Raw genomic sequence first — 121,794 nt, 5'->3', positions numbered from 1 at the left:
GCAACAAAAAGTTTTGAGAAAACTTTTTTAAATAGACTCATCTCATTTATACAATAATTTGTACAAACTTATTTAATACTTTTTCTTTCTATCTCTCTTTATCACATCATGAATTATATCTATTTTTTTTCTCTTCTCTTTTCTCCTTCTTTATTATAAATTTTGTTGTAAAAATAACATTTCTCTTTCAAAGTATTATACTCTACAAATCTGAACATCATATTATTTAAGAGTTATCATAAACGACACTTCACAAGAAACTCTTCACTACTAAAGTGATCTCTTACACTTATAGATTTCTCGCTCTTCCCTTCCCTTACCTTCACATAATACTCCCTTTATAAAATGATGTGTTGTGCTTTCCTCCAAAAAAACGAATAAGTACATATTAATGACTTTTCTTCTTTCTAAAATGGCTAAAACATGTTATTTTCCTTTTCAAATATGATTATGAGCTCTTCTATAGGTCAAAAAATAATTCCAATAACAAACTTGTGCATAAATTAAAGACATCAACTTTAAATAATCTAGCAATTCTCCTTTCATTTTATTTTATTTGAAAATTTTAATTGTTATTCTAATAATGTATAAGTATTTTTTACTGCATAATGTATTTGTTTACTTTATATACTCAATTCCAAGTTTAATTTATTAAGGGAAGACACGATTAAATTCTAATTACCTTGTTTTATATTATAAAGTCTCTTTGAAATTTTTAACTTGTCTGAAAATATTTATCAGTTTTAAAAAATAAAAATTATTATTTGTTGTTTAAATAATACCATCTCACCTAAATATTTAAATTAATTCACAACATTCTAACTCTTTTAGTAAGGACATCTTTATAATAAAAAAAAAATAGTCACTTTACATTTGCATTCTCTTAATTTGAACGGCAATTGGAGACTGACGGTAGTCTGTGTGAGTTCAAGGGACAATTGATCTTTTCTTTGGTAATAGAAGTGATAATAGAAGACGGGGCCAAGCGTATCGGACTTAATTGGTGAACTTGTTGAATTCAATTTAATTGGATTTGATTGAATCATTATATTTGAATTAATTTTAGTTTAATGAATTTAATTAAAATTAAATTAGACTATTGGATTAAAAATCAATTAAATCCATATATAATTAAATTATTAATATATAAACTTTAAATTAAACACACCTTATTCTCAAGATAATATATTATGATGTTAAGATAATATATTATTTTAAATATTTTTAAGATAATATATTATCTAATAAGTAGTATTATGAGTATATATTTATGATTTATTTTTTGTGTTTATCATATGAATATTATAGTATTATATAAATATTTATTTTTAAAAATATTCTTTTATATATATATATATATATATATACCCTTATTATTTTTGAGTTTGAGAATTTTTTTTAATTTTTTTTAAGACTTAAAGAGATAATAATATTTTTAATGACCAAATTCAATAATTAATCAAATTCAATCCAATTAAAATTGGATTGATAAAATAAAAAAAATAAACTCAATCTAAATAAATTTAATTAAATTAAATTAAAAAATAAACAAAATTCAACCAAGGCAAGTGACTTACACCTTTAATAGAAGCCCAAACAAAACTAGATCATATTAACTCGTTAACTTAAATTTCCTTCAGTTAGTTCCTAATTATGACGGGTTATAAAGCTACGGGATAGCTTCCTGTTACGGTTATTAGCAAGTAAAAACTTACTACAGTACCTTATTATCGGTCCCATCTATTATTGGTTCTAAGTTTAATTTGGTTTTAAGTTATAATTTTAACATCTTTTGGTTTTTCGTTGAGCATTAAATTATTAAAAGACTGTAGAAGTGCATGTGCCTTGTACATGATTGAAGACTTCATCTCCACAAATTAGTGTTGTTGCATATATTGTCCCGTTTAATATAATACACTCGTCATTATCCATTAACCATGCAATACCCCGAATAGACTAAAAAATAAAATAATCTATATATTTATTTAGTATATAATATATATAAAAGAAAGTTTTACCTGATCAAGTATCATCCTCTTCTATTTTTTCATCACACTATATCATGTGTTCACAATTTTATTACTGGTAATTTAATGGTTGTTAAAACATTTAATCAAGAGCAAATTACATGTCTTTCATCGGTTTAAGGAAAATGTACATGTATTTCATTTTGTAAAAAGGTACACACATGTCTCATTTAAAGTTGAAGGAAACTATAATATATGTCTTTCTTCTATTTTTAAAATTATACAAAGTCATAAATTCTTTAAATATTGTCTAAATATTTAATAACAAGTTATATGTATGGACAATTTTGATTATAAAAAGATTAAAATATGTTTTCCATTCTCACAAATATGAAAATGTTTGAAATTTATCATTGCAAATATTATTTATATTTCATCCTCATAAAATTTAAATATGTTACTTTTGGATTTAGGGCTATGTTCGAATGTTTTCTACATCAATTATACATAAATAATATAAAAAATTGAAAAGATGACATTTTTTACAACAACATACACATGATTTGATGTAGGTTTGGATAACCCAAACCTAGTTCCAAACCAACAAATAACAAATTTAAATTTTGTAAGGACGAAAAATAAATAAAAATATTTTGCGATGACAAAATTTCAAACATTTCTATATTTACAAGGACAAAAAATAAAGTTAAACATTTTTAAATCAAAATTGTAACACATATGACTTGTTATTATCAAATGTTTAGACGACATTTAAGAGGTTTATGTAGATTTTAAAAACATAAGAGATACATGTATAATTTCCTTAAATTTCAAAAAGACATGGATAGGTTTTAGAAAAGAAGGAAGAACATGTGTAATTTCATTAAATTTCAAAAGAGACATATGTAATTTATTCTTTAATCAATCTTACTATTATATATAGATTAAGAGATATAAGATTCACTCGGTAGGAAAAAAAGAAGAAAAAAATAATAAAAAAATCATGGATTCAAATCTTTCTCTAATAAAAAAATAAATTAATAATTAACCTTTGTCTATTAAAAAATATTAAATATAAATTTTCTTCTTTAGTTCAAAGTTCAAAGTTCAAACACATTCTCCCACCTCCCTTCTCCATTTTGAAATATTGCTTCGATCTTTGACATTTTTTTTGTAAATGTTGAATTTTTAATTAATTAATATATTGGTTAAATGGTATTTTAATATCATATAATGTCTAATATTTATGAAAGTTGAAACATTGAATGGCATTGATATTATATATTTAGTTCTATATTTGATTGTGTTTTGATTATTTAGTTCTATATTTCGTGCTTTAGGTTGAATCCTTACTTAAACATCATAGTACATTTTATCGATATCCCTTTGGGATCACATCACTTGAACAAAATGAAGAAGGAAAAAAAAAACACGAAGAACTCTTAAAAGCAAGGAGTAATATTCGGTCATATTGTAACACAAATATTAATCATCCATTAAATTTTGAGCTAATAATAGTCATTGATTTAATTATATTTTCATTTTAAATAAATAGTTGTTTAATTATTGAAATGACTTTAATTAATAATTTAACAAAGATACAAATAATAGGAACAAGACGATATGTAGAATTTCAAACACGTTGATATGCTAACACATGACAAATAAAAATTATAGAAATTAAAAAGGAATTAATTTGTATATAATATATATAAATAGATAGATTTAATATAATTTATGATCAATTGATTTTTTTATAAAAAAAATAGAAATCAAACACGTATGCGATTTCTGTTTACAAAAGATGGCTTGGTTATTCAATACTTGAATGTCCAATTTTTCATATGAAAGTCAAAGTTAAAATGTTGAAATTTGAAATAGCAGAAGAGTATAGAGCAACTCAGGGGTGATGCTAGGTGCACCAACTTTATTGTTTGTGCATCTAACATTTTTTGTTAATTCTAAAATTATCTTATAATTGATGGTTTGTATGAATGAATTTAATTTGTAAGTATAATTTAAACATACGAATCAACTTGATCATACGGATCATGTTGATCCGTACAAATCATACAGATCAAGTTGATTCATATGACTCATACGAAACAACTTAATCTGTATGAGTCATATGAATCAACTATTCATCCGTATGAGTCATAGTTAATCCGTATGAGTCGTACGGATTATGTTGATCCGTATGAGTCGTACGAATTAACTTGATCCGTACGACTCATATGAATCAATTTGATAAAAGGATATTTTTATTCTTTTACTTAAAATACTGAATATATCAGCAATAATACTGGATGCACTTATCTTCACCTGCAACTCGGATGTCAGACGCTCAACTTTACAATTGGCTAGAGGCCCAAAACCATCGCCTCCCTCCCTTTACCAAAAAAACTCACTGAACATGTCTGTTTCTTTGAGTGCGATTGCCTGCATTACAACACGTGTTGACTTGGACACGTGTTGCAATCTAATCAACGTAGCAGGTGCATTCCTACAGATCCAATGGTGCTAACCCACCCCCTTTAAACCATGCTATTATCATTAAGATTTTAAAAACAATATGCGATAGATATTAATTTTGACAGTAATATCAAGATTTTTTATTTATCCGTTATTTGCCGTAATATCAATAAATACAACAAAATGTGAACACAACAAATATTTAAAACCTCGATTTTCATATTAGTGCTTCCTTTCTATTTTCTTCAATGTTTGGTTTAAATATTTGGTTATTGGGATCAATGCGTCAGCGATCAATGCCCATGGTTTTGGCCTGTTTTTGCTCCAAACTCTAAACCACCAGCTTCTACTGTTCCATTTCGGAAAAAGGATAAAGTCACTTTTCTTTCATCTTACTAAAATGAAGCAAGTAAAGAAAGAGAGATACATGATCAGTGTGTAAAAGGACAGAATATTATTTTTTTACTGATTTTTATGTCAAACGAGTGGATAATGTAAGTGCACTGTTTCCTTTCTGCATTATAATAGGATAAGGCACGTTGGCATTCCCAAGTACCATTCACATGCACGAATTTGGATAAAACTATTTTCATTTACATCACATTATGAAATAATACTATAAAGTAGAGTATATCAACCCACGAAAACATAAATGAGAAACCAAAGTGAAAACAACTGTCGGAGACGGTGCATTTCAGTTGAAACCATCAAACTCCCCCCCTACAACCGGGCCACCCTTCTCTTTTTTTGGGAAAATAATTATAAATTAATGATTTGTTTTCTTCACCAAATCTCATTATAAATATACCAGCAACTTCAGCAACTCTTCATACAAAGCTACTTCAGTTATTCATCTGTTTACTAACATTTCATCCATTCTTAGCTTAATTTTGTTCAATCAAATTTTTTAAGATGACCAAGAGAAACGTTGCTGCTAATTCTTCTTTTGAGACTACTAGCTTGGCTTCTCTGCACCAAAAGTTGGCCATGGCCAAGCGATGCTCTCGTGATAATGCATACCTTTCTCAAGTGTAAAAGCATTCTGTTTTCCTTTACCCCCTCTAATTTCATGTCTGGATTGATAAGTTTTGCACCGTACATGCATGTGGTTTCAGAATTATGGTCATGGAAGAGATTTGCAAATTTCCCTATATCTGAATATTATATTGTTTTAATTAACATTTTTGAATTGTGTGTAAACAGAGGGTGTGATGGCAGGAGCTAAGACAGCAGTTGCTGCTAGTATTGCCACTGCCATTCCAACTGCAAGTAATCCTTTCACCTATTCAATTATTTTTTACATAATTTTCTCATGAATCATTATCAGTTTACAATCAAAATAGCTATCCAATTCTTAATATTCAAGTAGAGATTTTTATTTTTATAAATAACTAACTTGAATTGTGTTTGATATGCAGCTGGCTAGTGTAAGGATGCTACCTTGGGCAAGAGCCAATCTCAATCACACTGCTCAGGCTCTCATAATTTCCACAGGTAAATATTACTCATCCAATCCATAGTGCTGCCATGATCTCCTCATAGCCATATCATTGTTGGAATTCGTCATCTAACTATCATATTTATGTTAACAGTGACGGGAGCAGCATATTTCATAGAAGCTGACAAGACTGTCTTGGCAACTGCAAGAAAGAACTCCTTCAACCAACCCTCCAATGCATGAATTCCAAATGGATAATTTAGATTTTGGATTCGGCTTCACTACGTTGGGCTATCTTAGCATTAACCAATCATTGAACTTATCATATATGTAAATGTAATTATGTATCGATAATAAATTAAGAAGAGTTTGCATTTCAATAGTCAGATAGAACATATATATGTACCAACTATCAGTTAATTATATGAATGCAAATCATTCATCTTAATTTCTTCTGCACAAGTGCAATTATATGAATGCAATTCATTCACCTTAATTTCTTCATCACAAGTGCAATTATCTCCCTATTGAGGATCTTAGATATTAGCTAGGTAGCCGAATGGCAATTTCCACAAACACAGATTCTTCAAGATCCTATTTATATTCCCCGGCTATGTGCTTATCAAACCGAAAGCAATAGCCAACTTCTCACTGTGTTGACTCAAAGCCCCTTCTTTCCACTTCTCATCCAGATCATAGAGAACCTCAAAACCATCAGTCTCCTCCAAGAGATTAATTAATTAGCTAGTATATATCTACCTCATCCAGCATTCTATAAATATTTTTCATCTGTAGATGGAACTAATCATCAACAAGGAACTCACGCACGACATCATCATGTTGAATTTTTTGGACTTCCTTTCTATGTGAAGTAATGGCTTAAATAAAAAGGCTCATATGTCTTACTTATTTAAGTGGAGAGGGATTAGATTAGAGAGAGATAGAGTTACAAATCATTAAGAGAGAAAGAATGAGAGAAAAAATTATTGTGATTTTGACATACCCACTAGAAAGCTTCAGATTACAACTACGGATTCATTCACCGTTGGATTTGACTGATATTTGGACAGCAGATTCTACACGTGTGATACTTCAAGAGAAAGATATATGAAGAAAGATAAGTGTTTCGCATTATCTGTTTTATATTTTGGGTTTTATCTTTCTCTCTCTATTATACTGTACCAATTTGGATTTTCTGTTTTGATTTGATTGTTTGTAGCATGTTTTAGTGTATTTGTTAGAGGTTTTCTTATGTTTTTATTGATTATAGTAGAGTTATTTTTTTGGTGTGGATGATCCATAATTTTTACCCTTGCATTTAAGAATTTTCTCACTTTAAACATTATCTGTTTTCTTTTTTAATTTCTATTTTGCGCTCTATACTTTATTGGTGTTCCCAAATTTTTGCAAAGTTTGTGAGGATTTATTTTCCCTATAAAATTTATAATTGTGTTGGCCTATTTCTCATTACATGAATGTCTATAGAGGTACAACCGGGACTTTCTTCATTCCTTTGTCATTTAACTTAGTTCTTATCGTCCTATCTGCCAGATCCTGCATATATGTTTGACAAAAGCTCGTATATATGCCCCAGAATTTTCTGGCTCCAATTCAAAGAGTTGTTCTGCTTCTGCAACATATTCGGACACAACATGTCCATGAATAGGTCAAATAGCTCCATTTCCATGTTTCTCAACACTTAAGATCTATCATGCAACCGCAGTGTTGTAATTTTTGTAAGATTCCGTAATCTTGGATCATTGAACTGTCGTCAAAGATCTACCAAACCAGCTTGGGTAAAAGCAAATAATACTCCAAGTCTCCAACAAATGTGATATCATCGGGCGTGAACCCCTCTCTGCATGTCCATTCATTGCTAACCCTTATATTAGCCATAAGAAAAAGGTTGAGAAGACAAAAAAACATTAGAAAAGAAATTATTAAAAGGATCTCCTAGTAAAAAAAATTAATGAGAAATTAGTTATTTTTTCAATTGGTTATATTAAGTCCAATAACTACATAACCAATCTCATCTGATGGGTGGAAAGTGGAGAAGAAGGGTAATAAATAATAATAATGCACGCATACACGTTTTGTTTATCTATTTTGTCCATCTTTACGTGATTCCTATGCATTATTAAGAGGAATTACCTATCACGGGAAGCAAGTCTATGAACGGAAGTTGTTATTATGTACGTGTGGTAGATATTTGTTCAATATTTTTATCCTCATTCATTTTCATTCTATATATATTCTGCTGGTGTTCTATCTGTTTCCTTAATTTTCTTGTGAATTTATTTTATGTATTTGTGCCAAATTAATAAAATTTTAAAAAATGAAGATCGTAGTACAAGACAATAAACCAGGTCATGATCATTGCCTCTCCCGTGGTCAAATATGGCTTACTTTATATGCTAAGAGCAGTGTAGGGTCATGCAGGGATAACATGACCAACCGATAAAATTAATTAATGGGAATCAAACAAAAACATATCCAGCAAAACTACAATCAGAAAGAAGAGACAAGCTCAAAAGGGTAACACTAAAAAGCTAGACCCAAGCTGTTGAAAGAAACAGGCTAGGCATAGAAAAGAGATGAAACCGGCAGGGAGAAGGGTGGAAAAATTACAGGAGAGGGGTGCTGGTTTATATTTGCTATGCATGAAGGTATAACACGTAGAGGGAGAGTAGGGTTTCGTTTGTGTTGGTCACATGCTAGTATTCAAATAACTTTGCCGTCACGTTCATCTTTGAATGTCAGTATCAACCATAGTCTCTCTCTCTCTCTATTGTTGGACATCCCATAGGTGTAATTAAACACCTTGAGTGAGATAGGATGAGAGAAAAAATAACTTACTAATTTAATTTATGATATAATGTGATACGAAGAAATAAATAAAAAATATTAATAAAATATTAAAAATTTGTGGGTGTGCAAATATAGTCATCCATTTACGAATGCACTACACTCGCCACTCTAGTTATACAGAATATTTTTACCATTTTAATTATTTCACTTTCAACTGCAAGAGAACATGCCTATCTTTCGTTAGAGACAAGGTAATAATGAACACCCATCGAAAGAAAAATAAAAGTAAAAAGATCGAGCAACAGAATTTGTAAAAGCTAGGGAGAAATGAATTACAACTATTTTGACACTAATTCTCCTTCGGAATGATCACGAGTTTCTAATTTTTGGTTTTTAAATATAATTTTTGAAATAAATTTTGTTTAATAAAAATAAAATTGAATTAGTTTTTAACTCAATTTCAAAACAGTTTTACATTCATTATCAAGATAAAAAAAATATTATGTGAATTTAGTTTTTAATTTTTAAAAACACATTCTAACCTCCACCGTTACCATTCCCCACAATTATCACCGTTGTTTCACCACCCCCAAACCCCACTATTACCGTCTCTACCACCACCACCACACTTTCGCTACTGCCACCTTTACAACTATTGTCTTCACCATTTCACTACCATTACATTGTCGCTGCCATTATCATCATCATTATCGTTACCACCATTTCATCATCTCTATCGTCGTTGTCATTATCACCATCATCATTCCACCACTGCTATCATCATTATCACTGTCATCATCGTCACCATCGTTGCATTGTTGTTGTCACCACCATCATTTCACCTCTACTATCATCACCATTTTGTCGCAGTGATCGCCGTTGTCACTATTTCACCCCATTATCACTCATAATTTTAAAATAGAACCAATGATAGACTTGGTCAAAGCATTGGATCACTCGATTAATGGTCGAACTAGTGAGTCACTAATTGACTTAATCTTTATTATAAAAACTAAAATTTTATATCCAACCTTAATTGATCTGCATGACCCAATATGTTTCCTTCCTTGGGCATGACTCGATCCAGGTCAGTGGACACTGGTTTAACCACAAACCCAATCAAATCATATTGGGTTATACTAGGTTCAATGCATGGTCAATCCATAGGCAACTAGACCCGCCCATACCTTCGGGTCACTATTAGACTGGCTGGGTCTGTTCGGATTTTAAAACATTATCATTACCATTCCAACGCTACTATTGTCACCATTACCAATTCGCCACCACCGCCACCATCGTCGTCATCGTTATTCCACCCTCATTGTCGTCATCACTGCTACCACCACCATTCCATTGACATCACTATTATTACTAGTATTGTCACTGTCATCACTTTCACCCCGCTACTTCTATCTTCGCCATTATTTCATAGTAGAAAAAGATAAGAAAAAATAATTGACTCATTTTATTTATTTTTAATTTGTAACATCTTTTTAAAAACTAAAAACAAAGAATAAATTGAAACTTAGAACTAAAACTGATTTTGATTTTTAAAAATTTCAATACTAAAAATAATAAATCACCCCAAACAAGGCCTAATATAATATGATAATAACAGAATATGCCACGTGGACAGAGCTGATACTCCAATTGCAACCCCGTTGAGCTCAGTAGCTCAAGGTGACTATGGATAGGCATGCAACTTGAGTTTACATCCAGGACAAAATTGTGCAAAAGACAAAGACCAAGGCTTGTAATTAAGTACATTAGTTCAAATATATTAACCGAGGACCCAAAGTGATAAATGTTCGATATTTTAATTATTACTTAAATAATTTTTTATTTAATAACTTTATTTATATGAAAAAGGGTACTAGTTTATCAACAAATTAGTGGCATCCGAATGTCGATTTGTATTTATATGCATTTTCTGGCCACTATGTATATTAAAATATTGGAAGCTGAAAAATGTAGAGAGAATCATGATGTTTCTGCTTGATAGAATCAAACTGTGGAAAAAACAGTTTAGAGAGCATCTCAGGATAGATGTGTTTAGATTGGGAGTGAGTTGAACTTATCATAATTTTTGAAAGTAATAAATAGACAAAAATTATGGTGAATTTATAACAAAAGTGATTATTTATTGCTTTAAAAAGTTATAATGACTTTAATTTACTATTAATTCAAACACAAATTAGGTATATTTGGATTTTTTGTAGAAGGATTCAAAAGCACGTATGAGGGTAAAATTAATTTAAAATCATGTTTGGTTATATTTTGAGAATAAAATTTACCTATAAATTTAATTTTAAAAAAGTAACACTTTGATGTTTTTACAAACTATAATCCAAAAATATACTACGATATTCATGCTTAACATAATTTACGATTGGCAAGAGATGTTACCCACTTCAGCCGAAAATCATGGCATCCCTTTACCAATAAAATATACCAAACATGTCGGTACATCCACTGTGAGTGCAATTGCCAGCACTCTATAGCACGTGTTGAGTTGGACACGTGTTGCAATCTAACAAACGAGGTAGATCGATGCTATTGTGAAGTTGTGAATTACTCGTATATGAAGCATTCACTTTAACATGGAAACCGGACATGAAACGAACTTGAGGAACATATACTAAAATGTTCAAATTAATAGTATATTTATTTTTTAAAACCAATTTTTTTTTATATATTTGTAAGTGTATGAATTACGTAAAGGTAACTACTTAAATATTCAACTCAGTAAAAATAATTTTTAAATTAAACACTTAATAAAAAGTGTCAAATAAACGTCGAACAAATATAAATATAAAAGACGTGTTTGATACCACAACACAACAAACGAAAGAGATGTATATGCTTCACAGGATATACCGATCTAGCAATAATTTCTCGAGAAGATCAACAAGGAAATAGAACGGATCATTAAAATTCATGTTGTTTGATATTAAATATATTTTTAATCTCCTTTTTTTTATAAATTAATACTGATATTCAAATTTTAATTTTGATTAATTTAATTATAGAATTAAAAGAAACAGTAATTTTTATCTCTCATCATAGACAGATTGCACTGTAAAAAGAGACAAAATTCGCCATTTTTATAAAGAAAAAATTAAGATATTTTTTATGAAGTTTAGGGACATCAAAATAATTCAGAGACTAAAACTAAATTTTATATAAAAAAATATAGGGACTAAAAATAATAATTTAACCTAAAAAAATATAAAGCAAAGAAATAAAAATTGATACTCATGAAATATTATGCAGTATATTTTCATATATTCTTTATTTCTCTCGTATCAAACTCTTGTGCTTTATTTCTCACATGCTTTTATTCACTGATCTATTTCTCTTTCTTTCTCTGTCTTTGTCCATCATTTTTTCAAATATTTTTCTCTACTAAATACACCCTTAGGGATCCAATGAGGCATAGTCACTAATTCAATGAGAAGACACTATATATCAATCATTCCGGTCAATTTCTATATAACTTTTACACTTGCTCTTATATCTGTGGTTTGCATATATCCTAATTCTTATAAAAAAAAGCCATCAAATTTATATAGTATGTGATTAAATTTGCTAATTATAAATCACCTAAAGATTAACTAACTTTTTTTAACTACCATCTTAATTTGACTCTTTGGTAAAATTTTGAAGTATCAATAAACTTCGATTCTTTTGACCAACTATAAGATTAATCGTTCGGAATTAGTCACACACTTAAAGAGTTATTACTCTTTAAAAGTATATTCTATAGGAATCAAATCAAATTTTCTTCAGTAGTTTAACATTTATTATCAATTGAGCTACACCAATTGAGTCACCTAAAGATTAATTGAAACATAATAATCTCGAAGCATGTAATAATTTATCGCCCTACCCCCGGTTCATGGTATTATCATATTGACTCCCGTGCTAGGTGCTTCCCTTTCTATTCTCTTTTATGTTTGGTTTAAATATTTGAATTGGGATCAATGCGTGAGAGATCAATGCCCATGGTTTTTGGCCATCTTACGACTAAACCACCACCTTCTACAGTTGCCATTGCGACAAAAAGCTAAAGGATCCCTTTTCTTTATCTCACTAAAATGTGTCAAAGTAAACAAAGAATTTTATTTTTATGGATTTTGATGTGACACGAGTGGATAACGTAAGTGCAATATTGTTTCCTTCCTGCGTTATAATAGCTAGGATAAGGCACATTGGCATACCCAGGTACCAAAATCCGTCGCATGCACGAATTTGAATAAAACTAAATTCATTTACGTCACCATATGAAAAATAAAGTAGGAGTATTTAGGGAACAGCAAAGACATCAACCGACCGAAACAGAAACCAAAGTGAAAACAACTGGCGGAGACGGTGGATTTCGGTTGAAACCATCAAACTTCCCCCTGCCACAGTGTACCACCCTTCTCTTTTTTTGGGAATGTAATTTTAAATTAATGATTTATGTTCTTCACCAAATCTCATCAGTATAAAAATGCCAGCAACTTCAGCAACTCTTCATCCAAAGCTTCTTCTGTTATTCATCTGCTTACTAAAATTTCCTCCATTCTTAGCTTTGTTCAATCAAAGTTTTTTAAGATGGCCCAGAGAAATGTTACTGCTAATTCTTCTTTTGAAAGGACTAGCTTGCCTTCCCTAGATCAAAAGTTGGCCATGGCCAAGCGCTGCTCTCATGGTAATTAATGTATACTTTGAGAGTGTAAAAACATTCTGTTTTCTTTCCCTTATTTTATGCCTGGACTGATAAGTTTTGGACCGTATATATGGTTCAGATTATGGTCAATTGGGCATTGACGAGTTTGCAAATCTCAGCATATCTGAATTTTACATGGTTTTAATTAACATTTTTCATTTGTGTGTAAACAGAGGGTGTGATGGCAGGAGCAAAAGCAGCTGTTGTTGCTACTATTGCCACTGCCATACCAACTGTAAGTACTGCTTCCATCTACTCAATTTTCTTTGGACATAAAGTTCTCATCAATCATGACCAGTTTGCATTTAAAATAACCACTTCTTAATATTCAAACAGAGACAATCGAAAATAACTAACTTGAGTTGTGTTTGATATGCAGCTGGCTAGTGTAAGGATGCTTCCTTGGGCAAGAGCCAATCTCAATCACTCTGCTCAAGCTCTCATAATTTCCACAGGTAAGCATTACTCATCCAATCCATAGTGCTGCCATGATCTCCTCATAGCCATATCATTGTTGGAATTCGTCATCTAACTATCATATTTATGTTAACAGTGGCGGGAGCAGCATATTTCATAGTAGCTGACAAGACTGTCTTGGCAACTGCTAGAAAGAACTCCTTCAACCGACCCTCTAATGCATGAATTCCAAATGGATAATTTGGATTTTGGATTCGGCTTCACTACGTTGGGCTATCTTAGCATTGACCCAATCATCGGACTTATCATATATGTAAATGTAATTATGTATCGATAATAAAGAAGAGTTTGCATTTCAATCGTGAGTCAGATCATATATATGTGCCAATTATCAGTTAATTATATGAATGCAAATCATTCATGCACCTTAATTTCTTCTAAATAAGTACGTATGTTATATACCATTAAATTGAACATATAGATAATGTTTCACCCTGCAGTCATTGCATGAAGAAAACCCATCTTTGATAAATGGTGAAAACGATTTCTATCTCTTGCAATTATCTCTCTATTGAAGATCTTGGATATTAGCTCATCCAGCATTCTATAATATTTTCGCTCTGGGTGGAAATTATCACCAACAAGGAACGCCTGCACGACACCATCATATCCCATCAGCAAACTCCTGCATATATGTTTGACAAAATCACGTATCACGTATGCCCCCAGAATTTTCTGGCTCCAATTCAAAGAGTTGTTCTGCTTCTGCAACATTTTCGCCCAACTCCTACAAGCATTAAGCAGAGAACACCCCAAATAGCTCCTTTTCATATTTCTCATCAAACATATTATATTTATATATTAAATATATATTTTCAGTTTAATTTATTTTAGACATAAAATAATTTATAAACAATTGAAATTTTGACAAAAGAAATGAAAATCAAACACGTAGTAATTTCTATGTAAAAAAAGATGGCATGATTGTTGTAACCAACAATTTCATCTTTGAACTGTTACTCTCACTCTTAATCAGTTCCTATAGTTAAAATAGAAATAAAAATACAGTACTAAGTAGACTTGAAAGTAGTAGGAATGACCTTATTAAATAATACTTACAAATACTATTTCAATAAAATTTTCACATTTATTAAATGAAATTATTTCAACATAATATTTCTTTTCTTGTATAATTTTAAGAGTTTAATGATTTTGTACTGTTAATTACATTATTATCTAATCACATATCAATACATATTATAAATTTATTGATTTTTATAATAATTATTTTAAAAGTTATATCAATAATAATTTTATACTTAACATAAAAATAATGATTTCATACTTATTAAATAGTAATATAAAATTATTATTTTTAAATATTCATGATGTTGGTTGGTGTGAAATATCTATTAATGACTAATTTTTATCAAAAAAATTTGACTAATCATCTTTAATATAAAAATACATCTTATCATATGTATTTAAAATACTTGATATACATTGCACTAGGACATATAAAAATCTAGTCGAAGTGTCAAACTTAAATGCGGAAATAGCAAAAGAGACAGCAACTCAACACTCAAAGTTAGCCAAGATGTGTAGAGAGGTCACCCACTCCGACCGAAAACCATGCCCCCCCTTTTACCAATATATAGCACGTCTTTAGTTGGACATTGTTGGGATCAATGCAATGCCCATGGTTTTTGGTCATCTTCGGTCTACAGTCGCCGTTGCCTAAAAAAATAAAGAAAGAAACTTTTTCTTTATCGTACTAAAATGCGGCAAAAGTAAACAGAGATACATGATCAGGGGAAAAAGACAAAGACAATATCAATTTATTTTATGGATTTTTACGTCACTCGACTTGAATCAGTGGATAACGTAAGTAGTTGACGAGAGCAATGTTTACTTCCTGCATCATAATTGGTTAGCCCACATTGGCATTCCCAGGTACCAGAATCCTTCACGTGCACGAATTTGGATCAAACTAGCAAGTTGTCTGAGACGGTGGATTTCAGTTCAAACCATCAAACTCCTCCACTGAAACAGTGCCACCGGAATTAATGATTTATTTTCTTCATCAAATCTCATTATAAATATGCCAGCAACTTACAGCTACTCTTCATCCAAAGCCACTTCAGTTATTCATCTGTTTACTAAGACTTCTTCCATTCTTAGCTTTTGCTCAATCAATTTTTTTTTTTTTTTTTTTAAAAGATGGCCAAGAGAAATGTTGCTGCTAATTCTTCTTGAGAGGAGTACCTTGGCTTCTCTGGATCAAAAGTTGGCCATGGCCAAACACTGTTCTCATGGTAATGTATAATTTTCTGAGTGTAAAAGCATTCTGTTTTCCTTTCCTTCTTATTTCATTTCTGGACTGATAAGTTTTGCACCGTATATGTGGTTCGGAATTATGTTCATTATGAGATTTGTAGATTTCAGGATATCAGAATTTTGTTTGGTTTTAATTTACAATTTTCGTTTGTGTGTAGATAGAGGGTGTGATGGCAGGAGCCAAGGCAGCTGTTGTTGCTACTATTGCCACTGCCATTCCAACTGTAAGTACTCCTTCCACCTATTCAATTTTCATTGATTCATTCAATTATTTTGCACATAAAATTCTCATGAATCAGGATCCGTTTACATTAAAAATAACCACTTCTTAATATTCAAAGAGTTTTTCTGTAAATAACTAACTGGAATAATGCTTGATCATATGCTGCTCGCTAGTGTAAGGACAATACCTTGGGCAAGAGCCAATCTCAATCCCACTGCTCAAGCTCTCATAATTTCCACAGGTAATTACTTATCCACAGTGCTGTCATTATCTCCTCATAATCATTACAATCATTGTTCCAATTAGTCATCTAACCACTATATTATGCCAACAGTGGCAGGAGCTGCATATTTCATAGTAGCTGACAAGACCGTTTTGGCAACTGCAAGAAAGAACTCCTTCAACCCACCCTCCAATGCATGAATTCCAAATGGATAATTTGGATGTTGGGTTCGGATGCACTACACTGGGCTATCTTAGGCATTAACCCAATCATGGAAGTTATCATATATGTAAATGTATTTATAATAATATTATTGAAGGGATTGCGTTTCAAAGTGAGAGAGCACATATGTACCAATTATCAGTTAATTACATGAATGCAAATCATTCACCTTTCTACACAAGTTCATATGTTATATACCATTGAACATATACATAAAGTTTCACCAGCAGTCATTGCATGAGCAAAACCCATCTTTGAAATGGTGAAAACGGTTTCTATCCCTTGCAATTATTTCCCTATTGAAGATCTTGGATATTAACTTAGTAGCCGAATGGCAATTTCGACAAACACGAAGATTCTTCACGATCCTAATTGTACTTCCCGGCTTTGTGCTTATCAAACCGAAAGCAATAGCCAACTTCTCACTGTGTTGAGTCAAAGCCCCTTCCTTCCACTCCTCATCCATATCATAGAGTACCTCAGAAGTATCAGGCACAAACCCAGTCTCCTCCAAGAGCCTATCTACCTCATCCAGCATTCTAAAAATATTTTCACTCTGTGGGTGGAACTTATCACCAACAAGGAACTCATGCACAACACCATCAATCTCTATAGAGGTGCAACCGGGAACTTTCTTCATTCCTTTGTCATTTAACTTAGTTCTTATCTTTGCTACATCATCCCATCTGCCAGCTCCAGCATATATGTTTGACAAAAGCACATATGCCCCGGAATTTTCTGGCTCCAATTCAAAGAGGCGTTCTGCAACATACTCACCGAACTCAACCTGTCCATGAATCCTACAAGCATTAAGCAGAGAACCCCAAATAGCTCCATCCGGCTCCATTTCCATATTTCCCATCAGAACCTTAGCTTCATCGAACTTTCCACTTCTAGCTAGTAGATCTATCATGCAACCATAGTGTTGCAATTTTGGTGATATCCCGTAATCCTTGTTCATTGAACTGAAATATCGGTGTCCAAGCTCTACAAAACCAGCTTGAGTACAAGCAGACAATACTCCAACAAACGTGATATCATCGGGCTGGAACCCCTCATTGATCATTTCTTCGAAAAGGCCAAGAGCCCTCTCTGCATGTCCATTCATGGCTAACCCTGATATCATGGCATTCCAAGAAGCCAAACTTCTAGAACCCATGCTTCTAAACACTTGTTCCGCCACCTCAACACAGCCACACTTTGCATACATGACGATGATACTAGTCCAAAGAGAAACATTATTCACATTACCTGTGCCTTTCAAGTTTTTATCTATATAAGCATGAACCCACTTGCCAAGGTCAAGAGCACCAAGGGAAGCACAAGCCGGAAGAACGGCCAAGAACGTTACATCATTAGGCGTCACGTTTTCTCTAAGCATGACCTCAAACAACACCAAGGCTTCCTCGTACAAACTCAAGTGGCAATAACCACCAATCATAGTATTCCACAAAATCACATCTTTTTCCTCCATCCCATCAAACAACTTACGCGCAGTACCAATTTCACCACACTTGGAATACATATCAACGAGTGCATTAACAAGCTGAAGATTCTTACCAAACCCACGATCTCTAACCCAAGAACCGATCCATTTCCCCAACTCAAGCGACCGCAAATGGCCACAAGCAGAAAGAACACTCACCATAGTGCTCTGATTCGGCGACACGTCAGCCTCCTGCATGCGTGTAAAGCACGCCAGGGCTTCCTCAAAGCGACCACTTTGAACATACCCAGCAATCATGGCATTCCATGAAACCACATCCTTGGCGGGAATTTCATCAAAAAGGCGTCGAGCGTCATCCACGTGGCCCTCGGACACATACCCAGTAATAAGAGCAGTGAAGGACACCGCGTCTCTCAGAGTACTTTTATCAAACACCAAGCGCGCATGGCGTAATTCACCAACTTGAGAATACATGTGAATGAGCGAAGTGTGGACGTGTGGATGAAGGTGAAGGGCGAGCTTGAGGGCATGTGCGTGAAGCTGTTTGGCTTCATGGGTGGCTTTTGATTTGGCACAGGACTTGAAGAGGGAAGGGAAGGTGTGGGAATTGGGGTAGAGGCCGGAGTGCAACATTTGGGAGAAGAGGTGTAAGGAGGAGGTGGGAGTGGGGGTGAGGGAGTGGGCGCGAATGAGGGTGTTCCAGATGAAGATGTTGGGTGGTTGGTGGTGGATGGAGTGGAAGAGAGAGAGGGCGTAGGAGAGGTCTCGGGAAGGGGAAAGGGCGCAGAACTCGATGAGCTTGCTCTGGGCGAAGAGGGTGTTGTGGAGACCGCTTTTGATGATGAGGGAGTGGATTTGTTTGAGGCTGGGGATGTCGGGGCATTTGGCAAGCAGATTCAGATGAGGGTGGTTTTCAAGAAGCTTGTATGGAGGATCCGAGGAAGGAAGAAAGTGAACAAAGGGAGGGGAAAGACACGACACCATCATCGTTTTCTTTTGCCGATAGCCACCGATAAGATTTTTTTTCTTCTTGTTATTTTTCGAATACTTTTTTCTTAAATGTTTATCACTTTAGATTTTTAGAACATGAATATCACAGAAATATTGTCTTTTTTTTTTTTTTTTACAACATTTCAAGAAATAGATACACTAAGATAGAGAGAATTATACTTTTCGAATAAATTTTAAGGAATTAATTAACTTTTAGTCGCTCAGTTTTGTCACATTCTAATATTTAATTCTTCAAAATTATTTTAACAACTTTTATTCTTTTTTTTTTCTTAGTATTTTTAGTCTCTTATTCATTTTTATTGTTTAAAATAAACGGCAGAGTAAAAATAAACAAAAAAATTTTTAGAGGGACCAAATGATGAAAAATTAATAAAAGATTAAAAGTTGTAAAAAAAAGTTGAGGGACTAAAAATTAAATTCCAAAAACTTAATTGATCTGTTTTTAGAAATGATAAAAATATACTCTTTTAGATACACTTCTATTAATGTATTTACTTAAATATTTGTTCTTGTTTTTTTTTATCAATCGTTGGTATGAGTGGAGTGAATTTGGACTTGAATCTCTTAGGACATATTGGGGATCATTGTAGAGAATGGAGTGAAGTTGATCAAAACACGATGAAGCAAAATGGGTCAGAATGGAATAGATTAAAAACTTCATTTTATTATTTATTTGGTAGTGAATGAAATCAATAGAATGAAAATTACATTCTGTTGTTTAGAAAAATGATTGAATGAAATAATTTATAACTTTATTGTCCTTACATTATTGCCACTTTAGAATTACTCTCAAAGAGTTGTTTTTTTAAGTCGGTCAAAATAAGATTCTTTTTATTTTTAAAATTTTCTTTCATACCCTGCATCCATATTAAGGGAATAAAAATTGATTAAATAATAAAATGAGATGGATCATGGATTATGTCTCTCATCCCTTTCCTTTTAGATCTATTATTGTTTTTATGAAATAATGAATATATCAACTTTCTTATTCATTTCATTTTTTTTCCACTTTATCATCTATCATCAATCTAAACATAATCTTAAATAAAATACTGGTTCAAATTTTATAAATGAAAAAATGATTAAAAAAACATCTTATTAAAGACAATCAATAAATTAACTTTCTTATTCATTCCATTCTTCTCCACTTTATCATCTACCATCAGTCTAAACATAGCCTTAAGCAAGGTATGGTTCAAATTTTGTAAATAAAAAAAAAGTGATAAGAAAAAAAATCTTATTAAAGATAATCAATAAGGTAATTAATAAAATTAATAGATATTTCATACTAATATCTTCGCCAACAAAATATAAGTCATTTAAAAATTACAGTTTTATGATGAAGTTACAAATAAGTTTTTTTTACAATATTTTTATATAGAACATTTTTTTAATAGAGATATAGAACTATTATAATATAGGGATAATATAACATTTCCATCTCTGCAATACATTAAAATATTCTATTTTGATCCTATGTGTGAAAAAAAAATCATAAAATCTTAATTATATTATATTCACAATAATAAAAGGCATACTTGTCGGTTGTTACTGTGCATTAAAGAATAATAAAAAGTATAATAATAAAGATACTTTTATAAAAGAAAAAAAATGTTAATAGTTTTGAGGCCATAAAACAATAATGACAAAGAAGTGACAAGAGATTATTTGAGTGACATATCAACAAAAGCTATGATGAGTGAATTTTGAGTCACTGAGGCTTTATAACTAAATAAAAAACATGATGTCTCGTGTGTTAAGTGGGTTCTAAAGCTTAATTATCTCAGTAATGAATATGGAAAGCAAGATATACGGGTTTCATAAGCTTCTTGTCACTACATCTAGCGATTATAAGCAATAATTTCCTTATTCCTTCCAAATGAAAAAGCAATGCTATGACTATATTGTAGCGATTAGAAGCAATAATATCCTTCTTGACACTTTCTAAGAGCTTGACGTAGAGAAAGCAAGATAGAATGTTGTTTGGAGAAGAAAGATGTTGGGGGAAAATGATTCATATTCCAGGTCTTCTGAAATTTCTTCTCATTCTGCACCACCAGAAACAGAAAAAATAAATGTATCATTGGAATTGAGGTTAAATAGTATTTTTTTTTTAAAAAGAATAAACATCTATACAATATTTTCAACAAAGAACAGTTGAAACGTCAGAAGTTAAACTTTCTCACCAAAATTCCTTGGCACTTTGCATTTGAAGCACTCTGTCCTGCTAGCATAATTATGTACTCCACAGCCGATTCTGTTACATAAGAAAAAGGGAAAATAAGGTGAAATACTTTGAATTAGGAAGAAACTAATTAATTAGGATACAAGCATTTGTATCATATTTCATTTTTTTTTCTTGTGTGCAACAAAAATAACTGAACTCTTTCATGTTGGCCAACATCGGTACTGTGTATTTACTGGCATGGTCCTAATTCTCCATCTCAAATATGCACCTTTTGTCCAAATTCTCTCATGTTATTAAATTACATTGCTCACATTTTATGATAGTTTGGAATGTATGTTGGTGACATGTAGTCAGTATTTCTAGTCTCAAATTAAATGCAGGCTCTCTATATTGAAGTGTGAGGCAGCTGATAATGTGATGATAAATAATGTAGGGTAAGAATGAATGATACTATTTGGAGTAGTGAAAAAGTGATGGTAATATGAACTGACCTTGGGCAAAGCCAGTCTCCATTCTTCCATCCTAGGGGAAAAGTGTAAGATCCATATTCTCCAGATTTTGTGCCATATCCTGAACAGTAATAATCTTTGATTGCACCACATCTATAGCAGCTTGATCTACTGGCATAGTTATGAGCTCCACAGTTGCAGAACCAATCCCCTGCTAATGCTTCAGTCTTGTTGTATCTGTAGGTTGAAGGGTCAGTTCCCCCATACTTGGGGTATCTACAACTCTGGCATGTTTCCCTCTTCTTGAAATTTATGTGCTCGCAAACACCACACATCCAATCTCCTCCATGCCAGCTCATTTTCCTGATCAATATCCAAACTTGAAGCTGTAAATTTATAACAATTTTTTGTTCCATCAATTCTAATTGCAACCAAATAAGTGCTATATGTGCATGTAGCCTAGTCACACAGCAATAAGAAATATTACTAGTCCTTGTTTTATACATTATGAGTTATGACCCTACTAAAGGCATGCAAATTTTTATCCATGGATAGGTTATTTGCATAGGGAACTACTGCCTTAGGTGATAGAATACTCTGTCATGATAGCATAGCTATCTTGTCAATTTTTTCTACTCTACTACCATGAGGTTCCAACACAGTGCATTAACAAAGAAAGATTACACATAATAAGATATTATTTAAGATGCCAATGACAAGCATGGAAACAAGAAATTCACCTTTTAAGAATAATGAAACAGTAGAAGTATCACGCTAGTAATGATTTTTTGTTGATATAGTAGTAGTACTTAGTTTTGGAATAGCTAGCTTGCGAGTCAAGATGGTGAGTCTGTTGCTTGTGTTGTGAGACTTAATATACTATTTGTAAGACCCATTGTGGTGGCACAAATGTCTCTTCATTCCCCGGTAAAATGTAGAAATTACTGGAAGGCGTATATAAAAGTTTGCACCTATTCTATTGTAATTCTTACAAATGGCTGGAAAGATAAGTAATCTTTTTCAATGGCATACCATTGCCATATTATGAATATATGTGTTAAGAAGTGGGAAGTATAAGAATAAAAAAGAGTGTATTTTAAGGTCCTGCATGATTGCAATAATGCTGAAAATAGAGTAAGTTATCAAAAGGCTAGAAATGAAATAGGAAAAGTTGTAAATGAGGGACAATCGATCCAAACCTTTAAAGGACCGGACTTTTAGCAAAATTTTGGGATATAATGGAGAACATAAAATATATAAACTTGACAAAAGTAGAGAAAAGAAATCAAGAGTTTTGGTTATAAATAAAAATTAATAAAAAAATGAGGCTAACTATTTTTATAATTTTCTCAATGCTTCACAAGGATCAGACTATAATATGAAAGGATTGGAAATATAAGAGAATGAACAAAATTTAATTTACTATTGTAGAATTTGAGATGAAAAGGTAAAAGAAGCTAAAGAGGATAGAATGATAGATAATAATTAAATTGTTGGCTGTTGAAGTATGGAAATGTGTAGAAAAACATTACTGTATATTAATTATTTGACTCACATAACTGTTATCTTAGATTGTTTTATACATTTTAAAGAAAAATTAATAAATAGATGAAAAAAATATTAATTTTATAAAATTAACCTTATCATCATTAATTTATTTTTAATTTTTGTTACCTATATCATTAATATTATAAGGAATATAAAGAAAAAAATAATTAATATTATACTAAAATTTAAAATAAAAATTATTTTAATATAATTTTTTTATACTATGATTATTATGGGAAAAAAAGTAATACATTATGATTATATATAGGAAGCTAAGATATTTATTATGATATCTATCAAGAAAAATATGATAGAAAATCAATTCAAGTGAATTCGATACGTATAGTGAGGAGAACTAGAGGCATTGATGAGGAGAAAAAATGCATGATTTTAACCTTGTAAAAAGGGTAAGGTAGAAAACACTAAAAAATATTTTAAAAAAATCTCATGATGATAAATAAAATTTATGAAATATTGGTTGCTAAACCTTAAGACCATTGTTATTAATATTGAAAGTGGAGAAAAAGGGTATTAATAGTGCATGCATACACGTTTTGTTGCTTATCTTTACGTGATTCCTATGCATTATTGAGAGGAACATATCCAAGCGAGGCAATGCTGCGAGGAGTAGTTGTTATGTGGTAGATATTTGTTCAACATTTTTTTTATCCACATTCATTTTTATTCTATTCTAGTGTTCTTCTTTTTACATCCTTTTTCTCGTTTATTCATTTTATTTATTTTCGCCAAATTAAAAAAATGAAAGAAGTGACAAGAAGACAATAAATCAGGTCATGAATTGCTGCTCCCTATTGGCTTCTTATATGCAAAGTGCAGGGGGCTGCATGTTGGGGAAGCATGAATTAATCATAAAGAAGCATTAATCACGTGCAAACAAGGCCAACCAAGAAAATGAATGGTAATCCAGCAAAAGAAGCAGGAGGAAGAAGGGACAAAAAAATAAATTAAGCTCAAAAGATTAGCACCAAAAAGGTAGACCCTAGCTGTTGAATGAAAAAAGATGAAACATTGAAACCGGCATGGAGAAGGGTGGAAAAAATGTAGAAGAGGGGTGCCGGTTCCTTTTTGGTAAACAAGATAAGAGTATATAAAAATGAGGGAACAATGGATAGTTCGTTGAGTTTCGTTTGTGTTGGTTACAAATGCTGAAAAGCCTGGGATTAAGGTAACATTGCCTTCATGTTATTTTTTGAATATCTGTTATATTGTATATATCACCCCATTTTACGTATATATGCACTACTCTCATCACTCAGGTACACAGAACATTTTTAGCATTTTAATTATTTCAAAGAGAACCGAGGGACGATGCCCTGAAAGAAAAGAAAAAGCCAGAGATGTAAATGGAGGTTTTCAGACATCCATATTTTTTTAGGAAAAAGATTTTTTCATACTACAAAATCCTATTCCTTGTATGATGTATGAATATATACATGTACAGCGTATACACCTAATTAACAGTATTTTTCTTTACTTTTCTCTTTTTATAACATCATATTACCTATTAGGCAAATACAATGGTTAAAGAATACAAAATAGTAAAAGAAAATTACTAAAAAGTGTTAATAATGCATTTCTGTTGTGATTTGCAACGTATTCCAAATGTAAATTCTAATAAACTTTTGGCTTAAATTCCAGTAAAAAAAAAAAAAACTGGCTTAAATATGCATTTAATTCTTTAAATTTGGGATAAGTTTGATTGTTGTCCTCTAAATTAAAATTTGATTATTTTAGTCCATCTAATTTTAAAATAAAAAAATATTCTTTTGGTCCTTATTTCCAAACATCATTCCAAACGTCATCAGAACAAGTGTTTTTTTTTTTTTTAAAGAAAAATGATAGATGCGGTAGGATGTCTGGTAATAAGAATGCATAATCAAAGTGAGTCATCATGCAAGTGACTTGTAATTTGGTAATCACATAAATAGAATCTCTAACAACATTTGGGCAAAGGGACTAGAATCACTATGTCAGTGGTACAAATTAGACTTTCATTAGGCAAACGCGCTTGTGAAATCGAAGAAATTGTTGTGGTTTAGAATCACTATGGGTTCCTACTAATTTGTAGATGATACATACTTAAGTATTATCGATTCTTTTTGGTAAATTTATTAAAAACATAAGTATATGTTGTACAAAAATTGGTCAAGACCATGATCATATGATGATTCCAAACTACCTTATGTTGTCTCATCAAGATGGTCTTAATCTTTATTGTATTAGATTAATTCACTCATGAAATAAAAGAAATTATTAAGTGGCTTATGATATCTACTCATTTTTATATACATATACATAAACAAGTATTATTAATTTTTTTAGGTAAATTGAAAAATATAAATATATTATCTAAAAATTTATTAGAACTATAGTTACTTAATGGTCACATACTACCTAATATGTTATCATCAAAAATCCCTTTATAGTCCATGATAACGACTCATCTCATAATTAACTAATAGCTTTCAAGAAATTAAAAAAAAAAAGAATTTCACAGTTTATAAAAATACTCTTGAAACTTTCTTTAATGACTTGGGCCACCTTTTGACTAACTTTAAGTTAATGTATCAATTTAAAAAATTAATGCATCTGGCATTCCGTCTAAAGATAACGTCATTGATTCAATTCGGAATGGGTCTCATGTCTAAGAAAGAGATATAAAATATTTAAACACATGACTTTATCATATTTGAATTTTGTATAAGATGATCCATTTTGATATTACATGTAGGAACGGATGTAATCAATTGGGTGGTCGCTTTTTGAATTTAACTTCTATTTTAATTCCTTGATCTCTTTGAAAACTATGGGATTAATTACTTTGGAATAGCTCAAACAAATCAAGGGATTAAATAAATAACTCTTGATTACTTTTTGAAGATTCGATCAATCTTAAATTTCATGAAAATGGTTTTAATTGAGTAGAGAGATTCAGAGTTTATTTTTAAATGGAATGAAATTATCAATTTACAGCATCATTTTCTTGATTTTAAACTTGTGAAGTTTTAGCTGTTCATGTACTAGCATTTATGATTTTTGTATCTTCGTATTTAAAGAAAAATTATGAATATTCACCCACTTTCTCTTCTATCTTATTTTCAATCCATTCATCTTTTTATATTTTTCTTTCATTTTTATCATGTCTATTATTTATTTTATTTTCTTCTTCTTTATTCTGTGGATCCCAATCTATCTCATTTTGGGTGGACGTTAATCAACCCCCATCCCAGTAGTTTAACTTCCTCGTTTAAAAACAATATTCATATTGGTACTTTATTATTTGTATGATTTGGTAGATTTATTTACCTCTGACCACAATATTTTGTAGGTTTTCAGAAAACGATATATTCATCACGGTGTGACGCATAACATTTATATAATTTTTAATAGTCTTAGATGTGGCTTGTTAAAATTTCTTAAATTTGTGGCGATGCTGATATTGTTCATCAAAGTCTAAAAAGCAACCTTTTGAGTTGAGAGTGGTGGTTTTATTTGATGTGCGGAATATTCATCTTGTCGTAGAGAAAATAAGCGATTAGGATTCCTCCTTATCGGTGGATTCCACCATTTAAGCCATGTCAGCCAAGCCACGTAGTCCACTCCACAACTAAAATCTTCTCATTTCTTTCTACATATTTACCATAATTACATATTTAAAATTTACATTTTAAATCATTTGTTAAACTTAAATAACTCATACTATTTAATTTACTTGTCAAGAAAATCACACTCAATTACATTATTATTAATTTCTTAATATCATCTTTCATTTCTATAAACAAAAAATAAGTTGATTTACTTACTCGATAGTAAATAACCATATATAATAACTAGTTGAGGGAAAAATAAAGATAACTAATTATTTAAGTTTCTTTATTTGGTTTGAATTTAATGGAAGGAAGACAAAAGAAAATTATATTTTTTGTTTGGTTAAAATTTAAGGAGAATAGAAAAATTTTAATCGCTTTTCTTTGATTAAAAAATTTACAAAAAGAAAAAGAAAATAAGAGAATCCAAATATCTCCTTCCTTAATTAATTTTGCCTTAATATTTTTTTTTATTTAAATCTCTCCCTTTTTCTACTACCTTTAACCTAAACAATCCATAAATTTAAGCCGAATGAATTGGTAAATTAATTATCCCCATTTGTATGATATATGCAAGGTAATAGTTTAAATTACTATTTTTAAATGCACAAATAAAAGTATTTATATCTACTAATAATTTATTGGTTCAAATGATACTGATTTCCTTATGGAAAATATCAAATTGAAGTAATGTGGAGTAAAAAAAAATGTGAGGAAAAAAAGAAAATTATTAGAAATGATCAATTAGATTTATTGATGAAGATTAATTATCGGTAGAACTGATGAATATTTTGCTTTGATATCATGGTAATCCAAACAAAAAATGTTTATATCTTCCATTTCATTAAAAATGCATTATAACATTTTATTTGTACACTTTAAAATAAATTCACTTCATGAAAAGTTAAATGGTATGCAAATGTGATTTCTCCCCGCGGGAAAAACATGAGTCGTTGAACAAAGGGCTGAGTGAAAGTGAAAAATAAGGAAATGAAATTAAAAAAACAATAGAATCTCTGTGATATACAAATCTTACATATGACTTTAATAAGTATTCATTTATGCTTTTTGAAATAGTTTGTTTTTTAGATATTTTGGAGGAATAAAGATAGAGACATAGCGACAGAGAGTGAAGTAACCAAAGAGATGTGTCTAAGAAAATGCAGAAATTATGCATGCAACATCAAATATTATTTTTTTATGTCAAATTATTCAGAGATAAGCGAAAGTCAGTTAAAAAAAAAAGAAGAGAGATAAGCAAAAGTATACCAACTACTTTACATGATTAACGTCATGAAAATGAAGGAACATGTAATATTTGGTCTTCTAAGCTTTTTTTTTTTTTATTAACGTTTATGCTATTTGAAAAAATATGATGCTCAATCTCATTTTGGGACGAAGAGAAGAGAGAAAATAGAAAGAAAGAAAAAAAAGTAATAGATTTGTTTTTTCTTTAAAGATGATTATTTTTCTTGAGAAAATAATAAATATGATAAGAGATATGATTTAAAATTAAGAAATAAATAAAAATAAAATGTGATGAAAATTAGGTAGAAAAAAAAATGAATAAATATAATCACTCTAGATCCATTCCTGCCACTCGAATGTAAATTTTTAGTTTAGAGGTCCAAAAGAGTGATTCCGCTGTAGCACTTTTTTGAAACCTAGATAAGTAGGTTCACCTTACCTGTCGATTTTTTCCAGCGTCGAGCCGCCGCATACTTTTCTTAGCACTTTCTTATACAATAAAAAATTTATAGGAATATAGAAAAAGAAAAATAGGACGAAAGACAATTTTAGATGTTATTGCTTATTCTTAACTAATGGTGCAAGCGCACACCATCAAGCAAAGGTATTAATTGCTGTGGGATTGTTCCACCTTAGTCAGAAGTCATGCAGCTGTGTTAACCCATAGTAGTCTTATTCTGCTCCAACATGATTATCTCCCATGAATTATACCTATGGTTTAGAAGAAGAAAAAATGGTATGAGCCCACCTGTGAAAAACATCTGTTTAAGTGTATAAAAATTCAGTTCATGTCACCGTGAAATCAATACATGTGTTTGGTACAGTGAGTCATATGTAAAGAAGGAAAACAAAGTATTAATTGGCATTGGATATGAATCTTCGAATGGCATTTCAATTATTGTCCTAAAGGAATTGAAACAAAGGAAAGAACATGGAAATGGATGTGCATGAGCTTGGAATCAATTCCCCATAATATTTTCACTCTCACTAGTCACTACTCCCCCTTTTAACTGCGCAGACACTGTCCAGCACAGCACTGCATAAGCCTACCCTGTGAAGGTTTATTCACAAATTACAAGTTGGATGTGTGTACAGAGTCTTATTATGCATGGATCAGATAAATGTGACTTGGGTTGGATGAGCTCATATTGTAGGTGGGGTTAAGGGGATATAGGATTCTATAGTAGATTTGCAGCCAACCACATAACAACCTTCCCCTCATATAGCCTTTGCTTACCCTGGATATGTTCCTCTCAATAATGCATAGGAATCACGTAAAGATGGGCCAAAAGAAAAAAAAAAAAAACGTGTATGCATAATGCATACACTATTATTGTCCACCATTTCTAAGAATAACAAGAGAAGGCAGTACAAATTTTTATTCACGTCTTCTAGTAAATTCTTCTTTTATTTAGATTCCCGTGTGATGAGGAAAACCATTTCCAGATTACCAGGGAAGAAAACTGGCATTCATGTCATGTCCCCCACAATAGGACTTACAACCAGTATATATAGCCTCATAACACAAGCAACAACACACTCACCATCTTCACTCACAAGCTATTTTAAAACTACAATACATACTTTTATAGCAAATCATTACTCGCGTGACACTTCTAGTATTCGTAATTCTTCTTGAAAGGTATGTTTCCTTGTTTCTGTACTCGTCATTGGCATCTTAAAAATAATTTCTTATAGGCGGATGTTGTGTGTAATCTTTCTTTGTTAATGCAGTGTGTTGGAAACTCATGGTTCAACTCCTATGAAATAGATTAATATTAAGTACAGTAGAAAACTTGACAAGATTGCTATGCTATCTTGACAGAGTCTTCTATCACCCAAGACAGTAGTTCCTTATGCAAATAGCCTATATATGGATAAAAAATTGCATGCCTTTAATAGAAATTAGGGCCATAAGTCATAATTCATAATGCATAAAACAAGGACTAATAATATTTCTCATTGCTGTGTAACTAGGCTACTTGCACATATAGTCCTTATCTGGTTGCACTGAGAATTGATGGATCATGGAACCAAAAATTCTTATAATTTACAAACTCAAGTGTGTATATTGATCAGGAAAATGAGCTGGTCTGGGGGAGATTGGATGTGTGGTGTTTGCGAACACATAAATTTCAAGAAGAGGGAAGCATGCCAGAGTTGTGGATACCCCAAGTATGGGGGACCTGACCCTTCAACCTACAGATACAACAGGACTGAAGCTTTGCCAGGGGACTGGTTTTGCAACTGTGGAGCTCACAACTATGCGAATCGATCAAGCTGCTACAGATGTGGCTCAATGAAAGATGATTACTCTTCAGGATATGGCAACAACTCTGGAGGATATGGATCTGACACTTTCCCCCCAGGATGGAAGACTGGAGACTGGCTTTGCCCAAGGTCCTTTTCACATTATCATCATATTTTCAGTACTCAAAATAGTATCTCTATTTTATCCTACATTATCATCACATTTTGAGCTGCTTCAGTTCAATGAAGAGCCTGCATTTAATTATGTCTACAAACACCAACTACATATCACCTATATGTCCAACTAGTCCAAGTAAAAACGGGGTTAACCTCACACTAGATGATTGGTGCAATTGTCTTTATGTATTTTATGATGGTTGGTACAATTGCTTAATTTCACCGATCATCTAGGATGAGATTGTTTAACCCCATTTTTACCTGTCCAACAATGCGTTAAGTTAGACAACCCGCCCAACTATCATAAAATCTAAACAATGTAATTTAATAGCATGTAATTGTTGTACACAACAAAGCTGCATTTTCATATATAGATGGTGCAATCTCTTTTTCTTCCTCCAGAGAAACAGAATTATACTCAGTCTTGCACATAGGCACGTATAGTGACACGATAAGAACAAAAGTTGCAGAATTTTTTTAGGCCAAAGCCAGTAGAAAAGGTTGAGATGGAGAATTAGGACCATGTAAATAATTACAGTACGGATGGTGGCCAATATAAAAGAGTTCAGTTTACTTTATTTTATGACACTCAACCCAAAAAATGAACTAAGATACAAATACTTGTAATCCAAATTAATTTCTTCCTAATTCAAAGTATTTCACCTTTATTTTCCTTTTTCTAATGTAACAGACATGGATGTGGAGTGCATAATTATGCTAGCAGGACAGAATGCTATAAATGCAAAATGCCAAGGGATTATGGTGAGAAAAGTTTAGTGTTGTTTCATCTGTTCTTTTTGAAATATATGTTCAAGATGTTTCTAAAACATGCTAATTAATCTAAGTTCCAATGACACATTTATTTCTTCTGTTTCAGGTGGTGCTGACTGAAACAAGAAATTTCACAAGACCTGCAATATCACTGATTTCTCCTTTGGCGTCTTTCTTTTCCTTACAACATTCTCTCTTGCTTTTCCTATGTCAAGTTCTAGATAAATCATGGATGAAGGCCTCTGTTAGAATCATAGCATTGTTTTTTCATTAGGAAGTAATATGGATATCCGGCTGTAATTGTTTCTTGCTAGATGTACTGACAAGAAGGTTATGAAATCCATATATTTTATTTTCCATATTCGTTACTGAGATAATTAAGCTTGAAGGCCCTATGTGAACCCTTGCCCCCCAAACTTTCCCTTGTTACTTCACCAATGCAAGTGTTCATGACAACTTGCTTCTATATTTTGTCACACACGGTGTGTGAAAGAGAGTGAAAAGGCGAGAGAGGGAGACATTGTGTGCTGGTGGGGAACATCTATTTTATTGAGTTGCAACTGTTGGTGTGGTCCAAAGAATGTTTTTCATAATTCATAGATCAGGCAGAGAATTCAGACCCAAGTCAAGGATCACCATGAACATTAGACTCGTCAACACTAATGTAGGAAGTTTAATTCAAAATCCAGCCTAACCTCCAGTCACGATTAAACATATAAGCTCTGAGCAAGGAAGCAATTAAACATGCAAGAATCTAATGCACCACATGAAAGCATAGATGTTACAACTGAATTTCAAACAAATCAACCATAATGATTTTTTACTAATTAATTTGTTGCCGGGGCATGAGTAGTAGTGTCTTGATTACTTATTGACCTCTAAAATTGGGATGGAATTCTAAATTTCAAATCATGCTTAGTGCTTCATTATCTTTTTGAGACCTTCACTTACCTAATAGCAACTTTAGAACGTGGATGTTGACTTAAAAAGCATATATATGTTCTTTCTTTCTCACTGTGCCCTATTATAAAATATTCTCGGGTTCCTTTAAGCTAGCTTTTTGTTTATATGCTTTGAAGATGTTAAGAAAGGACCCCACTTTTAATGAACTAGTTCCCCCAGCATATTGCAAGTATCCAAAGTGTTGGACCATCTATCTGAATACAGTGAATGCTTTTCCTTTCTGGTATCCACATCTAGTAAAAAGACCACCATATTAAGGAAGTAATCTTATTTGCATCTCAGGATTTATAAACAATGACCTTCTCAATGTTCCGCTATCTTGTTAGAGCACATTAGATGATGCAAAATATTAAAGATTCTTTTTTAATTTAAAAAAGAAATTAAAGAATCACTTTTAAGAGGCATCTAAAATCTGCAAATTTACATTCCTTAACTATGTTTCGTACTTTGCAAAAAAGTTAACATAAAGGTGAAAAAATGATAAAAGATCGAACACAGTAGGAATTTAACAATAACATTACATATTTGACATGCCATTTATATTAAACATGTTAATCAAGAATAAATATTTCCCTTGCGGCTAAAATGAAAATAGAGGAGGGAGGGGTTGGATAGAAGAGAAAAGGAAAACTAAGTTAAAACCTTAGTTTCTGACAAAAAATTGAATATTACTCTACTCGCAATTAAATCTTTTCATTTCGTCAGTCAATTGGTTTGGTTATCTTTGTGGTGAGGTCAAACCAAAATATATCAAACTATACATCTCCCACAATGAAGTGATCAAGTAACTACTGACTATGTGTAAAAAAAAAAAAGTAACTACTGATTATATTTTGTTGTTTGTATTTTCTTTATAACAAATTATTTATAGGCAATTCATAATCATTTGTTTGTTTATTTTAAAGTTGTCACGATTTGCTTCAACCTAATGATCATGCGTGCCAATAAACTGATAAAGGCTCTCTTTTTTCTTATTTGTACAATTTCTATCTTTCTTCCTTCGGCTGCTTCACTGAATTTTCTTTTCTATTTGGTTCATGAATGATTTTTCATCCACCATATTAATCTCTCCCAAATAATATGGTGAAGTTTTGTGGTGAAGTTTATCAAAAGTAAGTTCTTTTTAACACATTTCTATAAGTTTTATACCCAAATTTATGACTTAAGCTTTCATGTAATAGAAACTTATTAATTACTACTGTTTACTTAAACGCACCCTTAATAGCCATAAAATTCCGTTTGCCATGAAACTAGAACAACTAGTATTTGCAGCAAGTAGTTATTGAAAAATACATGGACATGTAAGTGCTTAATTATATAGACATGCAGGCTAGTTTCTCTGGCTTTTCTAGTTGTAATGAATTCTAGAATCACCCAGAAACGACATGCTCTTCAGACAATTCATCCTGGCATAAAAATGCTTATATAAGACGTTGAGTTATCTTGGAAATTAAACATGAGAAGAACATATACCTCGTGGCTCATGCATAATGCCAGCATCAATCTTCCATCTGTTTTGTCCACCTTTAGAACATAGTAGTGCAATAACAATTCCCTGACTCCTTAATTTGTAAACGTAACAACAGCTTTAGAGAACACTCTGAAAGTAAGACTGGGCACATGATAGCAAACTCATATATAATTGTACTGAGATTAGATAGCATAACACCCTTTAGCATAACACCCTTTAGCATACAAGTCACTCAGAGAATATATTCTGTACAGAACAAGAACATGGGTTATGTGCCTCTTGGAAATTGGAAAGGGAAACAGAAGAAAGGCAAAGAAGAGGAAACTCACCTTGTTCAAAAATCACTTTCCGATTATTGTATATGGTAGCTTTATATAGTTTATATGTATATGTATATTATATATTGGAAAGTGGCCTGTGGGCCTTTCCTTTTCTGGCTACTCAGATAATGTCAAGAGGGGAATGGTTAGCAGGAGAAATCTTTAGATTTAGAATAAATCAAGTAATATTCAAGTGGTAGACCTGGTAGTGTGTGAGATTAACCAATCTCGTATTCTTTTATTTTATTTTTTTATTTTAAAAATTCTAAGATTATTAAAAAGAATAATAATCTATATTAAAGGAAACTTTAATTCTATCAAATATTTAATATATATTAGATAATAAATTAAATAACAATAATGTATTATGTAAAAATATTTTTTATTCACAGTTGTTTTTCTTAAGATTTTAATATATATATATATATATATATATATATATATATATAAAGAAAACATTTGATAAGGGATGTTATTTCATGTGCGGGATCATGATTATGAGAATGATAATTATGAAAATTATCATTGTTGGAGGAATAAAATCTATTTGATTGGTTATAATATGTTATTTTAAAATATATAATTAAATTAATTAATGTAATTATTAAATATATAATTAATATGATTACCCATAATTATTACATATTTTTATTAAATATTGAATATATATAGATATATATATATATATATATCATTTTCATATAAGCAATTTTTTATTAAATTCCAACTTTGCACAAAATGTACAGAAATTGGAAAAGAAAAAGCCCATGGTCTTCTGAATAATGCATGTAATTATTACATTTGTAATTATGGTATTTATGACTATTTAAGGTAATTAATGTAACTATTAATTATATATAATTAAGATAGTTATCTTAATTATATATAATTATTTTCCGAATGCATGTGAGACAACTCTTGAATTAATTATGGTACTTTTTTAATATGTTTTTGGAGTATATATATTTTTTAAAATAAAAACAATATTAGTTCAAATTATGATAAATGTCATTTAAAAATATATATTTAAAGTAATTAAATTTAATTAATGTAATTATTATTATCAATAATTAAGGTGATTAATTATAACTATTATATATAATTTATATTTTTTAGTAAATGTAATTATTAAATTATTAAATAATATACATTTAATAAAAATAAGAGTTAATGGTCATGCAATGTAAAAAATATTATATTATCATCCGATTATAAATCATTGTTGATATGACTTATAAGATTATTTTGATTTTGGGTTATAGATCCATGGGTGTCCTCCAATCCATTAAGACAAAAACTAATCTTATCTAATGCATGATTGTACACACAGAGAAAATTAAACAAAGATTATCTCACTAAATAAATCGTCTATTCACATGTGAGTCAAGTAGGACCTTATATCGTTACGTTAATCCTTTGAGTTGGTATAACTTTTAAAAAATTTATTGTAAATATATTTTATACTATCAATGTCTTATTTCTTTTAAAAATAAATAAATTATTAAATGATATATGTTAATGTATGAATGCAGGGTTTTGATGATACCAAAATAGAATCAAACAAGGTTGCTTACAAGGTTACTTCAACAAACATTCAAAGGTTAAGCATTAGTTCAAGATTAATTCAAAGGTTAAGCATTGTTTCAAGATTAATTCAAAGTCAAGCAAACAAGATTTAAAGAATCTCATTGGTTGATCAGCTTTTGCCTCAAACACATTATTTCCAATATATCAAGGCACTGATAATCGATTACCAGACAATGTAATCGATTACCAGAAGACAAGTTTGCAAGTAAGCTTTTAAAAAGGGTTTTGGATTTGAATTTTGAATCATGTGATCAATTACCAAATGTTTGTAATCGATTACCAGCAACGACACTTCAGAAAATACTTTGAAAAGTCATGATCCTTCAAAATATAGCTGTAATCGATTATCAGAAACCTGTAATCGATTACCAGTGAAGAATTTTAGAAAAAACTTTTTGAAAATACACATTTCTTCAAACCATTTTGAAAAGGCATGATGGACCTATATATATGTGTGTTTGACTTCGAAAATAATGAGAGAGAGAATGAGAGAACTTAATTGTCAAATGCTCTCTCAACAACTTTTGGATAAACACTTGCAAATCTATTGAAAATTCATCTAGGAACTTCAAATTGTATTATCATCTCTAAAAGAGAGAAATTCTTCTAGGATCTTCAATTTGTATCATCCACTCTAAAGGAGAGAAATCTTTCTGTTTATCTCAGAAAGTCAGTTGTAATTAAGAGATTGATTGTCTCTTGGATAGTGAGAATTGTAATCAAGAGACGGGTTGTCTCTTGGAGAATCTTGAACACAAGGGTGAGGATCTCAAGTGAGTTGCTTGAGGACTGAACGTAGGCACGGGAAGTGGTCGAACCAGTATAAATTGAGTTTGCATTTCTCTCTTCCCTTATCTTATTTATTTTATTGCGATCAATTTTGTCTTGCACGTTTAAAGAACATTATTAAATTGATTGTTGCCTCTTCTTCTGCATTCTGAGTCTATCATTTAAAAGGGGGTTAAAGTTTGTTAGTTGAAAAATTTTAGAACTTAATTCACCCCCCCCCTCTTAAGTTATTGAGGCCACTTGTCCAACAAGTGGTATTAGAGCAAGATTATTGTCTAAAGTTTAAAAACTTCAAGAATAGTTATGGTCTCATCTAACTTTCCTTTTCGTGAGAGAAATTCTATTAATAGACATCCTATATTTAATGGTGAAGGTTATCACTATTGGAAAACCCGAATGTAGATCTTTATTGAAGCCATAGATTTAAATATATGGGAAGCTATTGAAATTGATTCTTACATCCCTACTATGATAGCAGGAAATGCAACTATAGTAAAACCTCGGGAACAATGGGATAAAGAAGAAAAGAAAATGACAATGGCAACCAAAAGTAACAATTGCAGAATCAAGAGATCTCACTAATATGTCTCTTGTCACTCTCTTTGGAAAACTTCAGGAACACGAAATGGAACTTATGAGACTCCATCAATATGAAAAGAATGACAAAAAGAAGAAAGGAATTGCACTCAAAGCCTTATCATCTTCTGTTCAAGAAGAAAGTGACAAAGAGGACTTGAATGAAATAGAAGAAGATGGTGATTTTAGATTTTTTGTGAAAAGATTCAATAAATTTTTTAGAAATAAAGGAAATCAAAGGAGACCAAACATCAATCCAAAGAAGAAAGGAGAAGATTCCTCCTAAGCCCCAAAATGCTATGAGCGCGATCAACCTGGGCACTTGAGATTCGATTATCCTATCTTTAAAAGAAGAATGGAAAAATCTGACGAGAAATTTCAAAGAAAAAAAGACATACATCACTTGGAAAGATAATGACATGGATTCTTCAAGTGTTTCAGAAAATGAAATCATAAATCTGAGTCTCATGGCCAAAGACTATGATAGCGAAGAAGAGGTAATGTCTTATAACTATGACTTATCTATTTCTTTTGATGAATTCCAAGATGCATTCGATGATTTGCATAAAGAATTTGTTAAACTTGCCAAATTAGTTTCATATTCTAAGAAAACTATTTCAAGTTTAGAAAAGGAAATTTTGAAATTTGAAATTGAAATTTGAAGATTTAAAAATTGTTATTGTCAAATTTATTCTTGTTACTAGTTCTACTTTGTTAACATGCTTTTACTGTGGTAAGAAAGATCATAGTGCATTATCAACATATTATATTAGAAAGAAAGAATGTGGAAAAATGGTATGAGTTCCAAAAGGATCCTTACTGAAAACTAACATTCAAGCATGCAAGACAATTTGGGTACCAAAATCAAAATATGATTATATGAATGATGGACACCTTAAAGCAAAGTTGACACATTAATAGCAGTTGAACATGTGATCTATGAAGACAACAACAAAGGTAAAATTGTTGGAGTTGGAAAAATAGGTACGAATCCCTCTACCTCCACAAAAAATGTTTTACTTATTGATGATCTTAAGCATAGTTTATTAAGTATTTTATCAATTATGTGATAAAGGCCTTTTGGTATCATTTGATTTTCATATATTCCAACAAGCGGTAACATTTTCTTTTAAGCCATGAAATGATACTTAAACGATATGGTATTCTCTACTTTTTTTTTAATTCATTATAAATTGCTAAATGATTTTCTCCTCTCTACTCATGATTTGTTTTTTATGTTGACAAAGGGGGAGAGAGAGATAAAAAATAAGATAGTAAGAGTTTATGAGATAACTTTTTTTTTTTCTATATATGAAATTTATGCAATCTTCACCTGTTTCATATAAGCAATCATTGCAAAATCAAGGGAAAGTAAACTATACGGATAGATATTCTTTTGTTTTACTCTTAACCTACAGATGATTGTCATCATAAAAAAATGGAGAGAATGTGAATCATACAGGTTTTTGATGATGTAAAAAAGAATTTGTTTGATAATGATTGTCATCATAAAAAAGGGGAAGAATGTGAATGTATGAATACAAGATTTTGATGATGCCAAAGTAGAATCAAACAAGGTTGCTTACAAGATTACTTCAACAAACAAACATTCAAAGGTTAAACATTGTTTCAAGAATAATTCAAAGGTTAAGCATTACTTTAAGATTAATTTAAAGTCAACCAAACAAAATTTAAAGAATTTCACTGGTTGATCAGTTTTTACCTCAAACACGTTGTTCCAACCTATCAAGGCATTGATAATCGATTACCTATCATCTATATGATTAGATATAATATGAATTGACCCGATGAAAACTTTTTGTTGGAAAAATTATAAAAAAAAACTATATGTACTTAATTTATTATTTTATAAAACAATATATATATATATATATATATATATATATATTGTATATTTAATTTTTAATTGAAATTTAATAAAGGGTATTGATTTTTTTATTATATAAATAGGTATTTGAATTACATTTTACTAATTTCTATAGTTGGATAATTTACTTTGTTTTATATTTATTTTTTTAAATTGAATAACAGTATTGATTTTTAATCAATAAAATATCTATTTTTAATCATTAATAGCGGTAATTGATTTTTAATTTGATTACCGTCTGTTTTGTTCTGCCCTTTTCAAGTTTTTATTTTTCATTGTTCAGTTAATTGTTTTTGGTTTTGATCAGTCAATCAGGGTTTGATAGGCGGCTAGGGTTTTGACTTTTTTATGCCAGCAAAAAAGACTTAAACTTGCATTTGTCTCCCCTACATATATTCCTTCCTTTCTTCTTTTTATAAATACTGGTGATCAATCCCAGAAAAGACTCAAACTTTGATCACGCGTCTGGTTTCTCTCCCAACATTCTCATCTGGGTCTTCCCAATTTCTTGATTTGATCTTTCTCCCTCTCAGAAACTGGCCTCAGCCAAGAGTTTCTCCTTTTTCCTTTTCACCTGTTCAGCATTGATATTTGGTTATACATTGCATTAGGTTGAATATCAGTGTTTTCAATTTGATAAAAGATATTGATTCTGTAAGTCCATTTGCTAAGAATCAAATCAAAAAAGTATCTTCTAAATTTGATAGAATAGGATCAAAATTTCGCCATGAGTTTCTCTGACCATATTCCATCCTTTATGATGTCACCGCCGTCGTTTTCCACAGACACGGATGCCATTGAAGTGAGGCTTCAATTCCCAACGAACAACGAATCATTGGAGCCACATTCACCACAGGATCAACCCCCTTCGTTCAAGAGGGCAAGGACCTGTGATAGCAGCCTCTCCAATGCAATGGCATGCCCTCCAAGGATGATTCAGCACCCTGCACTTAACAAAGGAACGAGCCACATTTTCTTCAAGACCCGTATTTGTGCAAAGTTCAGAGCTGGCGCTTGTAGGAACGGCGAGAACTGCAATTTTGCACATGGGCTTGAAGACATGAGGCAGCCGCCACCAAATTGGCAAGAGCTTGTTGGGTTGCGCAATGAGGAGCGGCCACCCACGATGGGGGATTGGGACGATGACCAGAAAATCATACACAAGATGAAGCTGTGCAAGAAGTATTACAATGGGGAGGAATGCCCCTATGGTGATAAGTGTAGTTTTCTTCATGAAGACCCTGCCAGGTTCAGGGATGATTCGGTGAGGTACAGGGAGAGCACAGCTATAAGCATTGGTACTAATGGATCCCCCAAGTCCTATGGTGATGCCTCTAATAATTTAGAAAGTAATAGGGCTGTGAATACTGGCTTAAATGTTTTCCGGGGGAATGTTAAATCTACCTATTGGAAGACTAAACTCTGCATCAAATTTGAGACAACAGGCCACTGCCCCTTTGGGGATGACTGTCACTTTGCTCATGGGCAAGCAGGTACTACTACAAACTTCCCCTTTTGATTGATTATTGGTTTTCGTTCTAGATTGTTTTGGTTTGTTCTTTTCAGTCATATGAATTCAGTTTTGTGATTTATCTAGGTTATGTTTAGAACTAGTAGGTCATTTTCTGTAATGTTGTTGTGCTTGTTAGTGATCTGATCTGCAAAGAGATCGTTTCTGTAACAAGAAATTATGTACTTGAATGCTTTTCATTTTTTGTTTTTGTGTACGAGCTTTTGGTATTTTTTTGTGCAGCAGATGTTACTTCAGTTTAAAGGTATTTAATCACTTATATAGTGATGACTTTGTGTCTTTGTCTAAGGAATATGTCATATAGACACGGAATTCTGCATTTTCTATAAACCTTGCTGCTAGGATTTTTTTCTTTGATAGAAATGTCTTAGATAATTAAGTGATTGATCATGTCCTTTTTATAATGCATTACAATGCCTATGTCTATAGTTTGGTGTTAAGACTACTTTCACTTTGCAAAGTACACGTTTGTTGCTTGACTGCAGTTTATAGTAGTTTTGTGTAATTTGTGGAAAGAAATCCCTAGTGTTACCAGCAATTCCCTCACCCAAGTGATTGGGCAGTTTAACATGGCATCATGGCCTACTTGATTGCTTCTGTCTTTCAAACATATCATGATGTGAACATTGCCTCTATGAATGATTCTGGATGATCAATTTGCGAGCATCCCTCCTAGATTTCTGCTAATGGCTTAGAAATTTGATGCCTGGCTCAAAAAATTTGGATGTACTTTCATTAATATGTAATAACTTGTATCTACTTATTGTGAACAAAAGTACACCAGAGAAGTAGGGTGATTTCAACAATTAAAATTGTTTGGTTCCCGTCTTTCTTCTCAAACTCCTGAGTATTTTTGTCTTGCAAATCAGAGTTACAAGTTCCTGGTGGACGCACCGAGGCAGAAATTCCAGGTGCCATTCCAATTTCAACCAAAGCTACCATTCCAACCTTACCAAGAGCTACATCAGTTTCTTCTAATGATGCACCTCCTAGTCACAGAGCAAGTGTACTTCCAGCAAATGAAGAGGATCAGGATGAGAAGTGTTTACTGAAGTGGAAAGGACACAGGAAGATCAACCGAATTTATGGTGACTGGCTTGACGATTTACCACTCGTTCACGACTTGCCAGTTGCCAGGTAGAGTGGGGACCTGACTTGAAGTATGTGATCTTGAAAAGTCTCACCAATTGGATGGATTAGGAAATTGCATTCTTCCCTGAAGACAAAATTTTGAAAAATGTGGTCACTGATTGATGGTGATCAGTTCATAGGTTTATTTGTTCTTATTTTTTCTGTTAATTGTTATAGTTTTCTTTTTCTAATTAGAGATGTGCAATTATTATTGTACATCGGGATTTTGATGGATTTAAGAATTAAGCCACATTGGTGACAAAGATCCAAATTCTGAATTGTGTGGGATCCTGATTCGGGTTCAACCATTGTCAAAATTTCTGGACCCAAATTCAGGCCTAAAATAGGTTATTCTATTTCTACTCATACATGGAATATGATTATCTGGTATTTGTTATATTTTCTTCTTCTGCAGTTCCATCACAGCATACCTTACTTTTCTCCTCCAGTTATCTCTATCCCATGTCTCCTATTTTTGAAGAAACTCAACCTTTAGTCATGAGAGATCCTAGTAAAGGCCCTAGTTAGAGGGGGCAAGATGTCATTAACGACTAGGAGATGATTGACATCTTTTTTAATCAAAACGTTAGTTATTAGTTTATGTTAGAATAGCTGCGTTGCCGATCCTTGGTTGCTTTGCAGGTGTCATTGCAAATAGTGAGTAGAGTTGTGGAAGCAGTTTTAAAAATGAGAGATATTTAAGAGAGAAAAAAAATAATAAAATAGATAAAAAGATTTATTTTATAAAAAAGAAGAGAAAATGGAGAGATAATTAGGAGAGAGGAAATAATTAAAGAGATAAAGTAAATATTCTCTCATAATTATTTTAATATTCTGATATATAATTAATTTTGATTTAACGTGCATATTCGTAAATTAAATAGATTTTTTTTACAAAATGTTATTTAACTATACATTGTTCATTAGTCCATGCATTGCATGAATCAATTTCAATGTATAAATTTTATGATTATACTATTTATCATTAAAAAGTAAAAAAATATATTCATATTTTATAGTTAAAGTAAATTCTCAAATATGTTTTTAGTCCTATAAAATTAGTCACTTTTGATTTTAATCCTTATAAAAAAATTTCTTAAATTTTCATCCTTCAAGAAAAGTTGAAATTTTGTTTTTGTTCCTCTACTATTTATGTGATACTCATTAGTTGCTTATTTGTTTATGGAAGGTCAAGTGACCACCAGTGTAACACCCAATAGTGTTTATGGTGCAATGTGAATATGCGATGTCTCGAAAAAAAAATCCCAAAAATAAATTTAATTTATTTACCTTCAAATGAACCCTAGGTAGCAAAAATAGTGATATCATAATGGGCTCACTTTAGAGAAACTAAAAATAAATTTTAAATTTTAAAGAAATGAAAATAAAAAGATAACTTTATATGGATCAAAATCAAAACACACTCATTTTATATAAATTAAAAACATATTTAAACTTACAATAATATATATTTACATATAATTGTTAACATAAAAATGGAAATAATTAAAATTCAATTTTTTTATCATGTTTCAAGACATGATCAATGTGACGAAGATTAAAAAATAAATTAAAACTAAATTAGATAAGAGATAAAGGAACTTAAATCACTGTACAAACTAAAAAAAAGAATAATTTAAAAGATAAAAGGATAATTTATTCCCTAGAAATCGGAAAAATAATATAATGAAATTGGAGATGGGAGAGACAAATTAATTTAAATAAGAAAAAAAATGAAATAGGAAAGAGATGAAGGAATGTAAATGAGGAAAAAGAGAAATCTTAAAAGAATTTTTTTGTTTAGTTGAAAGAATATTTGTATAGGGGAGAGTATAATTTAAAGTAATTTGAGATAAGAGAGTTTTTTTCATGGTTTGTAGTGTAGCCAAGTCATCATAAGTGGGGCCGGAAATTGACTAAGTGACACGTGTCATCAGCAGTGGCACTCCTGAATGACCAATCCCCACCTACCTTCTTCACCATGGAAGGAAGCAGATGTTCCTAAGCCTTCACTCTCACGCATTCTCCGGCAACCCTCTGCTCTCCAAATTCCCACTTTCCGGCCACCCCCTTTCACCCTCTTCAGCTCTCGAAGCCCTCAAAGCGCAAATTGGCCTAAACAACACTCACTCTTCTCCCTCCCCGAGCTTCAAGGTGCTGCCTTTCAGAAATGGGAGGCCTTTGGCCTCTTCCGCGGCCGGGTCCGGCGACTCGCCGCCGATTTGGCATCTGGGTTGGCTCGGATTGGACGAAATAAGGGGTATATTCGAGAATTCAGGTGCCCAGTTGAGCGTGGACTCATTGGTGTATCTGAGTTCGAGTGCAGAGGACGACGCCGTTTACTGGGCAATCGATGTTTCTGATAAAGTACCTGAATTGGGTAGCAACAAGGAGAGGTTGTGTTTTGTGGAGCTTCGAACGCTCATGGTGGCTACCGACTGGTAGGATTTGCATGTAATGGGAAACTTGGCTATTGCTGGTCATGTAAGTCCATTTTCTAACACGATCGATCCAAGTAGTTTGTGTTATATATATGGAGCATATCATGTAAAAACTCATTTAATCAGTGATTGTCACTCTGTAAAATGCATAATGATCTTATTCAGTGACTTCACTCCCCATTTCTTTTAGAATATTAGTTTTGTTAGCAGATGGGATCGAACCTGATACCTTTTCCCTCTTTCCTTCTCCGAACCCGTTACCTTTTCCCTCTTTCCTTCTCCTTTAACCGTCCAATCTTCCTTATATTATCTCACTTCACTCCCCATTTTACACTGTAAAATGCGTAATTATCATTAAGGAGTCAAGTTTATAGTTATCACTTATCCCTGTTTGTTTGTATTTTATCAAGTTATTGTAATTAGTGCATGATACTTGTGGCGCAGTGTCAATGCAACTTCCTAACTACTGGGTTTGGCCTGGCCAGGCTAAGGCACTGTTGGAATGGCATAATATTTCACGATTTTGTGGGCATTGTGGAGAGAAAACAGTCCCAATGGAAGCTGGGAGACGGAAGAAATGTTCAAATGATTCATGCAAGAAGAGGATATATCCACGTGTTGAGCCAGTTAGTTGTCCTCTGTTTTAAGTTTTGATTTGGTAAATAGATGATCAAGTGTTTGCTTACATGATCTTATGTAGGTGGTCATTATGCTCGTTATTGTTATTGATTGAGAGAAAGAGCGTGTTCTATTGGCTAAACGACCAATGCATATAGCTCGCTTGTATACCTGCTTATCAGGTTTCACAGAGGTACATGTCTTGATAATTTTAAGACATTTTCATTTTGTAGCCAGGAGTCAAAAAGTTTTCTGGTATAGCATGAAACTGCATAGCTTGTTCCTGTTAGCTACCATAAACTGACTGAATAGAGAAGAAACAAATTTTGAATTTACGTACAATAATTGACAATGATAATAAGATGTTTTCATAAAATGACATTTTCTCTGTTTGTGTTCCTAAAAGCCTCCCATTTATGTGGTCTGGAATTCTTGAACTTCCTTTCATTCTGTTAATTGGTAAGTATTGTGGGTGCTTACAGACAAAAACTGTGTAGCTTTTGATCTGTGAAAAGTTCAACCTTCTCCTTAGAAGGAAAAGTGATGCCTATAAGGCCAGGCTTCATTAGCTTAAGAATTCATTCTTGGCTGGGATTATTTCGTAGTTGTTTTAGGTTTGAACCTTTCTCCATCTATATAAAAATTTAATTAGTTTGTATCCTCTTGTTGCATTTAGCCAGGAGAAAGCTTGGAAGAAGCTGTAAGAAGAGAAACATGGGAAGAGACTGGCATTGAAGTGGGAGAAGTTGTATACCACAGTTCTCAGCCATGGCCTGGTATAACTTATGCTATATTACCTAATGTTGATTTAAGTCTATGCTTTTATAATTTTATTATTTCTCTGTTGTTTGCATGATAAAAATTTAGGGTATTGAGTTTATAACTGCATGATTTAAAATCTTATTAGCAATTTGTGCTATTTGAATTTGTTTTTATAACTGCGTGATAAGCATTTGAAGCTCAAGCTTTGCTTGTCAAAGAAACAAGTCACTTAAGCTTGGCCATTTTATTTAACCAAGCCAAATATAAAAATTTGAGCCTGTCTTGTTTAATATTATTAAATTTAAGCTCAGCTTATTTATGTCATTTATAGTGATTATTATTTCCTTTTATCAATATCTCCTGGAAGTTTCTTTTAAGTTTAAGGCTATGTTTGGATAAAAGTTGGAAATACTTTTTTGGGAATTCCAATGCACATTACCTAATTCCAAGACTCAAAATGAAGAAGGAAGAATTTGTTGCTTTAGGAGTAAAAGTACTTTTGAACTCTTCCAACTGACATCCAAACATGCCGTAAGCTGTTAGGTAAAGGCTTATGATTTATGAATAGTTTAATATTAACATCTCTAACAATATAATTCAATAAATGAGCTTTGTCAAACATCAAAATGCTCAAATAATTCACACTTAACTCATTTAAACCCATAGGATTAACGATAGAACTTGATTTTGTCAATGTTTTTCACCTTGATTTAATTTGCATAGTTGAATGTGGCTAATGGAGAATGTGAATGAATTCTTTTCTCCGAATTAATAGCTGGTAATTCTGTGGTGCTTTGGACATGTTCAAAGTAAATTAAATCAGAGTTGATATCTTAAATATGCTTGAAACTCTTAATTTTTGTCACACATGAAGGCAACTTTCAGAAGTTAAGTATAGGTGAACATAATCTAATATTATGATGAATTTACATAATTATATGTGTATTTTACTATTTTTGCCATCAAATTCCCTTTATTGCCTATTAGTAAAACAATTTCTATTGTTTTTGTTTCTAGTTGCACCAAATAGCATTCCATGTCAGCTGATGGTTGGGTTCTTTGCATATGCAAAATCCCTTGAAATAACTGTGGACAAGACAGAGTTAGAAGGTACATTGTCCTCCCTCGTATTTACTTGGATTTAGCCCTGATACTTTTTTCTTTTGCTATTTCCCCTTTATTTATATGCATGACTTAAAATGGTGAGTTAGCTTGTAAAAACCTATTTGTTAGACAGACTAAGGTCAACATGTGTATGTTTTTGGAGTGGCTGAATTCTCAATTGTACACATGTCAGACTTTTGTTGCTGAAACTTTGGCTGCACCATATCCATACATATGGTGCATGCAAGAATTTTCCTTTAGGAGTAATGAACTTATGCAGATGATTTTTATTTATCTCCATTTCTTTTGCTTTGGTTTATTGAATCTGTGACAACTGATTCTGCAACTTGCTTATCTAGATGCTCAGTGGTACAGTAGAGAAGATGTAAGAAAAGCATTGACCTTTGCTAAATACAAGCAAGCCCAAAGAACTGCAGCAGAAAAGGTCGAGCAAATGTGCAAGGGACTAGAAAAGAATCAAAGCTTGGCTTCAGATCTCAACGTGGAGAGTGCTGATGAACAACACGCTCCCATAGTTTTTCCTGGACCCTTTGCGATAGCCCATCACCTTATTTCTTCTTGGGTCTTCTCAGATCAAAATGTAGTAAATGGTGTTGAATGCAATTCAAAACAACCCATCCGTTCTATGACAAATTCGTAGGAGTTGCTGATATTCTTTTTCAAAGAAGCTCTGGAAATAAAATTTATGTTATTAGTGTTATATATCTTTTTACCTCCTATAATGTAAAGGGGTTCTGTGCTGGTGATGGAATTTTCCCATTAAATTGTTTTGAAGATTCTGCACTCCTGGAATTGAAGAGCTTAACTTTTGATTTTGCATTATTTGTTCATATACAACTCAAATTCTTTATTATCAACAAACTTATTAATATTATGCAAGACCATCTGCTTTCTGTTATGGTTTCATGATGTTTCTCTGATTACCTTGCAATTGATCTTAATCTTGTGTTGCCAGACTTCTGGGGGTTAGTATTTAGTAAATGCACTCTTCTAGTGCCTAACTTACTAGGCCTATTGTAGGCCATGTGATTTCCTTGCTTGTAGGAGTCCTTTATGCAAGGACAGTGTTGAACCTTTTCCGGTTGTTCCGTTTTGGAGAGGTGGTTGAACTCTGAAATTCAATGTTTCTTAGGTTGCGGAGGAAGGTGGAGAATCATGCATTACATTCCAACATTTTCTAGCTTTCTCCTGATTGGAAAATGACAAATTATTTCAGAATGTTTTATCCTGCTATATCTTTCTTCTGTTGGAAGTTATAATATGTTTTTGTTGGAATTATCTTGCTATATCTAAGAAACATAAAATAGGCATCCTCGTGATTGGAAAATGGCAAACTTATAATGTTTTCTAGCTTTCTCGTGATTGCCGAATGACAATTTATTTCAGAATGTGTTATCCTGCTATATATCTAAGAAACATAGAATAGGCATCCTCGGCCACATAGAGTGATTTCATGGCAAATCAAAACTCAAATAGTTTCAAAGAAGCTACCAAGAGACATGGCACTGCAGATAAGCTACAACTATCAAGCTCTCTAAGTTATTCTCACAAATAATGTAAAACTAATTCCACACCAAATTACACGGCAGTTTCTCTTTTTAGTCTTCTATCTATCTATCAAAGAAAGGTGCTGTAGCAAATGAGAAATTCTATCAACACGAAGCCATACTTTTCTACTTTACAGAAATACTCCAACCATTATGCCATGCTTTTGGAAGATAGGATACTAAATGTTCTTGTGTACCTCTGCCGTTGTTTCTGCCCAATGTATAGTTGACCTGGCCAAAGCATCCATTGGGTCTATGCATTTCCGTAGAAGAGGATCATTGTGAGGGAGAACCCCCAGCAAATCATCAGATGCCAGAAGCACCACATTCACTGCCCTAACCAAAAGAACATGGATTGCAATTCTCAATAAATTCCTTGCCCCTTCCACGTCCTTTCTGTACAACGCCTCCATTGCAGGAACCAATACATGTTCTTCGGTTGCTTTGTCTAGAAACACTACTTCAAATCCCTGCAGATAATTAAATTTTACCATAATACTCACACAAAAAAAAAAGAAGAAAAAAAATTCAATCTGGTACACAAACAAAACTATTGAAAGCAACCAATTGTATTGAACTTGCAAAGTATTTGAATTACATTAAAGAATACCTGACTTTGAAGCTTCTCCTGGTAATAACTAGCTACAAAATTTGAATCTGTAGTCAGAAGTCCAATCCCCACAGTAACAGCAGCATGAATTGGCTTCAACATGGCGTTCTTGAGTTCCATGGCAACACAATCACCATCATGAAGAAAGGGTAGTGAACTATCCTCAGAAATTTCACTGTGCCACGCATGTGAGAGATGGCAAGGCATGGCCAAACCACGAGCTCCAGACTGCTGCAGAAAGTTCCTTTTGCTCCGCAAATTCTCAATCACAAGGTCCTGATTCAATTTGATACGATCAAATCTGCTCCTTGCAGAAGGAAGAGGACCACGTAATGAAAGCACTTTGCTCAACTCAGGATCACTGGAAACAACAAAAGGTGGACATTCTTTACCATTTCTTGAACCCCAACAAGCAAGTTTCTCCAAGAAAATCAGAGTTGATAGAAGTGATACCCCTCCTATAACACCAACAGTGTTTGGTTGGCTTAGAAGGGAACCAGAGTTTTTACATCTCATAAGGGAAGTACCTGGTTCTGCAAAGTTTCCACTCTCATCAGAAGATAACTGCAAAGCTGTGGTTGAATTTGCTCTCCCTCTGCACCGAGTCTGAGTCCTCTTTCTAAAGGCATCTCCAGTCAGAAATGGAGGGTGATTCAGTGTCTGCATAGACATCAATATGCCCCTTTCTAGCATCTCTAATATAACAACAACCCAGTTTCTAAAGGATATTTTTTTTCTCCTCTCAATTACAAACATGTATTTATCATCACCATCATCAATAAAAAGTTGACAAGTGCCAATGAAAGTTTTGTCACAGTCACATCACTAAATATGGTTTGTGTTTTGGCGAACCTTGAGCAGATTTTAAAGCCAAATCAACGAGACTACGAGAGCAGAACCTCACGTCATTTTCAGTGCCAGATTCCCCAAAACAGAATCTCTGACTAGAGGACAAAATTCAAATTACCACAATGGATCTTATATATTTAATGTATGCTGTAAGGTTTTATTTTTATATAGTAGTAATTAATTAATGGCATGTAAAATCCAGAAAGGTAGGAAACTAACAAGTAACAACAAGACACTCCAACAGCCTTGTGTAGCTTATACTTAAATTTAAGGTTCTCTAGTGGGAATGTTTGGAGAAATCAACATAGTTTTTATCTATCTTTGGTGGTTGCATAATTATCTAGCTTTATCATTTGTCTTAATAGTATTAATTATTAATTTTCTCCGAGTTCCAAGGCTAGTCCATTGTAAACCGTTACAAAAGACTAGTGAATGCAGCATTCGGATCCTCTCCAATTTAAAATAATTGGAGAATCTCCGATTAATAAATTTTTTACCATTAGATTAAATTGGGGGTTGAGATTTGATCACGTTTCCAATTTATTTTTTTTGTTTTTTAAAACAGTAAAAATGTTTTCGATTCTACCCATGATAATGTTGGAAGAATTCTGACAATTCTTTTCAATAAAACGGTGGAGGAGAGAACAATCAACTTCTCAATAACATCATCAAAGAGGTCATGGATTTTGCTGAAGAAGAAGACGTATGCAATGAAATCCACTCTAAGTTGTCAAATCAACTTGTTGAGTGAGCGATCCAACTAGAAGTTGGAGCTCATTGGCCAAGATGGGAGCCTCTCCAAGGGCACCTTGCGTGTGGAGCCTATGAACTTGGAAGGAGAGTGTGGAGGGAGAGAGGTGAGAGGGTGGAGGTAGAGAGGTGAGAGGGTGGAGGTAGCGTCTGGAGCCACTCCACGTGAAAAAAAAATTGAATTTCAAGGGTGTAACTGTTCTCCAATAAAACACATTTACATGAGAAAAGTCAAAGATCAGATAAGTTTTGGAGTGAGTATATAGAAATAATATTGTTCTTTTAAAAAATATATTAAATTCAACACATGACTAAATTTCAATCTCTAATTTAATCTAATGATCGAAAATTTGTTAATTAGAAACTTTCCAATTATTTTTAATTGGAAAGAATTTGGATCTGAACATGATTAAAATTTATAATACTCTTATCTTAAGATATAAACAAAATGTATTTTTTTAGTAAGTCTCATTTTATTTCTCCACTTATATATAGAGTGTCAAAAAAATATCAACTCAAATTGACTTGTATCATAGAAGTGGAAATAAGTGGGGATTGCTTATGAGACAATAAAAAAATCATCAAAGTGGAGTTAAGAACCTAATTAAATATTGGAAATACTCTTCGAATTTTTCATTAAGGGGATTTTAATATTTCTTTTCATAAATTTGATTTATTGAAACTATAATATCTACTGAAGTATTGCTTAACAAGAATTGAAACTTAAAGAGATAAAAGAAAAATCTGCTATTAAAAAATTATACTTTAACAAAAAACCGAAATATCAAAGAATGAAAAATCAAAACTATCAATAATGTCGAAATCTTATTTAAACTATAAAAAAAAGTGCATTAGCAATAAAATTTAAATAAGTTTTTTGTTTCTATAGTTTTTTTCTCACTTAAGTTGTTATCCTCGTAGTTTTTCATTTAAATATCAATATATTTATGAGGCAGATATAGTTATTTATAATATATTTGAACTGGGAGTTTTTTTTTTGTTGAACTAGGCACTAATTCTTTTTTTTTTTGTCTGTTTTTTAATTTGTATACCAGAAAAAGTAAATCTTAAAAAAAAAGTTTATGAAGGAAAGGCAACGACAGGTCGTTTATGTCTTGGACAAAGCATCTTGTGAATGTGACAGAGTGTTGGGGTTGAACACCTGAACAGAACTTGAACCCTGCCTCTGCGCTCTTGTGGAATCTGTGCAGTGCTTGAACCCTAATAATGACTGCTTTCTTGAGAAGGTTTGCGAGGGCCACTCCGATCCTATTCGCTGCCCAATCCAATTCCTCTCACACCAATCTCCGCCTTCCCTTCACTGCCATCGCCGCCATTTCCGGCGGAGTCTCCTTCCTTTACTACCATTCCTCTCCCAACTTCGTAATTATTCACTCCTTCACGCGCATCTTCTTATTTCATTTTTCGTTTTTTTTTTAAATTAAAAAGTTCACAGAATGCTTTAAATCATTTGGTCATGGTGACTGTTTGCAGGCTCATTCACAAGAAGCAGAACAAGTGGAAAGTAAAAACATCGGTGAGTTTGGTTGCGCGTTTGATTTGTGATTTCCTTTCACTTCTTCCAATGCGTTACGAAGAAGTTCTGAACTTTCCTTTTTTCAGCACTCGTTCCGGATAAATGGGTCGAGTTTAAGTTGCAGGACACTGCCAGGGTTAGTCACAATACCCAGCTATTCAGGTACGACAAATCGTGAATTTGCATGACGATTAAAATGCCTCACCGTGTCATATTAAATGTAATGATTTGTGTCTGTGTTCGCGTGATGCTGCTTTTCTTTTGTTTTCTCCTTTAATTTTTATTTACGATTTTTTAACTAGTTTTTCATTAGATATTTCTTTCATTCTAACCCTGCATGCAAACCTCGCTAAGAAGTGCGCCTCTTACCCTTTTGTGGACCTGAACCCACTATGTGCTGTTCCTAACAAAGTTTTCGTGCATGTTAGAGCTATAGTAATGCTTTAGTAAAGCGAATCTTTGTAGTTCCTTCCCATCTCACCCTGGCGTATCCTTAAATCCACGTTCTTGCTTTCTAGGAGAAAAGTCTGGGTGTGGGTTTTCATCAGAGAATTAAGCAAACTATTCTTAAATTTTGTGCAGACTGTTTAATTTTGAAGTCTAAATTATCTTATTTGATTAATAGTTAATAAATAAATAATATTAATGGTGTTCATATTTTTTCTATTGATAATGAAGCCTTGTTTCTTATCACATCCAATTATTTATAAACAAAATGCTAGTCAAGAGAATTGAAGTGCTTATCATAATATGCACTGCAACTGAAGAAAAAAACTGGAAATTTAGAGATTGAGTTGGGCATTTGGAAGAGATTCTTTGGAGTTTACTTGAGCTTATCGTACAAAAAGTTAATCAAGTGTTTGGTTAAGTTTATGAGGCTTGTGACCTTTCTTTAAGTTTCATGGTGAAGCTTGTCAGAATAAGCTGTCAGTTCTCGAGTGATAAGGCTCTTAATTTAATTCAACTGTTTGCACAAATTCAAGCCAAATCATAGAAGACATGGGTTCATCATTGTTGCACATATTCATGATCAAATAGCAAAATGTTCTCAATATTCTCATTACTATTTTAATTTCATGTGTGAAAATGCAATAACAGCTTTTATCTTCTATTTGTATAACTGTTTCTCTTCCCCTGTGATTGATGCCAGGTTTTCATTTGATCCCACTCAGAAATTGGGTCTGGATATTGCCTCTTGCATCCTTACAAGGTGTGATAGATTGTCAATAATTAACATGGTTTTGCTATTGGTATAATATATTTCTTTTTTGTTTCACTACAATCTGTATAACTGCAGGGCTCCATTGGGACAAGATGCTGAAGGAAAACCAAAATTTGTTATACGCCCGTAAGTTTTCCTGTTCAGACAATGAATGTACTTCACCTCCAGATCCTTCTTTATTATGGCTCCTCGTCATGTAATCTTCACGCTTCAGTCTAAAACCTTCACGATTGTTTTATATTAAATATCAGTTTCTTAAATTGTAGGCCTCATTTGTTTTTTCACTGTACTTATTTTTCTGTTTGCCACTGATAGCCTTAGCATGATTAATTAGTACAGCTTTTCAGAATGCTTGTTAGGGTCCCTCTTGACCCTAAATCGTTGGTTGTGAATGTCTAAAAATCATTCATATGGTGTGCATTCTTTTCCACTTATTTTGTTGACCTCAGATATTTATTTAGCTATGAATAAATTAAATTAATTGAGATTAGAGGACACCATCTACTTTATTTTCCACCGTAATAGACAATTACTTATTCTTTTTCTGGATTATCTTTTCCTTTTCTCTATTCTTTATCATGTTACTCCTTCCTTTGTGTATATTTTTTTTTGGTTCCCTTTGAAATGAGTAGCATTTCTGATCTCACAGGAATCCTTCATTGGAAGTTTGAACACTATTTGTCTTTGAATAATGTAATGCTTATCATGTTAAGTTTTGGTTCCATTAACCTTTACAAAGCATGACAAATCAATTTTTTTTGCTAGATGATGTGGTATTGATAGTAGAATCACAACATAAATGCACTATATATTTCAGTACCCGTTGAAGGATTTAGTTTATGCTTTTGCAGACAATGTTTTACTATTTAAGATAATTACATTTGTAGGTTGCAAGAGTAGAAGAGATTCTATGACTTAAATGCTGCTAGCCCAGCCCTCTGTAGTAGATTTCTTTAGGAGATTAGTTCCTTAAATCTCAACTTCTAAAATTTTCTGATGGCATCTTTGTGTTTATTTGGATAAGTAGTGTAGAGTTACTTTAGAGGAGAATTAATCAAAATAATACATTTTATGTTTTGTCTTTGCTCATCTAAAGAAAATTTATGTAACAATGTGTTTTGTTTGAATGGTGTTAAATGAAGTTAGTTTTAGTATTTAATATTAGAAATTTAAAAAGTTATTGTATAGTTTTATAAAAGCCTCTCTGCATGTGGCAGTAAGGCTGCACACATCTACTCTCCCTAGCTTCAAAAAAACCCATTAGTGCTATTTACTTTTGGTGGAGGGAGAAGGTGTGGTCCTGGGAAGGTTATATAAGAATAAGACCCTAAAATTTTCCACTCATTGTCGAGATCACTTTTGAGATGTTAATAATTTCTCACTTAATGTTGATATTTCATGTATGTTATAATTTAAAAGGGTACTTGCATCCGAATCTTCAGGTACACTCCTATTTCAGATCCACAATCAAAGGGATATTTTGATTTGCTTATCAAGGTGTGTGACCATTATGGAGGCATTACTTTTCACATCCTGTAGATCATCTAGCCTACCATTTTAAAGAGGCAATTGGGTGATCCACTTTTCAAATTGTTGCAGGTATATCCTGAAGGGAAAATGAGCCAGCATTTTGCAAGCTTAAAACCGGGTGATGTTGTTGAAGTGAAAGGGTATGTCGTTTGCAATAACAATTTAAGATCAGAAGAATACTTTCCATGTTTTCACTTCATATAAGAAACCCATTGCTTCTTTCAGCCCCATTGAAAAGCTCAGATATACTCCTAATATGAAGAAGCATATTGGCATGGTAAGCATATTCACACTAGTAGCCATTGACAATGCTTGGATATGGTGTTCAGTATCATCATTTTAATTGTCCATTACTCCATTAACATATAATCTTAAGATGAACAATGAGTTTACTGAATGCAGCTCCTTAAAAAACAATACTTGCCCTAAATAAGAGATACTTTCCAACTTATAAATTAAGCCTACTTTGTAACCGGTAGAGTCACCTTGCCTTTGAAAAAGGGAGAGGAAGAAATTAGTTACTCCTTTTCCTCAAAAGTTTGTTTGGATGCCTACATAGATCTCTCCCCAAAAATGTACTTGTTGCCTATCATTTTTTTAATCACTGTATTTCATGTAAATATAATGGTATACATTAAGTTTGTAAAAATATCTCATTTTGATTTCCATGCTACACTCGCCTGAGCTCTCTTTTTTTATTGCATCACTCAGATTGCTGGAGGCACAGGAATTACTCCTATGCTTCAGGTAATTGAAGCTATATTGAAGAATCCTGATGACAAAACTCAGGTAGGTGGTAAACCTCTGCTTTGCTTTCCCCCAAGATATATATAGTTTGTCTTTCTCTACTCTTCTCTTAATTATGTTATCAAACAGGGAGGTATTAACAGTTCTTGTTTTAATTTATTTGAACTGTTTGGGATGTGTACTGCCATTTCATTTATTGTGCATATCAAGTGTGTTGAATTTTTTAAAAATTTATTTCTGACAAAGATAACTGCATAAGAATATCAGTGCTTATAGTGGCTTTTATATGTACAGATATCTTTACTTTATGCTAATGTCTCCCCGGATGACATACTGCTTAAACAAAAGCTTGACATTCTAGCAACAAGCCACCCAAACTTAAAGGTAAAAATCTTTGTTTAGCAAAGATAATATTATTAGCCAATATCATGAATAAATTAATTGGAAACTTTTTTTTTTGGCAAAATTTGCAGATATTCTACACTGTAGATAATCCAACAAAAAATTGGAGAGGAGGTGCGGGGTACATATCAAAGGATATTGTTGTGAAAGGCTTACCCGGCCCTAGTGATGATACTCTTATACTTGTGAGTTTTGCTTTTTCAAGTAAAACCTACATACTACATAGTATTGATGGAACTCCTCTAATATTGTCCTACTGATATATTTGAATAATATGAACCTTTGGAGAAATTAAAAGATGTTTTTTTTTTTTTCTCTTTTGAAAACAAGTATCCACATCAGACAGCTGAAATCACCCATATAGATTAGTAAGGCACATCCCAAACATGTTTTGGTTACTTTACGGAATGCTAACCACTAACCAGGATAACTGCATCTAATCGGAAGCAACTGTGCTATTACATGAGTTGAATGGCTTCAGTTTTTATTTTTGTTTTTTTTATTTCCCATATTGTGCAGTGTGTGCACATTCCAATGTAAAATTTGCAGCTGAGATTAATCTGGGCACAAATCCCAATTACTTTCAATAGTTCAAAATCTATTCTATTTCAATTTTAAAACGATGGACACTAAAACTTCTGAAGGCTAGTGCAAATAATCTTGATCTGTATCGAAAGGCTTATGCCAAAACTTTCTGCCTTTCATATTATTTTTTGTTAATGTTTCTGTTTTTGCCATGAGGTTTATTGGAAGATGGATTTAGGTGGAGGTTGTTGCAGAGTTTCATTACTATTACAAAGTTCTATAGTTAATTCCCAACCTTTATTATCACCTGCATTTCAGGTGTGTGGACCCCCTGGTATGATGAAAGCAATATCTGGAGAAAAGGCCAAGGACTGGACACAGGGAGAGGTATGGAATTAATTTGTGCTGTATCTGTTTTTATCTCCTGGATCCCTGTAATGGGGCACCTTATTGTTGATTTGCTGCAGGTTTCTGGCGTCCTAAAAGAGGCTGGATACACTGAACAAATGGTATACAAATTCTGAGAAGTTTAGTTTTCTTGCATCTGAAGATAGTATTCGAAGCACTTGTCCGCTGCAGAATTCGTGTACTGAAATGGTTTTCTGAAGAATAACAGTTGGGTGCGGTTGAAAATTCCAACAATAAATCTAGAATTACAGAGGATAGAGAATTATTGATTGTGTGTATTTTCAAAATTTTGTGGATATTTAATCATGCAGTTGTCTAGCATGGAAGTCAATAATGGGCATCTGTGGGGGTAAATTTACTTCTCCCACCCTATTTTCTAACATTTTCTTAATGAGAAAACTATAGCACCCTGAAAGGCTTGGAGCATTTTTTGAAGTTTTTCAATTAAATATTTATAGAATTATAATTATTCTGTAAGTTTTTTGAAAAAAAAGGTGAAAATCTGAATAATAGTTATTTGTATTTTGTAGTGTTTTTCTTAGAAAAAGATCTAAAAATGAAATGTTGAAAAGGTTTTGAAATAATGTTATACCATAATTTTGAGACGGAATCTAGGGTGGACCAGGGTTATAAGTGGTCCACCAAACATCACAATTTATACCCTTTAGATTGATCTCTAGCACACAGTCTTATCCTAGACCCATCACACAGAATTATTTTTTTTGTTTCTCCTCCTCCTCCGATCCAAGCTCAGAGTCAGCAAATACTCCCAAAGCAGAAGAGCATCTTGCCGGCGACGAGGCTCTCTTCGATCATCCTCCCTCTAGTGTGGCGCTGCACACCGACACCCTTCTCTTTTCTCTTTCCTTTTTTGCCCATCTCACTGCCAAGGGGTGGCTACTTCAATCGTCACCACGTTAATGTACATATATATCCATTTAAAAAGTTCAACGAATGTGAGAATTGATATCTAGTAACATATTTAAGAAACATTATTATATATTAATCATATCACACCATGTTAATTCTTCCATATATTTATATGATTATATAGCTTTTCAAAAAATCATTTGCAATATGATAATACATCATATTTTATTACCAGGTAGAAATCATATAGCTACCTTTAATTTCATCTTCTAAAAATATTTTCATATATTACTAACAAAATAATATTTTCTAATAAAAATAAAATTGATAGTTCAACATCGATTCTATAAATTTCTTCACAATAATTTAACTATTTTTCTACTAAAAAAAATTTTCCTGACAATTTAATTAAATATTCACAACAATAAATTAACTACGACCATAAAAAAAATGCTAAAATGGGCACGTTTAAAAAATCAACCTTTTTTAGAATGAACTAAAAGAAACAAATTCAATGAGGATATCGTTTTTATTTCCCCACTTGAATATTCATTGTTATGTCTTGAAATAAAAAATAATAAAATCACTTCTAGCCTTATCTGATACTGTATGACAAATAAATCCAAAGAGAGAGCGGTTAAGAACAGAACAAAAAATTCATACAACCATGAATACTAACAGGCATTTTTAAGCAATATTAGGTGCAACTGCAGCAATATTCCTAAACCGATAATATTTCAACAAGTACACCCGGATTACTTATTCAGAGGTTAGTCATTTGATTACCATTACACTACTATTTGTTTTAAGTTACTTAAAATTAAATAATATTATTTAACAAGTTTTTATTATTGGAACAAATGATTTGATAGTGTGTTTCTTAAGTGAGCTAATTATATAAAAAATTATTACTTAATTCATTTTTACCAATTAAAAAAAATTAATTATAAATTTAATGTGTCTGAAGTTAAATACTCATTTTAATAACTTTAATATTTTGGAGTAAATTTTTACTTAAAATTTTTAAATTTGGAACATTGTAGAGCTTACAAATTTAAGATTAATAACTCACTTAAACAATCATGCGTTTTAGATTCTCTTAATCATTATATTTGTTTTTCAAAATGATCTTTATAAATATATTTTTTTGTTTTAGTTATTGTTATTCTATTTTAGTATTTATAATGTATCATTTTTTATTTCAGTTCCTGTAATATTTGGTTTAATTAATTTCTATGAGAAAAAAAGATAGAGATTAAAAGCTAATAGTTTCAAATATTATTAAAACAAACATGAAAAAAGAGTGCATTATAAAAAAAATAACAAGAAAATAAAAAAAGGAATTTTACCAAAACTATTTTAAAATATTATTTAAAAAAGTAAATATTATTTAAAACGGATGACGCAATAATATTTTTTTGAAAATATTATTTAAAAAAGTAAAAATTCAATTTTACCAATATAATAATAACAACTTCATTTTTTGTGTGTGTTTGTTTTAGATGATGGGTCAAATCCAAGCCCAAGGCTTTGAAGCCCAACTAAGTACTTGCTGGTTTGCTTGCGCTTCTTTCTTTGTCCGCACACAGTGAAATAAACGAAATCGTTCTGTTTCTTTCTGCAATGCCAATGCCATCCATCTGATTAACGTGGATGGAATTTTGATCCCTTTTCAGTCTCTCTCTCAAAATGGACCAAGATTCGCTCAAGCGCTACACCGATTGCGTTTATTTCTTAGCCTCTCCCCTCACTTGCAAGAAGGTTCCCCTTCTCTCCATTCTCTTCATTCACTCCTCGTTTTGTAATGCCAATATATTCTTCGATTGTCGTAAACCTAGCTTCTGTTTTTCTTTCCAATTATATTACGTTTCCTTCTTCTTTTTTTTCAGTGCTTACTTAATGTGTTGGAGTTTAATACATTATATGACTTTTCTTTTGGCAATTGCTGATGTTTTAGATTTGATGCTTTTCGCGCTTTGTTTTTCAGGGGGCTGAATGTGAGTATCGGCATAATGAGATTGCGAGGCTTAACCCTAGGGATTGCTGGTACTGGCTATCTGGCCAATGCCTTAATCCAACCTGTGCTTTTAGACACCCTGTGAGATCTTCATTTTTTAATTTTTTTTTTTATACCTGCTTATGTGGAGTGGAATGCCTCCCTGAAATTCTGATTCTCTTTGTGGTTGGATACTATTGTCACGTGTGGTCGGATGGTTGTTTCTGTAGTGAAATTGTTTTAAGATTAGGGTTGCTGAAATCTATTTGACTATTTCTCAGAGTCAAATATATGCTGAATAAAGTATATTTTTTCATGTTATACCGTTAGCATTGCTACGTGGCGGAAGCTAGCTTGTAACAGCAGCCAGCTCAAACATTGTGGTTGCTCTCATGCTATCAAAAGCAGTGGGGTATTATTTGATACAAAAATATTAATTGTTCAGGTCCTTTTGTAATGCTTCTTAAAATATCACATTGAATGTATGTGTTTAATAGTTTGGGTTGTATTTTTCTTAAAATAGTTCACCTGTGCGTGGGATATACCGTGTCTAGCTTAATTGGTTTCTTGTTTTCCTCTGTAAATAGCATGTGATGATGCAAGATTGTTCACATATTTTGTTATATGTCATTGTATATGTATATTATTGTCTGAAGAACAATATAACATTTTTGGTCATTTGTACACACCTTCATGGTGTTTTCTAAATATCAAATTGAAAGGCATGAGATCATATTATCATCTCCATGTTTTGAATTATGGGTTGTATTTTCTACATGTCTTGAATTATATCTGTTGTCCATCTGAGAATGGAATAAAAGACTGTCTTGCATAATTTGTCTCTGGTTTTACTGAATTATTTGCTACTGTTGTTACCTTGTAGTTAACTTTATGATTTCCTTTCTTAGGAAATTTGATTTTACTTGCTATGATAGATATGATGATTAAAAATATCAGATGTATGACAGACACATTGAATTATCTGCATTATTGATATACGGTGAAAATCTGTTGTTACTGTTATCTCTTTCATACTGCCAGTTGTTACCTCTTTATTTGATATCCATTATGTTTTATTTTCTCTTGTTTAACAGTAATCTGTCCGTGTGCTCAGTTGTTACCTTTTGTCACTTTCAACTAATTTTCATCCCTTTCTCAGCCATTGGATGGGCATACTGGAGCGTCAGTGCCATCTGAACCTACGCAAACTTCATTACCTGCAAACAAGACAATGGTTCCCTGTTATTTTTTCTTCAATGGATCTTGCAACAAAGGTGACAGATGCTCATTTTTGCATGGGCCTGATGATAGCATTTTTACTGTAAAACCGGTGAAGAATGACAATGGAAGCACTGATGCACTCAACCTAGAAAATAAAACATCATCTGGAAATAGAATAGGTTTAGTGTCAACACCAACTGATCAATCTGTAGCTGCTCCAAAGAATTTGTCTGATCTTAAACTTCAGCCTAAGGAAGATCATCAGCTGGAAATACCCAAAGATGTTAAGCAGCAAGGTTATTACCTAGAGCTATCTGCTTCAGAGTATAAAGAAGCTGCAGTGAGTAGGTCAGACTCTTCAATTCCAGATGATGGCTTTGTTCATAATGTACCTCATTTATGCACCGAGCAGAGTTCAGAGGAGCAAGTAAATAGTCACATAGAGCCTGAGGAGCGGTGGGAATCATCCCCTCATTCCCCTGGATTTGATGTTCTTGTTCATGATGAAGTGGATAACTTGGGTTATGAGGAAGATTCTGAATATGTAACGGTGGGTGATAGGGATGAGCAAGAGCTGGATGATCAGTACTTTGGGTATGAATTTAAAGATTCAGTTGAGTATGATACTATCTGCCCAGAAGCTGATATTCTGTATGAACAAGAAACATATGATGGTTACAGATTTTTAGATAGGGGTCTTATTCATGCTAATGGCAGAACAATTCATGCTTATCCCAGAGATGTATTCTTAGATCCTAGATTGTCCAGGAAAAGGATTCGGATGTCAGCTGAGATGGCTGCTTATGACAAGAATTTAGATCTTCGTGACCATCTGAGGAGACGTAGAGAAATTAAGGGTCCTCCTGTTTCAAATTTCTTAAGACGAGAATCATCTCCTTTGATGATTCGAAAGCAGGAAAGGCATCAGAGGCATGGCATTGAGCAGCGACCAATTAGAAGATTGACATCACAACTGGGATATAGTGCTATAGATTCGATTGGAGAGGTTGGAACTCTTTCAGTTGCTAACAAGCACAGGTTATTCAGGCATTCCCAGGCCCAGCAACATAAACCAAGGAAGCATTATAGAGAAAAACTACCTAAACGGCAGTTTCTTTCATCTAAAATATCCAGGAAACCAGCTTTTAAACAAAGGGGATTTATTCACGAGTTCTCTGCATTTTCAGGACCTAAGACTCTTGCAGAAATTAAAGAGGAGAAGATGAAGAAGGCTGAAGGAAGTTTACATTGGAAAAGCACATCAACTGATTTTCAGGATCCCAAACCTTTGAGTGAAATTCTCAAGGACAAAAGGACCATGGATCAGTGAGATATGGAAAAACCTGCAACAATTGAATTATGAGATTAAAATGACTAATGATTTCAAGAGGCTAATATTTTTACCCAAGATAAAGGACGAAGTTTGCTGATGACGGTGCTTTCTTAGCATCCTTTACGGTGCTAGGAGATTGCCATTGGTAGATGGTGATAAGTTTTTGTTCGAGTGAGTAGAAGAAGGTTATGAGGGCCCGAGGCGGATAAGATAGAGATATTATATTAGATCACCAGTGTTTGACTAGAAAAAGTTATCTCCCATAGTTTGTTGAATATGTAGATTTAGACAGTGACAAATTAATCTAGAGAGTGGATTGCTGATTTACATGAATTTTATGTGTGATTTTGGCCTTGTTTTTCCAGTACAGAGCTGCATTGACTCGCTACACGGTCTTGGACAGTGTTTTTAGCATATGATAATTGTCCCCATTCTGGATTTTTACAATAATTATTGCCACGCGTATAAATATTAGTGATAAGAAAAATAAACTTACACATTACACTAGTATATAAATGGTATTTTTTCTTCTGAATTTGATTATTGGTGCTTAATTATTTTTTCAGATTCACCTGAAACAATCTAATCATTTAATGTATTAAGAATGCATAGAAATAAAAATCTACATTGGACAGGAAAGGATAATTATTTGTTCAATGGAGGCGGTTTGGGGGTAGGGTGTTCAAATTCAAATTGGTCTAATATAAAACCTGAAAATCACTAAAAAAAAATTGAAAATCGAACTAAACTTATTCTTTTTTAATTTGTTTGAATAATTTTTTTCTCAAATCAACCTTTGATTTATGTTTAAGAAATTGAATTAAATTTTTCAGATAATCTTTTTAAGATATGTTTGATTTAAAATTGATAAAAATTTGACCGATTTTAAATGTAGTAGGTTTAACCTATTAACAAGTTTCGTAGATTATTATTAATAATTTTTAATATAATTTAATTTAAAAGATGAAAAGAAAGTATACAAATTTAACGAAATAATAATTTAGTAAAGACAGCAAAAAAAATTGAACAAAGAAAGTATTAGTTTGATTTGGTTTAAATTTTATTTTAATGAAAAATCAAATCAAATTAACTCACAAATATCCCTAGTTCAAGGTAGGGGTGAGGATGGACTTATGACCTAGCTTACGTTTGACTAAGTCAAGCATGTCTTGAAAGTAAATTGGGCCAAGACTTTAGTGAAAGCTAAAATTAAAAAAGTCAGACAATTCAAAAAAAGCTGTTACTGTGTGCAGAATGCAGAATCGGAGTGGCATCTTTTCATAGGATGCAAAAAAGCTAAGGAGTTTTGGCTTTCATCAGGTATATGGCATATTATTGAAAGCAACATAATTGATGTTGATGGTTTCAAAGAGCTAGTTTTTTATCTTCTCCACACGCTCCAACCTCAGCAGACAACGCAACTAGCAATCACTCTTTGGACCATTTGGAAATGCCAAAACCAAATAATATGGGAGAATGATGAAACACCTCCTAACATTGCCATGTCTTTATCAATGAAATATTTGCAGGAATGGCTCGTGGCCAGGTCTTGTAAGTCAAACTCTCATCAACCGCAATCAGCAACTCAATCACGATGGTCAAAGCCTCCACAAGGTTTTTACAAATGCAACTTGGATGCAGTCATATTCAAGGACAAATTGTGCTTTGGAGCTACAATGTGTCTCCATGACAGCAATGGAGTTTTCTTTAAGGCTGCCATCGAATGAATTTCTCAGCTGCAAATACAAAACGTCATTTTTGAAACAGACTGTAAGATGATTACAGATAATCTAAACTCAGCAACAACTGGTCTCAATCCTTTCCATTTCTTGTCATCTAGCTAGTTGTAGAAAATCTTAATACCCAATTCAAGGGTGAGTTTTATATGGAGGCAAGCTAATCTAGTAGCTCATAATATTGCAAGGGCCTCTGGGTTTCATGCTGGCATCCAGGATCATGATTGTATTCCCACATTTGTATCTTCTATTATCCTTGATGAAATGAATTATATTATAGTTGATTTCAAACTCATTAAGTGTACTTACTTGACTTGAGAGTTTATATGAATTTATCTATAAAAAAAAGTTTACTAGAGTTATATAATTAACTCAGTTTATATAGACTCAAAATCCAAAGAGTTTAAGAGTTAATCCCAAAGTTTAATAATCATGTTCTTTTGACAAATTAACCAATGGAGACGGAAGATATCAAACCTGGATAACAAGGGATTCAACTCCACCAGTACCCCCCAGAACAAGTATAGATTTGCCAGCAGAAAACTCAACTTTTTCAAATCCTTGATAAGCAGTGATGATGGCTAAAGGAAGGCTAGCAGCTTCAATGAAGCTCAAATTGGAGGGTTTGTGAGTCAGTAGTATACTCCGCCAAAGTCCCAATGGTCTTTGGATTATTCACAGTATACTACTCATTGATATCACCATAAACCTCATCCCCAACCTTGAATTTGCTTACTTCACTTCCCACTTTGACCACCACACCAGCAACATCGCACCCCGGAACACTCTTAATTTCCAATACCAAACACAACATCAAACAATGCAATGATAAAAAAGAATAAAATTATATAATAAGGTGGTATACAAATTAAATGGAAACTATACTAATTAATAATCAATACAAATATAAATTTAAATCATGGTCTTACAGGTAAGGGAGAGTCAGTGTCCTTCAAAACCCCAAGAGCCCTCTTAGAATCTGCAGGATTAAGCGCTGCAGCCACAACCCTGGTCTTGAAGGAAAAAGTGGGTATAGGTTGCATTTATAATGAAGCACGAGTATATATTTATGCAACAAATTTATAAAAAAAATCACATTATTAAATCACAATTTATAATATAGAGGTGAATAATATATATCCCATTTTCTATATTAGTGAATCTGAATTCAATTTAAGGTTTTGAACATAAAAAAATGATATTATATATATATATATATATATATATATATATATATATATAGCTTTATTTTATGTTCTATTTACATCGCAAAAATATATTTTGAGATTAAAGAATTGTTTTTTTTTTGTCATTCACGAATCATTTCGCATCTGCATTAGGTGATCAATTACATGCATCACCTATGTTAATTAATATTTATTTACACATTTTCAAAGTTTAAACTAGTATAGAAGTATTAATCAATACACCTCAAAGTGACTTAATTATACTTTTAATCTCCCTATTTTATTTGATGTATGATTTTGATAATCTAGAAAACAATAAACACATGCATGCGTGCAAATGTATGGCGGCGATGAACGACTCAACCTTAAAGTTAAAAATAAAATTGTTTTGGTAGAATTTTCTCGATGAAATATATATTTATATATCAATTCATCGAGTTGATCAATTCTACCCAATATCAGTTTGGTTCGAGGATGGACTATTCAACTAAGGTTAAACTTCTATAAATAAGTTTTTAAATTATTAATTTTTAATCGAGTTTTTAATCGTGTAAATTTTTTAATTGAGTTTCTAGCTAAAACTTCAAAAACTTTATAAATTATCATTTTTCGACAATCTTAAACCACACACACAGCTATAAATCCAGAAATCCATTAAAGGGAGACTTATTTTTTAATTGTTTAAATATCTAACTTCAAAAAATAATAATTTTTAGAAATATTTATTATTTTACACATAATATTGAAATTAATTTTTATTTTAAATAATAATAAGCTTAATCATTATCATAATAACAACAAACACACAAGTTTTATATAATTTAACACTAACTAACCTTTATCGTTTATTGAAATAACAACATACACATCAACTCTTGAAAATAGTGTTTCGGTAGAATTTATTCAATGGCGAGTTTCAACTCAACATTAGTTAAGTACGAGGACGAAAACTTTTATTTTAGAGGTATGAGGACGAATACTTTCATGAAACTTAAAATAAAAAAATAACAGAAAAAGAGAAGTTAAATGCATAAAAGGCACGATGCCAAGAAAACACATCATGCATGACGTGCAGAACGAAACACACTACGGGGATATACGTCTCAACCCTGATTTTAGAATATTCTACAATTATAACAATTAGATATTTATTTTTAATACATCTTTTATTAATACATTAAAACTTGGTGAAAATCTTTTATTTTGGCTGACAAAAAAAAATATTTACTTTTAATGTGAAAAATCTTTCACTTCAATTAATGAGATTTTAATACGTTAAAGAATTTATTATAAAAATAACATAATCAAGTTCTATTGGGGTTATATATAGTAACACTATTACCATATTAAAATTGGGGTAGGCATGCATGATAGGTACGTAGTTGGGTACTTAAAAGATTAAGATATCCTTTTGCCGGGCTGCTATAAGTTTATATATCTTAAGATTTACGTGTTACTTAATAAAGTAAATGTTCAAAATATTTTTTTAATATTTTAGTACTATCTTACAGATTTAATACATTCTCTATTTAAAAATTAAAAGTGTTATTAATAGAAAATTAGTCTCTATCATACTTTAGTTCAATTGATTAAATATGGTGCTTGAATATAAATTTACTGGCATTACTTTTGACTTTCACACATCAAAGAATCAGAATTTAGTTTCTTATTCTTACTAAAAAAATGTCATAATTTCTTTCCTAAATCCGTGTGTACGAAATAACATAAGTTGAAAAAGTTTAGCCCATTATAACTTATAAGGTTATATAGATATTGATATTTTTTTTTTATAAAAAAATTAGTCTTTTTATCTCAACTGAATACCCTAGTTTTTCAGCGCGCCAAAAGTTTAACACAAGCAAACCCACTTTTAAATATTCCACAATTATGAAAATTAGATACATTATTCTTTTTTTTATGACCGATACTTTATTCTTTTACAATGTACGTGAGCAATCTTTCATTATACAGTAAATGAGATTTTAACGCATTATAGCATTTATTATTTAAATAATATAATCATGTTCTATTGTGGTCAGCAATACTAATGTTTTGCATACAAAAAAAATTAAATAGCAATACTATTGTTTAAATTTGGCTAGGTAAGATGATCGGCACTAAAAAGATTATGATATCCTTTTTGTTGGGCTGCTATGTTTAAATAAGTAACTAATATGATCATCCGATATAAAATATATCTAAATTTTCATCTTACTTAATAAAGTAAAGGCTGTGTGTGTGTGTGTATTATCATTAACTAACTAACTCCTCAATAATGATTACTATAAGACAAGCACAATGTTTCAAATACAATGAATATAACTTTTTTATTTATATAAAATTCCAAAGTAAGAGAAAAGGATATACCCCACATGCTAATTAAAAAGAGTAAAATGATGCATAAACATTCACTAATTTTAAACATTCCACAAATGCTTCTTTTTTTTTTATCTTTCTTTTTATCATATCATAAATCTATAATACTTATATTATTTTTTTTCTCTCCTTTTTATTCTTTCTGGGTGTCTTGTAACATAATAGATTTCCATGAAATATTTTTCGGTTAAAAAATAAAAGATGACAAAAAGTAATTAAGTCAAACAACTATAAGTTAGAGTTCAATTTCTAGTAAATGACTTATAGTAAATTCTTGATATTCTAAATTGATTTTTATGTATAAAGAAGAAAAAAAACAAAACAAATACAAGCTGGATGAGATCCCAACGCTGATTTTTCGTCAAATTAGAGTCTATAAATATGTTTGCTATGCACTCCATCTCCTTAAGCCAATTAATTAGTTGAACACATTATAACTCCTGTTTCTTTATTCTCTATCTTTCAAATATATGGCAGAAGATGCTTCAATTATTCCGACACACACAAAAGCTTGGTACTACTCTGAACATGGTAGTCCAGGTGATGTTCTCAAATTAGATACTAATTGGCCCTTATCCCAACAACTCAAAGATGACCAAGTTCTTATCAAGATCATCGCTGCATCCATTAATCCTGTAGATTACAAGAGGATGCACGGCGAGTTCAAGGACACTGACCCTCATCTACCTGTATGTGTACACCTTCTATTTATTCCCTCGTTAATTAGTTCATATATAGTTTAAATTATGATGCATGTTTAATCTTGCATATATATTGAGATTTAAGTATATATACTGAGATTTAATGGCTCGCATGACTTTGTTGTTTTAATCTTCACAACTCATATATATTCAAATGCAATGGTTAAAATATATTGATATATTCTTTTCCCTCTCGATCACTAGATATTAAGAGTGTTTATGATTTAGTTTAATTTATTTTGTCATAAAAATCCACCCAGATCAAACTTATAAGATATATGTGATTCAGTTTTCGAATCAATATTTTAAGGTTTGATTCAATTTAATTTTTGTAATTTTTACTAAAATATTATTTTATTAATATTTATATACTTTTTTTCATCTTTTAAATTAAATTACATTAAAAAATTACTAATAGCAATCTACGAAACATATTATTATGTTAAATCTTTTACAATAAAAACTCAAATTTTTATTCATTTTAAATTAAACATATCTTTAAAAAGTTGTCTAAAAAAGTAATATAATATGCATTATATATGTTTCATATACATAACATTATAAAACTCAAACAATATACACATAAAATGCATAATATTAAAATAATATGAATGGTACAATTTAGTTTAATTTCAAAAACATAAATCACAAATTAAGCCAATCGATTTAAAAAAAAATCATTTAAACAAATCCAAAAAGAATCAATTTAGTTTGATTTTTAGTTTTTTGAGCGGTCTTAGATTTTTATTTTAAATTGATTTGGATTTGATAGAATACCTCTACTAGATATAACTCTCTCTATATATATATGTATGTACGTATATGTTAATATTTAATTTTTTAATAACCTGTTACTTAAAAAAGATGGATTAATTTTAAAATTTTGTATTATTAAATCATAATGAAGATACGTTACAAATATCTCTTTCTTTGGTGGAAAGATTATTTTATTTAATCCTTCTGAAATATAGTGATCAATTACTTTTGAAAATAATAGACAGCCAAAGTTGTTTTATTTTATTTTGTGTGTGCGTTCCTTTCTCTTTTAACCAAAAAGGATAGTTGAAGTAACTTCAGAAAATAAACTAGAATACTAAATACACTTGTGTATTATAAAAAATTTATTTTGATAAAATTTACTTACAAATTACTCTAATCGACTTATAATAACTAAGCAAGCTTGCCAAACACATTAGCAGTTTTTTTCATAAGCAGCTCACTATTCACAATGAATTTAAAATAATTTGATGATTTATAAATCTTATTAATTGGTAAGGTTGAAACTAATTAATTAGAATCTCGATCTAACCCTTTATTCTTTTGTTTTTTATGGTGTGAGAAGATTGTGCCGGGTTATGATGTTACTGGCACAGTAGTGAAAGTGGGAGGAGAAGTAAAGAAATTTAAGGTTGGGGATGAAGTATATGGTGATATCAACGAGCACGGCTTGTCGAACCTTAAGATTCTTGGCACTTTGTCAGAGTATACTATTGCAGAAGAGAGACTATTGGCTCAAAAACCATCCAATCTAAGCTTCATTGAAGCTGCTAGCATTCCTTTAACTCTTGAGACTGCTAACGAAGGTTTTGAGCATGCTCACTTTTCTGCTGGCAAATCTATCCTTCTTTTGGGAGGAACTGGTAGAGTTGGAAACTATCTTATCCAGGTACACATTAAGATTTATACAAATATTTAGAAACTAAGTTGAAAGATTTTGTATTATTTTAGTATATAAAATAAAGGTGAGATTGAGGACAAGCCCTGGTGCAACGGTAAAGTTGTGCCTTGGTGACTTATTGGTCATGGGTTCGAATCCAGAAACAGCTTCTTAGCATATGTAAATGATTGCGGGGTTGAAATATATAGAATATATAAAGTCATAAGTTTATATTTTAGTGTGATCATTATATACATGAGGGGGGGGGGGAGGATTTCAACAAAGATGACATTTTTTTCCGCATATATATGAATATGATGGAGAGAACTAGTAATTAACTGCTCTATATTTGGATGCAGCTAGCTAAACAAGTTTATAAGGCGTCTATGAGCAGCCACTGCAAGCACAGGGAAACTTCAACTTTTAAGGGACTTGGGAGTTGACTTGCCTATTGATTACACAAAGGAGAACTTTGAAGACCTTCCAGAAAAATACGATCTAGTGTATGATGCAGTAGGTTAGACTTCTGAACCAATGAATATATATTTGGTTTGTATTACTATAATATCAGACAAAAAGGGTAAAACATATATTGGTAGTTTCCAAAATTCAGTTTTAATTCATATAAAAAATAAATATGTTTTTAGTCTCTACATTTATAAAATAATGGTGTAATTTTAATCCTTCATCTGAGACTAAAAATATATTGATTTTTTTATAGAAACTAAAATCAAATTTCAAAATATTAACAGATAAAAAGCATATTATATATATATATATATATATATATATATATATATATATATATATATATATATATATAGGGCAAGGAGATAGAGCGTTTAAGGCCGTTAAAGAAGGTGGAATAAGTTGTGACAATAGTACCCCCAGGACATCCACCAGCTATTTTTTTCGTGCTCACTTCAAAGGGATCTGTCTTAGAGAAATTAAGACCTTATTTTGAGAGTGGTAAGCTGATGCCAAGACTCCTGTGCCATTTTCTCAGGTTATTGAAGCCATTTCCTACTTAGAAACTTCAAGAGCCACAGGAAAAGTGGTTATTTATCCCATACCCTAACCATATAATATATTATTAACTCATCATGGTATAATTATAATTAACAATGAACATTTTCAAGTGTGTGCTAAGTTAGTTAATTAAGGCTCGTGCCAAACCGCATTCCTGGTATCACTATGCTTCCTGTTTATGTATACAAAGCAACCTTGTTGCTAAAAAATAAAGATTGATATTACGTTTTTTATGTGAAAATTTTATTAGTGTGTGATTTATAAATATTTTTGTAAGTTAGCATTCTATGAGTTTTGATGCATGGTCTAGTTCTAGTGAATTTAAATGACTCAATTCATCTAAATTTTTTCGATTAGCAAAAACAAATAAATAAATAAAGATTGGTAATGGATGCTTGTATCTGAAATCCATGATGTAGTACATGTTGTTGCTAGGTTGAAACGAACAAGACCTCGTTTTCACTCTCAAAGGCAGTCTTGTATACTTTATATTTTTCATTTTTTTTAATATATGTTGATTTTTCTTCTTGTGGTTAAATTTTGTTGAAACACAGAAGCATGTATCAGTACTACATTATGACTTCATCATAAGGGCCTATTGCAATGTAGGCCCAATTAAAATTATAACAATCAGTACACATGAAAAAAGAACAAGAAAAGAGAGACAGGAGTTTCTGGGCCTAAGAGATTAAAATGGACCTAATTGGGACATACATAAGGTCCATAAATTTGAAAATGGTAAAATTTGGAAATTCAATTTTGAAGGTGAACAAAATTTTAACAATTCCGAAATTTAAGAGAGAGATTGAGTGGCATGGGAAAAATAATAAGCTTCTGAAATTTAGTTTCTGAAAGTGTTGAATTTTGTAGGCTTCCATAATTAGTTTTCGAAAATATGCAGAATTTCAACACTTAAAAGAGATTTAATTTCTACAAGTATAGGTAATAATTATATAGAATCCAGAAGTCTTCTTACATACTTCTTGAAATTAAATCCCAAAAGTGTTAAATTTTCTTTGCACTTCCACAATTTAATTTTTGAAATGTTAGATCCAAACACATGTATAGGGGTATTTTTTGAAGAAAAAAAAAGACAAAAAAATACGGAGGGTATAGTGAGAAAAAAAATGCAGTAAAACTTAATAATTAAGAATGTAACTTGATAAATTTTGTAGCATGATTACTTGCCGTATGCATTGAACCAATAGTTTGGCCAGAAGCCTGGAAATCAGTCACATCTTAAGTCTGGTTGAAAATTTTGGAATGAAGATCTAAGAGAACTTGGAAACCTTCAATGTGCATATAATCAGGTGACAATACCCTTATATTATGGTAACTTAATATAATGCATAGTATAAGTATTTCATTACAAGTCATTGGGCACGCAAACTTATTATAAAAATAAAGTGAGCACGCAAATTGACATAAAGGTATGGAGTTTACGTTCCATAGATATATATCGATCAATCACGCATCATCGAGTCTCATTCTTTACACTGTTGATTTAAATAGCAAAATCACCTAATAAATTGATTGCCATTTCTTTGTGGTTAGAAAAATTGAACTGTTCATTTAATTTTTTAATTTTCTCGTGACAGCTATTTATATATACATCGTCAGTACGTTAAATTATTTTCGGGACAGGTGATATCTAATTAATTAAGTATTATGAATATTTGGATAAATATACATATATATATATATATATGTAATATAATTTATACATAAATAGGAATATTATATTAGAATTTAATAGTTATGTATAGTAAGATTTTTTAAATATTTATTTTAAAAGTCAATAAATTTATCATACATAATAAATTGTGATTAAATAAAAATACGATAAAAAAATTTATATTGTGAGTAATATATAATTCTTTTTCTTGTTATATTAATTAATCTTGTGAGAGTCTCAATGTAATGTTCTATTGTATGTGTAGGATAAATCATTATATATATATATATATATATGTATGTATATATATAAATTAATCAAGTACGTGTGACGTTAAAAATATAAATAATATATAAAGCATTTCTTACTTATACTGTGTAAGGATATAGAGCTTGGTTTCTTTTACAAAATTTAGTAGGTAAGGCCACTACTGTTGTTTGCTAGTGGTTATGGAGGAAGCATCCCATTAAATATAGGAGAAGTTTTAGGTAAATATGCATACAAAAAAAAGGAAATTGTTCGTTGGTGTATCATTTTTAAGATTCCCTATCATGGAATTGGTGGATCGTACGTCTACTTCCCTATGAAAAATTATACATCACCAGAAATAACTCAAATAAGACGGTGTCTTCTTCTTTTATATATAGGCTTGTTTATTTCTTTAAGATCACAACTCGTTAAAAAGAAAATATATAGTATTAAATAAATAAAAAAAAGCAGCACAAGATTCCTTTCACGTCTGGTGGTGTTTTGGTTGTCTTTATTTAGCTTCAATTAACATTCATATCTGTGCCATAAACCCAATGGGGCCAAGGAGCCACTTAAAGTTCTTTGTTGATTACTAATTAGCTTGTGATCTTTCTTATCTACTAATTAGTCCTAACCACTGGATCAGTATGTATAAATGTGGGTCTGTGTGGAGGAACAGAAAAAGGAAATATTTTGGATAAAATAGATTTTAGGTCTCTCAATTCCTAGTCAAAATTAGTCTCAATCATTATGCTTTAAAAATGATGATTTTGACACTTGGGAGATAACAATATTTCTTAAAGTTTGATTCTCAAGTTTGTATATATGAAATAGTGTGTTGGGAGAAGTAAACTCTTAAAATAAATTTTTATATTTTAGGGATGATTCTCTCATTCTTATGAAGGAGATATACTAGAAAAAAAATGATGATTTTGATTTTTTATTTTTTATTATGAAACTTAAGAATTAAGATACCAGGATGAGGGACAAAAGTCATTAATTATAAAAAATACAAGAATCAAGATTATTATTTTTAAAATATAAAAAAACTAATTTTGATATATAAAGAAATCCAGGGGATATAATACACATTCTATTTTTGTTAAACCCCAGGGGCACAATGTTTCGTCTTTCCCCAACAGTTATAAATTGCTAATGATATTATTTGTCTTGAATTGGTTCCTTTGACTCTGCATGGATTCATTCCCCCTCCCTATTAACTAATTATATAATATGATGAAATAAGAAATTGATTAGTGGCTTTCTATAATTAGGACAGGAGGCTGCTATGTTTGGTTTGGAAAAGATAAGAGGGAGCATATACATATATATATATATATATGTGTGTGTGTGTGTGTGAGAGAGAGAGAGAATTAGGTCAATTTAGTCATTGATGTATTTGGAGATAAACTCCTATTTGTGTATGACTTGGACCTGTGACTTCATTAATTAATGTGCATTGTGCAAAGCCTTTAATGAAGAGCTCTTCAGCCTTTTTTTTAGTTATTTTATTTCTTATTTTGGAGAAATTATTCCGTAGACATGCATGGTATAGCAGTCATCAATTTTCAAACACTCAAATTGTTATTGAATACAAAGATATTTTAACTTCTTTTCATATATAGTATTTCATATTTTGAATAATAATTCAAAGTTGTTCTTGAAATCCCAGTTAAGTAATTGATGTTATTTTATGGAAAAGATTTTGGCTTAATTATATTTTTAATGCCTTTATTATTATCATTTTGTAAATTTGATTTCTCTATTTTTTTCACAAATTTGATCACTTCATTATGTAATTGTGTAATTTTGTTATATTTATTAACTTGAAGTCCAATATACTTAGATTTTATATATATATATATATATATATATATATATATATATATATATATATAAAAGTATTTTATTACTGTTCCCAAATTACTTAGAATTGAATAATAAAAATTTGTCCCAAAGACAATATAAAATACTGAGATAAAAATCCAACTAAAACATTTATTTCTCTCTTAATGTTTGTACTTTGTAGTGCCTGTAAAACTTTTTTCTTTCACAAATCAAATACAAAACAAACCGAAACCGTGTTACAAATTTACGTATATTTGTAAACTTTAATGCCATTCAATAATTTTAAATGAAACAAACACAAACTATAATTGTATACGCGTCGTGTCAGCTAAAAAAATATCTACAAAACACGTTATCTACCTGTCAACAAAATCCAATATCTCTTGACTTGCTTGATCCTTTTTTTCCGAATTATTCTTTTTCTTTTCTTGTTTTTCTCATTTGCATATAAAGAATCATATTAAATAAACTCGAGTTTTAATTTCTAAAATTATAGGATTTAGTCATTGCATTTTAACTTCACAAGATTTTCTTTTAATTCACAGGTTTTACAAAATGATACCAGTCACTTTAATAATGAAAATAAAATTAAAAAATTAAAATAAATGACGTTTTTTTAAAAAATTAATAGCTAAAATAAAGAATAAGGAATTTATAATTTAATAGGGAAAAATTATCAACGTTTTAAGTTTACAATTTTAAGGACTGAAAACCAAGATTAACTCCAGTTATATCACCTAGATTTACAATATGTAGATTAATGGTTAAAAGTTATTCTAACTTAATTAATAATATTAAATTTAAAAATATTAGTTTAATTTTCATGCATCATCAGTTTAAATATTTTACACTATTAATCATTAAAATTACTTTTTAAAGAGTTTAATAATCATGCATTATTTATATATAAATTTTTATTCTATCAACTAATAAAAAATATTCTTAGTGTATTTTTAAGATAAATATTAAAAAAATTAACAATGACAATTTTTAGATTGCAGTATACAAGATTTTTACAATGTAACTGCATATAATATTTATTTTTATTATGAAAATTAAAAAAAATTATTATAGAAGACAATATATGATTAGATAATAATATAAAAAAGTTAAATTATCAATTCATTCAAATTAACCTGGAATGCATCATGAGTGCATAAATGAACTCACATAAGGTTATTTCGCTTAAACTAGATACTCGAATCTTAAAATATATAATTATGTTAACTCGGAAATTTTTCATTGTCCATAGTTATTTTATCTAACTCAAATAGAATTATCTTTAGAAAAAAAAATACTTAAAAGAAATTAAATTTAATGCAATTAATAGATGAGAAATTCTTAAATAAACACAAACTTAACAACTCACTTTTAGGCACAATTAATGTGAATTTTACAGCTAATAAATTAAATATATATAAAATCTTAACATTTAAAATTAAAACAATAGAAAAACCCAAGTTCCCTCCCTCTTATTCTTATCAACTTAATGCCAGCTTTTTATATCCTTGGTCTCCGATTAGACATGGCAACTCCATGACTTGCAGCCATGAACACCCATCGGAACCCATCCCAATTTTGATGAAAAAAAATCGAGTTAATCGAATTCGGGTTCAAATTTTTCCCAGTTTTTAAATTTGGGGACGTGGATGAAGATAATTTTGCTAATGCTGATTCTGCTGCCCCATCCCTATTAAATCATAAAACTATCCTTTTATATATATATATATATATATATATATATATATATATATATATATATATATATATATATATATATATATATATATATCATTGTTGTCCAAAATTATATTTATGTTATGATTGTTGTTTATATATAAGTTTTTATAGGCTATTTTATGTGTATTTCCGAGGTGGGGTGGGGAAAACCGATCATGCTGGGGCAAGGGACAAATTTATAGTCCCGTCGGTTTTCAAGGGTAGGGGGATGACTATAAACAAAAATTGTTCCTGTTGTCATGCCTATTTGAGTTCAACACTTATATCATGTTACCCTGCATAGTCTAATTGCCAATGTAACCACAAATTTAACATGGAATAATGCTGTGTTATAATTTGTTATTCTTTCAAAAACATTGAGATTTGGAAGAAAAAAATTATGCCTCCAATCCATGTTCAATTGTTTCAAATTGTGCATTCATTGATTCAATTATTTAATTACTCTTCCCCATATTCATTATAGATTAATTATTTGTCTGCATTTTTTTAAAAAAAAAAAATTTACAGCTCTAACACAGGAACACCCTATTCTAGAAAGAAGTCATTGCCCCTTTTCCTCCTTTTTTGCAAACACTTTTCCTCACTCCTATATGCTATCTCAAACAACTTGTTTAACCCACAAAAATTTGCAAAACACATTCATCTATAAATCAATTTTCTCTCTCTATTTTTGTTCCTTCTGAAATGTAGGGATCGAAAAAACAGAGTTTATCTTTTTCTTTTAAAACAATAGAGTGAATTTCTCTATATTTTTTTTAATTTCAAATGTTACACTTTTTTTTACATGTTGCCATTATTTTCTTTTTAATTTATTTGCTGTAAAATTTTCATTGATAGTGCCCAAAAGTGAATTATTAGATTTGTGTCCATATAAAAATTTATCTTACTAAATATTTTTTTTTAAGTTAGCAATTACCAAATAGTCAAATACTCAATCAGAAAATTTATATCCTGTCTGATAATATATTGCTCTGTTCAAATTCTATCAAATACAAAAAGTCATATTCGTCAGGGAATAAGTAACTTTTGGGTAGTGGGCCCGGGCCCGGCCCACGTCTGCGGCTTGGTATGAGGGGTCCATCACTGCTACTAACCAGTTACCAGCCGGATATGTGGTCCACGTGGACTTCAAAAACCCAACCAATCATTGCACTCTACTTTCGCCACGTGTCCACTTTCTACTCGGACGTTCACTCCCTCACACGGAACCGGACGGTCACTTTACCCTTTCCCTTGTCCCTAGTCTTTTCGCGTCCAAAAGCCGTTAATCCCGACACCCTATGCTTCTTACGTTTCAACCGCAACATCTCCGCAAACTAAAATAATAATAAATCAGTCCAAAAAAACAAATCATAAAATATCATCCCCAATATTATCCACATGTGATTTTTTTCTTTTCATTTTTAATGATGACGGAACACGAATAACATTTTTTTACGACAAAATATCTATGAAAATTTAAAATAGTTGAAAGACACTAATCTAATAAAAAGTCAATCAAACAATCATTTTCTAAAACATTTTTAACATTTGACTTAATAATAGTGTTTTTAGAGGGTGATGCTACAGTGCCCAACATTTTTATTTTATTTTTAAGACTACACATGTTATTTTTATTGGGAAATAATTTTATTTGAACTAGATATGATTATATGTAATAAAATTCTATTTTCAAGTACTTATTTATTTTTTATCAGTTTTGTGAGTACTTATTATAATTATATATTCACCAACAAGTTGTTAGTTGAGTGATAATAGTTTAAATCTTATAAATAGAAAAAATAAGATTGGAAGGAAAATTTTATTAAAGATTTTCTTGACAAAAAATAGTGATAAACAAAATTTGCTTATTGATAGATATTGATACCAATATCATGATGGATAAATAATATAATTGAATATTTAAAACTCAAACTTAAGATTACCATTTAGGTTAGAACAATTTCATTGTAGCTGATCTACACATGAGACACTGCTAGACATTTTTATGTCTATTGATATGAAGAAATCACCATTTTTTCCGCGTGTAAATTATCAAATGTTTGTTGATCATTTATTCTTACAATAAATATTTGGAATTCACTCGATATAATCAATAAGATAGTTGACTTTTATCCCAAATATCGTGATAATCAATTTAGGCTTAAGGAACAATGATTCATTTTTTTTTTCATTTCTAGTTTGGCTTTGGATGCTGCTAATTAAGCTATTTCTTTTCATATAAGAAAAACCAATCAATAATTAATACATGATTGAGAATTGATAATAGACAGTTCATGTACCAAGAACAGATACAAATACATACATATATATATATATATATATATATATATATATATATATAGATATATATATATAATCCTTAATTAATCGTACTTTGAAAAATTATCAAGTCTTTTATGAGAATAATAAAGCTGTTGAAGTTGAAGACGAAGGAAAAGAGTGGGAGAGGTCACCTTCTTGGTTTTGCTTCAACATTCCAACTCTGTGGAACAAGTACAACTCTTGCACACATGACATGATGCATACATATATTATCTAGAAAATCTCAAAAATTCCAATTTCAATTCCCATTCTGCCCTTCACATTCACTCAAAATTTCCATTACCTGACACGGGTCTTGTTCCACACACACACACACACACACATATATATATATATATATATATATATGTGCAATTACAAATGGTACAGATATGTTGACCCATATCTCTTCATCTGTACATAATAACATAACACCCATACAAGAAAGCAAGCAACCTTTGAAAGTTTTGGCTTATATCCTTCGGAGAGTACTAAAGGTAACAGTAGCACCCCCATTCATTGTCTCTGTTGTGTTATTGTTTGCTTTGCATTGGTTCCTTTATTTAATGTTAATGCCTTCAATCACACACATGGCACACCCTTTTGTGTATATGTTCTCAATGAGGTTTGTTTGGTGTTGCATTTTGATTGCTCTCTGCTATTTCCAACAAAAGTGTTTGTTTCTTGATTGTGTTCCTTGTTTCATTCACATTTCTTTTTTGTTGTCCTGAGTTTGATCACTGACAATGATGGAATTTCAGAAAACGTTTTTTGTGTTGTGTTGTGAATTGTACATAAGGAGCGTCAGGGAAGAAGCAATGTCACGCAATCAACAACCAGATGGAATATTTTTATTTGCTTTTGGCTTTTTTTTTTCTTTCTCTTTTTGGTTTGCTGTAATGGGTTATAAAGTTTGATTCATTTCCCTTTTACTTTTGTATCTTTTTTCTGTTTCTCCTTAGACAGGAGCATTCTTTTATTGAAATATTATTAGCACCCGTGAAGTCATCATTGGTTTTGGGGTCTGCACCTGAAAAGTGAAAATTGGCTCTTGATTTTGTATTACACCCCCAAACGTTATTGTATTACAAAATGCAAACTTTGATTTTTGTTTTCCTGTTTTGAATAATTTCTAACTTTTTTTTTGGTTTTTGCTTATTAATTTTAAGTGAGGTGCTGATTATTGTGTTCAATGCCTGGTTTAGCCATGGATGAATTGAATGTAAATAGTGCAGCAGAGGAACCAAGTGGGAGTTATAAGGAAAACTTTGCTCAACAAGCATCACCAAGGAGTACACTGAGTCCAAGAAGCATTCAGAGTGATTCAATTGATTTGGCTATTGATGGAGTGGTGGATACCTCAATTGAGCAATTGTATCACAATGTGTGTGAAATGAGGAGCTCTGATCACTCACCCTCCAGGGCTAGTTTCTACTCTTACGACTATGATGGTGAGTCAAGGATTGATTCAGAACTGGGCCATCTTGCTGGTGATATTGTGGATTTGGAGATCACAAAGGAGGTGGTCACAGAGAATAAAGAGGACTCCAATGCCAATGCTGAGAAAGATGTTGTTGTGTCAAAGAAGGATGACAATAACCAATCTTCACCAAACACAAAAGTCATTGAAGGATCATCCAAGGCAACTCCGAAGAGGAGCGAAAAGGGTGTCCGAAAAGCAAATGGCACTTACCGTACGAGGAGGAATAGGAGGGAGCTTGGTTTGAAGGGGATCGAGGAGCGTATTGCTGCAGGTTTAGATAATCCTGAATTGGGACCATTTTTGCTCAAGCAAACAAGAGATATGATCTCCTCGGGTGAGAATCCTCGAAAAGCGCTTGATTTGGCTGTTAGAGCTTTGAAATCATTTGAGATTTGTGCAGATGGGAAACCGAGTTTGGACATGGTCATGTGTCTGCATGTCTTGGCAACAATATACTGTAATTTAGGACAGTACAATGAGGCCATTCCCGTTCTTGAGCGTTCCATTGATATTCCGGTGTTGGAGGATGGCCAAGAGCATGCACTGGCTAAGTTTGCAGGGTGCATGCAATTGGGTGACACTTATGCAATGATGGGGCAGATTGAGAATTCTCTGCTGTTTTATGCAGCAGGTCTTGAGATTCAAGGGCAGGTCCTGGGGGAAACAGACCCGAGATTCGGCGAGACATGCCGGTATGTGGCCGAGGCACATGTTCAGGCACTGCAGTTTGATGAGGCTGAGAAGCTGTGTCAGATGGCTCTTGACATTCACAGGGGAAATGGAGCTCCTGCTTCCATTGAGGAAGCAGCAGATAGGAGACTAATGGGGCTTATCTGTGACTCAAAGGGTGATTATGAAGCTGCTCTAGAGCATTATGTTTTGGCAAGCATGGCTATTGCTGCAAATGATCATGAAGCAGATGTGGCTTCAGTTGATTGCAGCATAGGTGATGCCTACCTGGCGTTGGCACGCTATGATGAGGCGGTGTTTTCTTATCAGAAAGCACTCACTGTGTTCAAATCAACCAAAGGAGAGAATCATCCAACAGTTGCTTCAGTCTATGTTAGGTTGGCTGATCTGTACAACAAGATAGGGAAGTTCAAAGAATCCAAATCTTACTGTGAAAATGCACTCAGGATTTTCGGCAAGATCAAGCCAGGGATCCCCTCAGAAGAGATTGCTAGTGGCTTGATAGATGTTGCTGCAATCTATCAATCCATGAATGATTTGGAGAAAGGGTTGAAGTTGCTCAAAAAGGCCTTGAAGATATATGGCAATGCTCCTGGCCAACAAAGCACTGTTGCAGGAATTGAGGCCCAAATGGGGGTTATGTATTACTTGCTAGGGAACTATTCTGATTCTTACAACATCTTCAAAAGCGCCATTGCCAAATTTCGTGCAAGCGGAGAGAAGAAAACCGCTTTGTTTGGAATTGCTTTGAACCAAATGGGCCTTGCCTGTGTGCAGTGTTATGCTATAAATGAGGCAGCAGATTTGTTTGAAGAGGCCAAGACTATATTGGAAAAAGAGTATGCTCCATATCATCCAGACACCTTAGGGGTCTATAGCAATCTAGCAGGCACCTATGATGCAATGGGAAGGTAATATATTCACTCTCCTTAATCCTTGTTGTTCTGATATGGGAAGAGTTTAATTTCTATGCATTATTAGCGTTAAATTTTTTACATTGCCAAGCAATTAGAAAACATGGTTGGTATGAATTTTAATATAGTCATTATAAAAGTCAACAAACTTAGCATATATTTCTGAGAGAGCAGGTAATTGTTAGTTGTCACTATTACTTTCTTCATTTCTTTTGTTTACTACTCCATGCATGACAAGAATTCTTAACTTTGAGGTTATAGTTGCTAACATTTCTTGTTCATTTGTGATGTTTTGCAGAGTGGATGATGCCATTGAAATTTTGGAATATGTAGTTGGCATGAGAGAAGAGAAGCTTGGAACAGCAAACCCAGATGTGGATGATGAGAGGCGTAGGTTGGAAGAGTTGTTGAAAGAAGCCGGCAGGGCCCGAAACAGGAGATCAAGAAGATCATTGGAAACTCTCCTTGACACCAATTCTCAGCTTATAAAAAACAATGGCATTACGGTCCTATAAACCTGTGGTTGTATATAAAACAAGATAAGGTTAACTGTTTTGATCATTATGATCGTTGCTTGCATATTTGGCCGGGGAAACAATAACAAAGTGGAAGTAGATTCCACTATCCAATTGTTTGTTACTAAAGCATGTTCACAAAAGTTACTTCATATATGTCTATTTTCTATAGTGAAGAGTAAATTCCGGTTACTCATATTTTTCCTTGTATAATTGAATCTATAAATGGTGGAAATTCAAATTTCTATGTATACAAATGGATGTTGAAACTTAAGTTTCCCTGCTGCTGGTACACCAAACGTCCCATTAGAAAATTCAGTTGCTTCTAACCACGTTTTAGATGCAACATAGTTTTACTAGTTCCGATGTTATAGTCAAGGATCTTATGAACGTGACAAGCATGAATATGACACTGCAGACTGCAGAGCCGCTGTTGTAGGTGGCATCATATATCAAAATCTTAGGCTTACATTGTAATGCACGACATTTGCGTAAAAATCTTATTTGCCCACGTCTTGACCAGTCCTTAGGATTTAGATAATTGTGATATTATATAAAGATTTATACATTTTCTGAACTACTAATTGGGCTTTAGATAAGATTATAATATTATCTGAACTATTAATTCTTATTTTCAAATCTATTAAAGATTTATATATTTTCTGGCAGTTGAGCCTACTCTATAATGTGATATAGCATTTTCAAAGTGAAGTTAAGCTACATTTGCTTTTTCCACAAAGTTTGAAATATACAGTTATAATAAGCAATTGAAAAGAGAATTTTGTTACACATAATACTTAAATATACAGTTATATCTACTGTGTGTTGATCAATTACATGAATTTGTCTTAATCTAACTGCTAGTCTTAAATTTGAGGTTAGAATATACAATTATATTTTTTGGTTATCATGAAATTAGTGTGAGTATTCATCAATTTTATTGATGATTAATTTCTGTTGAGATTTAAGTTTTGAATATATAATTATATTTTTTTTGTTACCACATTATATTAGTGCGAGTATTCGTCAGTTTTAGTTTTAGTGAGGATTAATCTTTATAGAGAACTTGACAGAGTTTGCACCATGCCCGTAATTGGATCCAACTTAGTTCAAATATGCACTGATGTATGGCAGCTTCTAATCTTCAGCTGCTTATGTTAATACACATACCAAATGGATATACACTATGAAGCACGGATCCCAACACCAATACCGGATATATTATATTAAGTAACATCATTATAATTTTAAAGAAAATTTTACAACCAAAAACTTTATCTCTTTAATAAATAATCTAAAAACAAACTTAAAATTAAAAACTATGAATGGTTAAGTATTATATTTAAAAACTATTATGAAAATACGATATAAAATTAAAAATCAGAAAGTATTAAATGTATTAGTATTAGTAGGTAAGAAAGTAAAAAAAAATATTAAACTAAAAATTCCTACGAAAGATGAAGAAAAAAAATATAAAAATTAAAAACTAAAAAAGGATTTCAAAGTTGCAAACCTAACAAAGTTACAATGCATCCCGCCAAAATTAAAATAGTAAGTTAGAGGTCGCAACCACAATTGTAACAAACAGCAAGTCAAAGTCAGCAATTATAAATACTACACAGGTCATAAGTTGAACGAACGCATGTGAATGAAGGAGTGACACGACTAACGCGAAGAGGAATCTTTGTTATTCTAATTTGATTTAATCTAAATTCTAATATGTTATTATAATTTAAAATATAATGTTTTATCTATATATTTTTAAAAAAGGAAGCGTAAACGACATGAAGAGGAAGAGTGAAGAGGAAATAATAAAAAAAATCTAGTCTATTATTATAATTTAAAATCTAATCTTTTATCTTTTAAGATTTAAAAGAAATATGATTTTGAAAATAAAATAACAAAAGTTGTGTCGTGTCTGTTGGCTTCCCGTATCCAGAATCGTGTCGAAAGTTAAAAAAAATGGACACGGCAAATGCGTGTCCGACACATGTTCGGTGCGTGTCCAACGCATATCCATGTGTCAACGTGTCGAAAACGAGAACACCGTTGTTTGGGATCATGTTGGTGCTTCATAGGATATACATAAAAAATGAATAACTTAGTCAACAATAGGAAGAGGTTTTAAATTGGTAGCAATCATATTACTGTTTTGTCACGTTTATTGATATCACGATAAATCATAGACAAATGTGACGAATGTGATCCCAATTGCGACCACCTTATAGTGACGGACAATTAAAAACCTTAATGTTAGAGTCCAAATTACTGTCATGGGCCATTTTGTAAAACCTATGGAAAGTGAGTAACTAATATGGTTAGGAAGAATGACATCATTAAAGATGAAGAAAATTATTACATGTTCATATCATATGGAGTCAATCAATTTTAATGTGACACAATATTATACAGACATGTAAAAATTGACCAAATTACATATTGAAAATGTTGCCTATTTAATTGATACATACAAAATAAATAGCTCAAACAAGCCAATGTATTATCAATGCATGCATGGATGTGAGTATGTGAATGGGACTATAGACTTTGCTTACTCATAGAGTTTATAACGAGACAGCCAGCACAGGCCCTTCCCGAGAGGTTTCCAAAGAAGCTTATGCCATTTGGATGCTGCATCCCTGTAAATGATGTCTTTTTCTTATATAAAATTAACATTTTTTATAAGTTACACACAAGATTTTAATATCAAGCTTATAACACTTGAGTTTGACTGTAATTTATTGAGCCTAAAAAAATAAGCTTGGCCTTATTTGTTTATTAAACCAAACGAATTTTATCACATATAAATTTTGAAATAAAATAAAGTTCAATTCAGTATTTTTTAGTATGTTTTTAAAATAACTATATGTTAATAATAATTTTTTTAACTTAATTAATAATATTTTATATAATATGATATTTTATTTATATTGAAATATATTTTGTGAAATATATCTTAAATATAATTATAATTTTATATTCTAACAATATGAAATATTAAAAATTATATATTATTGTTGATTTTGTTTCATATATATTATTCGGTTAGGTAATGATAAAAATAAATTTGTTTCCATCTGTATAAAACTTAAAACTTAAAAGATACTCCTGCACAAGCAATTATCTTTTTTGCTGAGTTCTGGGCTTTCGTTAGCCATTTTCGAAAGAGTCCAAAAAAATCAAGCCCAGCCCAGTGTTCATTAATTTAATCTGCCAAACAAAATGTAAATATTAATACGATTTTCACTAAACAATGTAAAATTGTATTTAATCATTAACACATCATTTTCTTAAAAAAAAATCATTAACACAATATTACTTTTGCATCAAAATAAATGTTAGTGAATATTTAATTGTTTTTACAGATGTCTCTGATTAGTTTTACTTATGCATGGCCATGTTAATACTTAATTCTTCAACTTTGTTTATGCATGACAACCATCATTAATCTTGTTTTTCCTTTGGAGAATTCCAACTGGAGTTGCCACTTATGACATGTATAGCAATATATAGCATCTTAAAGTGAAATTATAATCCGTTTGGACCCGCTTCAATTGAAAGTTGTTTGTTGCAGTATTATTGGTTGCGCTTTTTGCGACGGGGGCTCGACCATGACAAAATAATATTAAAAATGAAATGACAGTAACAATGAATATAATTTTAAGTAAATCTAAAAATATAAAAAAGATAAGAAGTCAATATATCATAAATTTTCAGTATTTTTATTTCATGAAAACAGAAAACAATAAGTCAAACCAAATATGTTTTCACAATTCTAATATTTTAAAAATGAAAACAATTTTCAGAAAATAAAAACAAGAAATGAAAATAGAAAATGAAAATGCAAACTAAACACACCCTTAGTGATTTTTTTGGTTGGAGTAAAAATTTGATTTAACTATTTAAACTTTTAAGTAAGAAATGTGATATGATTTTACATAGAAGTATGAAATATTTAAAAAATAGAAGAAAAACGTTGATAGATTTGTTTTACGGAGATGCTTTTATGATTGAGTAGGCCATTGGTGAAAAGAAAAACAACAAAAGATTGTGGGGTGTTCTACAAAGGAAATGAGTATGCTCACATAATCTTAATTTTCTGGAATGTGTTGCAAGAGCATTGGGTATCCAATCTATTTAATTGGATATAGATTTTATTTTATTTTTCCTTACAGAATTAGATTTTTAAAAATTCAATCCATCCATGCTCAAAACATAGCGAGATTATGAAACAGTTGGAGCAAAAGGAATTTTGGACTGAACTATAAAAGGGGCCTGCACTAAAATCCAAATATTTAAGTTGACTAAACAACAAATTCTTGTCTTTCAATCCTTTATAAAGATATACACCATAATCTGGTAGTTGAGCCGTTACAGTGTGACCTCACATTTCCAAAATTGAGCTACAAAAGCTTTTCCCACAACATAAATTATGATATATGTTCTTACTCATGTGCACAGCTCCCCAATTAATTGTTCTTAAACAAAGTGCTTGTTTATGGAAATAATAACAATGTGAAGAATGAAGACCACCCCCATAATGTATGGCACTCTCTAGCTAGTAACGCGTGAACTGAATGAACTATACTCAGAAACATGCCTGCCCTATTTGAACAGGTGGATCAGAGAGGGATCCATAGAGAATTCTTTTAGCAACCCATTGATTTGCTGCTTGAGAGTAGTGTATGCCATCCCAACTAACATGTTGGGAAGGATTTTTGCATGGATTTCCATATACTGTTCCATTTACTATGGCTGTCTTCCCACAATTTATGTGGTAACCATAGTAACTGCCACAACAGAACTCCAATGGACTCACAAAACCTGTCACAAATCAAGCATAGAAATATTACAAGTTAATTGACCAACAGAACAATGATAATTAAGTTGATAACCAAAAACATTGCATTCCCCTAAATTTTGTGACTTCGGGGACTTGAAGATCACCTTGGTTTCTTGCATTGCTGATTAGTTCATACTTGGCAGTATACACATCAACATATGTAAATTTTGCAAGTGGGAACTTTCTCCTTATCTGAAACACTTGGTCCTTGAGCTGCCTGTTAAATTCCTGAGCAAGATCATTCTGAGGTTTTACACAGCCATTTGCATCTACGTTACCCTTCTTGGGCTCATAATAAATGTAACTATAGGGCAAGCAACCAATTGGACCGGTGTTATGAATCCAGAACACTCTTGCCCCTACATTGTATAGTTGCTGAAATGCAAAAAATTACAAGTGTTAGTTACAGAACCAATTCTTATTGCTATATGGCATATCATACCTGATAATGCCATCAAGGCATTGAGGATTGCTTACCTGCACTGCTTGGAAGAACTGGTTTAAGATTTCAGGAATTGACTTTATAACTTGTTCCTGTGAAGTGTGTTGAAGACCAAAGGCAAGATCATTTTGTCCAATATCAAAGGTGTATAGGGCTCTGGAAAAGTCCTCAGGCCTTGGAACACTATTCTTGAAAGGTGGTTCTGTCCCTGGAAACATCACACAGGTTCAAATTGCAATGTCATCAGTCATAAGGAATAACCATCTACTTCTTTCATAAAAGTGGTTCTCTTTCAAATATGCCATCAATATTAGCACTTAATGAGAAAGTTAAGACGGGGTTATGACCACACAAAAAAGGACAGGATATAAAATGATTGAATAGTGAATACGAAGAGATATTGGTGTGACATCAATTGAAGAAAAGATAGCAGAAGATCGGTTAAGGTGGTTTGGATATGTACTAAGAAGGCCAATCAAAGAATTGTTGAGGAGAGTAAATTGCATAGTTTTTAGCCTTGCGAAAGAGGGAGGGAGACCAAGAAGAATATTAGAGGAAATTATTAAGAGAGATCATCTTATAGTAAATAATATCACTAAGGATTTGGTCTTTAATCGAACTCAATAGCATCGTGTGATCCATGCATTCGACCTTACCTAGAGAGATAAGACTTTTGTTGATGTTATTTTATTAAATTCAGGATGATGACAGTTCTTGTTGGAAACAATATCAATACACATTCGTCTAGCACACTGACAAAAACACATAAACATGAAAGAAAATGCAGAGGGGAAGAGAAACTAACTGTTGTTAGAAAGCTGATTAAAAAGAGTGTTGGTGCGAGACTTGAACAGTAGGAACTGAGCTACTTGAAGGCCAAGAGGGAATGGACTAAAACCACCAGGCCGAATGGAGGAGCCTCCTACTGCAAAGTTTGCACCATGCCTGTAATTGGATCCAACTGAGTCCAAATATGCATTCAGGTATGGCAGCTTCAACTCTTCAGCTGCACATGTCCATACACACAAAAAGGAGATATACATAAGAAATGTATAAGATAGGGCCTATTTCGGTAAACTTATCCAGAAGGATGTCTAGGAGAAGAAAATAAGAAAAATAAAAATAAAATGAATTTCTCCATAAGTTAAATTAGGTTATGTACAAGCTATCTAATCAACAACCACTTTCGTAGTCCAATCAGTGATAGAGTAACAAATAGGGTCAGAATCAGAATGATCCCTCTAAAGATGAGTAAAAAGTTGCCTATTTAATTGATACATACAAATAAAAAAGCTCAAACAAGTCAATGTATTATCTACCTATGGTTATGAATATGTAAAGGGAAATATATAGACTATGCTTTGCTTACTCATAAAATCTATGATGAGACGGCCATCAGAAGCCCTTCCTGAGAGGCTTCCAAAGAAGCTTATGCCATTAGGAGGCTTCACCCCTGTGAATGCTGCAAAAACAGCTCCTGTGTCTGAATTTGAGTCACCAAAGTTGTAAATTGCTGGGAACCAACATTTGCTGAAGTTAGAGGCATTCCCAGCTGAAACTTGAATGAATGTGCATGCTACACAGAGATTGAACCACACAACTACATAAAGCAGCCTCCTACAATTCATGGTTGTGGTAGCAATCACTATAAGTCTTACTAAGAAAATTTGTTTCTTCAAAGTTTTCCTCTACCACTCAATAAATAGGGATCATGAAGTGGCTTCCTTAGACTCCCGTGAGGCAATTACTATTTCATGCCAACTCTGAAGAAGAGAGATTTATATCACCGACAATATTTTCTCTCAATAAAGTTATTTTCACATAAGTTTGTGGCATGACTGTTATTGTCATTTTATTATTTTTCTTTGATTTTCATTCATAAACATTGTTGTGCAAAATTCATGCTCTCTCTCTTGCTTTGGGGAATATTTTTGTTTCATGTTTGAAAAGAGTTAAATGGACTTTTTCTTTTTTCACTCTTAGATTTTTTAATATGAAAACGAAAAATTCACAAGCAGCATCGATAACGGAGTAATCATTTTATGAATGCTATAAATGACACATTCGTGTACTGTAAGTTACCATTTTTTATCATTTTAGAAGTCTCTACATTATACTTTTTTTACTTTTTATGTGATATGTTAGTATCAAGTGAATGATTTTTTTTCGGGTATTTTCCAAGTTGAGTCTGTTTTACCTTTTTTGATTTCCTTTTATCAAGTTTTGAATTCAGGATTTCCGGGTCGCTGGGCCCTTTTCTGTTTGTACTATGTATTATGTAACAATATTTTCACATAACTCGATAAATAATACTATCTTGAAAAAGAAACACAAAGTAATAACAAAAGTGAAACACGTGGCAATCAAATTTCTCTTTATCAAACTCAAATCCAGGCACCAAAAGCAATAGTGCTTGATGTCCTAAACGAGGATGATGGACAGAAGATCTGAAATTCCAAATCGAGGATCATTTTATAATATTAATTTGCACGAAGTTAGAACAAAAGTCATAAAGCCCTTCAATGACAATCATTTATTTGCAATTATTAATGCTTGTATTTTATCTTAGTGTCTTGATTAACGATTCAAACACATTCTCTTTCTTTGATGAGAAGACTCACCTAATTGATTCGCAACTTAGTAGTGAAGGATAAGGTTCAATGATTGGCGGTGAAGGCTCAGAGTTCACAGCAGCCATCAATGATGCTCGGAGATTCGCTGCATCAGTTCGCTAGTTCTGTGATGAAATTGGCCATGAACGGTCCTTCTATTTAGTGTGTTTCAACATTGAATAAAATTGATTTTATTAAAATTAATTTTGAAGTAATGTGATTTATATTTATATATTTTTTATAAAATTATGTTAGAAATAATATAAAATTTTAAATTTAACATAAAAACTACTCAAAATTATTTAAATTCGAAATCAATCTTGTATCTATAATTAATTCTAAACTCTTTTTGTGAGGTAAAATCAAACATTTGAAAATGCTTCACGTATGTATGTTTAAGGAGATAAATACCATGAGTTAAGGAAAACCTCCACAATTGAAGGCACTGTTTATAGCTGTGACCAAAATTCAACAGTAACTAGATCCAAACTCGCGAGCCCAAATTTCAACATACCCATTATAAGCAACTGTTAAGGAAATTGCTATGCGCACCATTTGTTTTGCTGGTACACCCAAGATAACATATATAATTCCCATATTACCCTTCTATAATTGGTTTACAGATTCACAATCCATAAGCCAATTAGGGATCAGCAATCCGCATGTCATATATGGATTTTTGATCCGTAATTGATTTACGAATTCGCAATCCATAAGCCAATTATGGATCCATAATTGACTTACGGATTGAGGATCCGTAAACCAATTATGGATCGGCCCAATTCATAACTGACCCATATGATTTTTTTAAAATTTTTTCAAAAATATGTTTTACAAATTAATTTAAAATTACCGATCTGAGTAGGAATCGAACCTGACTTTCGAATTAATTTACAACCCCTAAGTCTCAAATGGATTGGACAATCCATAAGTCTCATACGGATTGGGCCAATTACAGAAGGGTAATATGAGAATTACATATGTTGTGCTGGGTGTACCAGAAAAACAAATGGCGCACGTAACAATTCCCAATTGTTAATTGCTAGATAACATAGTGATCAGTCTGGTGGTTTCTTTGATCTTACTCGCATAGTATCTGTCAAATTTATGTAAAATCTGTGCAGTAAAAAAAAATGAAAATTTTGATATGCATGATTAAAATAAAAAATAATATCAAATGATTGAATTTGTTAATTTCGTATTTTACAGAAAATTATTAAGTAATGTAGGTGTAAAAGTCTGACACCTAGTGATAATTGATCTTGTCCCTTTTATTTAGTTGGACAGCATACTTCAATTCACACAATGAATATCTCTCTCTTGAATTACATTAAGGGGTGACCCATGGAAATTGAGTTATTGGTTTTATGCATCAAAAGTAAAATGACGTGGGGATTACACAACGACATCAGCTTAATACCTTTCAATTGATCATTTGACCCTGTCCCTTTTATTTGGTTTGACAGCATATTTCAATTTACAGTATGAATATTATCTCTCTTGAATTACGTGAAGGGGGTATCACATGGAAATTTTGACGGTTACTGGTTTTATTCAACAAAAGTATAATGATGTAGGGATTAAACCTTGCTGGTAATTGTAGAGATTATACACCATTGTTGTATGTTTGAGCCACTTTATTTCCATGTTTTCTTTCAGCTTGTGTTTAGAAGGGTTTCTTATCCTATATTTATTTCCCCTGTAGAGTGAAGGATCACGGGATGGATTGGATTGCAAAGGAGAAGAAGAGCAACAATTAAAAGAGTGGGAATGTGTGAATGAGGAGAATGAAGGTAGTTCTAATTCTGATTTTTCTAAATGATTATGAGCATGTTTGTTTAAACACTGCAACCAATTTTCACTCTTTCGGATGAATAAAAACGCAGAAGTAACAAAATTGTTACCTTTGGGTCTTATGCCTTAGAATGATACAAAGTCCGTTGAAAACATCTAAACAAACATGCACTAAGATTGCACACATACCTCAAGTCGCATGTGCGATTATCATTTTCCAATGTTCTATAGTTTGTATGATGACAACGGTAAATGATTGATTACAAACCACCTCTATATCACTCTATATATGCTTTCTAACAAGCATTAACACTACTCTGTTAATAATATGATTATTAATAGTGAATGATGGTGTAACCCTATCACAGGTTTTCCTAATTTCCTGCACATCAAGAATGTCAAGTACTAATCACCTGCTTATGTTTCTTGAGCAGGCACATGAAGTATGTTGAGAATCATGATATCATATAAAAAACAAAATAAAAGTCTCTAAAATCTGAGATTTGATTGCAAAGTAAACCTGATACATCTGACTGAGATTGACCCAAATTACCTATAGGGAATATATTTCTTGCTAAGTTGCTATAGTTAAACAATGAATGAAGTAAAATCAGAAAACTATAAGGGAGTAGACTATCACTTTAAGGTTCTTATTTCACTAGATTTCAATTAAATCTACCCATTTATACGTATTGTGGCTCAATTTGATGCCTTACTGGTACATGGGCTGCTTGTGTAATTGCCGAGAACTCCATGTACTGTTTACAGGTGAACTTGGAAAAATGATTGTTGGAAGTCTCTTACTCTCCTCGAGATAAGGAAAATCAACAGTGTAATGTAGTCCACGGCTCTCATGCCTAGAAAGCGCACTGCTGACCACCAGCTTTGCACAACAAAAGAGGTTTCTCATCTCACAGATCTCAGGCCCGACCATTGTTGGCTTCCATCCATGCTGAAACAGAGACTCCTCCCATTTAGCTTCTAAACTACCAATTTTTTGCTCAGCAGTCTCTAGTCTCATTGTGGACCGAACAATTCCTACATAGTCCCACATGATGGATTGCAGTTCTGCCCTCAATTCCTTAGTCGTTGACATAATTTTGTCTGTGACATTACTTCCGAGTGGCAAAGGCACAACGGGTCTAGGCCACAAGTTTGATGCAGTCAGATCAAGGCTAGAGCCCTTCATGTGATCAACTGAGGGCTGCACAGCTCTTCTTGCAAAAACCAGTGCCTCAAGCAATGAGTTGCTAGCAAGTCTATTTGCTCCATGCAAACCTGTGCATGCTACCTCACCAGCTACATACAGACCTTTCACATTGGTCTCTCCTTGGAGACCAGCTTGAACTCCTCCACACATGTAATGAGCAGCTGGAACAACTGGGATTGGACGACGAGTTATGTCCAAACCATACTGGAGACACGTAGAAGCAATGTTGGGGAAATGGGAGAGAATTTCCTCCTTGGGCTTGTGACTTATATCGAGGAGCACATACTTCTCATGACGCTTTTTAAGTTGGTCGTCTATACTTCTTGCCACCACATCCCTTGGAGCAAGCTCTGCCCTCTCATCATACAAGGGCATGAATCTTTCCATACCAAAATTATAAAGGATGCCCCCATCACCTCTGACAGCTTCAGTTATCAGAAATGCATTTTCCCGAGGCTTGGTTGGTTTAATAGGAAGCCCTTCATCAGCTAAGGCAGTTGGATGGAACTGCACAAACCTGGATAAATCATGATTTTGAATAAACAATGTCATAAGAGTGAAATAGGATATATAAAGCTGATAAATTCCATCATATACACACAGACACTGCCAGTGCATGTGTATTTTATAATGGAATACTACACAGATCATCACATATTAACTTCAAACGCATTGTAAACTGCATTGCTTATTTACATTCATTTTTTTTAAAAAAAAAAGTTCAGTGCTACAAAAAAATGCTCCATATGGCCACTAAGAGTCCAACATAATTCTCTAATTAATCTTCTGCATTGGAAGCAATTAAGTTGCTCAGATAATTCTGCACTGAAATGCAACTACGTTGATTTTGATTATGCATGTTCTCAAGTCATCAAAATTACCGCAAGACTTGTCACAGACATCCTGAACCGGTGGCACTTTTTGTTTATTCAGTATGACTGGCATGAGATATTCATTAGGCGGTAAATATTCGGAGTGTTGAAATAAATCTACTTACTCCATGTTGGAAATCACAGCTTGAGCTCGGTGTGCCATGGCAATTCCATCTCCAGTGGCTACCTGTGATTAGAAAAAGTAATCAAATTAACATGGAAATAATAAGAGTAGCCATATAATTCAGGTTACACAGCAAAAACAGGTTGAGACATTAAGGGTGCAACAAGAATAGGATGATTCATTTCAGTACAGTGAACACTTAAATAAGCAAATTAAATTACTTAATGCTCAACATTTATACCTTAATCATGCATTATAAAATTTATAGTATATCATCCAAGTGAATTAATGACATAAAGAATTTTATTTTCAATTTTTTTACTTCAAGATAATACTCTGTTTTCATTAATGAGTTCAGATATTGTATAAAACTACATTATAAGCTCATACTAGAGCATTCTAATTTCCATCATGATTATGTTCTTGCATACTTAAAATAAATAATAAATCAAGCAGTAAATGGGAAAGGAGAATTCAAGCACTTGAAAAAGAAGACTACCAGAGGATTTGTAGTTTTAGGATAAATATGTCCAGCTCCACCTGACGCAAGTAAAGTGACCTTTGAAAGAAATCTAATCACCTAAAAGCTAAAAAAAATGAAATTTTAGAAAATATATTCAATAATGGCAGTGATGTTCTTCTAAAAAAATCAAACACATAATTGCTTTTCCCACCTCTAGGGTTTTAGAATTCAGTGTGTCAACACCAAGACAAATCATATCAGATCGATCCTGCAGCACCAGTGACATGCTTTAGTTAGTGAATAGTCAAAACATTCAAAATACTCTAGGAAAACCATGTATGCTACAAACCTGACAAGTGAGAAGATCTATAGCAAAATGGTGTTCAAACACAAAAATTCTGGGATTACTGATAACTTCCTTCAGTAGAGCCCGTTCAATCTCTTTTCCAGTCATATCAGCAGCATGAACAATTCTATGATGTGAATGACCCCCCTCTCTCATTAGATGCAAGTTACCATCTTCCCCATGATCAAATGATGCACCCATAGCAATCAGTTCTCTGACTCTTTCGGGTCCTTCAGTGCAGACAACCTGGAATAATCAAAGTTAATCAAATTCTCAATACAGCAGTCATAGAACCTAGTAATCATTATTTATCACCTAAAGATACATGGCAATTGTTGCATGTTAAAAATAAACATTTCCCTTGAATTCAAGCACAATACTGATCAGTTCCGTAAGTTAAGGATTCACTAGAATTCCATGCTTAGCAATTGCCAACAAGAACCAAGTAAATGAATTGTACTTCAAATTGAAAACACCTTGTTTGTGTAATTTGTTGGTACAGAACATTACTATCAGCAAATGGAAATATACATTGGAAAATGAAAATTTGGTTCATAAAACATCTTAATATTTTTGCAGCTTAAGGCATATTCAGATGTAATTAGTTTAATGTTCCAGCCTTCCATGACATAGATCAGGTTGTAAGAATGATTTAAAATGTAGACTTAATAGGAGCAGAACATACCCGGACGCTTTCCTCATCACAAAGATATGCCCCAGCCACAATGGTGTCCTTAATGTGACTCTCCACAGAATCTGAAGGGCATAGCACAGCACTAACACCACCTTGAGCATAATTAGTATTGCATTCATGAGACTCAGCCTTGGTTATCACTGCAACAGATCCATATTTTGCAACTTCAAGCGCATATCGGAGGCCAGCAATTCCACTCCCAATGACGATAAAGTCAAAGTATTTTGTGGGACTATCTTTCTTCCATGAGGAAATGACTTTGAAGAGTTTCTGATCCTTATGAAGTGGAGGTGCAGAAAACCCACATCTGTGTATCTGCAGGACCTTGGATACCGCTTTAGACCTAAAATTTTGCACCCCAAAACAATGAAAAATCATTAATTCAGCTATGACAGATGAACCAGAAAGTGAAGATCCTTTTCCATTCAGTCTCTTTCTGATCAAATTTTCAGAAGCTACTACAAAACACTTCAGTACAAATAGACAATCAATGTATAATAATGGTACAACTTTTTTCATTACAGATAGAGATTTCTAGCCAGCTCCCACAATTTTTTACCTCAAACAATTTTAAGTAAACACTGTGCAAGTGCTACAAATTACAAAACATGATGATAACTTGATCAAAATCAATATTGCCATTTGTAAACTCTAAAAAGCCGACCAGAGCTGCATATGCATCAGAATTTGCAAATTTAACCAGTATGAAAGGTAAAAGATCTTATGCAAACAGGTAAACTTCCATCAAATACAAGTCTAGACTCTACCGAAGAAAACAAGTATTCCTTTTTAGGCATTTTATCATAGCCAGATATGAGCTTACTACTAGTATGATTCCTGGATCAGAATCTTCTAACCTACCTTGGCAATAAAACTATATGTAAAAGTTATAACTGCAATAAAAATCATATGAACTTATGCAAACAAGTATAACTTCACACAACAATTAACACTTGAGAAGCAACGATAACTCCTTTTTAGACATCAAAACAGACAGTGAGATATGCAATAATTATTAATACAATTCCAGGATTAAAATCTTTACCATGAAAGATCTTTTTGTAAGAATCCCGTGTTAGGCACATCAGAAAAGGAAGCACTCCTTCTGTAGCTGTGTCCCTTGCAGTTTGTCACTCCATAATGCAGTGCACCACTTACAGCAGGAACACAAGTTGCCATTACAATGCCCCTGTAAAAAAAAAAGCAGAAAGATATTAAATTAAAGAAAAACTACAAACATGAACTCTTCACTTAGGCATTTTAGACATTTGCCATCGCAATGAGTCAAAGAATAAACAGTTCCATTGAGAGAGGAAAATGTGATCTAATGAAACAGTTGCAACACTTGGTTTAAAAAAAAAAACAGTGATACAAGAAAGTTAAGAAAGGCATAAAAGTAAAACACCACCATCCTTAACATTCCAAATCAGCGTAAACAGGCTTCCAATCTGGAAATTATCAACAACTATATATGCAGAACCAAATTCCAAACTTAGCAATACATGCAAACTCTTATTTCGTAAATGAGCATTAAAAATTAATGTGAAACACGGGAAATTCACTCAAAAAAACAAACTAAACACCTCCTCTTTCCCTCTTCCCAGATGGTGAAAGTCAAAGAAAAAGAGAAATATGATACAAATCTTTCAACAGAGCAAATAAAGTTCAGATTTCAGAAACAACAAAGAACAAAGAACAAATTTTTCACATACGGTTGGAGAGAGAGATTAAAAGAGAGAAAAGAGTAGGAAGAATATGCAGTTGGACAAACCAACCAACCAAAAAAAGAAGAAAAAAAATACCCACCAAAAAACACACACGAAAACACAACCTTGGGATAAGAAATTGTTTATTTAACAACAACACAAGAAGCAAGTTTTGCAAGAACGTTGAGAAGCAAAGATAAACAACCCACCAGCTAGCGTTCACGTTTTTGTGATGACACTGATAGTGAGATTGAACATAAAAATGGTAAACGTAGAGAGAGGAGACATAACATAACAGCGTGCGTACCTTGTTGTTATTGTTCTTGTGTCAGGGGCGCGGACACGAAGAAAAAACAAAGGGAACTACAACATATGTGGGTCGCGTTGGTTCGCGGAAAATAAATACACACAACACAAACACAAAGTCACGAACACAAACACTAAATGCTTCTAGAATATGTGCTCGTAACGTAACTGAAAATTACATAATAAACTATTAAATGGGTTCCTCACTTGTTTGTTTCTTTTAATTTTTCACCATCATAGATCGGATAACACCGACCTTCACACGGAATATTCCCACTAGTCTTTATTTTAGTTACTATTTTTATTGGTATGGCATATCATGGACTTGGTTGATTATTCATTTTCGTTCAAAAATCTCTCTTGAATATTTTTGGTAAAATTCTTCTCTTTTGATTATATTTTTTATTAATAAAATTTAAATTTAAGATCTTATTTAAAGAGATAAAGGTTATTATCATTGTTAGTATTATTCCAACTAGTTTTAAATATGTGATTTTTTTAGAAGATAAGTGGTTTTTTGTTGAGAAAAAAATTATGGTTTATCTAGATCAAGTAGGATTAACTTTTGTAAAAAAAAATATAAAAATTGGGTAATTGTACTACTGATTTTGATTTTTTTTTCAATTATCTCAATTCCATGCAAGCCGATTACATTTAGATTAATCCGGATGAAAATCAAAAATGAAAATAAAGTATAGTTAATAGAAAATTTAAAAATTTATTTATTTACTTAGTCATTAATTTTTTTATAACTTTACTTATCCTTATTTTAAGTTTCAGTACTTATACCCGAAAACTGTAGGTTTGCACGTGCATTAAAATGAAGTTTTTGTACCTGTCGAAAACAACAGAAGAACAAATTTCATGATGATATAAAACTGCTATAAAAAAACAAAAAAATCGGGCAGCAACCAATAGCCACAAGAGATTGTGTAGAAATTTAAATTTACAATTTTCTCATATAGAAAGTAAAACTTAAAATGAAAACAATTATAGAGGATCCATTAAAAGAATCGGATTAAAAGTTTTATCAATTAAGTCGGATTTGTCTTATAACATTTTATAATTTTTAATAAATTTTAATTAATGATACAAATATATATTTAAAAGAATAAGTTAAAAAATATTTTTAAAATGTTATTTGGTTGACTATTGAAGTTGAGAGGAGGACTAGTATAACGCTTTTGATGAAAAGCGCCCACCATCAATTAGAATTGGAATTATGGACAAAAGTGAATTGGATTCGAAAATGAAAGAAATGTTCCTTTTCTATGGTCAAAATCAATTATGAGAAAGTGACCAGACATTAATAAAAGACTCCCAACAAGACAAATTGAAGTTGGCAACTTGCCCATTTCTTGGAACCTTCACCAACCAGTAATTACCACTAATAGTATTGCATCCTACAAGGGGTTAGTGGTGGGATTAGTACCTACATCTGGATAATAAGGTAATCTTCTTTTTCTGTGTGTGGGGTTTTCTCTCATCAATATTTTTTTTTATATATATTTATAGCTCCTACTCCAATGTGATGGGAGTAACTATTTGCAAAAATACTCTAACTTTCAAGTTAAAATTCTTTTCAATATAATAAATAAAAATAATAATGTTACCTCGAGAACCTTATTAGTAATATACATATATTAATAGATCATAGGTTCTTGGGTCTTATCTCAGGATTAATGGTAATACTAACATGTGATTAGTTGCTATTTGGGTCCTCATGGTGATTATATTACATTTAATGAACTTTCTCCCTTTAATCTATAATGATTCTCTTGTATTGTAATGGGTGGTTAGGCCTTGGGAGGTACTCAGCCTAGGCCAGTGGACATGTGTGTACATCTCAACTTTTTTCACAAGGGGTGTTTAGGACTTGGTCGAAGGGATATACAACTTAGATTGATCGATATTCTAGTTGGGATTTGACTATGGCCTAAGGAATATGAATTTGTTGAATCATATCTATATCTTATCAATATAATAAATAAAACATTTCATTCTTTCAAATTTTAAATTGTCATCTATATACTTTTAAGGAATAAAATGGTGATTTATCTTATAACAATTGACTTAAATTTCATTGTTTACAAAATGGTAGGAAGAAAATGCCAAACAAAAAACAAAAAGCCTGCAGGGGTAGTATGGTAAACGCACGTAGAAGTTGAAACCGTCATGGTCAGTGTAGCCACGGTGGTGCGAGAATGGAGCGCGCGAACACCGGATTCACAACGAAACCCTACGTAGAAGGTAGAACTGTTGCTGCTGCGTTTCTTTTACTTACACTCACTCAATTGAAACTTGAAACCCTAGAAGAGAAGAACGATGTGGAAGTGGTTGTTCTGTCGAGAGCCAGCGCCGCCGCCGCTGCCGCCGACGGTGGTGCTGGTGCCGCCGCTCTTCGACTTCCCTCCCCTCGCCGCGCGCAACCGCATGCTCCACCCCATCTACGACGTCGTTTTCGGCAAGCTCGCCATCACCTCCCTCTTCCAGGACTACTTTCACCAGGCCAGGCACTTGACCACCCGAATCATGCTCAAGCCGATCGACAATCCTCACGTCGATGTCATCGCAACCGTATCCTCTGGCCTTTCCTTTCTTATTTATTTTTTCTCATTTAGGTGACTGGTTTCAGGTCCTCTTGATCACAAGCCGGAAGAAAGTATTGCCGGAGATGCGTTGTTTCGCTGGCAAAGGTTTTCTTCTCTATTCTTTGCAACGTTTTAAATTGTGGTCGCGTTCCTTAATATTGTGGGAAATTGCGGATAAATGTGGCCAGTATGGTCACAATTATGGTTGAGGGCACTCTGAAAACCTTGACATTGTGGCCAACCTTAATATTGTGGGAAATTGCAAACAAATGCTGCTGATGTGGCCACAATTATAAAAACCTTGATTTTGCAGCCGAGATAGTAGTTGCAGACTTTTTTTAAAACCTTGATTGTTTGGTTTGGATTGTATTTGTTGTGTTTGTTATTGTTCTGCAGCTTGTTGAGTTGTTTTTTGTTTGCTTTGGTGGGTGCAGTGATGTTAATGATCCTCACACGCTTATGGACCTTTATGTATCCACGTCCGATCCGTAAGTACCTCTTACTCGAATGAATCATTGAATACTAAGGACGTGTTTGGGAAATGGAAGTGAATGGAGTGTATGTTTTCATTTCATATTTGAGAATATTTAAGAATGAAAAGGAATAAAAGATTATAAGGAAGGACAATGCCTAGATGCATTTTTCTTAAGTACTTTTGGTATTTTTTATTTTCCAATTAAAATTGGAGTTTTACCTTGTGGCACGACGTAAGAACTACACAGATTTTAGTCCCTTGGAAATATTTCTTAGAATTACTACATCAGTATTCAGTACTGGGTATTTTAAAATATTTTTTAATTCTTTTGGTTTCTCTATGGCACATATGTTGAACTTTGGTTATCTTTCTTCTAGTTATAGTGATAAATTGTTTTGTGTATGAATTTCATTGAATATATTGGCCTAAAGAAGTTTGCTTTTGTATTTTTTAAGTAGTCATATCATATGAATGATAGGCCAAGAGGGAAAAGTAATATATTGCATCCTTGAAAAAGTTGACATTATTGCATCAATCTTTTAGTTCAGTATGGTTCATGCATTAAGGTTTTGAGTGTTTTCATTATATTTAAATTTTAGAATGGAACCTATGTCACACCTGTGATTCATATGTTTATCTTCAAGTGTATGTGTTTATTTGCACATGCATGTAAGGCTACAATTGCAAGAAAGGTAGAGCAATTGACAGAATGAAAGCAATCTATGAGGGCTGAGATTTAGTCAAAGTGGGGCAAGGACAATTAGGGGCAGTTAGAGTGGTTAGTTAGTTAAAGGGGATCAGTTAGATACATATGGAGAATAAGGATGGAATGATTCACTCAATCAATTAGATAGTTGTTTTTTTGGGGGTATTGAAGAATTAGAGAGTTTGTATGAAAGGGGAAATCCATGGAGGACAGTTCTTTCTCCTATTAGGCATTCAATAAAATTGTTTGTTTCCTTTGCTTGTTTTTGTTCCTGTCAATTTCTCATTTTTCTTTCCTGGATTTGTATTTTGTAACAGGATTGGAGAACTTGGATTAATGCTTTATTATTTTCAAGTAGTTTTAGTAATTTTGATTTTATTGATGAACCCAAACAGTCACAAAAAGCTAAACTCTAAAAGCATATTTATCTAACTTGTGTTCATTTTGGATATGATAATTAAGCAAATATGTACATACTAACTTGTGTTCTTTTTAGAAGGAAATGCAAAACTTACAAATTTGATGAACTGGAGTTGTGCCATGGGCTATGGTGTTGGATCAGGCAGCCCCTTGTGTCCATCCTTCAATTTCAACCTTGAGATTGTCAAAAGCTCTCAGGCATGTACACATACTTAAATTGATTAAATTTTGAGATTTAATCAATTTTTTGGATAACTCCTTAGTGAGTAATATAATAATGTGACATGTTATTAAAATGGAAAGTATTGAGTTGTAAGATTTAATCAATATTAAATTTTGTATTAACTTTTTTGATGTATTCTTTGATATTAACATATGATAGTGCAATTAAGAATTATAAGATTGGATTGGTGGTTGGAAAAGGGGGTTTAAGGGTTGAAGGGGGGGGAGGTCATGGCTTTCAAAACCCCCACTAACATTCTTGCAAAAAATTAACAACTAACTAGTAAAGAAAAATGAAAAATATCTGTTGCATTTGTTTTAGTATCTTGATATATGTCTTCTTGTATTAGGGAGACTTTTGATTTTCTTTAATTGCAGGGTATACCCCGTTTATTATTGTATTATTTTGGATTTAATATAATTTACATTTTTTCCAAAAAAAAAAAAAACTAACAACTAAACACTAGCTGATAAAAAAATGGTGGTGCAATTTAAACCTCAAGCCAATTAAATGGATCTTGGGCTTGGCATTTGTCTGCCATAACATATTATTTCTGTAGTTCTGATTAATATTTTAAGAAGCATTTTTACTGAAATTTCAAAGTCTAAATAATCTACAGTTTATTGCCTCGTTCTATCAACATATGGCTGTTCAAAGACGGGTATGTTCTTTTGTCCTCGTTTTCTTTCTTTCCATTGGCTTCTCAGTGGTACTTTGTCTTGATATTAGTGTCGCATGTTTAATTTCTGTAAACAGAATGATGTTTCATTTTTTAATTTATCTGTTAAAACTAAATTATTACTAGTAGGTTTTCCTTGGTTTTCTAAGAATGTGTACATTCATCTACAAGTCTTTTTTAATGTCGTACATGTAATTGATTTTTCCTTTTTCTTTACTAGTTAGCAAGACTGAACTGTTAGGTGTGAAGTACTGGCACAGCCCCAAACATTGGTGTTCCCGTTTTTGACACGTGATGACATAGACATGTGTCAGATACGTATTTGTTGTGTTCAGTTTTTTTTTTTTAAACCTTCTACACAGTTCTCGACACGGGAAGTCAACAGACTCGACACAACTTTTGTTATTTTTTTTTTCAAAATCATATTTTTTTTAAATCTTAAAAGATAAAAGATTAGATTTTAAATTATAATAATAGATTGGATTTTTATTATTTCATTCTTTAAACCCAAGGTGATACATTATATTCTTTCATTTATAAAGTCTATTTTTTCCATACATTTCTATATGCAATATTAATTTATAATCATTTTTTTATTATAGATATTATAGTCATGAATGGTTAAGTGAAGATTCAAATAGAATTCCTCCTCACCAAGATGGAGAACTTACTCGTGAAAGATTGAAATGTTTCAAAAGGTATTTTGATGATGATAATGAAAAAAGGCAAGTGAATGTAGAGTTTGCAAACTTTTATGGTGGAAGAGAAGACTTTGATGATATTGACTCTTTAAGGGATAGAAGTCTAATGGAGGCAAAGTCTTGGTGGCTAGCAGTGTTATTAAAAAGTGGTTATGGCGGTGCTATGGCGTCGCGGAATTTCAGAAAAACGCCACCAAATAGCGGTGGCGTTGCGGAATTGCGATAATGGCAGAATAACGTTTTTTTTTAAAATGTTGTGCGATAGGTGTTGGGCTGACCCGACCCAACCCTACCTGAATTTCTCCTGCAAAAGGAGACTCAGAGCGCGAGCACGAAGCCACGAACAGAACAGCACAACAGTCTCCAGCACGACCAGCAGCAGTCTCCAGCGCGTACGACGCACGCGAGGACGACGCACACAGTCGAGCGATAGCGACGGTGACGGCTTCAGTGTTTTGGTGCTGGTTTTTTTTGTTTTTTTTTTTCTTTTTTCTGTTTGACACCCATTTTTATATCTGGAGTTGTTTTTTTTTCTTTTTCTGTTTGACATCCATTTTTTCTTTTTGACACACCCGTTTTTTTTTTCTTTTTGACACACCCGTTTTCATGATTAATTTTGAGACGTCTGATGGAGAAGTGAGAGAGGGAGATGTTCCACTACCTTATGATAACAACAAAGATGATTATGTTGGAATTGGAGAAGATGATTAGAGCTTCAACCTTTACTTTATACTTTATATTATGCTCTTATCCTTTTGTTATTTTGAACTCTTGAATGAGTTTAGTTGGTGTTGGTACTTGATTATTATGTGAACTCATGAAACTTTTTTAGTTTATTTGAATGCAATCCATTGTTTTTTTAATTTTTTTATATATATTTTTTATCTATTGTTGGAGTCCGTGCTTCATAGATTGTTAGTCTTGGTATACCAATAGGACTTAAGTTTTCATAAGTTGCAGAGTTGAGGTCACTCCATGAAAAGTTATTTTGAATTAGAAGCTTGTTTACTCAATACCTGGGCCTATTTTTTGAGTTATATTTTGGACGCATTTTCCTTGCGATTAAATACCATAATGCTGATAGGATTCCCTCATTACTTATTTATTCTTGTTAAAATTTACCCGCATTATTGAGATTTCTTTTCCTGAGTTGTAGTAAACGGGCAGATTTAATTTCTTGTTGAATCAGAATATATCGTAATCTGAAAGTTGTAAACTTGACTTTAACAGGTGAAGAACCCCCTTGAAGAGAATTCCGTTGTTGGAATTACAAACTACATTGATTTTGGGTTTGAGTTACAAACATGGTATTCTTTTTGTCTCTAAACAGATATATTCAAACTTATTGCAGTTGCACCAATATGGTACAATCTGATTTTCTCTGTGTCAGTGTTGATGACGCCATAGCAGCAAACAATATCTAAGACCCCACCTTTCAAATAGGTGCATCCTGGCAGGCTAACAAAAACTTCGTGCTGAAAGTAGAAAATCGATGCAATGTTTGTGTAGATTTATATATATTATATATGATGCACCTAAGTAGATTATTTCTCATCTTTTTCAGGCAAAGGTTGGACCTAGTAGCTCATCAATGGCTTTAGCATTCAAGTCGTGGTGGAAACCTTCCTTCACTTTCAGCATTTCAAGTGTTTCTAGAGGGATTTTTCTATTCAATCCCGCTTCTGTTCTTTATACCCTGTTGCCTGTTCTTTTTTTTTTAGTGTGACTGGGACTTTTCTTTTCCTTTGCATGTGTGTATTAGGAGGCCAACACTTATATAGTCGTAAGTCATAATACAATGATCAAGAGTGACTTAACTTGCGGCTCGTTTTTTGTTTCTTATTTTTTCGGTGGTTGGGAGGAGTGGAAAAGGGGAGGGCAAAGAAAGTTGGCTTCCCTAGAGATTGTGAAGTTTAAAATATTCCCCGCACATTTTACCTATATTCATTGAATTTATGTTTGTTTCCTTAAAGTTTTGTATGTTCATTCTGTTTTTTGGTCACTCAAAGTTCTAGTCCTGCTTTTGGCTGACCAAGGTTAAGTATCAAGTTCATTATGTGGTACTTAGAAGATTTAAGCAAATTTAGATGGAAATGGTAAATCAAAGTCTAGAGTCCAGAGTCTAGACTATAAATTATAATTACTGTCTCAAAGTCAAGGAATGAAATTTCTTTCGGCCTTTCTTTTCTCTATTTTCTTTTTCTTAGAGAGGAAATGATGTAGTTTCATATGAAGCTTGTAGGTCTTGGATCTTCTTCATTAATGGAGTCCTTTGCTTCTTGAAGTTTGATGGCAGCGGAATGGGGAAGGAGAAAGATAATTGGAGACGTCACTTCAAGGAGAAGATGAGTCTAGAAGAAGCTCACCACCATAGGAAGTCATGGATAAGATATTGAAGGTAGGAGAAGATGAATGGAGGGAGAGGGAGAGAAGGAGCACAAAATTTTGTGCCTCAAAAGAGGTCTAAACTTTGAAGTTTAATTCTCATATGATCAAAGTTGAAAAAATGCACACATATGACATCTATTTATAGCCTAAGTGTCACACAAAATTGGAGGGAAATTTGAATATCTCTATTCAAATTTAACTTAAATTTGAAATTGAATTTGTGGAACCAAATTTTAGAGTCAAAATTTCACTAATTATGATTAGTGAATTTTAGCTATGCTTCAGCTCACTAATCCAAGATCAAGTCAAAGATTTTCCACTAAGTGTGCTTAAGTGTCATGAGTCATGTAAAGCATGAAGGACACACACAAAGTGACTATATGATAACAATGAGGTATAACAAGCAAATACTCACCTCCCCCTCTAAAATTTAATTGGATTGGGCTTCTTCCAATTCAATTAAATTCATTTTCCAACACACACGCCAAATATTCACTCAATGCATGTGAAATTATAGAACTATCCCTAATACAAAAACTAGTCTAGGTGTCCTAAAATACAAGGGCTGAAAAATCCTACATTTCAAGGGTACCCTACCTACATTATGGAACCCTAAATACAAGGTCTAAAAATAATGAAACCTTAATCTAATATGTACAAAGATAAGTGGGCTCATACTTAGCCCATGGACCTGAAATCTACCCTAAGGCTCATGAGAACCCTAGAGCCTTCTCTTGCATCTCTGATCCAATCTAGTTGGAGTCTTCTATCCAATGCCCTTGTAGGGTAGGATTGCACCATTCCATTAGTTAATTTTAGCTATGCTCCAGCCCACTAATCTAAGATCAAGTCAAAGATTCTCCACTAAGTGTGCTTAGCTATGCTCCAGTCCACTAATCCAAGATCAAGTCAAAGATTCTCCACTTAGTGTACTTAGATGTCACGATGCATGTAAAGCATGAAGGACATGCATAAAGTGTGACTATATGATGTGGCAATGAGGTGTAACAAGCAAATGTTCACCTCTCCCTCTATAATTTAATTGGATTGGGCTTCTCCCAATTCAATTAAATTTATTTTCCAACACACACGCCAAATATTCACTCAATGCATGTGAAATTACAAAATTATCCCTAATACAAAAACTAGTCTAGGTGCCCTAAAATACAAGGGCTGAAAAATCTTACATTTCAAGGGTACCCTACCTACATTATAGAGCTCTAAATACAAGGCCCAAAAATAATGAAACCTTAATCTAATATGTACAAAGATAAGTTGACTCATACTTAATCCATGGGCCTAAAATCTACCCTAAGGCTCATGAGAACCCTAAGGCCTTCTCTTGCATCTCTGACTCAATCTATTTGGAGTCTTCTATCCAATGCCCTTGCGGGATATGATTGCATCAGGAAATAGGTTGGGGAGAGGTTGGTTTTAAAAAAAGTATGTTCAATGATCCTGGTACTGTATGTTTCAAGTGCTGAGAATGCCTTGTTCTTCTGTAACCACTTGAAATCGTGTTGATGGTAAAATGCAATATGGATTTGGCATCCAAAGTGAGAGTCTCAGGGAAGTCAGGTTCAATCATTATCTTAAACTAACAATCTTATCATATCTTAAATTTTAAATTTTAGTTTCATAATTTTTTATAACTAATAGATTTATTGTATAATTAAAAATTATGTTTTAATATTTTTGTAACTAAAAAATTTAAATTATTTTTAATTATGATTTCAATATTTTTCATAAGTAACAAATTTAATATCTTTTAAATATTTGTTATGATTTTTTTAAAGTTAAACAAATATAATATAAAAATATTAAAAATTAATTGTTTCACCAATCTAATCTTAATTTTAGCAATTTAATCTAATCTAATCTAATATTAGTAATAACTAATATATATTTTTTATAAATAAAATCAATACTTAACATATAAATTAGAAAAAATTATAAAATTTTACTAACATTACAAAATAATATTACATTACAAAACAATTTAAATAATAATTGACAAATATATATTTACAATGTAAACAAAAATTTTAAAAAAAAACATTTAGAAGAAAATAAATTGAAAAAAAAATTATTCAACAAAATAACCCATACAGATCAACAATCTGTATGAACCATACAAATTGATAATCCGTATGAACCATACGTATGAGGTTTTTCTAGAAAAAATGTCATTTTTATTTGTGACATTACTTCAAACAACAATATCAAACCAATATCAACAACATAAAAAATGTTAATTTAAGGCATATAATTAACAAATCTCCACCTTGCCTTAAATTTCTTATGACCTTAAGCTTTTCACTGTGTGCTAGTGTTGCTCCATCTACTTCCTGTGTCAATTTTTAATCCCCACTGAGTCCAGATACTGTTTGAACTTTATTGTTGGAAGAGCTTTTGTCATCATATCAGCAGGATTATCTGAAGTAGAAATCTTTTCTATTAACACATCACCTTATGTTACCACATCACGAATAAAATGCATCCTTATATCTATGTGCTTTGCCTTTTCGTGGTACATTTGGTTTTTGGTTAAGTGAATTGCGCTTTGACTATCACAATGCACAACAACTTCCTTTTTACTTACACCAAGATCACCAACAAGACCTTTAAGCCATAAAGCTTCTTTCACCGCTTCAGTAGCTGCCATATATTCTGCTTCTGTAGTCGACAAGGCAACAGTGGACTGTAGAGTCGCACGCCAACTTATAGCACTACCTCCAAGCGTAAAAATATAACCACTCAAGGACCTTCTACGATTTGGCAAAGCAACAAATGAATGCAATGGTCATGTCATTGGATATTGTGGCTCGGATTATGCTGGTGATATTGATCGTAGAAGGTCCTTGAGTGGTTATATTTTTACGCTTGGAGGTAGTGCTATAAGTTGGCGTGCGACTCTACAGTCCACTGTTGCCTTGTCGACTACAGAAGCAGAATATATGGCAGCTACTGAAGCGGTGAAAGAAGCTTTATGGCTTAAAGGTCTTGTTGGTGATCTTGGTGTAAGTAAAAAGGAAGTTGTTGTGCATTGTGATAGTCAAAGCGCAATTCACTTAACCAAAAACCAAATGTACCACGAAAGGACAAAGCACATAGATATAAGGATGCATTTTATTCGTGATGTGGTAACATAAGGTGATGTGTTAATAGAAAAGATTTCTACTTCAGATAATCCTGCTGATATGATGACAAAAGCTCTTCCAACAATAAAGTTCAAACAATATCTGGACTCAGTGGGGATTAAAAATTGACACAGGAAGTAGATGGAGCAACACTAGCACATAGTGAAAAGCTTAAGGTCATAAGAAATTTAAGGCAAGGTGGAGATTTGTTAATTATATGCCTTAAATTAAAAATAGTAAATATTATTTAAGGTAAATTAATATAAACCATATATATTAATTTAAGTAAATTAATATGGACCACATGTAAGTTAGAGGTTTATATTCTTTGGATCCTATTATAAAAGGGTCATTAAGGTTTATAAATTTTCAATTCCATCAAGAAACATCAGAGAGTTTAGAGAGATAAAGAATTCAAGAGAATTCTTCTTTGTAGTTGTTTTCTTTTCTCATTAATAAAGAGATTCTTTGCAGTATAATTTTCACATCATAGACGATTAATCACAACAAAAAACAATACAATCATTCATTCAGAAAAGCAACAGCAACCAAGGAGTAACAACACAATGGACAACAAATAAGGATGATAAGGCTAGTAGCAAAGGATCAGGAGCCACCAACAAGAAAAACCAAAAACAGAGGACCAGCATTCATAGAGGAAGAAGTAGCACCAACCGAGTGAAACAACAAAGGAAAAAGGAATAAGAAGAACCACATCGACGCAGGAAGTGGAGGAAGAAGAAGGAAGGAAGAAGAACAAAAATAACACATGAATAGTAATTCATATGCACGAGTCACTCTTGTTTTTCATAAACAAAAGATGAAGGATATTTTAATTTTTTTATCTTTGTTATTGGATGTTCAGCAAAATTATTGGGTACCCAAGGCATTCGGGTTTGGCATTAAGTCATCTTCCTATTCAATATTAGTAAAAAAATCTGAACAGGCAGTTAAGTAACTCATTATTACAAGACGTGTGAACAACGGTGGAGGAATTGAAGATTCATTACGACTATATAAATTCCAACAGCGGTTAGTTAATTAATAAATGGCTTTGCTTGAAAAGTTTCGTTCGTTGAACACAAAAAAGAAAGAAAAAAAAGGAAAAGAAAGAAAACTGTCGGTTCTGCTTTCAGGCTCGGGGCATGTTTCTTTCATTTTAGTAATATACTGGCGTAATATCGTGTGCATGAGAGTTTATAATTTATGATTTGCTTATATTATTATATTTTTTAATAATAAATTTATTAATTGTTTTTAAATTTTATATATATCCGTATATATGTATATATGTAAAAAAATATATAAGATAATTATGAATTTATATATATATACTTTTCATATAACTCGTGACATGTATAAATTTTTTATACATAATGCATATTTTTCATATATATTAATTCGTAACATACAAATCTATCAAATTAATTTATATATTAATATCTTATTGATAATTAACTTATTAGTAATTAATTTATTTAGATTAGTTAATTTATCATTTATTATATTAATATTAATTAATTTATTTAATTATTAATTATATTTATTTGAATTAAAAATAAAGTTATCTGATTTAATACTTTTTTTGAAAGAAATAAATATAAAATTGTCATCTTCTCATAAAAATAAATATTCTTTTATATATATATATATAGTAGATGAGTAATTTCCGGTATTTCTTGATGACGTGGTAGTGGTGGATCTTCCTGTCCTTGGGAAGAAATTCTCATTGTTCAGTAGATGGCAGTACCATGTCAAGATTAGATCTTTTTCTGTTGTTAGAAGACTTAATCTCGCTGTGGAATTGTACATCACAGTGGATAGGTTCTAGAGAAATTTTTTACCATTGTTTCATTTTGTTGCAGAATTCTATCGAAGATTGGGGTCCAAAACCTTCCGCTTCTTCAACTTCTGGTTTGATCACCCAAACTTCAAATCAGTGGTTGGCATTTATCTAGATTTAAAGACAAGCTTAAAGCTCTCAAATTGGACAATCTTCTTGCCCAAGTCAACTGGAAGTGGCGGAGACTATAATTCCAGATTCTTTGATTCAGATATGAAGGCTAGACAGACAAGTTTTGAAACTTGGGTGGGTGGATGATGTATAAGGTTAGGAAGCATTTCAGCAACAGACCTCTCCTAGATGATGTTGAGTTTAAGTCTTGTTTGCTGCTTTGAATTATGCTCCGGTCTATCTGTCAATCGGGGGTAGTCAACAAGGAGGTTCTGATAGCAAACTCGGTAACTCACTCTGATGATCCCTTATTTTGGTCTTGGAATTGGAATAGATCTCTCTTTGTTTGGAAAGATGAGCAAATGGCAGATTTGGCAGAAGAATTTCTGGCACAAGGCTTACAACCGGTAGCCCAGATTCTTAGAGGTGGAACCCGGATGAAGGAAATGGATGCTCTGTGGCATCAGCTTACAAGCATCTATCTGTTGGAACACAATAAGCTCGACCTCAATTTGCAGAACCCACCATTGTTGTCTTCCAAGTTTTGGGAGAGCAAAGCACCATCCAAGGTTTTGGTTTTCTCGTGGAGATTGCTACAACACAAGCTCCCTTGTGATCAACTATATAAGAGGGGATACAGATTCAAAACATGGATACCTCATGTTACTTCTGCAATCAAAGCATGGAAAACATGAAACATTTGTTTCTATCATGCTCCAAAATATCGCAGATTTGGTATCATGTTTGTCGGTGGATGGGAGTGGATGTGTTCTTACCGCAAGATATCTCACAACTTTACAATCAATTTGGTCTATTCAACAGAGGAAGGAGGAACAACAAATGGAGATATCTTATGTGACACGCAACCTGTTGGAGTGTAAGGTTTTGGAGGAATAGTATTGTATTTAGAGACCAACCTTTTGACACAGGAGGGATTCTGAATCTTATCAAGTCCATATCCTGACAGTGGTTCTTATACAAGAGGAAATCGATGTCCCCTACCTTCTTTTCTTCTTGGAACAACAACCCTTTGATTTGCCTTGATTCATAGCTTTAGTATTATGTAGCATGTTTTTTGGATGTTACATAGCTTGACGTCTTCAGTGGTGGCTTACAATTTTTTGATGTAAACATTACCTGTACTTCTTGTACTATATATATATATATATATAAACTGTTAGAAAAATAATTAGAAAACCAAAATTAGGCAGCAGGCAAATTATTTCACATGTAATCAATAGATAAATAATTTTTATAACAATACTTAATAAATAAATATAATAATAAAAAAGAGTTGAGAAAGAGTCTGGATCTAAGTGTATTATGCCTTATTCTTAGAGAAATAAATACCTCTATTGTACTAGTAGAATAAATTAATATGCATGCATCTCTCTCAAGATATGATATCTCAAGATATGATAATCCATTAATCCAATCGAGTGGAAGGAAAAGATCTCAAACCAAAGAATATCATGCTCTAAAATATATAATTGTAACAATATAATATAATTTTATAAAAAAAGAGAAATAGACAAATGCTATTTTGTTGTATGTGTGTGTGTCTCTAACAACAAATTTACAACAACAAATCTTAAAGGTCTCCAACGGATAAAAGGACCAGAGACTTAGTCAAACTTAATTTCTAAAATATAGGAATAAATCGACAGGACATAGTTTTTATCTTAAAAAAAAGCTAATTGAGAAAAAGAAAATATATTTACTTTAAATTTTAAATTATAAGAAAGTATTTTCCAATGTAAACCAACCTCCTGCTTTTCAAAATATTTATATGTATTTCTTTATTTTAAACACTTCATCAACATCTTTTATTTTTTTTATCATATCATAAATCTTATCCTATTTATCTCTCTCTTTCTTGTAAAATATTGAATTTCATCAAACATTATACATGTTACATGTATTTCTTTTTTTAAAAAGTCATTTTATTCAACCTAAGAAATTTGTAGTATAGTAAGATGATTTCTTTTCATAATTATTTAGGTAAATACTTAAATTCATTACTGAAAGATGAAAAATACAAAATTAGTTCCTAAATGTGTCAAAAGTACAACAAATTAATCTTGTTTGTGAGACCATTTTGTCATTAAGTTATAAAGTTCAAAGATTAATTTGACAATAAATTATATTTTTTGATAATCAATGTGTCATTAAGTTGTAGAGTTTAGGAACCAATTTGTCCTTAAACTGTATGCAGGACTAATTTGTGGTGCTTTTTGCATATTTAGGTACTAAATTTGAATTTTTCATCTTTTAAGGATCAATTTATTAGTGTCTCACACTTTCAAAGATCAATGTAGCTACTTATGCTAATTATTTTTAATAAATAGGACTTAATTCTTTTCATTTATACATTGTGCACTTATGGTCTCCAACAAAGATTAATCATTACTTCCGATGGGAGCAACTTTGTACCAATATCATGATCAATTATATATATATATATATATATAGAGAGAGAGAGAGAGAGTTGGCAAAATGGATGTGTCGACCCGACCCTATATATATAAAAATGGAATAAGAGTATGAATGATATTAAAAACATTTATGAGCTATCAATTAAGTTAACAAATCAATTCACTCTTTCTAGTTTTTAATCAAAACCCATAAATAAGAAAACATTATATATATAAAGATCTCCCATACATAAAGGACTGTTTGATCGAGATAGATCCTAAGAAGGTATATTCTAACAATGATACTTAAACACTTATGCCTTATAGGCTTAGTGCTTTTGGGACTGTGGACTATCCAACCAAGACAAGTCCCAAGAAGGATGACTCTAACAATGAAACATAAGTACTTACTTCTTATAGGCTTAGTGCTTGTAGAGTCATGGATCATTTGATCGGGATAGGTCCCTAGAGACATGTTTGATTCATCTACAAGGATCAACCAACTCATTTCTAATGACTAACCAATTCATCTCAATGACTAGCTTAGTTATGACCAAGCCTAGTGACAAACCAGGTAGTACATTGCATCTTTGACATGTCAGAAACGCACAACAACACACTTGTACCAAGCACGAAGTCAACAAGATCATATGTACATAGACACATGCCCTTTGATGCCTAATGTTATGAGAACATGTATAAAGAGTTGTCAGGGGATGTTTCATATAAGTAGAGGTGAGCTTCACACTTCACCTGGATCAGGTTCATGGTTAGCACAAAGTTGGGGAGAGCAAAATTGAGTTGTTGAACCTTGAGACATTCAATCCTTTCTATGGCATCCTATGAACACGTAACATAACAAATAAGAAATTAATTTACATAATTTTATATCATCATCTAACCTCAAATTATTGTGTATGATAAGTTTATTGATTTTTATATTAATTATTTTATAAATTATATATAATATTATTTCTTATTAATTGTTCATGTTAAAATTTGTAGATTTTGTTTTGGATAATTATATAGAAATCAACATGATGTGACATTGTTAATAAATAATTTTGTCCTTTAACATGTGATCGAATGTATGAAAAAAAATTATTGAAAGAGATCAACCCTTTAAATAGATATCAAATTTCTAATGATTAATCCTTAACTTTCGAGATATATATATATATATATATATAAATTAAAGTTTAACACATAATCACGTTTATATATAAGAAAAAAAAAAAAGATAACTACATAGTTGAGTCATGAGTATGAGTTTAGTAATTGGCAGATCAGCACCATGGAAGACAATATAATAACAATATTATGTAAGTTATGTTAACCGAAGCTCCATCACACACTAGATCCCAACTGATCTAAGCACCACAAACAACATTTCCAACCATTTAGCATAACAGACATCCTTGGTCACTCCAACCAAAACAATGGCCACCTTTTCACTCATTTCCACACTCTTCCCTTCTTCTTCTTCTTCATTCTCTCGTTCTTCCTCATACACCACCAAACCCACCACCATTCACCTTTCCAAATCCCTCCATCTCTACACTCCCACCCTCTTCCTCCTTCGCCCCCCAAATCCAACACTTCCAATAATACCTCTCTTCCCCAAACTCACCATTCCCAAATCCCTTCTCCTTCTCTGCACCTCTCTCGCCCTCTCCTTCACTCTCCTCCTCTCTGACGCCGACTCCGCCGCCGCCTTCGTCGTCACCTCCCCCAGGAAGCTCCAGTCCGATGAACTCGCCACCGTTCGCCTCTTCCAGGAAAACACTCCCTCTGTTGTCTACATAACCAACCTTGCTGTCAAGTAATTCAACCCGCACACACCCTTTTCTGGATTCTCTTCAAAATTCAATTTTGATTGGTTTTTCTTTGACCCTTTTGATTTGTCTCAATGTTGGGGGTTTCGTGTTTAGGCAGGATGCGTTCACATTGGACGTGTTGGAGGTTCCACAGGGATCCGGGTCTGGCTTTGTTTGGGACAAGGAAGGTCATATTGTGACCAATTATCATGTTATCCGTGGTGCCTCTGATCTCAAGTTGGTATTCTTTTTTGTTTATATGTTGTCAATGTAAGGACTATGAACTAATTAGAAATCATCAAGATATGAATTTTAAAGTGATTTTTCCAAGAATTTAATTTATATTACGCTGTAATCATTTTCTTTCATTGGCAAATGTTAATTATTAGTTGGTTAGCTTTTTGTCAGTAGGCAGAGGGATCGAACCCGCGACCTTTCCCTCCTTCCCTTCTTTTTTAACCAGCCAACCAACCTTATATCTTCTAATTATACTGTAATCATAAATTGCCGTGTTTGGTAAGATGAATGACTTTTATAATAGCTATTTTAAATGTCATAGCTAGAGTGATTTTTAATTAGTTGACAATGAAAAACACATTACAGTGCATGAAAATTATACTCTCTTACAAAAAAAAAAACTAACAATTTTATCATATGTAACAGTCGGTAATTGGATAACAGGACAAAAAATAACCTTTCGCTGCTAGTGCATTCTAATTATTATTATTTTCTTGGCATCTTTTGATCCAGTTTCTCAAACTTGTACTTGTTTGCCCGTTGCTTCTAGTTAGAGAAGTGCACATTCTGTTGTTTGACTTTCGAGTCATGATGCTGGCTAATGGGAACTTTTAAATTATGCAGTCAAGTATTTGGATATCGTGTATAATGTGAGTTATCTATAGTTAAATGGGCTATATAATTTACGTTGTATTAAAACTAAATGGAGTTGATGGTTATGTGTTACTTGCACATTTGCACCTCCTTCAATGTGTATCAGTATGAGTGTGTTTGCATTGCAACTTTTCATGGCATTGAGAAGAAAGTTTGATGGTTGATAGATAAATACACTTGTTGGCATGGATTGAGTGAAGTGATTGCTCCTATTCAAAGAGATGCTAGTTATGTGCAGGGTCACTCTTGCTGACCAGTCAACTTTAGATGCCATCGTTGTTGGTTTTGACCAAGACAAGGATGTTGCCGTGCTGCGTGTTGACGCACCAAAAGACAAACTCAGGCCTATACCTATTGGGGTCTCTGCTGACCTGCTTGTTGGTCAGAAGGTTTATGCTATTGGGAACCCGGTGAGATATGCATTATCTATAAATTTTCCAATCTAGAGAGATGATGGCAATCCTGGTTGAATCTAATATTAATTGGAGCTTGAGCTAGGATTTTACAATCAAGGGGATTTCATACTTCCTAAATCATATAACAGTTGTCTCATTTAATTTATCATGCAGTTTTCATAATCATAAAGTTATTTAATTAGCATTGCCTGCTCCTTTTGTAAATTTATATGCAAAAATTATGTTAAAAAATGTATTGGAGATCTGAGTTATAAATGCTTGTGATGTAAAGGCAGATTCGTGCCCCTTCCTGTTTCTCAAAAAATTGCTGGGGTTATGTTCTGCAACCCTCATCTAGAAATATGGGTGGTTTCACATGATATTTTTTTAGCAATTCAATTGCTTAAAGAGGGGTGGGTTCAAAACAAAACCAGATTTTTTTTTATGTAATGGATAAAAAGAAACTTACTAAATTCATAAATTGTCATGGCTGGTACCTTGAAATTGCTGCCTAGCTGCTTTATGTTGCTTTTAATCATTCACAGCTTGAATAGTATTTGTTGTTGATGATTGACACAATCAACAGTTTCTTGATATGCCAATGTGATTCTTTATTCTTAATTTCTTATCTTGCAGTTTGGACTTGACCACACACTCACAACTGGTGTCATCAGGTATGAAAACTGAAAACTGTGAAGTGAATATTTTGATCTAACTCCTATTGCCTACAAAAAGAGTTTCTACTTTACTATTCCTTTTCCTTTTCTCATGTCAGATCATACATTTGTGATCAAGCCTTGTTTATATTAGGCGTCTAAAAATAGCAACTTTTGTCTTGTTTTCAGTGTCACTTTCAGGGTAGTTTTCAAGATGAATTGCACTGTATTGCAAATTTTGAATTAGAAACATCTGGGAAGATGAAAGAAAGATATTGTTGTACCAAAAAATGTGATTGCATCTGTTGTTAAGTGTTAACCTGCTAACATAACTATTTATCTAGTAAAATAAATAATGAAGTGAACTAGGTTCAATGAAAGAGACAAAGTGCAAGGCTGATAAACTTCTCAACAAGCACTTGTTAGAAAAGAAAATAAAGAGGTAAAATAAATCAAACTTTTCTCGCAAGTTAAAATCAACTTATGTGCCTCAACTATGAAAAATTGGATGGGAGGGCTTCTAAAATGTTAATCTGCATAAGTTGATTTTAACTTATGGAAAAAGTTTGATTCATTTTACTTTATTATTTTCTTCTCCTATAAGTACTTGTTGAGAAGTTTTTTCCAACTAGGCCTAAAAGTTGAGCAGAAGAGGGGGATTACCGGATTAAGCAAAAGGGATGTTTTGTAATGTAGAAACTTGTTGGCTTAATCTTATTGTTGTAACCATAATTTTTCTTCAAATGGGATGCCATTAATCCCTTTACTGAATTAAAGGCATGTCATAGTTCATACAGCATCTCTCTCTCTCTCTTTTGGTGAAATTTCAACCTTTTAAGCATGGTATTTCATGGTAAATATTGTTTTTCAAATGTTCACATCATAAACATATGCTGTGCTGATGCTTGATAACTTTAAAGTTGGATACTGCCTTATCCATTTTATGTTTCTTTTGTGTTGATTTTGTTTTACTGATATATACTTCCTCAATAGTGGGCTTCGGCGAGAAATTAGTTCTGCTGCAACTGGTCGTCCAATTCAAGATGTTATACAGACAGATGCAGCAATTAATCCTGGTAACAGTGGAGGTCCTCTCTTAGATAGTTCTGGAAACCTCATTGGGATAAATACAGCCATATATTCCCCATCTGGTGCATCCTCTGGTGTTGGATTTTCTATTCCAGTGGACACTGTGAGTTCTTACTTTGACCTGTTTTTAGTTTGTATGCCCAATACTTTCTTCAGGAGACAACTTTCCATGGAAACACAAACATCTTTTTCATATCCTCTAAAATATAAATAAAATTGCTAATATGCTTGTTGTTTTATATATTCAGGTAAGTGGTATTGTTGACCAGTTGGTGAAGTTTGGGAAGGTTACAAGACCTATTTTAGGGATTAAGTTTGCTCCTGATCAGTCTGTGGAGCAGTTGGGTGTAAGTGGAGTGCTTGTCTTAGATGCTCCTGCCAATGGTCCTGCTGGGAAAGCAGTAAGTTTGTTCTTATGGTTTTTTTTATAAAAGAAGAAGTTTATAAGATGTAGAAATTCATATGTATATTAGAGTCCATCAAAATGCACCAAATAGTGGCATAGATTTCACGATACCATAAACTTAGCCTCTTTACTACCACTAAAGCTAGTCATAGAAATTGTTCATCCCATTTAAGCTTCATTGCCACATCTTATTAAACCTAATTGCTGTTACTCGTTGGATTGCATCATCTTGATTTACCTGATTATCATTTTTCAATGGAGCTGGTTAAATTTCTATTATGTAGGGCTTGCAATCAACAAAGCGTGACTCTTATGGTAGACTCATTTTAGGTGACATCATAACATCTGTTAATGATAAGAAGGTTACTAATGGAAGTGATTTGTACAGAATTCTTGACCAGTGTAAAGTGGGTGATAAGGTATGGTGCTGATTCAACTGCTCTAATGTATAACTGTGCTATTTTTAAAAACTACTATGAAATCCTGGGATTTCCAAAGCAAAAAAAAAAAAAAAAAGGTTGTAAGAACATGTTCAAATTTGGCTTCGTTGTGTGTTTAAGCATACAGTTTACACTTGACATGGTAACCATCCAAGAGAGAATATAGTTCCGTGTTTCAAGTATGCCTTTTGCAATTAGTTGATTTGCTTGTTCAATTAAATGCCTTACTTTATTGTCTTCCCTCCCCCAGTTAATAGAATAGAATAGAATATGCCCTATTCAAACATCTTATTTGCTTTTGTCTGTACAAATTTTTATTGTAACATGCATATTATTTTGTCTGAATAGTAATAATCGACAGCAAAAATGAAATATTTGGAGGAATGGACCAAAACAATGATCTAGTTTTATGGCTGTTTAAGAATGTTATATCTCACTAACCAAACTCAAGTCAAAGCTAATTTTAACAGGCCCAGATTTTAGAAATTAGACCAAGTTGTTTTAAGGATGACATTGGGACTTGGTTGATACTTCGGTCATCCCAACCCATTTCGATGCACATATTCTTCTTAACAAATATATATTAGTAGTAATACTTCTTAACATAACATTTTAAACAATATTATATTATATTTATGAATTTAATTGGAATGCACTATAGTGTAAAGGTTTTTTATGCTGTCATCAATCACAAATTGTCACCTATGATAAGTTTGTTGACTTATATAATAACTACTTTAAGAGTCACACCTAAAGATAATTTCTGATTAGTTGACAGTGAAAAATCTTAACATTCATAGTGCATAAAAATTAAACTCTTATATTTATATCGATATTATTTGTTTTAAAATATATATTGTAAAATATACCTTAGTTTTAGGGTCATATTTTAATTCTATAGTTTAGCTATATATAATGTAAAGTTTTAGATATTATGTCAACAAAAAGGCTTGACTTGTTCTATACATTATCGGGTCTTGATCGGATTAAATTCAGATTTAAGGAAATAACCTTATCAAAATTTCAAATTGAGTACGGACAACCAAGCCAAATTCATCCTATAAACAGCCTATCTGTTTTCATAATCTGTTTTTAACTTGATGAGGATGTGTCTAGGTTTGTCTTTCTGATTTTTGGCTAGTAGAATTGCCTCTCTCTCTCTATATAAAACATCCACCCCACCCTTTATATGTTAAAGTTACATTGAGAGACTCAACCCATTTTGAAGCTGCTATATTATCCTTGTTTAATGCTTAAATGATGTTGATATTCAGTTGATTGTGGAGGTGTTGAGAGGTGACCACAAGGAGAAGATCCCTGTCATTCTGGAGCCAAAGCCTGATGAATCATGATGATATGCAGCTCATCATCCATCCTATCCTGCATGTATATACATTTCATATGCCAGGGAATGAATGCAGCTGTTTTATGTGTCTTCTTAGGTTGTATCTTCCTTCATAAACAGGTCCTAGTGTACATATGTACTATGGGACTGCCAGCTCATCATCCTTTAACTTTCTCACTAAAAAACTTTTAATATATTTTGCCACGTCTATTTTGCCCCCGTACAAATTCATACAAGGGGTTATGCTCATTGTGTTACATTTTATTTTATTTTCTGAAATATTATTTTGTTTCTTTTATCATTTTTAATATAGTAAAGGGTGTCACAAAGGATAAAATAGAAAATAATAATGCCAAAATTGGAATAAGCCTTGGTTTAGTCAGAAAATTGACATATAGCCAACCCTAACAAAAGGTGTTTGAACTTTGGATAACCAAATAATGAGACACCAGAAACTCTGTTTCAGTGATATCAGAATAATGCTCCTTCATTTGGGAAGTCAATGGTGTTACACAACCAAATTTGTTGGGGGTAAAAGCAACTGCTATTTTGTCAAGAGTCCCGTGCAAGATAGCAATGATCTGATGTGGGGGTTTTATTTTATTTTTTGTCAAAACTAAGTGATTAACATTCTTGTAACTAAGACCAAGCAGACCATAACTACTAGACCCTTATATAATCAAACCGTATTCGATTACATTAGTAAATACTACCTCCGAGATATAAGAAACAAAAAAAGGATATTTTTTTATCCTAATTATAAGAAAAATAAAATTATTTTATTGTTAATTTTTCTTTTTATTCCTAATTAACTGTGAAGTCTATTAATGATTACACTTGTTTTTACTTGAAAATGAATGTATTTATTGAACTGTCAATAAAAGTAAATATACTTATTGGTTGAAAAATTATCTTTCGAAAAATATTCCCCTCTTAAATCATTAATGTAATGGGTAGTCTTAGAATGTAATTAAAATTTATGACAAATGAACTAACTTAACCACTTTTATTTATATTAATAAATTAAATAATTGTTTCTTATAATAAAATAACAAGGGAGTGCTTCCATGTTAATATCATATTTGTCAAAAGACCGTATTCAATTGCTCGATATCTTTTCAAATGGCAATGCCTCCTTGATCCATATGGCATACATTACACACTGAATGTTTTTTCACACTATTTGCAAACATCCATGTAAAATCAAAATGTGTGTAATATTTCCTTATCCTATGATAACTTCTCAAGTGCATTCGTCTAGCATTTTTTATCACTCCAAATATA

General features: G+C 32.2%; 13 protein-coding genes, 3 long non-coding RNA genes and 3 pseudogenes across 20 annotated transcripts; 12 read left to right on the top strand and 7 right to left on the bottom strand.

Moving 5' to 3' along the window:
* Positions 1-5,265: 5,265 nt before the first annotated feature.
* On the top strand, positions 5,266-6,333 carry LOC114411700. Its single transcript, XR_003666514.1, has 4 exons — positions 5,266-5,470; positions 5,643-5,708; positions 5,858-5,933; positions 6,032-6,333. It is a non-coding gene; the product is annotated as an uncharacterized LOC114411700 (long non-coding RNA).
* Positions 6,334-13,191: 6,858 nt separating this feature from the next.
* Positions 13,192-14,187, top strand: LOC114411698 (early nodulin-93-like). Its single transcript, XM_028375351.1, has 4 exons — positions 13,192-13,378; positions 13,570-13,631; positions 13,776-13,851; positions 13,950-14,187. Exons 1-4 carry the CDS (start codon positions 13,282-13,284, stop codon positions 14,036-14,038), a joined length of 324 nt encoding a protein of 107 aa, XP_028231152.1. The 5' UTR covers positions 13,192-13,281; the 3' UTR covers positions 14,039-14,187.
* A 1,800-nt stretch (positions 14,188-15,987) lies between these two features.
* LOC114411699 (early nodulin-93-like) lies at positions 15,988-16,999 on the top strand. The gene is made up of 4 exons (XM_028375352.1): positions 15,988-16,128; positions 16,313-16,374; positions 16,547-16,614; positions 16,708-16,999. Exons 1-4 carry the CDS (start codon positions 16,047-16,049, stop codon positions 16,736-16,738), a joined length of 243 nt encoding a protein of 80 aa, XP_028231153.1. The 5' UTR covers positions 15,988-16,046; the 3' UTR covers positions 16,739-16,999.
* LOC114411697 (pentatricopeptide repeat-containing protein At1g08070, chloroplastic) lies at positions 16,989-19,321 on the bottom strand. The gene has a single exon (XM_028375349.1). The coding sequence runs from the start codon at positions 19,250-19,252 to the stop codon at positions 17,039-17,041; it is 2,214 nt and encodes a 737-aa protein (XP_028231150.1). The 5' UTR covers positions 19,253-19,321; the 3' UTR covers positions 16,989-17,038.
* A 2,127-nt stretch (positions 19,322-21,448) lies between these two features.
* LOC114413770 (zinc finger Ran-binding domain-containing protein 2-like) lies at positions 21,449-22,278 on the bottom strand. The gene is made up of 2 exons (XM_028378315.1): positions 21,956-22,278; positions 21,449-21,533 (listed from the first exon to the last, which is right to left on the bottom strand). Exons 1-2 carry the CDS (start codon positions 22,270-22,272, stop codon positions 21,449-21,451), a joined length of 402 nt encoding a protein of 133 aa, XP_028234116.1. The 5' UTR covers positions 22,273-22,278.
* A 6,576-nt stretch (positions 22,279-28,854) lies between these two features.
* LOC114411696 lies at positions 28,855-34,272 on the bottom strand. The gene is made up of 2 exons (XR_003666513.1): positions 33,952-34,272; positions 28,855-29,028 (listed from the first exon to the last, which is right to left on the bottom strand). It is a non-coding gene; the product is annotated as an uncharacterized LOC114411696 (long non-coding RNA).
* On the top strand, positions 29,740-31,874 carry LOC114411695 (zinc finger Ran-binding domain-containing protein 2-like). 2 transcript variants are annotated; one of them, XM_028375348.1, is made up of 4 exons: positions 29,740-29,959; positions 30,397-30,717; positions 31,436-31,506; positions 31,622-31,874. In XM_028375348.1, the coding sequence occupies exons 2-4, from the start codon at positions 30,401-30,403 to the stop codon at positions 31,633-31,635; spliced, it is 402 nt and encodes a 133-aa protein (XP_028231149.1). In that variant the 5' UTR covers positions 29,740-29,959; positions 30,397-30,400; the 3' UTR covers positions 31,636-31,874. The 2 variants fall into 2 exon arrangements, with proteins under 2 accessions (XP_028231149.1, XP_028231148.1); XM_028375347.1 differs by lacking the exon at positions 29,740-29,959 and having other exon boundaries at positions 30,051-30,717.
* A 5,241-nt stretch (positions 34,273-39,513) lies between the features above and the next one.
* Positions 39,514-42,168, top strand: LOC114411694 (zinc finger CCCH domain-containing protein 39-like). 2 transcript variants are annotated; one of them, XM_028375346.1, is made up of 3 exons: positions 39,515-39,763; positions 39,895-40,602; positions 41,510-42,168. In XM_028375346.1, the coding sequence occupies exons 2-3, from the start codon at positions 40,023-40,025 to the stop codon at positions 41,779-41,781; spliced, it is 852 nt and encodes a 283-aa protein (XP_028231147.1). In that variant the 5' UTR covers positions 39,515-39,763; positions 39,895-40,022; the 3' UTR covers positions 41,782-42,168. The 2 variants fall into 2 exon arrangements, with proteins under 2 accessions (XP_028231146.1, XP_028231147.1); XM_028375345.1 differs by having other exon boundaries at positions 39,514-40,602.
* A 1,559-nt stretch (positions 42,169-43,727) lies between these two features.
* LOC114411692 lies at positions 43,728-47,615 on the top strand (annotated as a pseudogene).
* Positions 47,616-48,166: 551 nt separating this feature from the next.
* Positions 48,167-49,897, bottom strand: LOC114411693 (probable amino-acid racemase). Its single transcript, XM_028375344.1, has 2 exons — positions 48,875-49,897; positions 48,167-48,734 (listed from the first exon to the last, which is right to left on the bottom strand). The coding sequence occupies exons 1-2, from the start codon at positions 49,628-49,630 to the stop codon at positions 48,444-48,446; spliced, it is 1,047 nt and encodes a 348-aa protein (XP_028231145.1). The 5' UTR covers positions 49,631-49,897; the 3' UTR covers positions 48,167-48,443.
* A 1,675-nt stretch (positions 49,898-51,572) lies between these two features.
* Positions 51,573-57,270, top strand: LOC114411691 (NADH-cytochrome b5 reductase-like protein). The gene is made up of 13 exons (XM_028375342.1): positions 51,573-51,856; positions 51,968-52,010; positions 52,097-52,172; positions 53,161-53,220; positions 53,308-53,358; positions 54,675-54,729; positions 54,832-54,902; positions 54,988-55,039; positions 55,474-55,551; positions 55,804-55,893; positions 55,983-56,096; positions 56,755-56,823; positions 56,904-57,270. Exons 1-13 carry the CDS (start codon positions 51,701-51,703, stop codon positions 56,958-56,960), a joined length of 972 nt encoding a protein of 323 aa, XP_028231143.1. The 5' UTR covers positions 51,573-51,700; the 3' UTR covers positions 56,961-57,270.
* A 2,025-nt stretch (positions 57,271-59,295) lies between these two features.
* On the top strand, positions 59,296-62,678 carry LOC114411690 (zinc finger CCCH domain-containing protein 34-like). Its single transcript, XM_028375341.1, has 3 exons — positions 59,296-59,475; positions 59,702-59,812; positions 60,870-62,678. Exons 1-3 carry the CDS (start codon positions 59,404-59,406, stop codon positions 62,259-62,261), a joined length of 1,575 nt encoding a protein of 524 aa, XP_028231142.1. The 5' UTR covers positions 59,296-59,403; the 3' UTR covers positions 62,262-62,678.
* A 640-nt stretch (positions 62,679-63,318) lies between these two features.
* LOC114411429 lies at positions 63,319-65,040 on the bottom strand. The gene is made up of 3 exons (XR_003666433.1): positions 64,930-65,040; positions 64,478-64,787; positions 63,319-64,000 (listed from the first exon to the last, which is right to left on the bottom strand). It is a non-coding gene; the product is annotated as an uncharacterized LOC114411429 (long non-coding RNA).
* A 2,801-nt stretch (positions 65,041-67,841) lies between these two features.
* Positions 67,842-71,226, top strand: LOC114411688 (annotated as a pseudogene).
* A 7,905-nt stretch (positions 71,227-79,131) lies between these two features.
* On the top strand, positions 79,132-82,642 carry LOC114411687 (protein KINESIN LIGHT CHAIN-RELATED 2-like). 2 transcript variants are annotated; one of them, XM_028375339.1, is made up of 3 exons: positions 79,132-79,263; positions 79,936-81,850; positions 82,152-82,642. In XM_028375339.1, the coding sequence occupies exons 2-3, from the start codon at positions 79,959-79,961 to the stop codon at positions 82,366-82,368; spliced, it is 2,109 nt and encodes a 702-aa protein (XP_028231140.1). In that variant the 5' UTR covers positions 79,132-79,263; positions 79,936-79,958; the 3' UTR covers positions 82,369-82,642. The 2 variants fall into 2 exon arrangements, with proteins under 2 accessions (XP_028231140.1, XP_028231141.1); XM_028375340.1 differs by having other exon boundaries at positions 79,136-79,263; positions 79,972-81,850.
* A 3,989-nt stretch (positions 82,643-86,631) lies between these two features.
* Positions 86,632-89,440, bottom strand: LOC114411686 (GDSL esterase/lipase At3g27950-like). The gene is made up of 5 exons (XM_028375338.1): positions 89,023-89,440; positions 88,459-88,659; positions 87,689-87,861; positions 87,316-87,586; positions 86,632-87,192 (listed from the first exon to the last, which is right to left on the bottom strand). The coding sequence occupies exons 1-5, from the start codon at positions 89,279-89,281 to the stop codon at positions 86,957-86,959; spliced, it is 1,140 nt and encodes a 379-aa protein (XP_028231139.1). The 5' UTR covers positions 89,282-89,440; the 3' UTR covers positions 86,632-86,956.
* Positions 89,441-92,527: 3,087 nt separating this feature from the next.
* LOC114411685 (L-aspartate oxidase, chloroplastic) lies at positions 92,528-97,890 on the bottom strand. Of its 2 annotated transcripts, none has more exons than XM_028375336.1 (8): positions 97,782-97,890; positions 96,814-96,957; positions 95,760-96,111; positions 95,078-95,320; positions 94,940-94,996; positions 94,765-94,845; positions 94,267-94,328; positions 92,528-93,786 (listed from the first exon to the last, which is right to left on the bottom strand). In XM_028375336.1, exons 2-8 carry the CDS (start codon positions 96,945-96,947, stop codon positions 92,772-92,774), a joined length of 1,944 nt encoding a protein of 647 aa, XP_028231137.1. In that variant the 5' UTR covers positions 96,948-96,957; positions 97,782-97,890; the 3' UTR covers positions 92,528-92,771. The 2 variants fall into 2 exon arrangements, with proteins under 2 accessions (XP_028231137.1, XP_028231138.1); XM_028375337.1 differs by lacking the exon at positions 97,782-97,890 and adding an exon at positions 97,684-97,771.
* A 1,928-nt stretch (positions 97,891-99,818) lies between these two features.
* LOC114413769 lies at positions 99,819-105,974 on the top strand (annotated as a pseudogene).
* Positions 105,975-114,805: 8,831 nt separating this feature from the next.
* On the top strand, positions 114,806-120,759 carry LOC114411684 (protease Do-like 1, chloroplastic). The gene is made up of 8 exons (XM_028375335.1): positions 114,806-115,293; positions 115,403-115,525; positions 116,418-116,589; positions 117,211-117,248; positions 118,224-118,422; positions 118,568-118,720; positions 119,010-119,144; positions 120,440-120,759. The coding sequence occupies exons 1-8, from the start codon at positions 114,911-114,913 to the stop codon at positions 120,515-120,517; spliced, it is 1,281 nt and encodes a 426-aa protein (XP_028231136.1). The 5' UTR covers positions 114,806-114,910; the 3' UTR covers positions 120,518-120,759.
* The last annotated feature ends 1,035 nt before the right edge of the window (positions 120,760-121,794 follow it).

The sequence above is a fragment of the Glycine soja genome, chromosome 5 (assembly GCF_004193775.1).
Source record: "Glycine soja cultivar W05 chromosome 5, ASM419377v2, whole genome shotgun sequence".
Lineage (NCBI taxonomy): Eukaryota > Viridiplantae > Streptophyta > Magnoliopsida > Fabales > Fabaceae > Glycine > Glycine soja.
This window is presented reverse-complemented; position numbering and strand designations above follow the sequence as displayed.

Bases quoted from the DNA above. Each gene is read 5' to 3' on its own strand.
- LOC114411698 (XM_028375351.1), top strand. From the start codon at position 13,282: ATGGCCCAGAGAAATGTTACTGCTAATTCTTCTTTTGAAAGGACTAGC. The intron at 13,379-13,569 runs GTAATTAATGTA...GTGTGTAAACAG, and splicing joins GGCCAAGCGCTGCTCTCATG to AGGGTGTGATGGCAGGAGCA. The intron at 13,852-13,949 runs GTAAGCATTACT...TTATGTTAACAG, and splicing joins AGCTCTCATAATTTCCACAG to TGGCGGGAGCAGCATATTTC.
- LOC114411699 (XM_028375352.1), top strand. From the start codon at position 16,047: ATGTTGCTGCTAATTCTTCTTGAGAGGAGTACCTTGGCTTCTCTGGAT. The intron at 16,129-16,312 runs GTAATGTATAAT...GTGTGTAGATAG, and splicing joins GGCCAAACACTGTTCTCATG to AGGGTGTGATGGCAGGAGCC. The intron at 16,615-16,707 runs GTAATTACTTAT...TTATGCCAACAG, and splicing joins AGCTCTCATAATTTCCACAG to TGGCAGGAGCTGCATATTTC.
- LOC114411697 (XM_028375349.1), bottom strand. From the start codon at position 19,252: ATGATGGTGTCGTGTCTTTCCCCTCCCTTTGTTCACTTTCTTCCTTCC.
- LOC114413770 (XM_028378315.1), bottom strand. From the start codon at position 22,272: ATGAGCTGGCATGGAGGAGATTGGATGTGTGGTGTTTGCGAGCACATA. The intron at 21,534-21,955 runs GTCAGTTCATAT...CTTATGTAACAG, and splicing joins GGAGACTGGCTTTGCCCAAG to AATCGGCTGTGGAGTACATA.
- LOC114411695 (XM_028375347.1), top strand. From the start codon at position 30,338: ATGGATCATGGAACCAAAAATTCTTATAATTTACAAACTCAAGTGTGT. The intron at 30,718-31,435 runs GTCCTTTTCACA...CTAATGTAACAG, and splicing joins GGAGACTGGCTTTGCCCAAG to ACATGGATGTGGAGTGCATA.
- LOC114411694 (XM_028375345.1), top strand. From the start codon at position 39,837: ATGAGTTTCTCTGACCATATTCCATCCTTTATGATGTCACCGCCGTCG. The intron at 40,603-41,509 runs GTACTACTACAA...CTTGCAAATCAG, and splicing joins CTTTGCTCATGGGCAAGCAG to AGTTACAAGTTCCTGGTGGA.
- LOC114411693 (XM_028375344.1), bottom strand. From the start codon at position 49,630: ATGTTTGTAATTGAGAGGAGAAAAAAAATATCCTTTAGAAACTGGGTT. The intron at 48,735-48,874 runs GTATTCTTTAAT...AATTATCTGCAG, and splicing joins AGGAGAAGCTTCAAAGTCAG to GGATTTGAAGTAGTGTTTCT.
- LOC114411691 (XM_028375342.1), top strand. From the start codon at position 51,701: ATGACTGCTTTCTTGAGAAGGTTTGCGAGGGCCACTCCGATCCTATTC. The intron at 54,730-54,831 runs GTGTGTGACCAT...AAATTGTTGCAG, and splicing joins ATTTTGATTTGCTTATCAAG to GTATATCCTGAAGGGAAAAT. The intron at 55,894-55,982 runs GTAAAAATCTTT...CAAAATTTGCAG, and splicing joins CAAGCCACCCAAACTTAAAG to ATATTCTACACTGTAGATAA.
- LOC114411690 (XM_028375341.1), top strand. From the start codon at position 59,404: ATGGACCAAGATTCGCTCAAGCGCTACACCGATTGCGTTTATTTCTTA. The intron at 59,476-59,701 runs GTTCCCCTTCTC...TTTGTTTTTCAG, and splicing joins CTCCCCTCACTTGCAAGAAG to GGGGCTGAATGTGAGTATCG. The intron at 59,813-60,869 runs GTGAGATCTTCA...TCCCTTTCTCAG, and splicing joins CCTGTGCTTTTAGACACCCT to CCATTGGATGGGCATACTGG.
- LOC114411687 (XM_028375339.1), top strand. From the start codon at position 79,959: ATGCCTGGTTTAGCCATGGATGAATTGAATGTAAATAGTGCAGCAGAG. The intron at 81,851-82,151 runs GTAATATATTCA...GATGTTTTGCAG, and splicing joins ACCTATGATGCAATGGGAAG to AGTGGATGATGCCATTGAAA.
- LOC114411686 (XM_028375338.1), bottom strand. From the start codon at position 89,281: ATGAATTGTAGGAGGCTGCTTTATGTAGTTGTGTGGTTCAATCTCTGT. The intron at 87,862-88,458 runs GTTAGTTTCTCT...TGATGTTTCCAG, and splicing joins TAATCAGCTTTCTAACAACA to GGACAGAACCACCTTTCAAG. The intron at 87,587-87,688 runs GTAAGCAATCCT...TTTGCATTTCAG, and splicing joins AGTTCTTCCAAGCAGTGCAG to CAACTATACAATGTAGGGGC.
- LOC114411685 (XM_028375336.1), bottom strand. From the start codon at position 96,947: ATGGCAACTTGTGTTCCTGCTGTAAGTGGTGCACTGCATTATGGAGTG. The intron at 95,321-95,759 runs GTATGTTCTGCT...TGATTATTCCAG, and splicing joins GTGATGAGGAAAGCGTCCGG to GTTGTCTGCACTGAAGGACC. The intron at 94,329-94,764 runs GTAGTCTTCTTT...TTCTAATCACAG, and splicing joins CTAAAACTACAAATCCTCTG to GTAGCCACTGGAGATGGAAT.
- LOC114411684 (XM_028375335.1), top strand. From the start codon at position 114,911: ATGGCCACCTTTTCACTCATTTCCACACTCTTCCCTTCTTCTTCTTCT. The intron at 117,249-118,223 runs GTATGAAAACTG...CTTCCTCAATAG, and splicing joins CTCACAACTGGTGTCATCAG to TGGGCTTCGGCGAGAAATTA. The intron at 119,145-120,439 runs GTATGGTGCTGA...GTTGATATTCAG, and splicing joins AGTGTAAAGTGGGTGATAAG to TTGATTGTGGAGGTGTTGAG.